Below are 115,222 nucleotides of genomic sequence, written 5' to 3'. Positions count from 1 at the left end.
TCCAACAGTTCCATATCCTTCTTATGCTGAGGATTCCAGAACTGGATACGGTACTCCAGATGAAGCCTCACAAGAGAGGAATAGGGGGGCAGAATCACTTCCTCAACCTGCTGGCCACACTTCTTTTAATGCAGCCCAGGATATGGTTTGCCTTCTGGGCTGCAAGTGCACACTACCGGCTCATATCGAGCTTCTCAATGACTAGCACCCCGATGTCCTTCTCTGTAGGGCTGCAACACTAATCATCTGCCCTTTCATGCAAATCCAGTTGCATGTTGGTCACTTACACTAGTCCACAGGTATGCCTTTATAACTGTATTTTCCAGAACATCGAGAAAACTCAGTGTTCTAAAGTTTAGCTCTACCAAGTCAAGCTACCACTTCCTTGGTAAGGTATAAACTAAAATTAGACACTATTATTTCCACATGAAGAATGGACAGACCTGGGAATTTGGTTTTGTAATGAAAAAAATGCCTTTCTGATGCAACCTTACCAGTATGCTAGCTCTTCTTAAACTTCCATATCACCCAGATACTCTTTTGCTTTACAGGAGCTATTACAGAAATTGATGTGCGGGCATATGTTATAGAGGAAAAGTTAGAAAAACTTAGAAGGCTTAGCTCACTGAAATACGCATTGTCTGCTAGTAAAGGCCTTGAAGACCCTGGATGTTGGTAAGGGAGGAGTTCATTCGCAGACATTCACTGATAAGGGAAAGCTGAAATGTACACAACAGCAGAAAGCTGACTGCACCTGTCTCTGCAGTCTTGGAGCTCAACCAGGATGAGAATGCGACTGCGCACAAAATTGGGTTCAGGGACAATTCATGAGGAAGATGAAGACTACTTTAGCCCTGAGCCCCAGACCGCAACACCGTGCCTGCGCAAGTATAGAAGAAGCTTCTCAAATCTAATTATAGTAAGAAGCGGGGAAAGGTCATGAATATGTAATAGGCACTTATGAATAGGCAAGTCTTTACACTATAACTATCTGCTTGTTAGACCGTTCAGTGTGCGAGTTAGGAGGATTACCCCCTCGCACCCGCCGGCGAATAAATGCCTACTTTATAACCCTTAACAGAGTTATAGAGTTTGATTCCACAAAACAAGATAGCTGAAGAATGGAATAGCAAAGACAATGGGTTTACATTACTCCATAATTTCTGTCTTTCACGTATAATTTCTTCAGTATCTTCAATAGAAGTTGCTTTGTAAAGGCAAAACATTGACCTGAAAATATTGAACATTTTATCTTAACAAACAACTTTTCTGCAATATCTGGCTGTAAGAAAACAATGACAGATTTGGCGTTTCTAGGAAACCAATGAAACTCATCAGAAGCCTTCTGCTATAGATCTCTGATTCTCTGGGTCCCAAAGGAGGCAAGAAGATGTTCTAGGCAATAAATTGCTCAGCATTTTGGATCTGGGGCCTGTGTTTTAGCAATTCTAGAAACTTGGTGAATATTCTAGTAAAGGTTTACTTTAACAAATAAGTAGCCTGCCTATGGAGAGTGGAAGCATCTACTCCCCAGGCTGAGGAAAGAAGAGAGACTGCTTCAGATAAGAACTCGACCTGCCCTGGCAACCCCTCTTAGTTATAGAGGCAGCTAGTTGATGATCAGACTATTGACATTCAGTCGTCTAACATTTATTAGATATTTTCCTCTACACCAATGAAGACGTAATATATTGAGTTTCAAGGAAGTTTCTTTCCTAAGCACCCACTTGCTTAGTAGGATCTTTCTATGATGAGGTACCTGTTACTTCTAAAAACATGCATGTGTGACTAACCTAAATAAACAGTAACTGCAGGTTAATGATTTTTTGTGACCTTTGAAAGTTATTGGTGTACATTCCAACTTTGATTCCTCTGCAAGTGGTCTACTGTTCAACATTTGTTTCACTTAAGTGGGAGCATTTTCTGTATTACGATACAAACCTAGAGAAGAGACACAGCAGCACTTGAACCAGAAATGCAACAGCACTGAGAGACTAGATAAAACTTAAACTTTCGTGTTTTTTTCTTTTAATTTCTCATTGGGGGAAGTTTATAATATTTCCCCTTTCTAAGTGGAAGTGCAATGCAACTAAACAGGTTTCACTTTGCCTTCTTGGAGATTATATTCTAAGTGTCCATTTAATTTATGTTTGCACAGCACACAATTTGTAATTATAGAAAACAAATGATACTCATCCTTGTCACCTGGCTCAGTATGGCTTTGGAGATCTGCTTTCTGCTTTGGCTTCAATAGCCCCATTTCCAGTATGAACTCACTGCTTCCAAGTCTCAAAGTTAGGGCTACTTTTCAATCAGAAATCCAGAAGGGAATTTTAGCGTGTCAAGAAGGCCTTCCGGAAAACGCTGGTCACATTATAGCTCAATTCTCATGTAGGAATTTGTTTCACAGGCATGAGGTTCATATTTACTGTAGGTAACCACCTTTCAAATGAGATTAAAAATTAAGATACTGTAAATATCAGCTCCCTATTTATTCAGAATTTTGTCTATTTACTTCTGATTTTTTATAGTCTGTGTCTTCATTTCTGCTTACTCACTAAACGTTTTCCTCATTCTGAAGTGCCTTTTGCTTCCTTTCTACCCATCAAAATCCTTCCATTATCCAGGTACTTCCCATTAGTTCAGCTTGCTCTCTTCATCCTCAATTTATTATGAGATGTTAATTTACGTTGTTCCCCCCATCCTCTACTTCAGAAAGTAGCAGGAGTTGCAAAGGTAACCAGGTGTATCAATATGGCTAACACTTCATACCTGACAACATAACATTTAGTGATGTTATTCAACTGTTGAACATAGTATGTAGAGATAGCTTTTTAATTCTGTGGAGAAGAATTTGTGACCTTCACATCCCTCACTACATTGCTATGCCCGGTATACTTTTCTCAGTTGAGAATATTTTTACATTCATAACTGTCTATCAGTCCTTAAAATTTGCCTTATTATTAGGATCTGAAAAAACTACATCAGAAAGAGTTTTCCTACTGGAGTATATATTACTTGCACACTTGGAAAACTTCAGTAATCCATCAGAAAGTAGAGCCATTACTATCTGATTTTGAAGCCCATAATAACTGAATATATTATTTTAATTATAATAATTTTAAGCCACCATGTAAAATCATCATACCAATGAGTCAGAGTTGTCATTGTGCACTGTTGATCTGTTACTGTTTTGATACCTATCACGCTTTGCAACATTTTATTTTATCAGATGACTAAATCTGGAGAAGAAACAAAGCTGCTTCCCTCTTAGTTCCCAGGTTAGAGTTGTAAAAATAACAGTTAATGTGGAGCTAGACATTTTTAATTTTCAAATTAAAAAATGGACTCAGAGAGGGTACTACCAAAGAGTACATGATAAGTATGGAGTTCCGTGTAGGCTCCATATTTAGAGTTCACCTCCCAAAGCTGAAATACACTTAAAAATGCCTGAATAAAAAATCATAAATACAGTATCCTCAAATATCACTTTTTTTCCTCTCGGCTGTGCTTTATAGAGGGAGGGGAGGAAAAGGGAATGTGGAATGAATTCTCACCTGAAGTTAGATAACTTTACAATAATGTCCTAATTGAGATAAGGTTCTTGTTACTGTTAGAGTTAAGAGGTGATACCATAACCCTCTTAGGCTTAAACTTGCCTTGCTAACTCCAGTGGAAACTGTAATCTTCACAGGTCTACATAGTTCCTTCTCCCTACTCCCTGCAATGGTTCTTATCAACAGCAGATTATGTAATTAATTGTGCCTTGCATAATGACTCTTAAGCATTTTCTAGCATCTCTTGCTTACAGAGAGTTACAAATATGAAGGACATAAAAGCCACTTACCATAGTAATATTTGAGATTATCATTGAAGACTGGGAGCTAATTGGTCACACTAAGGCAAAGAAAACTTTGTGTTATTGTTCCCATTTTGCATACAATGGAATTTAGATCTAGAGTTGAGCTGCCCAAGGAAGTAAAAGGATTTGGCAGCACAGCTGCTGTCACATTAATGTTACTTTAGTATCCCAGCTGAGAAAAAAATAGTGGTATAGTAAGTAAAAGAAATATCTTTTCCTAAGTCTATCCTACTGGACATACACAATATGTACTGGACGGACCCAGATCAACTCCAGGGCCATGCAGCCATCCAGAGGAACACTGGCAGGCTGGAGAAATGGGCTAACAGGAAACTCATGAGGTTCAACAAGGGCAAGTACAAAGTCCTACACATGGGAAGGAGCAATCCCATGTACCAATATATGCTGGGAACAACTCAGCTGGAAAGCAGCTTGGTGGAAAAGGATCTCGAGATTCTGTTGGACACCAAGCTGACCATGAGCCAGCAATGTGCCCTTGTCACAAAGAACGTTAATCACGTCCTAGCCTTCGTTAGACAAAGTATTGCCAGCAGGTCAAGGACGGTTATCTTTCCCCTCTACTCAGCCCTCATGAGGGCACACTTGGAGTCTTGTGTCCAGTTCCATCCTGCCCAGTACAAGAGATAGACATACTGGATAGAATCCAGCAAAGGGCCACAAAGATGATTAAGGGGTGGGAACATCTATTCTATAAGGTGAGGCTGACTGTTCAGCCTGGAGAAGTAAAGGCTAAGGAAGAATCCAACAATGTGCACAGTGATACCCAGTGAAAGCACAAGAAGAAGCAAGCACAAATTGAAACACAGGAGGCTCCGTTTGAACTTCAGGAAACACTTTTTTTTTGAAAGGGACCAAGCACTGGCACAGATTGCCCAGGGAGGTTGCAGTCTCCATCTTTGGAGATGGTCCTGGACAGCCTGCTGCAGGTGACCCTGCTTGAACAGGATGGCTTGGACCAGATGACCTCCAGAAATCCCTTCCAACCTCAACCATTCTGTGATTTTGTGATTCTGAGATATTTTATATTTTTCAGTAGCACTGATTGGATTAGTACTAAAGACACAAAAATTTTGAATACTTAAATCCAAACTCTGATATTAATCAGAAGCCTAGCTCAGTTATCTATACTTTTGAGACCTACAAGTGTGAGGGAAGCCATAGTACAGGTGACCAGCAATAGCATCGAATAGAGAGAGGTCATTTAATTTCACTAGCACTTTGCAGCTCGATTTCATTCCTGTTAGGTCTTCCCTCTCACTCTGAACACTGAAATTTTTGATAACAAGAATGCCGTCTTACTCAGTCAAATCAATGCGTCAGATTGCTGCAAAGCTGAACTTTCTAGGATGAAAATAGGTGTTAGAAGTATCCCACCAAGCAAATAAAAATAGCATAAAATTTGAAGGAAAATGATCAATTTTAAATTATAAGGATACTCAAATAATTGAAAGGTTTTTTGAAAACACTAGGACAAGACTTGGGTTTTCCAGAATATTTTCCTCACAAACTTTGGGAAAATTCAGACACTTAAACAGTCTCTTGAGCATGTGCTGCATAATCTTTTTTGACTGCACATTTTTCCATTTTCCTCTGCATGTATTAGACCTTATTTAAAACAATCATTCTTCGCTTGACTACTATGTTTTTAAGATGTACTTAGGCCCATCACTGGTTTGTAGGAATTCCCCCTTGGTAGAAACACCAATGTGAATGCATGCATCCAAACCTTCTTGTATATGCCTTCTTGTACTTTTTTGTTGGTAGCTGCTGAACTGTGAGGTAAACAAATTCTACCTATCTGCTCTGTCTAATTTGACTTTTCTGAGTACAGATAATGGCTCAGCTCTTTCAAAATACTTAATGGTTGCTACAGAGTGAAAGATGATTTGTTTTCTTAGAGAAGTACAGGATTTTATCTGTTTTAGGACTTTTCCCTGTCAAAAGACAGGCTCAAGTTAATTATTGGTGGATATTTAACCACTTTCCAGTTAAGATATCTAGAACAAATACTGGTTTTCTGATATTTTTTCTAAGTGTTCCTGAGAGCACAACTATCCCAGCTGTCCTTGAGGTAAAGGCTGGTCACAACCATCAGCAGAGCAGCTATACGTAAAGGAAGTTTGCTAGCATGAACACTTGTTCCTGTTTAACCTGTACCTACAAAGATTCTCATGTGAGAAAGATGACATACAGCTACATAGACTGCGTTCTGTGTGTTCCCCCATTTATCCATTTGCAAGAAGACAGACTCTCATCCTGACTACCCCTGAAACTAGGAGAAAATAGAGGTTTATGTTCCCAGTCACTAATGTGACTTTACACATTAAGTGTGTGTAGAAGTGTGTGTTTACACTTCTCACGTGTAAACCGTCCTTCCATATCCCCCATCCTCCAATCCCTTTGAAAGGAAATCAGTGATCTTCTATCCATTGGGGAGGTGATACTCTGAGTTCACAGGATTTATCCTCCTGCAATTCAGCAGACAGACTGTACCCAGAGACCTGTCTCAAGCCAGCCTGCCAAACCTGCAGCAGATTGCAATCATTCCTACTCATGCATTAAGGATCAAAACAAATTTTCTTTGACTTCTGGTCATGATTAGAAAATGAGGTTATCATCCTTGGTTTATGGCATTTGGCTTTGTTATGTCTGCTTAACAAGAGATCTATGACCTTACTCGGCCTCACTTATCAGCTTGTGTTTGGTGGGTTTTCTGTGCTCATTCACGAGCATGAGAGACAAAACAACAGCCTGGTTTCTGAGGCCTCACTTTTAGTATTACCAGACTATCATGATGAATTTTTCATTCAGGGATAGCAAGGACCCGCAAGGATATTTTTGTAGGTGCAACAGAGGTCCACATTAAAGAGAACTTATGGAGGAGACTTCTTTTCAGTCCTTTTGCTGATATACTTCTGACTCACACGGGGGGAAAAGAATACCATAGGACAGCAGAAGGGCATGAGTAGCTCTTACCCTGGGCTGGGTTTTAACTATATGCATGTGGCTTTGCTTGTGGTGGAGAGACACGAGAATGAAGTTTGCCTGGAATTTAAAGCAGAAGAGCTTCAAGCAAATCTGCCCCTTTGGTATTCTGTCACTATCATTGTTCCCTTTTCTGCAGACATGGATGAAAGTGATAAACAGAATAGGCAAAAGTAGCCCCTGACAACCTTTGATGCTTCTCTTATAGCTCTGCTGTTTCTTTTAAAAACTTCTGTTGTTGAAAATATGTGCTGGAAGTCCTGTGTGGAGTATAAACAAGACTATTTGAGGAATACAACATACTTCTTACAGCTTCTGAAAAAAAGCCACTTTTTTTAAAATCAGGAAGTAGTTTGGAAGAGAGGTGCGTGCTTGCTCTATTTCACTCAGCAACTCTTCAGCAGGCCGTCTGTCTCTGCAACTCAGCCAAGTTGCTTGCGTTAGCCAAATATTGCAACTTACTGCGCTTTTCTGCACAGACCTTTTATTGCAGAAGCACCTGTTTCCCACTTGGATTGTCTCATCCCAGGTGGAACAGAGGGAGAAAGTGCCATTTAAGAAACACAGAGGGAGAAAGAAGCGGAGGTATTGATTGACTTCAGTTAAGGAGGGCATAGAACTGTGGGGATGATCCTGCCTGAGGATAATGCCAGTTCTGCTGGCAAAGAAGTTATGCCCAAGGCTTGCTGTTCCTTTTTGCTTTTTGATTCACGTTTTCACCTTGTCTCCTGTTCCCATCTGGTGTTTACTTATCTTTGCCCTAGACTTGGAATCAGAGTATAATTGCTGTCTCCAGGCAGCTTGGAAACAGTTATTGTTTTCGCATAACATTGAGTGTTAAGAAATGGGCATTCAAAAGATACTAAGGAGAAACTAAAGGACACTATGGTACAATGGCATGGCTTATTTGACAACTGAAAATTCAGCAGCTCCAAATTGTCAGAGAGAGCATAATAAAGATCATAGGAATCTTTACCATTATTAATAGTCTGTGGTCTTGAGGGAGTCACACTCTGACCTTTGGCACAATTGCAACCAGAAATTTGATGTGTCATACCCATCTTTATTACATATCCTCTCCAGTATGTCTCTTCCCTGTTGAAATGTTTGTGGGGAGGGACTAATTTTTAAAAAATTATAAAATTATGTGACTGTGGAGGAAAGTAAGACAGAAATTATAGGAATCTTCCACCATCCACATGCGAAGCCTTAGGGGAAGAAAGTCAGCCAAGGAGAAATTGTATAGCCTTTTCAGTGAGACTGCATTTATGTAGTCACTGTTAAGCTGGTGTTATGTGCTTTGGCTGCCAGTGAAAGCAGTCTTCTCCTGTGTACAAATCCTTCAGATCTACTCTATCACCTTCCTTGAGCCAGTGCTAATGTGCCTGTGCTGTGAGGTGGAGCAGAGAAGTGAACTTGCCGCAAACTAGAAACCTGAGAAAAAGTCTTGTTTTCAACTGGTTGGGTACTTGATGCATTGTGAACTGAACAGGAATTAACCCAGGCACAAGCAGGTAATGGAGAATGCCTGCTTGGGCCAGGTAGGGACAAGGTCAGGCTGAGCCCCCTATCAAAATGGTTGTGCAGCTGCAACCCAAAGCACAACATATCAACTTCTGATGCACCTTGCTCTGAAGCCATGCTTTTGACATCCTTTTCGTCTGACAGTGAAGTCCAGTTAGGTGAGGGATATCCAAACAGTCTGAAGCTAGTCTGGTAAAGGGACTACTGCTTCAACACTGATGTACGCTTTGTGAATGCAAACTAATTTCTCAGAGTTTTAGCTGTCTGAGAAGTATCTCATCCTTACTTGCAGGAGGCTACAAAGAAGAATCATCATTGTTACTGACTTCCAGGATCCATAGCATGAGAGTCATAGCACAGCGTCAGTGCTACTTTCAGGAAAGAGAGGGGATAACCAAGGTGAACTAATGCCCTATAGCTAGGTGGTCAGGATACAGCAAGAGAAAAAACTTTTGTTTCGGTAAAGAATTTTCACAGTGCTAACATAGTGACTGTTATGGACTCTGCTTTTGCGAAGTATTTGGGGAAACTGAGTATTGCAGTGTGGATGATTATTTCCTGTGGGTGGCCAAATGGCTGAATCACAGGTCAGGCTTGATCAGTTATTTATTCTATTAAGTCTTAGGGTGTGCATGCTGTAATTCTATTTGGCTTAATCATGATGGCTTGCGGCTGAAGAATTAATGAACATGAAGGCAGTAAAGCACGGCTTGAGAACTGAAGTCCACAGAGTCAGTAATTGTACAATAACTAGAAGATTAGCAATTGGAAACCTTTCCTGTAAGCTCTCGTGCTCTATTACCAATGTTCACTACCAATGAATTAATGAACTGTTCAAAGTAAATAATACAAAGTAAATAATACAATTAATGGAATGTGTCTGAAAATAGGAAAGAAGTGAGATGTTAGAACATTTTCTTTGTTCCTTTTTAAAATTTCAGCCTATTTAAAAGTAGGAAGATAATAACAATGGGAATATCATAATGTGTAGGGCTAGAAGCAGCCACAAGCTGAAGTGAGAAAAGTGGAAAGCCACAGTCAACATCTTTCAGAAAACTTGTTCCCATCTCATACTCTAAACGAGTGAGATAACTTTATGCTGGAATGTTGTGTTCAGCCTCGGTTGTCCTAACTAAAAAAAAATGAAGGGAATGTAAGAATAGACATAAAAACTTATTTGAAGCATGAAGAAACTATGACGTGAGGCAGAACTGACATTGTTTGGTTTAGAAAGTTTAGTAAGTGTGAGGATGTGTGCATAAAGGGAAGATTTCCTAAAATAAGGAATGAGAAAGAGGAGGATGATTGTATCATATTGCATTGTATTGTATCGTGTCACACCATAACACATCACATCACATCATGGAAGAAATAAGAGATGTTGCCAACTAAAGAAAAAAAGTGATTTTACAGAAAGTGTAATTTGCTTCCAAGGCAGGATATAGAGAGATTAAAACCACAGCATAATCAAAAAAAATGTAGGGAATCTAGAGTTCGGTTGGTTTTTTTTAAGGTAGATTACATTCATAGCGTGGCTAGTAGCAAAAATCTGCTATATGCAGTCAGAGACGAAAAACTTGCTTAGTGACATTCTCAAAGTAAAGCTCTACTTGGAAGAGGACAGTTAAATGTACTGCAGATTCTCCCATCACTAATGCTGTTATGCTAGTTTACTTTATACATGCCTTCTACCCTTCTCCCCTCTCACTACTCTGCCCCAGCACGTAAATGTCATCCATACATCATGAGTGGATCTGATCCTGAAATTAGCATTTTAAAAAAACTCTGGCATCATTCTGCATCATATAGTGAGTGGCCATGTTCTCTGACAGAACACTGACTTAATGAGCTGTCACTGTGTCCCCATGTTCAACCTTACAATCTACTGGGTAGAGCTTCCCATTTGGTTAGCTCATTTCTCCCAGTAGGTAATCATTGATTAAAAACTTTAACTATACGATAAAGGGTAACATATGGTAATACTTGGTTGCATTAGAAATAGAACCACGTTGATCTTCCGAAGTTTTTTATTTCTTTAAATTATCATTTTGATTATTAGTTTTAGAATTATTATATCATTAGTTTGTGTATATATCATTACAAAATGCATAATGTTTTTGAACAATACAAGCATTCCTGACACAGGTAAAGCAAAGTGCTATCAGTGCTGTGTTCATGTTTCATGTTACTCTAACATTGTTTATTCAGATATCTAAATGCACCCCACCACCTAGCAGGAACTGGAATTTCATGTAGAACTGTCTGGGACATTCTTTTAGATGATTACATAGATAACATTCTGAGGAATGCAGCAGAGCTAATAGGGTATCGGGAAAGTAGTCATTAACATAAATGACTGTATTTTTAAGAGTGACTTTTTCTAAGAGGTTTATAGAAAGGTTTATTATGTAACTCAGCCCACAGCTGTTGCATTTTTATGAGCTAAATCCAACTTTCAGTGACACTGTCCAACCCCATTGACCTCAGTTATCCTGTCCAAGCGGGTTCAAGAACATATGACCTATTGAACAGTATTCACCTCCCTCAGTCGTCTCATGAGGCTACACGAATAGTTGAAGACATTTTTCATGTTTGAAATCCAGATTGATTTTCTTTTAAGAATAGAATAGATATAGAATAGAAATAGGAATAGCATAGCATAGCACAGCTATACATGGAAGGGACCTAAAAGGATCATCTCTCCCAACTGCCTGATCACTTCAGGGCTGTCAAAAAGTTAAAGCACATTATTAAGGGCATTGTCCAAATGCCTTTTAAACACTGACAGGCATGGGGCATCTATCACCTCTCTAGGAAGCCTGTTCCACTCTTTGACCACCCTCTCAGTAAAGAAATGTTTCCTAATGCCAGTTCTGAACCTCCTTTGATGCAGCTGTGAACCATTTCCATGTGTCCTTTCACTTGATAACAGGGAGATGAAGTCAGCACCTCCCTCTCCACTTCACCTCCTCAGAGAGCTGCAGAGATCAATGAGGTTGACCCTCAGGCTTCTTTTCTCCAAACTAAACAAACTCTGTGTCCTTGGCCACTCCTCATAGGACATGCCTTCCAGTCCTTTCACCAGCTTTGTTGCTCTCCTCTCGATGCATTCAAGTCCATTAACATCCTTCTTTAATTATGGGGCCCAGAACTGTACACACTACTCAATGTGAGACTGCACCACTACAGAGTACAGTAGATAGTCACCTATTTTGACCATCCGGTTATACCCTGTTTGATGCACCCTAGGATGCGGTTTGCCCTCTTGGCTGCCAGGGCACGCTGCTGACTCATATTAAACCTGCTTTTAACCAACACCCCCAGATCCCTCTCCACAGAGCTGCTTTCCAGCCACTCCTCTCCTAGTATATGTTTATGTCTGATGCTAGTGCTAGGTGCGAGAATCTGACATTTCAACTAGTTAAATTTCAGACAGTGAGGTCTTCCCAGTGCTCCAACCTATCTAGGTCCTTCTGCAAGGCCTCTTGTCTCTCAAGAGACTCAATAGCACTTCCCAGTTTGATATCACCAGCAAACTTGCTAATGGTGCATTCAACTCCTGCATCCAGATTGTTGATGAATACATTAAACAGGACGGGCCCTAGAGTTGAGCCGTGATGAACACAGCTGATGCCTGGTTTCCAGCCAGATGTAGACCCATTGACTGCAACACTTAGAGCCCTGCTGTTCAGCCAGTTTTTCACGCAGTGCACTGTAAATCTGCTCATCCCACAGTTGGACCAGAAGGATGCTGTGAGGGGCAGTATCTGTAGCCTTACCAAAATCCAGAAAAATTACATCCTCCACCTTCCGTTCACCCACTAGGTGGGAGAGCTTGTAGCATAAGGATATCAAATTAGCTAGACAGGACTTCCATTTTGTGAATGTGTTGACTATGTCTGATGATTGTATTATTTTTTAAATGCCTTTCGACAGCACATAATATTATTTTCTCCATAATTTTCTGGGTACTGAAGTTAGACTAACAGGTCCATAGTTTCCTGGTTCTTCCCTCCTGCCCTTGTAAATTGGAATAATGCTGGCTAGCTTCCAGTTTCCACTCAGCAATGACCTCCCCAGACTCTAAAGGCCTTTGGTAGATGATTTCATCAGGTAACCAGACATGCATAGTAAGTTCAGTGAATTGAAATAAATGGGGGGAAAAATCTATTTAAATACAGTTTTGTGATCTGCTCCACAAAAAAGGTGTCTTTAGCAGGTCTACTTTTTTAAATAAAATCTGAGGGACAGCTGTATGAGCACCATGGAGGTGGTCTGCCATGGTGATATGAGAAACTCATGTTCTAAAATTCATTATCTTTGATTCAAAGTAGAGATGAGTCTCTCTTGAAGGACGCTGCTCACATTATGGCACAACACTGAGTAGGTTCACGTGAATCTAACTTATTTTCAGCATTGATTCAGTGTTTTTCCCGATTTCTGTATGAAGACAACTCTAATGTTGAAAACCAGAAACAAGTGAAGTGAAAACAGAGAAACTAAGTTGGTATAAGTATACCAACTTTAATGGTATGTTAGGAAAGTAAATGACACCTCAGTTTGTGTGAAAGTATAGCATAGTGAGTAGTTTTATTATTGGGTTTTTTTCTGTAATTGTTTGAAATCAAGGCTCATAAATTAACATTTTTCTCCATCAGAAAGAGTGAATGGTTGTTATCAATGTATTTTTTTACTCCAGACACTGTAAGAAGATTTTACCCATGTAATTGTGGAAGGGTAGAATCCTTAATATATATTATTTCTATCTGCTTTTATATTTTTCATTCTTTTCTAATGGCACGTGTCCCTTGAACAAGAAAGAGGCAGTAGGTCTCCATAATAAATGAGATGTATACAGAGCTGAAGCCTGTTTGTTACTCACTGCATGTCAGTGTGTATTCCAGCCAAACAATTCCCACTGGTACAGTTGGATTTTGAGAAAACTGAAGAAAGAGGAACTCATGTTCTGACCAGAGTCCTTTCTAATCCAGTATACCATCTGCATTGATATCATGTGCTATATGATTCTGAAGAAGGTGAAAGAGCACTCACAGTTAATATCTTAGAAGATAATTTATTCAGGTTTGGGTTTTATTTTAAAATTAAGGCTACGTTTTCAGTGTTTACTGGTATGTCCCTAAAGAATTGCCCCAGTTTTATTGTTTCCAATAATAATCTGAATATGATGTACTGGCAGCTCTGTTTCCTGCTGAGGTGGAGATGAAGATAGTAAAAAAGGAGGTAGAGACTATCTTTTCATAGAATCATAGAATCATCAAGTTGGAAGAGACCCACCGGATCATCGAGTCCAACCATTCCATTCAATCTTTGCTGAAAGGATGAAGTAACACCTTGTCCATGCAGCCAATTTGGCCAAAACAGCCACAAAAAGATAATCTGCTTGGTATTTATTCTTGAAAGGCTCCTGGTGATTTAATGTTAGTTTTTCATCCAAAACACTGCATAGTTCCAAATCATGATAGTTATTTATTCTGGAAAAAATACCTGTGTTTTTCTGGAATAGAATGCTTATTTGGAGTCTTGCAGAACATGTGTTACGTAAGAGTTTGCTAAGACAGTAATTATAATCCAGTGCTTTGTATGGATAATTCCGGAATTACATATAGGCATATTTGGAGGAGCAAGACAAGGAAAGGAGCAAGAGGGAAAAGATTGCCATTTCATTTGCTTAATTTCATGCCAACTGGGTCACCAGAGCATATTTAAAGTGAGAAACAGAAAGGCTAACAGGAAATATTAATGCACCTAGAGATTACATGTTTTGATCAGAAATAGATGTGCTGAAATTACTTGAGAGGGCAGCTAGTGCTGACATCTTGAGTTAGATATATCTTAAGCTGTCAGCATATAAATGTGTAACTTGTTCCTGATTAGAAACTGTATGTACTTTGCAGAGCCATTTTCCAGAGAACAGCTGTTGTAGCAAATAATGCCAGTGTTAGAGAATTACTTGTAGTCTTTTTTTGTTTTGAAAATGGTGAATGTCATTGTGATTACAAAAACTATAAGCAAGTTTTTTATTCCTCTAAAACAACAGGACAATTTTGGATGGAGGTCTTCATTTTATTTGAAAGATACTTTAGATACATATTCTGCATATTATTGTGTTCTTTATCAGGAACTTTGGAGTTTTATAAACTGCTGTTGTCTGGAACCAAGGATAAATATATTTTTTTTTGTAATAGAATCTTCTGCCTTCCTATTTTTCTTTTTATTTTGATTGGCTTTTCAGTCAATTGGATCATTCATATGGAAGGCTGTAAAGCTCAGGACAGTTGTAATTCAGGTGGCATCTATGAGCAACCTATTCTGTGAATACTTTAAACTATTCACAGAAATCCTATCTGAATCTCATCTAGGATAGATCCATGGATTCTTTCCTAAAACCCCTGATGTTCTGGGAAATCAGGGTATCAAGAAGTCAAGGAGTCACCCGTGATCTCAGTGGAGCACGAAACATGCCCTAGCAGCAGAAATACCTGTTAGCGTGATGCTACTAGTATGTTAAAGATATCTAGTAGGTCCTCTGAGATAAGAGCTACATGATACAGTTGAATTGCCCTTGAACCCTGTGACTGGCCTAGTGACCACAAGAAGCATGGCAGAAATGTGCCACAGTAGAAATAAAACAAGGGGGCCTGTGTTCCTTTCTGTGTCCAAGGCCAAACACAAACAGAAGCCAGGGCTTTTTTTGTTGCATCATTCTATTCAGATTAATGGCATAAAACCAAGCTTATTTGAAAAGTGAACACATTATTTTCACAGTCCAATTTCCAGGGTATTTTTCAAGGGTTACCTGAGTATCTAGGACTTGAAAGGAAATGTTCAGTCCAGAGCTAGAGAGTCCTGCAACTGGCTCAGTCTTGCCCAAATCCAGAATGTACCAAGCCCTTGTTCAAGGATCTTGTGTAGTGTTAGAGAATAAAGACAATTGATAGTTGGGACATGATGTGACTAAGCTACCTGATCAGTAGACTTCACTCACCTTCAGTAGTGATTATTCTTTTAGATAGAACAGTAGCAGGATTGCACTATGTTAGAGAAGAAAGTGTGGGGCAAAAATTCTAGAAAAGCAGCAAATTTTGGAGTGCCACCAGGTAATCCACTGAGTTCAGACACTGTGTTATTCAGAGTATCTGAATCAGATACACATCTTTATGAAGTCACAAAATATCTTTATTTATGGCCCATCTGCACCCAGAGTGTTGCTGAAGAGCATGATAGCAATAGCATGTCACAGGTATTATATATATGATATGACGGTGCTGGCTTCAGTTCTGTGCTAAGAGATGATCTCTAATGAGGGATAGTGATAGAGAACGGGAACAAATTTAAAAAACCCAACCATTGATCTGCTGTTTTATCATTCTGGAACAAAGTGAAAGTACAGAATTTCTCCAGGAAAAAAAGAGCTATGCTGAGCTCCTCTTTTACACACAGCTCTTCAAGCTGGTTATCTGATTTTATTCCTAAGAATCAAGCCTAAAAGAAAACACTACCAAACCGATTTTGAACTAACATCAAAAAGAATCAGTCATATTTTTATCATGCAAGTTCAGATCCTGAATAACTGGATGCCCTTAGGGTTAGAGAAGCATAACGTAGGCACCATGGTTGGCTAAGAGCAGCACTGTGTTGATATTTAGAAATGGCGAAGTTCTAATACACACAATGGATATGTCTACAGCTTTAGGCAAATCAGATGCTTCTGTATGTAGGAGCATCCCCATCTGAAGATATTATCATGGTGTGTAGAAGGGATATATATTCTACTTTGTCAGAATTATTAAACAAACATACCACTAAAGTTGTGTCTCTTCTAATAATTGTGTTTCAAGGCTTTATTCCTTCTTGCCTTCCTCCCTGTCTTCTATCTTTCTTTTATCCTTTCATTTTCTTAAGAAGTTTTGCCACAGGCCCCTGAAATTATTTTTTTCTATTGGCTAAACAAAAGGGCAATCAATAAATAGAACTTCAGACACATCAATTCCATTGACTACCTTGGTTGCAATTAAATAACTGGAGTTATTAAAGCTCAATAAATACCATTGCTATTGTGCATGTCTAAATCATTCCACACTCTGTTGTAAAACCTCCATAAAGTGGAAAGAAAAAGGCTTGAAATTCAGCTTAGTCTGTGCAGTGACCTAACTAAGGAGGAAGGAATGAATCCTATATATATATACCATAGATGACCACATACACACACAAATTACAGGGCACCTAGCTGAGAGTTGACACTACCTGCTCTTCTTCAGCATGAAGTATTTTGTTCCAGAGACACAAAGAACCATTTCTAGTCTGGCTTCAAACAGTAGGGAGTGGTGAATGGCTGATGTAGGAATGTAAATTGCTAATTAATATTAATTAAATTAATATGTAAATTGTTAAAACATCTGAAAAGTTAAAAAACTTGTTGAGGAGAACCCTAAAAATGAATCATAATTGGAGAAACCTGCCTGACAATGAGAGGTTTAAAAAGTAAAAGTACAAAAAAGAAAAGGTATTTGCCCAAATATTACCCAGATTTAAAGTGTCTAAGATACATGGAAGGTCAGACTAGAAGATTTTAGGTCTGCTTCTAGCCTTAAATTCCACTAATCCCTTTTATTTCAAACAAGTAATGAACACAAACTTATTATAGGTGAGAATAGGGGTGGAGAATAAAGGCAGTGAGAAAAAAGGAAGACAAGAACTAAAGCTACACTTAACCAAGATCACAGTAATCATGTAAGATTACCTTCTGCCAAATGGTAATTAAAGAGATAAAGCCCATTTGGTCCTAGTCCCAGTTATTCTATTGTGTCTAAAACCAGAGTTGCTGAGTACATTTTATTCTGAATAGTCTACCAATGCTATGCTATTCAGCTGGAAAGCCTTTAAGTCAGTAGGAAAAATGCCTGTGCCTAATTAAACTGTTCTTTGTATGTTGCAGCTGATTCTGTTCTGGGACCCACCCATTGAAATAACTCTTAATCAGGATAAAGTAGAAGCTAATTTTAAATAAGATTTGTAATTTCTGATCCATAATATTTGATGATTTTCCCTTTTCTAGTACCACATTTTGATGTACTCTGCTGCTGTGACTGGGGCATGGCGTTCAATACCTGCAGAGCACAAACTGAAAGAAGGCTGCTGCAGTGCTAGAGTCCTGTGCTCTCTTTTGTTCAGGGCCCATAGGACCATGTATTGATCTAGTCACTAGTTGCTCTTTACTGAGATCAGTTCTCTGCACAAATACAAGACTACCAGCACTGCTATATGGGAGAAAGATGGACTCAAGACAGACCAAGTTTTGATTGGATCATGCTGCAGTAAAATTTCTCAATTAGCTTGTTTTTCTTAGTAGTTCAAAAAACTTCAAAATATTTTCTCATCTGTAAGGGTAGAATCCCACCTTTTCCTTCCGGTACTTCAAGGTGTTAGTCAAATTGCACTGGCTTTTGGAGTAGTTAATTGTTTCATTTTTTTTTGTAAACAAGAGACTAAATGCTGCATTGGCCTTGATGTGTAGTGGATTACAAGTTAGGAAGACAATAGAATAAGAAATAGTGAACACCCTGTGGGAAACATTTTATGTAGGAATGTATGTGCTAGGTTAGCTGCCTAAGATTTTCTCAGCTTTTTGAGCAGGTTTTCACATCTGTAGTTGTATCTGTGCTGCCTTGGTTGCATTTAAGGGTAGCTCAGGTAGATAAGCTGGAAGACACAGGAGTGCCATCAGTTTAAAATTCTCTAAGTGGATAAGATTTTCAGCTACTCAAAGAGAAAAACAGCTATATTTACTTTCATCTTAATAGGTGTTTATAAGTGCAGTGTGCACAGAGCAGGCTGGTGGAAGCCTTAGGATTATGCAACATGTATTCAAAGCCATGATGCATTTAACAATTGTTTTGTATCCCCACTGAAAGGGAGAATGCACAGGGTTTCAAGTTCCTGGCATTGATTTGAATACTTCTGTGATGTGTAAGAATGAGGGCTCACGCATGAGTCAGTGAAGAGAAGTTAGGCAGCAGATGATGCATATCATGATCAGTTTGAATCACCTCTCCCATTCCTTTTTGCTGCTGCCTGGGAAATTCTACTGTGGCTTCAGAATCTTGAGAACAAGCCCAAATCGTCTGCTCAGATATGTATGGGGGGTTTTTTGTTATGGAAGAAAGTAACATGTTTTATACAAAGATGGCAGGATTTTCGCTGTGAGCGAGGAACCTCACTAAAAACTCTTTTCAAAAGGTTCTTGAGTGCCTCAGAATGCAAATAATTACGTAGAGCAAGACATTCTTTATTTTCAAGATGAATCATTAGGTTCCAGGTCTTCTAGGGCAAACCTTCCTTTTTAGCTACTAGTCCTCCTTTCATGCAAATGGTTTGACAAAGTAGCATGCACTTTCTCCACCCAAGCGGTGCAAATGAAAATAGAGAAGTTTTGATTTTTTCTTAACAAAAACTACAAACAACATAGTCTTTATAATAGTTTTGCAAGTCAAATAGTTAGATTTCTGTCAGAGAATATAAATTTCTGCAGCAGCATCTTGTTAAGTTAGTTACGAACATAAAATAAGACTGAAAATGAAAACCTGAATGGACTGCGAAAACTAACACACTGACTTGGCTCTTGTTTGACCTAACATTGTTTCTGGAGAGCAAAACGCATACCTACCTGGATATGACATTTTGAATACTCAAGGAAGGAGTTCGTATTGTGGTGTTCAGGAGCTGGAGATATGGCACAGTTAAGGAAAATGTAACCATATCAGACAGAGGAAGAAGGCTATAGTTTTCCTCTATTATGAAAGTTCTGTTAGCTGATAAAGTAACATCTTCATATTAAGTAAGTAAGAGTCATTGTCTGAGCCAGGGTGGAGTCAAGTCTGGAAACAAGAACAGGGTATATAGCTTTAATGGACAAATGTTCTGACATTCACAGGTAGCAGCTTCATTCCAGGATTGTAAAACTGACCTCATAAAGCCCATGCACATTTTACGCTTAGGATCTCATTTACATCCAGATGTCAATGGCTTAGCTAAAAATGAGAGTTTAGATGGGGTTAGGTTGATGTTCATGGCAATTTTAACTAAAAACTAGTTCAAATGGTTTGTATTTAATTGAGGTTGCCATATGTGTCTTCCCTACATATAAGTACATAGCTTTACATTCTTAAATGTGATTATGTGCTAGCTTTATTAAGCTAGTGCAAATATGTGTGGATAATACAATGTTATTCCTTCAAAGGCAAGATAAATTTCTAGAAATAGCATTAAGCCCAAAAAGAGCATGTGCACAAATGTTTCAGAATATCCAAAGTGACAGGTGATAGGAGAAGGGGCAATGGCCTCAAGCTGCGCCAGGGAAGGTTCAGACTGGACATCAGGAAAACATTTGTCATAGAAAAGGTCATGAGGCACTGGAACAGGCTGCCCAGGGAGGTGGTTGAGTCACCATCCCTGGAGGTATCCAAAAGATGGGTAGATGAGGTGCTCGAGGACATGGTTTAATGGCAGATAGGAATGGTTGGACTCGATGATCTAAAAGGTCTTTTCTAACCTAGTAATTCTATGATTCTATGACTTTTAGCCTAAGTACTTTAACGTCACTGTAAAAATGTCAGTGTCATTCTCAAGGATTTGACATCACAACTGGTTCACACACAAATAGAATCCAGTCTGTTCTAAGTGCCAACCAGATATGCTTGGTGTGCACTCTGAAAACTCTCCTGCTTTTCTATCACTAAAAATTAGTTTTTAGATACTTTTTCCAGGACAACTGTATGGGAAGAAGAAGTTCTTCATAACCTTGTTTCCACTCATATTCTGAGAAAACCTTCATACCTCCAGTTCAGGCACAGGAATTTCCTCAAGCCCTTCTTGTTTTCCACTCAGATCTCTGCTGACACCCCGTGGTCATTTTCTGTCATTGCAGTACAGGGGCTATCGTACCTCTCCACAAAACTAGCCCAGGATTTTACGAATAACAAAAAAGATTGAGTTTCACGTTTAGAGAAGCATTTGAGAGGAATTAATCTGAGGCAGACCCTTTTGTTCTAGACATTTCTCAGCTCATCAAATTCTTTGCAGATTTTTAGTGTTAAAAAATAAAATGGACTATATTATCGTTCCTGTCTCAGACTAAATGTATTACACCTACTTCTAAAAATAAATCACCCAAAACCCTAAATCTTGAGCCTCTGCATGAAAACTGATATGCAGGGTTCCTTTCTGGCTGGCTAGCAAATGTAGGTAGTTTTATTACCTTTACGACAATTCTCAATCTTCTTTATTTTTTGCATCTATCTTCATATTTGTAGAAATTTGTGTAAAAAGGTTTTCCATTCAAGCCAACAAACCACTGAATCTGCCCACATATGTTGCCCTGAATGTTTTTTCTGCCTCTTTAGCATGGAGACAACTTCATCAAGACAGTCTCCCCAGCCTAGTGGGAAGAAAGAAATACAGGTTTTTGCAAAGTAAGTGTACTTTTGTGAAACTTGGTAGTTAAGTTTTTGCAGTTATGAAAAGTTCTCATCCATCTATCTATATCTGGTACTTTATCCATCTGGCATCAGATTTGCTGACGTTTCAGTGTTGGACTTAGTTTCTCAGTATCACTATGTCTTTGGGTGAAAAAAAAAAATTGAAAGAAAGAAAGTAATGAAAAAAATCCCAAACAAATTAAAGCACTGCAATAATAAGTGGATCGATACACGTATCTTGCTACTCTTCTTCCAGCAAAATCAGTCCTGGTCAGCTCTGTGTCCTGGATAAAGTCATATGTTTATCTATTGCAGGCCACTAGGACACCTGTCAGAACTTTCTTACCTAAACTATAAGCTAAGCCAATTCCAGCTGAATATTCTAAGGCAAATGTTTGGGTAAGAGATGTATGAACGAAGCGGCACCACTGCTGAGACCACCACTGAAGTGCTGTGTAGAAAGAAGAAACTTTTCTAGCAGATGGAGTACAACCTCTCCTTGTTCAAATAAAAGCAAGGCTGGGCTGTGCAAATTTGGGTCCCTGAAGTTCTGTCATTGTTTAAATACATGGAATGATAGCCTCATAGCTGGAAAAACTATCTAATACTCACCCTGAAATCATAATTAGTAACAAACCTTTAGGCTGCAGTTATCACTGTCAGTATAACTCTACCTTTGTCTTAAAACTGTTTATACCTTTGCCTAATGTCCTCTCGTTTATTCTCAGCAGGTTGTTCACAATACTAAAATGCTTAAAATGATATTTTAAAGCCTACTATTAAAAATGTATGAGGTTAATTACATGTAATTTCCCTTAATTAAAACATCAATGAAACTTCTGTAAAATATATCATATATTATTTGGAATAATTTTTAAAGCAGTTGCTCATCATCAGATTGTATATGCGCACATACAGATGGATAGTCATGCATAGCTGATGAACTGGTCTTACAGGATTCTGAAAGAGCATGTGTGTTGATGCACTACCTGTAAAGCATCCAGGAATTAAGAACTTACTTACTTTTTCTTAAGGACACTTATTTTTAGCATGCTGAAGTTTGCTGAGAAGGGACTTGTCTATCCACAGGAAAGTAGAAGCCCATGAGTAGCACAGATAAGAACACATGGTTTATGAACTAGTGTTCTTCAGGGTTTATACTACCAAAGTCCTTTTAGAAGCTGGAGAAAGGCTGATGGGAGATTTCACCCTCTAGTAAGCAAGGACTTGATCAATCCTTAGGCATGCAACTGTTGAGAAAAGTCTTTTGACTGATGACAAGATTTCTTGCTGCTTCCTCCTTATGAAAGTAAGTAACCTGTTTATTTCTTAATGCTGATTAGTCCATTTTCACAATTTTCCTTCCATTTCACATGGTGGTCTAACTATTTCAGATAGGCCAAATGGCCTAACAGCCCTAAATACAACTGTACTTGTTCAGGTAATTTTCAAATACAAATAAAAGGCAGGCTTGAATCACATATTATCTCCTCTTACCTAGATAACTAGGTAGAAACAATCCACTTGATCAATGAAGTGAACAATACTGAAACACTTCAAGTGAGAATTCTTTCTTCCTACTTATTGTAACATGTCTGAATAATGGTTTGGAAAAAAAAAAAATTGAAGAATAACTAAAAATCTGTCATTTGGGAATTCAAGGCTAATTCCAGCATATGAAATGGAACTGATCTATGACTCAATTGAAGAGTACCAAGACACTGCTTTCCTGGTACTTCCATACTCTGTAATACTGTTGCTAACCTATAATGAAGTTCCAGTAAACGGAGGAAGAGAAGAGGGATAAATTCCTTGCTTTTGTATTCTTCCTACCTTTCAAGAGAGGAATTAATCTTAGCTCATGCTTCACTAGATTTATTCTCATTCTTCTCAGATATGTTTAATGGATTGTGTTAGTTGCCAATTATTCATATTAAGATGACTCAAGCGATGGGGTTCTCTCATTTCTCTTGGAAGTGCATACCAGTATAAAAGCTTCCCCAGGCTTCTAGATTATCCTTTCAATCCCCTTTCATGCCTACTCATTTGCAGGAGACCCTACCAGTTAGAAGGATAGTCACTGATTACCTTAAAACCTTGTAACCCAGCCAGGGCCATAAAGAGGACAAGGACAGAAAGAAAAACTCCCAGCTGAACCACTTTATTAGGATCCATGCTGGAATGTGTCTCAGCTGCAGAACACTTCTTATTCAACTCAGTTGAGGTCAGATTTGCTGTTTTACTGCTTCTTTACCAGCCAAGGCCTCCTGATATCCCAAATAAATTCTCACTGAGAATAAACAGACACGTTTTGCCCCCTACTTGTTGACTGTGCCTACAGTTTTTCAATTACTATTTGTGCTGTAAGTTAACAGTGATGTTTTTATGCACTGTAACCAGTACCTGTACCTGTTTGCTTCCATTTCCTCTCCACACATTACTTTCCATAGCGCAAACACATACATCTACTTACTACTTACAAGTATTTATGTGACCGTAGCCTGGACAAGGAAATGCAATTTATCTATATGTCAGAAGGTAGTAAAGGTAGTACCCAACGCCCTAAACTTTGCTATTAGGCAGTGGAATAATGGACTAAAGAGGTACAGACAAGCCTTTTTCTATTAAAGGCCATCCTAGTCTTTTTCAATATTTTTTCAAGAAGTATGTGTACATGCAATCAGAATTATTTATACAGACACGCACACTATTTTTTTCAACTTTCAATGGAATATTTACTAGTGTTATTAATACACTCTCTTTGTATATAGATCTATTTAATATTTATATGTATAAAATTGGATGCTGTGCTATGCAGATATATGCAAGTGCATATGTTAAAGTATGTTTTATTTAACAAATACATTACATTTGTATTTATACATATACACTAACATACAATTTTCTTTTAAAAGGCATAACCAAAAGAATAGTGTGCTGTATATATGTGCATATTTCTTGGGTATAGATAATGCAATAGAAATTGTTACAGTGGCCTGAAGGGACACAGAGAACTGGAGAAAACAATTAGGCATAACTGGAAGATTCTGGTAAGATTATAAGAGATTCTTCTGCACAGTTACAGCTCTATAAGGCTATCAGTCACTTCCATCACAGAAGCCAAATCATTTGGAATCTAGACTTCAGAAATGGCAGAAGGTGTAATAATAACTCTCCAGCATCACAATAAAATGACATTCTAGACTTGCATGAATATTTTCTTCTGAGAGAAATGTTTCTTTCAAACTTGACTTTCAACCATTTTTTAACTTCCTGCAACTCCATGTTCAAATAGTTAATAATTCTGTAATCAGCCTCCAGGTTCTTTCTTATCTTATATGTAAAGACTTTATATTTCACAAAGGCATAAAAGCCACTCCAGCCCCAGAGGTTTATGAGTTTTATTTCTAAAACTCCTAGTTAATTGGTCTCTAATGAGCTTCAGGCTTCCCACCTTATTCTGTCTGTTGGAGGACAAAAGAACTTCAACAATCCCTTTGTAAATAGTAATGTTTGCTTAAGTACAGCAAAGCAGACCATCTGTTGCCTGGAAGAAGGGCAACTTTGTGCTCGTTTTTATAAAGGGTAGAAAAGGTGACCCTGGAAACTACTGGCCTGCCTCTGTGCCTGGGAAGATCTTAGAGATATGGATTTAATGAGTGGACTGCTTGGTGGATAAGGAATTGGTTGGATGTTCACATCCAGGGAGTAGTGGTCAATGGCTCTATGTCCAGCTGGAGATGCATGACAAATGCTGTCCCTTAGAGGTCCATACTGGGACCAGTGCTGTATGATGTTTTCATCAATGATACAGAGAGCGAGATCGAATTTGCAGATACCAACAAGCTGAGTGGTACAGTTGTCACGCCGGAAGGATGCAATGTCATGCAGAGGGACCTGGACAAGATGGAGAAATAAGCTTATGTGAATCTCATGAGGTTCAACAAGGCCAAGTGCAAGGTCCTACACCTGGGTTGGGGAAATCTGCTGTTTCAGTATAGGCTGGGGTATGATGTGATTGGGAGCAGCCCTGCAGAGAGGAATGGGGAGTGCTGGTAGAGGAGGAGATTGATACAAGCCAGTAATGTGTTCTTTCGGCCCAGAAGGGGAACAGTATCCTGGGCTGCATCAAAAGAATCGTGGCCAGCACGTCAAGGGAGGTGATTCTGCCCCTCTACTCCACTCTCATGAGACCCTGACTGGAGTATTGTGTCCAGTTCTGGAACCCCAACATAAGAAAGATATGGAAGTTTTGGAATGGGTCCAGAGGAGGCCATGAAGATGACCAGAGAGCTGGAACACCCCTGCTAAAAGGACAGGCTAAGAGAGTAGGAGTTGTTCAGTTTGGAGAAGAGAAGGCTTTAGGGAGACCTTACAGCAGCCTTCCAGTACCTGAAGGCGCTACAGGAAAGCTGGGGAGATACTTTTAACATGGATATGTAGTGATAGGATGAGGGGAAATGGCTTTAAACTGGAGGGAGGAAAACTTAGATCAGACATTAAGAAGCTATTCTTCAGGATGAGGGTGGTGAGGCACTGGCACATGTTGTTCAGAGATGTTCCCTGGAATCTTGACCCTTAAGTAAGTTAGTCAGTAATGGAGGCTTGACTTCTCATTTTCTTGAGGACATCCTGCTCCATTAAAAGCAGGGGGAGTGGTGAAAACCACTCCTTATAAACCACTTCTCTCCTATAAAAAAAAAACAATGCTGCATGGTGTTAGCATATTGCATTAGGGTATCAGCTTATTTTACTTTAAGCTAAGAAGCTGATGAAGAAGCAGCTTCTTTTTCTTTTTTTTTTTCCATTTTGGCAGATTAAAGTGGCTGGGTACATACAGAGAGAGGCCCTGTATGCATCAGACATAATTACACTGGACTTGCATCCAATCTTTGTTTTTCTTAAAAGTTATTTATTTCTGTTAACAATGACACCTTTATTTCCGGACTTTCCAGAGGGATCATTACGTTTTGTATTCAGCTGAAGCTCCCATGCTGGGATGGAGCAAGATGAAAGGTTTGAATATTTAATTAGGATTCTTTTTCTACCAGAGTTTTCTGATTAGAGCACAAGGCTGGGAGTTTTATGAGAGACAGTTTTATGTTCTGCCAGTGTATTTCCAGAAAGAATGGATTCAGTTGCTAAGTTTTTTATTATAACAAGAATTATTGCTCCAGGCTACTTGAGACTGGATGATGAACTTGAAATGGGAACAGAAATTCAGAAATAATGCAGAGAATATGTGCAAGTTCTGCATGGTTCTTAGATCTCACCTGCTAAAAAATGCTGAGACTCAGCACTGTGGGAATGGGAGGTAATTTGACACCTTGTACAAAAGTTGGTCAAGCACAGTAATTGTGCAATTATCCTACAATGCTAAATTACCACCTGAGTCCATTTATTTCCTTTGTGACATTTTCATCAGTTCACTAGTAATTTAAAAGTTGAACTACACAAGGTGTGCACACACACAAAAAAAAGAGGCAGTGCCTGTAAGTCTTTATATTTAACAAATTAAGAAAGTCAACTATAATCTTCAAAATTATTCCCTTCTGAGCTGAAAAACAGCTGCATATGATGCTGCCAACATTCAAAGCCATTCCACAGAACATTTTCTGAAAAGCCTTTGAGGATCTGTGTCAATTTTGCTTTCGTATCTTCAAACAACAAAAAATGGGTTCCTTAAAACATTGACTTGTTCTTTGGGATCTCTTCACTGTCTCAGTCAGTAACTGAAAAGTTTCCATTGTGAACTTCTTCAGTTTCACAAGACACTTGATGTTAACACACTATTCACTCTTGCACATCGACATTTTCCAGCCAGCGTAAGAAAAGTTCTATATTTGAACATGCGCCCACTTGTACTGAGTGAAGTGATCAACCTGAGCCTTGTCTCACTGTAGCATGTTAGAACACATTCTATAACTATCTCTTTGACCCTCCCCTCCCTCTCTTGGTTCCCGAGCTATATGGTCAGTCTCAGGTTTCTTTGTGTCGGACTTCATAGACCTTCTGGTTATGCAGAATGTCTGATGTTTAAAAGGTGGTTCATTCATGTATGTGTCTTGACAGTTCTCAGAAGTGTCTCTTATCTTGAGAACAAAAATGTCTAAGCAAGTCTGTTTTGCTGATGCAGCAAAACTTGGTTCCTATAATCACTTTATTTCAAAAGCATGAATGGGAAGTTTTTATTGTTCCAGGATCTGGGAATCTCCCCTCTTCCAGGCCTCAAAGGATAATGATGTGCAAGCTATTCAGAAACTTCTTGCTTGTAAAGCCTGTTATATTCATCGGAGAGGGAGTGCCCCTTCTTGCACTACCCTTGACTGAAATACTTCTGAGAACAAAACCTTTGGGTTCTGCACATGTGGATAACAGGCACAGGGCTGCAGCTGTAGCAGAGATTAAATTTCCCAGGGGAATGTGGAAACAGCTGAATGGTGGGGATTCAGCATTGAGATGGTTAATTTCTTATTGTGTCTCTGTATTCAGTAGGGGAGACAATTCTTCATGTGGCTGCCTTGTATGGCAATGTGGATGCTGCTCTGGCTCTGATGGAGGCAGCCCTGAAACTCATCAACGAAGTATCAACATCTGAACTGTAAGCATGTGAAATGGCTAACCTGAAAGGACAGCGTCAGACATCCAAATGGTTCAGAATTGTCCAATAATCATCCACATCCACATTAGAAATTCACTCTGGATCCAAAACAGCCAATAAAAATGACCTGCTCAAGGATGTTCTATTTTATTATCCTCTGTGTCAGTTGCTTAACACCTCTGGATACTCTGCTTACATTACAAGAAGTAAACTGTGTACCTATGCTAATCTAAGAAACCTATATACACAAATGGTGTACATATGCTGACCTAAAAACCCAGAAGTTAATTTTTGACCTTGGAATATGTGCTGTTCTCAACCCATTTCTCATTCCTATTTGATTTTTCTGGATTAATAATTGAGCAAAGTCACTTAGTGATAACCTCTGCAGAAATGTTTCAGTGCTGCAAGGAGTAATATGGATTCAGAAGATGATGCTTTTCCTATCTGAAGCTCATTCTCACAGATGTTGCTAATCAGAGACATGCCAGAGGGAGCAGTATAAGCAGGTCTGAGCAGGAGCCTGCTCCCTTAACACACACACTCAATAAGAGGAGAATGCATCTAAAGCTTTTGTTCATTCATGTAGCCGTCAGAAGCAGCACTGCTGATTCGACTGTTTTGACTAGACTTCAGGCTAACTGTTAAAACCTTTAACTCAGTGAATTTTTCAGGGAGCATGTCACTATTTAAGAATTATTTCATAGCAATTCTGTGCATTGTGTGAGAATTGCATCCTTCTGTTTCAGAAAAAGACTGAAAGAAAAGAGCATATGTAGAGATTTATGCAGGAAACCTAACAATGGTTATTTGCCTGTCTTTGAACAAAGTCCTTTGTTTCTCTGTGTCTCAGTTTCTCCATCTGTAAAATATACTGAACTATTTTAGACCCATAAACAAAGGCTGCTGCAAAATTTGGTGAAGTAACATTTCCAAGTTTTTGAGATACTCAAAAAGCTACTACAAAGCTGTAGAAGTATGAGTAGGAGCATAAGTGGAATAGTGCCCTAAAACACTTTGATGAGAAATACTGAGTGTGAATGTTGTTCATTCTGAATAGTAATTAATTTCATAGTAGTAATATCTCTTTTTGGGTCAAAACAAACTAAAGACTAGACAGATGAGAAACTAGTTCAGATACTGTGGTATCTGTGGTACAGGGCAAAATCCAGAATGTCTTCCATGAAGTCACTCCCAACATGCAAATAAGAGTTTGAATTGAGAATTTCAAGAAAATGTAAAGAACTCATATACTTCATCTCCCTAATTCCATGGATATTCATTACTCATTCCCATGGGAATCTTCGAAATTCTTATATTTTTTCAAGCATCTCTCTGCTTTCCACAAATAAAATATCTGTGGCTGAAAATTTCTGCGAGACAGATGGAAAAGAAGGCAAAACCAGAACTGTTTTCATCACCAAATTTAATTTCTGCTATCATTTCTCCAAATTCTACAACCTGCTTGTGTATCTCATTCTCTCTGTAAATTTGGGTTATTTCCTTATGATTTTACAGGACTGAATTGTCATTTAATAAAAACTAGAGCAGTGCAGTAACTGTAATTAGTTGATTTGTCTAAGGCAATAATCTGGCCTGTATTTAGTAACTGTCAATTGCACGATCAGTGAGTATAAGCAAACAAGTTTAGGAGAGCAATTTACTACTACTTTTTATACTGACCCTTCAATTCTTTTTTAGACATACATCTGTGTACTATATCCCTGTTGTGTGTACATATGTACATTGTGCTTATATATGCATGTACAGAGATAACATTAAAATCAGCTCCTACTGAAAATCATAGATCTTTCCATTCCACTGAGTTTTCAACATTCTCTTCTGAATCTCCTACTACGCCATTAGCTAATTTCAGACTAAGGAAGCATAAAAGCTTTCAAAAGAGGGCCAGTTATGCAAGTACATCTCTCCACGTAGTCTTTGTAAATAGAGCCATTATGAGGCTGATGAACTCCATTGCATCCTACTTGCACTGTAAAATAAGACTAAAGTGGGATACAGGCCTTGTACTCCTTCTCTGTGTGTGATGGACTTCTCTTTCATGAATGCTAAGTTGGTAGATCTACCCAGGTTCTGTTTTGCCCTGTTTATAGAGATCATAAGTAGGAGCTAAGATTGTAAACAGCAGTTAAGAAAACCATAATCTATTCCTTTTCCTTTTTGCTTGTTCTTTCTGATGTCTGTAAACAATCAAGTCTTCTCTTTATAATGCTTCTGCTCATATTCCATTATATGAATGGTTCTTTTTTTCCATTCCCTAAATTCAACAGGGAACTGCTTCTTTCATTTTTGAACAAAAGCCAGAAAACAGCCTTGGTGTAAGTCATCCCTAGGCATGTGTGGCTTTGCAGAAATCATCCTGGGGGTCCTGGTAGACACCAAGTGGAGCAGGAGCCAGCAATGCGTCCTTGATACAAAGAAAGCTAATTTTTGCCTGCACTGCATTAGGAGGAGCATTGCCAGCAGACTGAAGGAGGTGATCCTTTCCCTCTACTCAGCTCTAGTGAGGCCATAGTTGGAGTCCTGTGTCCAGATCTGGGCTCCTCATTACATGAGTGCTGCTGCAGAGTCCAACAAAAGGCCACTAGACAATTAAGGGACTGGAGCTTCTCTCCTATGAGGCGAAGCTGAGAGAGCTGAGGCTGTTTAACATGTACAAGAATTTTAAAGAAGGCAGAGCCAAGCTCTTTTCATTGATGCCCAGTGACAGCACAAGAAGTAATCAGCATGAACTGACACACAAGAGGTTCTGTCTATGTGCTAGGAAACATCTCTATAGTATGAGGGTGATTAAGCACCGGATCATGTTGTGCAGAGAGGTTGTGGAATATATTTATCCCTGTTCTTGACAGATTTGCTGCATTTTCATCCATTTTGAGACTGTAGGTCTTACTAAAGGAGAGGCTTGTTTATAGGGTCCAAATTCAGGATATTAGTTCAGAGGAAGAGGTCTGCTGGAATTCGATACAACTTCTAAAAAATTCCAGTACTCACAGTCAGAGAATATACATTCCTCTTCAAAACCAGTATGGATTTACTGTCATTATTGATGTGTCCCCTAGAAATTCCTGAAGTGTATGATTGAATACAGCACAGTCAAACATTGCGTTTGTCCTGTGATACAATGTCTGTATGATGTAACATCAGACATTTCTTTCATTCCAGCCTGCTTGGATAACTCAGGAGATGAGGACAGAATATTGGCCCATCAGTATGTAATAAGACACTGAAATCAGGATCCTTAGTCAATAAGAAGACCTAACTGAAGTAGTTATAAATAAATAAACTTATGCATAGACATGTATTGGAGATCTGGCTATCTTGTCCTATTGTTTGGGCTAAAATCTGATGGTTTAGTTTACAGAGATAATCAGATTATGCTGGCCAAGGCCATTAAAATTTTCTTATTGGGTTTTTTAACCTTTTCCTCTTCTTTAACACCTCTCTTTTCCCTGTTAGTTTTTCATATCACCTTCCAGACCCAAGATCCAAGTGAGTGAGGCCACTTCCACAACCACTCAATGGCACTTTTAGCACCATTGAGATCTTCCTCACCATCATTGTTAGACCTGCCAGATATAAAGTGGATCTACCCTTCATGTATGGCATCACTTACTCAGCCTTTGCTGTTACTGCTCCTTATGGTCAACTTGCTCATTGCCATGGTTTGTAATGATATTCCAACTGTCAAAAATTTATATATTGCTTCTCAGTACAAATCGCAACCAACCCAGTTATTGGACTCCTGCTATTTTTGCTGTATATTTCTTCACTGGGGAACCCAAAATTTGTTTATCATGATCATTGTTATTATTGTTGTTGTTAGTTTGTTTTTGTTATAAGTGTGCAGGTATGCCAGGCTAAAATAGCAACAGTTTTGCAACTTATAGTAGAAAGGTTAGGGTACATTATAATTATTGACATTTTTAAAAGAGCAGCATTAAAAGATCTAGTCTTAAATAGCTTATTTCAGACAGTGTCTTTTCACTCATATCTGCCAAACTGGCTGACTATTCTGGCTAAAACTGATTTTCTTATTTTTAATTTCCTGCTCCATAGCAGAGTCAACATGGTTCAAAGAGGACTAGAGCCTGTTCACAGCAACAGAATTGTTTATAAGTGATCAATCTGTTACAGCTGTCCAAATGCGTAGACAGCAGTAGGTTTGTAAAAAGTTACCAAAATGCAATGAGAGAGAGTTGCATAGATGTAACTCAAATTCTAGTTTTAGCCAGCAGTATGTCTAATTCTGCTGCCACTGTAAACCAGAAAAAAATTCTAGCCTTACTTATCATGGACTGAATTTAAGGGATTAGTTTTGAGAAGCAAACAGCATTACTGCTAACTATGCATGCTTGGTCTTGTATAACAGAGATGAATAATGGACCAAATTCTGTTAACTAGTTGAGGCATAGATGCTAAGATACCAACTCATTGAACTTATACTTGTGACCTGCTTCTACAACAGTTGACAGAAAGACCACATTACTCTGCTCATTCAAGGAACAAGGGTCGTGTAAGAAACTAGAAAAAAACCCTTGATATATCTTCCTGTTTCCGTGGAGATTATTTCAGAACGAGAGTTTTCTTATCACCAGAAAAGAAATAGAAGATACATAAGATAAAATAGGCTTTTTGAGGGCAATTAAACCTTCTCTTCTGTGTTTCAGAGAGCAGAACACTAGGGAGAGTAGTTCCTCTTTGAACATGTCCATGTTACAAAATGGCAAACTCCAGAACACACAATATTTTCTCATTAGGTCAGTGCAGCACTTTCAGTCACACAGAAGCAGAACAGTTTCATACACAGACCCTGATGATCTTGAATGCCATAACAAAATGTAAATTCTGAGGGAGGTGCCAATTTGAGAAGTGAAGGATTAGACTAGCTTTGTGTAGGACATGAGGATTGCTTTTCCATGCTGTCTTTTAATAACATCCAGAAATTCAAATTTACTTGTGAACTACTTCCTTAGGATGCTTGATACTCGTGAATAGTTGCTGGCATGGATACATGTGAATGACCCACTGCATTGCCACCTCTAGCACCAGCTTGTTTCAGGGAAGAAAAAGAATCAGTTTTGTCCTGAAACAAAATCTATTTCTTAGCTGCATCTGTATGCACAGGAGCTGTGTAGTTGACTGCTGAGAAAGCGTGCCAAAGGCAGGATGTATTCAAGCTGGTTGCCTTCTCTTAGACTAGCCCTCAGGTTGATTCATTGGCTGGAATCCCTGACCAATAAGCAGCTCTACCTTCTTTTGCTTATTCAAGTTAAGTTCCTTGATGCTGCTCATCATTTGCACCTTGAATATTGCGTTCAGTTCTGGGCCCCTCACCACAAGAAGGATGTTGAGGCTCTGAGGAGTGTCCAGAGAAGAGCAACAAAGCTGGTGAAGGGGCTGGAGAACAAATTTCATGAGGAGCAACTGAGAGAGCTGGAGTTGTTCAACCTTGAGGAGGCTGAGGGAAGACCTTACTGCTCTCTACAACTACCTGAAAGGTTGTAGAAAGGAGGGTGCTGACCTATTCTCCCAGGTGACACGGGACAGGACAAGAGGGAAAGGCCTCAAGCTCCACCAGGGGAGGTTTAGTCTGGTAATCAGGAAAAAAATTGTCACAGAAAGGGTCATTGGGCACTGGGACAGGCTGCCCAGGGAGGAGGTTGAGTCACCATCCCTGGAGGTATTTAAAAGATGGGTGGATGAGGTGCTCAGGGACATGGGTTAGTGATTGATAGGAATGGTTGGACTCGGTGATTCTGGAGGTCGTTTCCAACCTGGTGATTCTGTGATTTCCCACCATACGTAGAGGCTTCATTCAGCTTAATAGCACATGAATTGTCTACGACTAAGTAAATTACAGCAGCTCTCCTTCAGTAGCATTAAGCAGTTTGTGCTTCCTCAACTATCCCTCATATAATGCTGTCAAAGGTTCCTTGAATTTTAAAAAACAAGCAAAACAAAAAAAAGGGGACTGTAAGCCATATCATCTGCACATGCGCTGAGCATACTTACATGCCAAACATGAAATCACTGTGTAGGTCATACTGTTATCCAGTGTTTCCTCAACCTCATTTCAGGCCTGCGTGCAAAAATCTTAGCTTACGTGCTTGTCTTTGAATACTCTGTGTGAGTAGGATCTGCTTTTGACGTACACAAGCCAGAGCTTAGTGGGGCAGTGTGTGCACAGACATGCAACTCCTGGATGAGAGTTCCACCTGGCTGCTGAAGCAGCACAGGTGTGAACATGCTTGCCTGGTGTACTTTTTGGCAGCATCATAACTGACATGCTGGTGCAGACTCAATTGCCTGTCTGGGAGACTGTTCAGCAAGAGATACCAAAAAGGCATGTGCCAGGAACCTCATCAGTAATAATTACATAACAACTTGCTTTAAAGTGAAGTTCTTCCCTGTTTCTGAATACTGAAAAGTTGGTCTTCAAGCAAGAGAGCTGTTAGTCTTTGCAATATATTATTTCCGATTTCTGAGTTTTCACACAAATGCCTAATGCCCTTATGAGGGTCTATGCATTGATACCTATGCATTTAATTTACTCAATCTTCTTATGTATCACATATTACAGATATGTGGATTAAATGTGGGCATAAGCTCTTTAATCTTCCATTGCTTCTTTGGCAAAGAATATGGCTCTGTAAAACTTTTTTTTCTTTTCTCACTCTTCTTGTGCAGGAATATCAGGTGCCTAGGGGAGCCCCACTTCTCTCTCTCCTGATTCTCATCCCTACCTGCTGAGGATGCTCATGTGCTAGGGGACATCTCAGATAATATCTATGGAAACAGAACACAGGATTTCTGCTTTCATGTAAGGTTAAAAAAGTGAGAGCAGGGTGTTTCTAACGCTTTTGCCATGACTGTCTCTCATCCATGCTTGCAGAGCTGAGGGACCAACACAATGACAACACAATATGCATCGCAACACTTTGCATCCTAAATTGTGGAAGAAGTTAAGTACTCTGAAAACAGGGAACACCCTGGAAACAAAGAGAATGGGGAGACTTCTTACAGAAAACAGTTACCTTTTTGCACTCCATCTGCGACCCCAAGGCACTGTGCAGTTCTAGCCATGATCAGGACATCTTGGCACTATCATAGGGATAGTTTTCAACCTTGCCTTAGAAAAGGAGGAACAGCATGTATGATTTCCAATCACTACTTGCTTGCCTTGGTATAAGAAGTAAATCGCTTTCTTCTGATTCTGACAGAACAACTTTGCCATAGGCTTCATATGCAATGAAAGTAAATGTCCTACTGCCTGAACTATGACCAAGCGGTTCTTCACTGCAGCTCCCCATAAAGGGCTATTAAACCTCATTGACATTGATGTGAGATTCAGACAAGGCCCCCATTTTGTCTTCCCCTGTATGAAGACAGAGAATCTATCTTCTGCATATGTTTCCACTAAGCTAAAAAAAGATCATAGGACTTGAACTAGGTCGCTGATTTTTCTACTAATCTTGATCACCCAAGGCGTGCAAAAAACATAGCCTGCTGTGTTTCCCCAAATGGCCCGCAGAACTTAAGAATATGCTCATGTGAGTATGCATACATGCACTGTTGTCCTCTGGTGAATACATATAGAAAGTGCTAGAGACCTCTGATTCCTCTTAACATCTTGTGCTTAATATGCTCTCTGGAGAGGACACCAGCTGTTCAAGTCTCAGATGCTGTAGGCGGAGCTGACAGTCAATGTGCAACCATGTAACTGGGTATGTCAAGTATTACAAGTTTGTAGAAATTCCGTAGAAAGCAAAAAACTCAAATTTTCTAGGATAGGGCTCACTCTTGTCTGATATGTTTTGCTTCTTTAAAATCTACACACTTTCATTGTATTGCTGTGAATGTTTTATTCTTGTTTCCTTGTATTTTTATATTGATTTTTTTATACCTTGGAAGAATGTACTACTATTCTTCCTTTTCAAGTAAAAAGAATTAACAATAACATTGCTGCAATGTTGTGATAAGAGTCTGAACTGTTTTGGCTATTATACTGCAACTGTTCTGGAGATCTTCCCATCATATTATGGGATTCCCCAATAACTATTAAAACCTGGCTTGACTGGGGGAATCCTTAAATCTGTACAGGAGTAGTATCTGCATTAGTTATGCTTTTGTAACCTTGACAGATGGAAAAATATGAGTAGTTCATGACTGGTTCACAGTGAGCCAACAGATGGGCGCAGATCAGAATAACTAGGGTTATTTCCTCTTCAGACACAAAGAAAGTATCTTTATGTAATGTCTTCATTGGGGTCTTGCTTAACAAGGTCATTTCCATTTCCCTTTCTATGTGTTGGTGAGGCAGACAAGTGTATAATCTACAAATTTTCCTCTAAAGCTCAGCTTCATGTTTCATACTCCTCCATGAGGAAGGATGGAGACACATTCCTAAAACTCTGCTCCTCCCCAAAGCAGATCTTTCCTTAAGCAGATACTAGTCTGTCTGAAGGGAGACAGAGCTCTTGTCATTCTTGTCCCTCTCATGCACCTCTCAGACTGCACAGTTGATCCCAGTGACATTATTATTTCTTTTTTAAGGACTGAAGTGGCTTGTGGGACTGGTACCTTTCCCTGATGACTCTGGACAAGAATTTGTGAAAGAGATTCACGTCCCTTGTTCCAAATGTCTGTCTGGTGTTGAAAGCTGCAGGTCTGCATTTTCTTCAGAAACAATACTGAATCAGCTGTGCCCATTGATGTTGCTGGTTAAGGTGAGAAAAAGAGCAAGTATTTTTCAACAGCAAAGGACTTCAGACTCTTTTCATCACACTCTTCAATGTCTGTAAGTGGTCAGAAGATAACAAACCCCAAATTCTGACTGTTCAGGATTTCAGAATATCAGGATTTCCTCTCAAGAATGGGCTTGTGAGGACTGGAACTTATTTGTTTCCCTTTCCACTTGCAGATTCAGCAGGACGGATTCTAGGAATCTTTATTGTTCCATTCCATTGGAGTCCCGTAAATAGAGTTGCATAGCACCTAGGACTTGTTGCTCCTTGCATCAGCACAAAGGATTAATAAGTATCCTTCCTGGATCGTGGAGCATGCCCAAGAACTGCACACAAAATAACACAGAACTTTGAGCCCTTTACTCTCAACCTCTTTACCAGGTTACATGTCTTATTGCTTACCACATACTGCGCATTAACTAGAACATGAGTTCCAGACCAAGCTGGCATACCAAGTGATAGCCCGCTGTTCATCTCTATCCGAGTAATAATCTCTTACACCATTATGGCATTTGTTAGGGGAAAAAAAAGGTAATTTTTTTGTTGCCTTCATTAAGTTTTTGTAGCTTTTCTAGACTCCCAGCTACAGAAAAAGCCTGCTGATGGCTTTGTAAAGTTGTCTGGTATCTTTTGCTGGTAGAGAAGAGGCAACAGGTGCTTGTGATCTGTCCAAGGTATTACTCCATCTCCTCTCCATGTTGTTTTAACTTTCCCTCCCTTAACCCATTCCAAATGTATGATGTAAGTCACATTTAAATGCCAGTATCTCTGCTTTCAAATCATGGCAAGGCTTTGTTTTTGCATGGACATGTACTGTGCAGTCTCTGGGTCCGTTAAGTCTTTAAGCAGCATACTGACATCTCTTTTTTCTTACAGTGAAAATCCCTCTGAATTCCCCCAGCACCTTTCCAGAGCTTGAGACTAGTGGAATAAGGATGGTGTAAACACTACACTTCAACTGTTTCACGCTGATTCAAGTAGACTCGCATGAGCTGGATGCTGTTTAGAATCTTTTTCTGGTGGCCAACAAGGGTGATGCCAATACGCTGGATATCTCTGGAAAAGAACAGAGGATGTGGAAGGTGTCAAAATTGTGTTCTTGTTCTGAACAGTTCCATTTTCCCTGTATATCCAAGACAATGCATCTGATCTACTGATAGATATTCCTGCTCACGGCAGGGGGCTTGGATCTTTAAAGAACCCTTCCATACCATTCCATAGTTCTAAGAACATTCCTTTAACTAGCTCCTGTCTTCTAAATAACACTTGAATTTAGTATACGCTTACCAAGGAGTTAACAAGGCTCAGCAATAGAGCTTTAAACTAGATATGAAGGCGGAGAGGGACAAAACCAGGCTTGACGGAAGATAGCTTGGGGAATGGTGTGCTAGCAAGGCCCTTTGGTCTGCCACCTCTGAGGAAGTGTGGGACATCATAGCACCCAAGTGGCAGAAAAGATGCAGATTATTGATGGGTTAGAAACTACAGCAAGTAGTCACTTTGGCATCAAGATTATTCCCCTCAGAAGCATGGAGGGATCAACAGCCAGACTGAAGTGCATCTACACCAATGCACACAGCACAGACAATAAACAAGACGACCTAGAAGTCATTGTATGGGAAGAAAACTATGATATAATTGCCATCATGGAAATGTGGTGCCTAACGGCCACCGTGGACTTCCAGAGGGCAGACTTTGGACTATATTTAGAGCTGGCTGATATAGTTCCATGGGAGACAGTTCTAAAGAGCAAAGGAGCCTTAGAAGGCTGGACATTCTTCAAGAAGGAAATCCTGGTGGTGCAATAGCATGCTGTCCCTGTGTGCCCGAAAATGAGACAGCAGGGAAGAGACTTGGATGAGCAAATAGCTTAGGGCAGATCTTGGAAAAAAAGAGGAAAGTTTTTGAGCTTGGGGAGAACGGGCAGGCATCTCAGGAGGACTATGAGGATGATGTGAGATCATGTAGAAAGAAAATCAGAAGGACTAAAGTCCAAATAGAACTTAAATTGGCTGGTTCTGTGGAAGATAGTAAAAAACATTTCTACAAATACAAAAGGAAGGCCAATGAGAATCTCCAGCCTTTGCTGGACACAGCGGGGTATTAGTGACAAAGGCTGAGGGTAAGGCTGAGGTACTTCATGCATTCTTTGCCTCAGTCTTTAATAGTAAGGTAAGATGTTCCCTTGGTACAAAGCCTCCTGAGCCAGAGGATGGGGAGGGGGAGCAGAACAAAGCTCCAATGATCCAAGAAGGTGATGCAGCCAACAGCCCAGCTGAAGTGCCTCTATACAAACACATGCAGCTTGGGCAACAAACAGGAGGAGTTGGAAGCTACCATGCTGCTAGAAAGCTATGACCCGATTGTTGTTACTGAAACTTGGGATGAATCCCATGACCGGAGTGTGGCTATTGATGGCTACAGGCTGTTCAGAAGGGACAGACCAGGAAGGAGGGGCCCAGGCATTGCCCTCTATATCAGGAAATGGATAGAGTGTGAAGAGCTGTCTCTGAAAAATTGTCACGAACAGGTTGAAAGTTTATGGGTGAGAATATAAGACCAAGGCAGCAAGAGGAACCTTGAGAACCTTTTTACAAGGGCATGTAGTGACAGGATGAGGGGAAATGGCTTTAATTGGTAGGGGGAAGATTTGTATTAGACATTAGGAAGAAATTCTTCACAATGTGAGTGGTGAGGCACCGGGACAGGTTGCCTGGGGAAGTTGTGGATGCCTTCTCCCTGGAAGAGTTCGAGGCCGGGCTGGATGGGGCCTTGGGCACCCTAGTCAAGTGTCACGTGTCCATGCCCATGTCAGGGGCTTTGGAACTGGACGATCTTTAAGGTCCCTTCCAACACAAACCATTCTATGATTCTATGAAACGTTTAGACCTGCTGGGTGAATTAGACATTCATGAGTCTATGAAGCCAGATGGGATACACTCAAGGGTATTGAGGCTGCTGGCAGAGGTGCTCACCAAACCCTTTTCCATAATCTACCAGCAGCCCTGACTGACTGGGGAAGTTCCGCCTGACTGGAGGCTGGCTGATGCTATACCCAGTTACAAGAATGATCAGAGGGATCATCTGGGGAACTCCAGGTCTGTCAGTCTGACCTCAGTGCCATGGAAGGTCATGGAGCAGGTCATCTTGAGTGCTATCACACAGCACATACAAGACAACCAGGTGATCAGGCCCAGTCAACACAGGTTTATGAAAGGCAGCTCCTGCCAAACTTACCTGATCACCTTCTATGAGAAGCTGACGTGCTTAAAGGATGAGGGGAAGGCTGTGGATGTAGTGTATTTGCACTTTAGTAAAGCTTTTGACACTGTTTCTCACAGTATACTGCTTGAGAAACTGGCTACCACTGACCACCACTGGCCTGGACAGGTGCAGCCTCTGCTCAGTAAAATCCTAGCCGGATGGCTGGGCCCAAAAAGTAGTGGTAAATGGATTTAAATTCAGTTGGGAGCCGGTCACAAGTGGTGTCCCCAGGGCTCAGGGCTGAGTCCAGTTCTGTTCATTCTCTTTACGAATAATTTGGATGAAGGGATTGAACCTACCCTTAGTAAGTTTGTGGATGACAGCAAGCTGAGCAGAAGTGCTGATCTGCTTGAGGGTAGGGAGGCACTACAAAGGGATCTGGACAGGCTGCATCGAAGAATGGTATGAGGTTTAACATGGCCAAGTGCAACACTACGGGCTTGGGGAAGAGCAGCTGGAAAGCAGAGAATGACCTGGGGGTGTTGGTAGACAGTCAACTGAATATGCCCATGTGGCCAAGAAAGCCAATAGCATCTTGGTACCTATCAGAAAAAACGTTGCCAGCAGGATCAGGGAAGTGACTGTTCCCATGTACTCAGCGCTGGTGAGGCAACACCTCAAATCCTGTGTTCAGTTTTGAGCCCCTCACTACAGCAAGGACTCTGAGATGCTGGAGCATGTCCAGAGAAGAGCAATGAAGCTGGTGAAGGGGCTGGAGAACAAGTCTTATGAGGAGCAGCTGAGGGAACTGGGGTTGTTTAGCCTGGAGAAAAGGAGGCTGAGGGGAGACCTTATCACTCTCTACAACTGCCTGAAAGGAGGTTGTAGGGAGGTGGGTGGTGTCTTCTCCCAAGTGATAGGCGATAGGACAAGGAGAAACACGCTCAAGTTGTGCTGGGGGGAGGGTTCAGATTAGACATCAGGAAAAACTTCTTCACCAAAAGGGTTCTCGGGCACTGGCACATGCTGCCTAGGGATGTGGTTGAGTCACGATCACCATTGGTATTTAAAAGATGGATAGGTGAGGTGCTCAGGGATCTGGTTTAGTAGTGGACAGTATGGTTGGACTTGATGATGCTAAAGGTCTTTTCCAACCAAGCGATTCTATGAATCTATCATTCTAGATGCTACAGCTTGTTCTATGCAGGTGGTTATTACCTGTGGCAGATGTCATGAACATTGTGATGTAGTAGCCTCTCTGGAACAACGACAATATGTTTTGTAATATACATGGGATCTGTAACAGTGCTTATAGAAACAAATAACAAATGTGCAATGGTATGGAGGGTGTCCCAATGCCCTAATAAGATGTAAGGTACAGAAGCTATTTTACTATGGCTTCCCTCTCTTTTTTCATCTGTACATACCCTCCACATAGTCCTTACTAACTATTTCTCAGCCTGCTTTCCCTCTCTCTGTGGAAAAATCGTTGTCTGGTATCTTCTGCTCTCTGCCCCTCTACTTACTCCAGAGTCATGTGTGATATGACGTCAAATGTAATCAGACCAGCCTGGTCAAAATTCTCCTTATAACAGCCCATCTTGATAGCATCCAACCACTCATGGGCATTGCTGAGCGAAGGGAAATCTGGAGGAGAGTTGCTCAGGAGAGGCTGAGATGGTCTACAAAAGAGACAAGTTCTAAAATACCAAATTATCAACATCAGCTGACCAGACTAGTAAGGTCAGAGTTATGAAAGGAAGAGAACGTAACCTCTGAAGGGCACAGAATCGAGCAGAACAATAATATTTGTTCTTTATGCCCTGGTTCTTGAATGGCGTCAAGTCCCACCTTGATGCCCTGTTTGCAGACTACCTGTGTTCCCTTTTCTGTCTGAAAACAATCAACCCAAGAAATTGATCCTTCCTTCCCATTTTGTACTCTCTCAGGCACATTTTCTCTTCTTGTTGCCCCAGATCCTTCCACATTTTCTGGGTCTAGACCTATTAGCTGGGAAAAGAGTTGCAGTGAGGAGGTTTCTGAGGCACAGAGATGAGACACTATAACTTTTTTACTTTTGTGACTAGTTCTCCCTTTCCTAGATGCACTCCTTAGATTAGAAAGCAACCTATGAGACCAGTGCATTTTTTCAGCTCTAACACCCATCATATAAAAGCATAACAGTAAAAGGCTAAGTAAATGACAGTTTATAGATGGCATTTACTCTTCTCCCTGCATCCTGTGATTTGAATCTGTCCCAAAGAAATAACTCTCTTTATGTGCTATTTTTCAGTAAACTAGGCATGACCAGGCACATTTCCTCTGCCCTACTTGTGATATGCATTACAGTGAGACAAGGTTTATAAATGCAAGGAAAAAAACTCCAGCCTAGTCATCATCAGCCCAACAGCCATCTAGTCCTGGTGCCATTTATCTCCTCACCTCCACCAGAGATTTCTCTTTCACTGATCTCCTGCCTCTGGTTCCATCAGGCTGCAAAATGCAGTTGGGATAAGGGATGTAATTTGCAGTTCTACTTAGTTTTAGCTACAGAATTCCTTCCCTCCATAAGCTAAGGTCTTGTCTTCTTTCAACACCTCTTGTGATCACATAATATTTTATGATCACAGAATATCTTGTGCAGCTACACCCAGATGTGTCCCTCCCTTTATTTCCTAAGATCCCTCTCTCATATTCCTCCTCAGTACACCTCATCAAGACATTCATCTCTGCACACAGTCAGCACTCTGAACTCCTCATCAATCATGAAGTCAGTCAGGACAGACAGTCCTTCTAACCCTCCTCCCCATTTTTTTTTTCCTTCCTGTTTGGTCCCAGTTATAGATGTGAGGGTTGGAAAAAAGTACTATACAGCCTGATTTACTTTCTTTTCCTTGCCTGGCTAGAGACAAGCCCTATTATTTTGCACTTAAACTTCATCTCACCTGCTGCTGCCAGTGCCAGTGGCTTTGAGGGCAGATGGCTTGCGGATCAGTTTATCTAGAGCACTGACTATTTGATCAAATTTGGGTCTCTGGCCCCGCTCCTTCTGCCAGCAGTCAAGCATCAGCAGGTGCAAAACAGTTGGGCAGTCTGGGGGCGGGGGCAGGCGATAGTCCTGGTCAATGGCATTAACTACCTACAGGAAAAGAAGAACAAAGCTTTATCGCAGCTGGAAAAATAAAAGACAAACAAACTTCAATCACCTGATGGTATATGACTTTCTTCTCCTTGAATTGATACAGGACAGAGAGGCAGACGTACATTCTCATCACTTTTAAAACTTACATCCTGATTGGACATGTCCCAGTAAGGCCTCTCACCATAGGACATCACCTCCCACATGACAATGCCATAGCTCCAGACATCACTAGAGGAAGTGAACTTGCGATACTGGACAGCTTCAGGGGCAGTCCAACGGATGGGGATTTTGCAGCCCTGGAAAGCAATCAAAATGTAGCCAGAATGTTAGTGAGATAAGAACTATTTGTGAAAATGACATAATTGAACTAAAGATGCCAGTAGCATGACTGAACTCAGCATGACTGAATGAGGATGGAGTGCCAGTCTACTTGATGTTGTCTTGTAGACATTGTTGGTTTCAATTCAAACTATGTTGAAGGTTTTAAGCTTGTTCTATTGACAAATATAGATGAGAAAACCAGTATCATGCCCCCTCGCTGCTACAAATCCCACGATGATTTTAATTTTTATAGTTCTTCTTTGCAGCATCTGAGAGGAGGCGGACAGTCAAATCGTTCTGAAAGTCACAACCATTTGGAAATCTAAAGCCATTTAAACAATTCCAACCTGCAACAACAACAGATACATTGAGTGGCTAGCACTAACTTCTTCCACTTTCCAACTTGACCTCTCTGATTGCAGGTATTAACCACTAGAAGAAATCTTATTCAGGTGCTGGTTTTTCAAATTACATACGTCTAAAACTTGTTTCATTTTTCAATGACTGAATTCTTCCCCACACTCTGCACGCCAAATGGAAGTTTCAATCTGACTGTTATACTCCCACCCCTTTTGTGGTATCTATAACAGGTGCCAGAGCTTCACAGGCAATAAGTCCACTTCATGGTTGGTTGTAAGACCATCAATATACTTATGCCAGTTATCTTTTCTAGAGGAAAAAGCAACTCTCTAAGGGTCATAGTATAGGACTTTAATCACTACTTCAGTCCTTTCTACTTCCTGTAAGAAGGAAATGAAAGGGGCAAGGTAACACCTTCATCAAGTTATGAGGTTAGTTCTATTCACCATCAATACATGAAGCACGGCACTGACTCCATTTCACGTGGCAGAGTGGGTCAGATATTCAGATATGTTTGGTTTCTCCCTGGTTGGGAACAGACACTACACAAGACAGAAGTCTCTACCCCACCGGTCTCTTTGGTATCAAAATGAACAAAAAAGGTACACCAAATAAAGGAGGAACACATTAAAATATTACAGATGGCAGTACTACAGTAACTCACTCCATTGTGGTAACTCACCAGAGCTCCAGTATAGGTGGGATTTGAAGCATCATCCTCCAGAAAACGGGACAAACCGAAGTCTGACACCTTGCACACAAGGTTACTGTTGACTAAGATGTTACGTGCTGCCAGGTCACGATGCACATAGTTCATGTCCGAAAGGTAGCGCATGCCAGCTGCAATCCCCCGTAGCATTCCCACCAGCTGTAACACACTGAACTGTCCCTCCTTCTGCTGCAAGTGAGGAGGCAAACATAGGCTTTTATGATGACAGAACACGAAGCCAGCAGGGAAGAATAACAAACATCAGTGTAACAAGGTTGATTTATGAAGTCAGAGAACATGTCTAAACTTCAGCTGAAATCTGAAGGTTCAGGGACAGCAAATCAAGAAAAGAGGGTGGGCTTAAGACAATGAATCTCAAATGAAGTCAGACACTGGTGATGTCAATCTGAAGACAATCTCATTTGTGGCCATATCCTCCTTTAGCATCCTATGCCTAGTCTCTTCTTTCACCATTTTAAGTTCTTTACAATGCATTCTATGCAATGGGTTCATTTGGGCTTCAAGATGTACTTGCCAAAGCATTTGTGGCTGAATTAGCGTCTGAATCAGTAAAAAGTGGTGGTGAAGTATCTATAAAAAAAAAAAGTCTGTATTTATGTTTCATTACTGGAAAAAATACTGGAAACTCCAAGTCCAAATATAACTACAAGTTTCATTATTTCATTACAATGTTGAAACTTGAAAACATTCACTGGAAAAACATTATTAGAAAGGCAAACTTTAGAGCATGCACATAAGGAACTGGAAGACTGTATACAAAATAAACAACTTAGTTTACGCTGAAGAGGTCTAAATTAATGATGGGTGAGTTTTTGGAATATTTTCACCATGCTGACCCCAAAACCACTTACTCTGGTAATTTGCTATTATTTCTATTGCACTTGAAGAGGGCAACTGAGGACTTTTAGAGACAGGAGTGAAGCAGAAGGATAGGCAAAATTATCAGATCTGAGACTGGCACATAGCAAGATGAAGAGATAACAGTTGTGGGAGACTCTGGTTGTGGTACCCTGAGGAAGGAATCCAGTGATCCATTCTCCATGAACTCTGTGACAATCATGACTGGTCGGCTCTTGGTGACCACACCCTCCAGATGGATGACATTGGGATGCTCAAATTGCCCCATAATGCTGGCCTCGCTCAGGAACTCCCGCCGCTGTTCATCTGTGTAACCTGACTTCAGGGTCTTAATAGCTACTGTGTATTCACGCTTCCCTGGGTGTTTTAGGCGCCCAAAGCACACCTCTCCAAACTCTCCTGTCAGGGAGGGAAGAAACACACCCCAAGTAAGGAAACACAGCAACGAATTTTAATTTGGTGTACTAAAACATTCTACTATGGAAGATTTCAGCTGCTGCTTGGAAACAGGATTACAGAACTGTTTGGATTATGGTAAAGTTCTTGAAGAAGGCTCTGAATTCAGTCAAGTTGGAGACTACATCTTGAGGGTTCAAATGAGGAGCTCTGAGTCTTCAAAGTGTGTTTTAAATTTGGTTTGGAGCCAGTGTCTAAGGATATGTATGTTGAGATGAATTTTGGTAAAAATGAAGATCATCTATGCTGAGACACTTGGGTGTACCATGGTTGGGTCCATTTCAGGCCAGTACTGTGTCAGGTCTCAAGGTGAACAAGAAGGCACTTCAAAATCTGCATTGTCATACTACCTGATCCAATGACCTCCTCAATCTTGATGAGGGACACATCAATCTCCTTGGCAAATTCTAGAATAGCTTCATTCGGATCTTCATAGGTTGAAGGATCAATGTAATACTTTGCTCCTATTCCTGCAGTGGGGGAGACAGCCCAAAACATCACCAGAATCAAATCCTGAGAGACATGGGTGTTAATGAGTCCTGAAAAGAGACAGACTCTTGACATCTGTTGCTCAATAACACTTACCTCGTGCACTGATATACTGCTGCAGACGGTCTGTGTATGGAGTCTCTCGCCTTTTACTGCAGGACATAAAGGAAAGGAAAGTCAAAACACACACAAGAGTCTCTCATATGATGTTGGGATAGGCTTTTCAATGCATGACTCAGAGAATCCTTGAATTTAGAGATAGAAGATGGATGTTAAGAACTGGCCCACCTCATGGTAAGCAGTACGTGCTTGCTTTCTATGTGGTAGTTTTACACCTCTGCTTGCACTCCCACTTTAGATATGACAAAATATAAGGCCTCCAGCACTATGTTGAAAATGAAATACTACAGCTTAACATTACTGTCCTGGAAGTTTTCTTGCTATTCAGGCTAAACTTGCATTCAAATTTCATTTAATTACTACAAGTTATTCTTTTACAATTCTAATCTAAACCATCTCCTGTGATGTCTTCTAAGATCTTCAAAAACATTTTAAGAGCCATTTACTGTAATGATCAATTTGTATAAATGTTCCCTAAGAATTAATTCTTCTTATTTTTCCTGCTGGTCTCCTAGAAGCATCTACTTTGACTATTCTTTTCATATGCAGTGCACTCAAAACAAACCACACAGAGCCATATGGACAGTAAGCTGTTCCATGATATGATTTCTGCATGCACAGACCTAAACAGGTATGGTCTTCATTATTGTAATATTGCTGCATTTATGCATCTAATTTTCAGTATCCATAGGTGACAACCATTGGCATTTCTCAGATTTCATTCTGCCCTTAAATATGTGTGATTCAAGCAATTTTTTCCCATGCAATATAGGTGTTATTCTTGGTTTGCTGTAAATGTATTTTCCCTTTTCAAGTCACTTCCTTTGTTCTCAACAGTGTTTGCAATTTTTCCCCTAAATATGTACAACTATAATATTTGAGCACAAGACCTTCTAGCTGCTGATCCAATTAGCATCTGAAGACAGAATATCATGGAACATTATATTACTTTTCTTTACTAACAAAACTAATTCTGTCATTCTAACAGGATTTGTTGCGTATTATTACTTGTCTGACATATCTATTTAAATTCTGCTAAGATTGCAAAACCACAAATATTTCTACCTTCAAAATGTCTTTTTTTCTGTTGTGCAAAAAAACTAGCTTTCTGAGGGCCTGTACGTAAGAGCTCTAATTCAGCTATTACAGCTGAAAGTCAGACCTACATTGATGTTTTTTATAGGTTATCTGACATACTAATAGTTTTCCAAAATGACCAACTAGCTAAAATAGGTAAGTGCTTCACATTGATTATTGCTTCAACAATGAGTACCAACAATTTAGAAAAAGAATATAAAATAATAGCATTTGGCTCTACATATATTCAAGCATTTAATGAATTCCTAATTTCACATGGTGTTTCTCATTTCCTACATCTTTAAACTTACCTTTCCTACCAATGACAAATATAAAAAATTATATTATTATATTATATTAGGTATCCCCACTTTTTCTGAACCACTGTCTACAAATTGCACATGATCCTTCAAGTATAAATTAATCTATTTTGATGGTATTTCCTTTTATATAGATTCATTTGCAGAAACCCATTGATGTCTTTCCCCAACACAGTTCTGATAATATTAATGTATTCTGGGTTTGATTTATTTTTTTTAGAAAAATATATGCTTTATTGAGTTGTGCACATAATATCACATTTCCAGCTGTTACAAGAAATTGTATTTTTAACAGTTCAAAACTACAAAAGGAAGCAACAACACAATTATAACAATATTTGATAGTTCTTTTCTTTCCAGAAATAAAAATATGAAAAGAGAGTATACACAGAAGAAGAAAACAAATGTAGAACAGGGAAAAGATCAAAAAAAATAACTAAAACTAGATGGCATTCCCTAAAGTTCAGTAGTTTATACATTTTTTTTAATGTCAGAATAAAAAGGTAAGTAGCTCCTCTTGTACAGAGGCATAGCAGAGCAAAGATACAGAAATCCATTACTGAAAAGCTAGGAGATTAATTTCAAACCTCAAGAAATTCAAGGAGCAGGTAATGACTGTTCCCTTCCTTCAACTAACAAAGCCCCCATTGTTTACTTTTGTACCCTTACTTTTCTCTTTATTTTTAAAGTTGTGTCCCTCTTTATTTTCTCTACATTGACCTAGCCACCCTTTTTCTTCCCAAAATGGCAAGTAGTATTTGCTTTCTTTAATCTATACTTTATGAGTCAGTGTTCCATGGAATCATTGTTGGGGTTTTATTCTTCAAGAAAATGAGCTATTGCCTCTCAGGCCTGAGTTAAAAAGTGTTTAGCACTTTCTAAGTTAGTGGATATAAGTACTTATCCCACCAGTCCTTTTTCACTACATTGTTTCATTCTCCACATGCTTGCCTAAAATGCAATTTACAGTCCCTTCTTTACATAGATGCATTTAAAAATCTTTTTACACCAGCTATAAAAAGGTTCCCTTGTATTCTTATTGCTAACTAGCCAAATATCAGCTAAGTATTTGAGCAATTTACCACAGGAGAGGCTCCTCAGATAGAAGCAACAGGGCAAGATCTTTCCTTAATTAGAAAATGGCATCTCAAGGACATCTGGATAAATGTAGATCAGGCTTTTTCGCTTGGGATGGGGTTATGTAGCAGGGATAAGGAAGTTCCACTGTCTGCAGTGCAGGCACTGGCACATGAGCAGGTCAAGGAATTCACCTCTTGAAGATGATGGCAAGGATGGCAATGGCAGCAATTACCAAGAAGGCTAGACCACCGAGTGCTGAGCCCACGATAAGCGGCAGTCGGTCCTGCACCATCTCGGAGCGCTCCCCTAGCAAGAAAGATACATGCATACACACATACAAATGCAGAGGACAGGAGTTGTTAACAGTTTCCCTTCTACTCAACTAGGTCTCACCCATTATTCCATCCCTACCAGGTTTTTGCTTTCCAGGCTAGTCCTGGCAGTTCAACAAATGCTTGACTTGCTTATTCCCTTACTCTTTCAGTCACTGTGCTTCTCCAGCGCCTTCCTTCCTAATTCTGAAAAGCCAGTGCTCCATCTGAATCCACTTTTCCTTCCCCTGGTCCACTGACACGTGGAGGACTGGGGAATATCGTGGTAGCAAAGGTTAACGGAGCGTAAACAATATGCTCTGACAGCATGAGGCTTCTTTGAGTAAACAAATCTGCATATGCAAATTATGCTGTACAGAAATACAGGTCAAGTAGGAGTGTCTGAAAGCAGGCTAATACAGTCAGGGAAATGCACAGGTGCAATAGAGTCACGTGCAGATCTCAGTATAAAAATGATAGCACTTACCTCGCATTAAAGTCTGGAAATACATCTTTCCACTGTATGGCCCATAGCCCACTGCTGTTCTGGCTCGTACTTGGAAGGCATAGATCTTGCCTGGGCTCAGATTTGATATGGTGGCCATGTTGGTTTCACTAGTCAAGGTGAATGAATTATCTTCGTCTTCTGCCTGTGAATGTCAGTGACCGAAACAGAATGTGAGACTTCTGCCCACATCGCTGGCTCTCCTCATTAAGAAAAGCTAGTTTCATGTCAGCCCAATATTCTTTGAATCTGTTACAAAGCCTCTCAACCACAACTGCTATTCCAGACCTGACTTTCTTGTAGACTGCTCATCGCTCCTCACTGCCACTTCTCACTCCCTTAGGCCTGAGCTTCCCACAAAGCTCTGCCAAAGACCCTCAGTCCTGACCTGAACTGAAGTGAGGACAAAACTACCTCGTCCTTTTGTTACTTGCTAAGTGTATTCATTAGGAAAAAAAAAAAAAAAAAGCCCCAGCTTGTCCTGAAAGTTTGCTTTCTACAGGCTCCAAATTCATGCATGGTCCTAGGAGTATCCATAGCAAGGACACCTGTAATGCTTTAACATTGAAGCTGCCAGACATATTACAAATAGCAGGCCCCTTTACTGCTAAAAAAACACTAGCTCTGCACAATCCTGCAAAACTATTTATGTGAAAGATAATAATATGGAATGGGTACTTGTCTGAACAGCCCCATGTACCTCCTCCCCTCGAACTAGTTGGATTAAGAGTTGTGAAAGATGTATTTGCCACCCCATAACTGCAGCACATAAAGAGGTAACTAATATCACTGGTATCACTTAGCGAGTGAGAGAGTGCATTCCTCCTCCCAAAATTTCTTAGAGATGTCTGTCCAGGCATAAAGAGGGACAAAGGACTTCCTTCCACAAACACATGATAGAACGCTGCAGTAAGTCCAATTCTCATCTATGCCTTCAAAAACTTCAGCTCTTTTCATTTGCATCAGCTGTTGCTGAACATATTAGGTTTTTAGCTTCAGCTTTTTAACTAGAAGTGCCTTCTCTTTTTTCCATCTGTCTTGTCCCTTGTTTCCAAGTTGGGAAACGCAGATAGACTCACGTTAGATGAAGTACATTTTATGAACTTCTGGTTTTGCTACAGCTTCTTCTTCCCTCATGACTGAAATTTTTCTCCCTTATCCATCCTGATACAGGGGTACATCTCGCAGACAGAACATTACACTGTTCTCTTTTGTGTAATTGCTATATAATAATCAGCACTGCATCACTTTCTGCTCACCTTGTCAAAGTAGCGTAGCTGGTAATCCAAGATGATCCCATTGGGCTGGTCTGGCTGGGGCCATGACAGTGTAATGCTAGTGGTAGTACGACTCACCTGATGCATCATAGGGACAGCAGAGGGGACTGGAATAAAAGGGAGGAAGGAGAGATTGCAAAGGGATGGCTTTACAATGAACTATAATTGAATATTGGTTATGATGAGTTAATAAGTTACATCAGCTCTTCCTTTAACTTCCCTTAATTTGCATGATGCAGTACTTGATAAAATAACAAGAAGAAATCCAGGCACAATTTTACTCTACTGGGAGATATAGTAACCGATGACTTGGACAGAAAGAAAACACAGAAATCTACATCCAACTGGTCACTCACAAGAGTTATGAAATCTATACTGGAACCAGAAAATTATTTTGATCTTCAAATTTGCAATTTTTACATGCAACATGACAAGGTGTTCAGTGCCACTGCCTTGATCTAGGATCACGCTTGGACAAATGATGTGATAGTGGTCACAGCAAAAGCAGAGTATCCCACCTCTCTTCAACTTTCCCCCCCAGATTATAATTCTTTGCCTAGGGAAAAAAAATCAAGTATGGGCTATCAAAGTAATGGAGGCCTCTCACTACCACATTGATGTTGCAAACCAGAAGACAGAGAAAGCACTGCTGTGTTAAGGAACAGACTTTGAAGTCAGTTCAGTGGTCCCAGTTCACCTGCATATCACAGAGAATGAAAGACTCTCATTTTCATAGCCTGATGTGCAGCCTTATGTTCAGACCAGCTCTTGGATCCCAGGCTAAGTCCCTGTCAGGACTGTTGTCCACATGTCAAAACTACCACTGTACTGGGAGAGTCTCAGTCCCTCTGTGGGCCATTGAACCACAGAAGTTCATGAATGGGCTTCTGACCAGCACTACTGCCTAGAAATCTTTTGATTGGCTATTCCGAAAGTCTGAAGTTCAGTTTTTGAGACTTGTGAAACTGCCATGTCTTCTCACTAACCTGAAGGTCACTAAATCAGTAGGAAGGAAACAAAATATTATCTTGAAGATAATATTATGCATGCAATTAAAATTACGTTAAAGATTACAATGAGAAATAATCCAAGCTACTATTTGAGATAATTTTGCATTTATTTTTTTTTTGTCTTCCTGGAGGCACCATTCACATGTTCTGAAGACAACAGAAGTACAGAACACTTGTTTAACAGCTTTCCTGAGTAAGTTAGTTCTTCTGAAAAGTGTCCTCAGAGCAGGAAGGGAGATGAATGGTTGTAAAAAGCCACTTGCATGTGAAGCTTTCTGGAGAATGAAAACCCACTTCTCAAAAAAACATCAATGAATTTATATGTGTACACACACATATTCATGCAAAAGCTAAAAGAATATGAGTTCCTCCTTAGAAAGATATTTCCAAGCAAAAATTTCAGGATAATTGGAAGATTTTCTTCTGCATGCCAGCTTTCTTGTCCAGAAAACTCTTATCAAGTTTTGCCTTCTCTCTACAAGCCAAATATCACGTTGCCAAGAAACCCCCAGGCAGGCAGCTACAGAATCCTTGTTTTCCTAATGGAAGTAACATTTTCAGTAGCATTTAAATTTTCCAGAAAAAATACGTCAATGAAAAGTTGCCAGCCAGCTAACTCCACTCTTTTTAAAAATAGACATAAACTTTGTTAATGAGAGGAATGAAGCAGAGACATTTAGCAAATGATCAAAAACTGCAGAATTGCATTTTTTCCCTCATAATTTTGAAAAAGATAAAATACACGATTCAAATGGGCTCCAAACAGCTCAGGCAAGTGCGAATCAGTAAAAAAATGTAAATGAAACAAAAAAGTAAATGAAACAAAAATGTAAGCATATAAATACCAAAATGCTTCCTCTTACCCTTACTCCTTTCATTTCTTACAATTGTTTGTCTTTCAATATTTAGTATTTAAGGAACAAACGAAGAACATTGTATTCAAATGATAATGTGAGGACAATGGGATTACTGGTGAGTTGACCTTTGATCAAAACAGATTCTGCTTTACGTCTTTCTGATGGGATATAAAGCACACACAGGAAGAGATGCAAACCTAAATACATAGCTGCACTGCCAGGGAAGAGCCCAATTCCTTCTAATTTTGGATAAGATTTTGCAGAATGCTCAGAGTTAAATCTCCCCTCCATTACTGCCCTCCTACCTCTATTCATTCCTTTCCTTTCTTTGCCATCCCCAACAGTTATCCTTCCCACCCTTCTCATTTCTTCCCAATACACAATTTTTCGCCCACCTGGAAGCAATACTCAAGGTCAACTAGCAACAGTTGACCTGCATTTTATTTAAAACTTGTGCATTCTGAGATTAGTATGTACTAGCAATTTTCAGCTGCCCATCAACAGGTTATCTTTTGTCAACAGTACAAAGACCTGGAGCATAGCGCTTTTAGGCACAGCAAAATCTGCACTGGAACAATGATGAGAAATGGTATGCTACTCAGAAGGGCAGTATGCAGAGGTTACAACTAGTAGAATTAGAAATATTGGGAAACATAAGAAAAATATCACTGGAGTGGCTTTACCCAGAATTACACTCTGTCCAGCTCTTGACTATAAGTGCTGCAGCTTTCTAGAATGTCCCTATTATCCAAGTATGCCCATCAGTCAGAGTAACTGTGGGGCGGGGGCGGTTGTCAACGTAAGACAGTTTGTCTTTAATCTACTTCTATGAAACAAAGTTCAGATGTTGAATGTATACGCTTGCTTCTCTTTTCAGGACAAAACTTAAGAAACAGTGGCCAGTGAGTTCCCCCACCACTTCAAGTTGAAGAGTTCTTTAGATTTCTAGTTTGAAAAATTTCATGTAAGGTCACATGAATACAAATATTAAGATGAAGTGAAATGTGAATGTATTTGTGGGTAGCCTGAGTATATATTTCCTGCGGGGAGTGTATGATAAAGTTACACTTCCAGTGTTAAAAAACTAGGAAATATGAAGTTCAAGGTTTTACGTCTTAAGACAACACCCGAACTACCCCACCTCTGCTGCCACTGAAGTGCAAGGTGAGTATTTTCCTTTATACATGTGCTGACTATTAAAAATGTTTATAACAGAACATTGTGTGCTCCAGTTCTACGTTGATTTGTCACTTATATTCATTTTTCCCTTTTCACAGTGGATTTATAAATGGTGACATGTTAGCTCTATGTCTAATGACAGCTGAAATTACAGGGCCTGGTTCAATCCAACCTAGGCAGCTGTACTAGATTATTGGAAGTTCCTTTCAATTGAACTAGTCTAGTCTAGTCTAGTCTATTTATCCACTGAGTGCAAGCAACACGTTGTGAGATCAGACCTCTATACAAGACTGAAAAAAGACAGCTTTTTGTATACTATTTATAAAATGGCAAATACATAGAAACTTCTTGCAAATATACAACATAACTAAAGCTTTAAAGCAGTCCAAAGACCAGTTAAATACAGCTCCCAGATTCTATTTTTTGTGAGATGTGAGTTGTGACTATCCTACATGTCAGGACAAATTTTTTCCCAGTGGCACACAGGGATGAATTTAAGACATTTTGAGTATCTTGAAAATACTACATTCTCTGAATTACTAATGTTTGACAACTTTCTGCTCTTTGCTAATAAAAGCTGATGTCCTTGACTGTAAAATAGCTCAAACCAGGAACATGTACCCGCAAGCCTAAAAATCTACCTGCATCAACAGATTAGGTAGGGAATGATTTTGAAGGAAATGCTGACTAGTATAACAATAGATGGAGATCCCTACAGCCTTCCTGGCTGCAGAATAAACTCCACATTTACTATAAGACTGAAGAGTCCTGGAACAGGTCAGACCATGAAAGGGACTTGAATAACTCTGAATGATAACTGGTAGATAGGAGAACTCTGATTCTTCCCAGCACTCAGAAGATGACAATATTCAGTGTGTGATACATTGTAATATGGAAAAGAATGGGGAAGAAGAGATTGCCACAGCTGGACAAATACGCTGAAGAGACAAAGCTGACAACGGAAAAATGAATCCTTAAGATAAATTTTGTTGTTCCTATGCAAGCAGAAAACAATACAGTTAAGTTCTTAGGGTTCATTCAGAGGACAACAAACACAAAGCTCATCCTTGACTTGCCTTATTTGCTAGTTTTAGCTTGGGAAAACACAGTGGTATATAGCTTTTGACAGCTCTCTTTTTACTCTTTTCACTCTTTTCCTATTTTGATCAAGAAAATGCCTTGCCTGTGTCCCTGCTCTTAAATCATAGAATCTTAGAATCATAGAATGCTTTCGGTTGGAAGGGACCTTTACAGGTCATCTAGTCCAAACTGCCACAGAAGCAAGGACCTCTTTAATTTGATCAGGTTGCTCAGAGCCCCATCCAACCTGACCTTGAATGTTTCCAGGGATGGGGACTTCACCGCCTCCCTGGGCAAGCTGTTCTAGTATTTCACCACCCTCATTGCGAAAATTTCTTCCTTATATCCAGACTAAATCTGTCCTCCCTTAGTTTAAAAACATTACTCCTATGCCTGTCACAACAAGCCTTGCTAAAAAGTCCATCCTCAGCTTTCCTGTGGGCGCCCAGGAAGCCTATAGGCTCATGCCAACTAAGTCTACTGGATTCTTTTGTCAAGCAAACACCTTCAAGCAACTTATTCATTTCCCTTCATAATCTCATAATCATATTTGGCATTTAATTCTTTTCCACTTCTCACATCATTTCACCAGAAAATATTATGTCAGGTCCTCTTAAATTTCCTGCCACTACTCATAACTGTCCTTGTTCCCATTCAGCCTCTTACGCAAGCCTTTGGACTGTCTACCTTTCATTTCTGCAGTTCTACAGCTTTTGGTATTGCCACGTCCCATTGCTCTGTATTCAACTGATGCACAAGGTTGCTACTTATCTTTTCACAGATACAAGGAAATCTGGTCACATAACCTTTATCTTCACATATGTTCATTAGCCCTCATCGTGTCTGGATTCAGTTTTTAAAAAAATAAATCAAAGGAAAACCAAATCTACTTGCTTTTAGAAGTCGGCATAGATTTGCTCCAACACTTAAGTCTCTGCTGTCTTTAGCTCTTCCTCTTCTTTCTAGGAATGTAATAACTGCCTGAATGAGTAAGTTCAGTAACATGTCTCTGGCAGCAGACATTACTGCATGCTTCAGTGGAAGGTGTAGGAAAAAAAATGGACAGGTAGTTACGGCTGTGCACAGAGCAAGTTATTTCATAATCCTTTAAATTAAAACCTGACTTCTTTCCTGAAACATGAGATATTTGTTTAGCCTTAAAAGTACACTTGAAGATGTTAAAATAATCATTAAAATGTTAGATCAATTCTTTTTAATAATATGTTTGGATTTTAAGTTCTTTGCCTTCTTTGTGTCAGTTCCTCTGTGAAGCAGCACACTCTACTACAGTTACATAATAGCCTTCCCTCATGCAGTTCATGCTGCTTGGAACGGATACATCTTTCTATATATCTTGACATTTTCTCAGTTACTCACTCTTGGCACTTCAAACCTAAGCTGAACGCAGTTCCCTTCTCTCTTGTCTCATTTCTAAACAGTTTTTCTCACTGGTAATTTGGATGTCCTACTATTACTATCCACACAGGCTTTATTATTACTAAACAGGTTTCAGACGCTTTTTGCTATAGAAGGTTATGTCCTACTACATTAAAGGAAGCTTTTCAGTGCCAGCTCTTCTTATTCTGTCTTCAAACACATAGTTACTGAACAGTAGGCACATAATTATCAGGCTACCACAGAAAAATGTGATTGCACAACGAAAGGATCCTGTCACACTTTGAAGCAGGGCTAGCAGATTCTTAGGGGTAAGCAAACTCTTACATGACCAGTGCTTTTGAGACAAAGATGAAGAGTGAATAGGTAGCAGATGAAAAGGAAAAAGAAAAGTAGAACTGTTCAAGCACAGAAAGATACCTCTAACAAAGGGGCAGATGGTAGGGAGGAGAATGTTTTGGATCAGCAACTGGAAGAATCAAGAGAACTCTGACTTATGTATGAATAAGTGGAATAATCAGAAAATGCCAGGGCTGGAGGGTCTTTCTTTTATCACCTTTAATTCAATGGAAACAATTTTTTTGCTATGGCTATTTGTTCTGAAAGCTTGTTTTCTCCATCCTGCTTTTTTTATACCCTTCATGCTATCCTGTCCCCTTCTCGTCTTTTTCAGAACATAAGATCCCAAAATGTCCATTTCTGCTTATATGATAATACCAGTAACAATAATAATTGTTATAATGACACATCAACAAGCTGTGCTGAAAGGAAAATCTGCTGAAGGGGGTGGGGTGTGGATGAGACAGGCCACGTGATGAATGAAGCACGGCCTTGTTAGCATGAGCTGTCATTATGAATTGAGGGCAGCTCATCTCAAGCTCACTCTTAACAATCTTGAGGAAGATCAAGGGAAAAAAAACACAAATACAAAAAGAAGCCATTCAGCACACACCGTTTAAGAAAGCTGGCCTCCCCTGAAACTGCTTCAGTAAACAAGAGAGGCACCTTAGAGAGAGAGACCAAACACACCCAGAGACACCAAGAGATACCTGGAGGAATAAGGAGTGGTCAGAAGAGTGAAATAGAAGCAAAAAAAAAAAGGGTAGGTCTGATGATTTCAGGCAGGAGAATGAAGCAGCTACTCAATTAAATTAACCTCAGATACAGACAAATAAGGCTGAGAATAGCAGCATGAAGAAAGCGAACTCTTTGGAACGTTAATAGCACATCCACCTGTCTCCAGCAAAAGCTGTAGGAACTGCCTGGAATTACCATAAAAATTACCCATCCATATATTTTATTGCAAACAAATACTTGAAGCCAGACTCTTAAGGGAACCAGGTACCCTTTACATGCTGTGCCACTCAATGCCTGTCAGGTAATGTTTCAAAGGAAAGAAACAGATATTCTCAAAACTCTAGCATTTTTTAAGTGTATGAAATGACTTGGGGTGTATATATATTCCATTCCTTTCTATAACATAGAAGCAAAAATGAAAATATGTGATTTGATCAAGATCATGATGCCACATCTGATTTTGCAGCATTTTACAAGCTTTATGAAGCCTGGTTTTGCAGGACTTCCCACAACTGTACTGTGGAACCTCATTAGGTACTTGTTTGAGTCAAACATTTACAGCTCCCTAAATGTTTGCAGACATTTTCTGTCACTCAGTCCAAATTGTTCCTCCTCTTGCTCCTCCTCCTCATATTACTCTGCATTACAGCCTCTTAAACAAGCTATGTAAAACTCCTCTCTGTATCAGCTTACACATGCTTGTAAAGAACAACATAAGCCCAGTCTCTTATTGCTGACATTTAACAAAATTATATGCCTGTATGCATGTGGCTGTCTCGAGCTACAGTCCTTGTATATGATATTTACAGAAAATCAGAATTTGCTTGATGCTCTTCCCTATTTCCCTTAATATATATAGGCCTTCTGTATGCTATCCACCAGTCTGACCTTCTCTTCAACTCTTCAATCTCTCCCCTTCCTTTGACTGCCCACACAAGCCATTAGTATTTTAGTTAAGTCATCCTTATGGTTTGGTTTCTAGTGATAAAGATCACATGACTTTGATACAACTGTACAACACATTTTAATATTTCTACCGTGTAAAGGCAAGCCTTCCCCCTTTGTTTCCTATTGACCCGAAAATAATATCCTGAGACCATTTATCAGAATATCAAGGCTGAAAAGGCAAGAACAAGGTAGAATACATGACACTCAGAAGAACCCAGAGCAATTTCACTAAGACAGGAATAGTTATTCTGCTTCTGGATCCTTTTTCAAGATTCCATTTAACACCTCTCCAGGAACAGTAGAAACTACAAATTTCATATCCTTTTATGACCACACAGCTGCACAGTATTAACATGTGCCAACCCAGAGTCATGTATGGTGATGAATAAATGCCATTGTATACATTCTTTCTTGTCATATAGCACCTATATGTATCTATACCTGTATCTTTACACAGTGCCTATCTTTATTTCTCTCTTCCTTACTTTGTAAGGCAAAGGCAGACAGATTTGATGAAACACTCAATACCACTTGTTAGACTGCACTAATGTATGAATTGAAATGAGAATGGAAGGTGATGCATAGGAATAAGAAAAGATGGGAAAAAAGAGTATCTCAAAGCATAGAATGACAAAAAAGAATAGTGAGAGGCTGAAAAATGGTAGAAAGACTGACAGAAGTATAAAAAGATGAAATGGAAAAGGAGATAGAGAAGGTGAAGAAGAAATAAAGAAATGCTTTCTAAGGGCTGCTGTGCCGAGCTAATGCTCACAAAATCATCATCAAACCCTGATCATGTCCCCTGTCTTGCACAATAAAGCAATGTGTTCTGTCTGACCCATGGAACTACATCTCCCATTGCCATCCTTTCCAGGGCAGCTACTGCTCCAACAACTCCTCTCCATATACAACCATATCAGCTGCTAACTTCAGTTTTTCTGCCAAGAGGGAAGAATGGAAAGCATGATCTCGGAAAGCATGGTCTCAGAAAGCAGGAATGAGAAGCGCAGAAGTGAAATCATGGAAATAGCAGGGCAAGATTAAAAAAAAAAAAAATGGCAAAACATACAAGTTAGAAGAGATAACTCGAGGATCCAAAAGACAAAAGAAAATCAAATGAGAGACAGTGGAAATTTTGGGACTCAGATGCAGGGGCCTCCTCACCTGACTGGCTGGTGCTAACATTGATGGTGGCGTAGTGGGGTGCTTCTGAACTGAATTCAGTCACCAAGTTGACAGCCTGGATCTCAAAGGTGTACTGCACACGAGCCAAGAGGTTGGAGACTTGCACGCGACTTTCTGTCAGGCCTACTTGGCGTGGTTCAAATTGTACACTGTCGCCACAGCGCACACATCGTCCTGAGGACCCTGCTGGGCATACTTTGCAGATGACATTGAAGAAAACATCCTTGCGGCCACCCAGGTCCTTGGGGAGGCGCCAGGTCAGAAGCACGTTGGAGCCAACAATTTCGTAGCTAAGGTCGCGAGGAGCAGAGGGAATGCCTAGAAGAGAGAATGAAAGGTCAAAACCCCATGACAGAATGAGAAGTAGGGGAAGGAAGTAGGCAAAGCAGGAGAAAAGAAAAACAAGTTGCTTTTTCTTCTCATCCTTACTCCTTTGTAGTTTTTACTCTTAGAAAGGCTAAGGAAAAACATATTCTTTGCTACATCAAACATACAGAATCGCAGAATCACAGAATCACTAGCTTGGAAAAGACCTCCAGAATCACCAAGTCCAACCATTCCTATCAATCGCTAAACCACGTCCCTGAGCACCTCATCCACCTGTCCTTTAAATACCTACAGGCATGGCGACTCAATCACCCCCCTGGGCAACCTGTTCCAGTGCCCAATGAACCTTTCTGCGAAAATTTTTTTTCTGACGTTCAGCCTGAACCTCCCGTGGCGCAGCTTGAGACCATTCCCTTTTGTCCTGTCCCCTGTCGCCTGAGAGAAGAGGCCAGCACCCTCCTCTCCACAACCTCCTTTCAGGTAGTTGTAGAGAGCAATGAGGTCTCCCCTCAGCCTCCTCTTCTCAAGGCCAAACAACCCCAACAACTTGTTCTCCAGTCCTCTCACCAGCTTTGTTGCTCTTCTCTGGACACGTTCCAGAGCCTCAACATCCTTCTTGTGGTGAGGGACCTAGAACTGAACACAGGATTCGAGCTGCAGTCTCACCAGTGCCGAGTACAGAGGAAGAATAACTTCCCTGGACCTGCTGGTCATGCCATTTCTGATACAACCAAGATGCCATTGGCCTTCTTGGCCACCTGGGCACACTGCTGGCCCATGTTCAGTTGGCTGTCAACCAACACACCCAGGTCTATCTTCTCCAGGCAGCTTTCTAGCCACCCCTCCCCTAGTCTGTAGCACTGGACCTGGCATTTGGCCTTGTTGCACTTTATGCCATTGGTCTCAGCCCAGTGGTCCAGCCTGTTCAGATCCCTTTGCAGAGCCTCCCTACCCTCCAGCAGATCCACACTACCTCCCAGCTTAGTGTTGTCTGCAAACATGCTAAAGGTGCACTCAATGCCTTCATCCAGGTCATTGATAAAGACATTGAACAGGGCTGGACCCAGCACTGAGCCCTGGGGGACACCACTTGTGACCGGCCTCCAGCTGGAGTTAACTCTATTTACCACAAGTCTTTGGGCCCAGCCATCCAACCAGTTTTTCACCTAGGGAGTGTGCACCTGTCCAGGCCAGAGGCTGATAGTTTCCTAAGCAGAATGCTGTGAGAAACTATGTCAAAGGCTTTACTGAAGTCCAAGAAGTCTACATCCACAGCCTTTCCCTCATCCAGTAAGCAGGTCACTTTGTCATAGAAGGTGTTCAGGTTATTTTGGCAGGACCTGCCTTTCATGAACCTGTGTTGACTGGGCCTGATCACTCAGTTCTTTTGCATGTGCTGTATGATAGCACTCCAGACCATCTGTTCCATGACTTTCCCCTGCACTGAGGTCAGACTGACAGGCCCGTAGTTTCCTGGATCCTCCCTCCGACCCTTCTTATAAACGGGTATAACATCAGCCAGCCTCCAGTCCAGTGGAAGGAAGTGTGTATATACATTTATATACACAAAGGAATAAGTGTACTATCATATTGTAGAGACCCAAAATTAACATGAAGGATCTTTGTTTCAAGGGTGTCACTTTTACTTTTCCTTAAAAGAACGGACAGTTTTTAGGGAAATTCTAAACCTTTCCTTGACCACTCACATTTCTACTGTTGTTAAAAAAAATAAATCATGCTGGAAAATTGCATATAGAAGACTGTTTAGAAATATATTACTGATAAGAGGAAGCATTAGTACATCAGGAAATGTTAGAATTCAATTTTCTTTTGTGATTTTAACTGGCTCATTCAGCATTTGCATTGTGGTATAGTATTTAATTGCACGATCACATACTTGTTTTCCCTGAGGATTCTTATCACAGTCAACACAAACGACAGAAAACTGCTCAGGAAAAAAATTCATTTTCTGCATCTAATTCTTCTTTCTTTATCTATAAACACTCATAATCAACAATTGTGAAAAGTCATAACTGATAAGAACCCCAAAGAAGCCAATGAAAAAATAATTATTTTCCTGTATATAAAACTTCCAGAATTTTAATTCCATGTAGTAAGTATGGTCTTTACACTTTCAATGATAAAGGGAGGAAAATATTGGTTAACTCCTTCAACGAACAATGTTTACCCCGTATATGAAATAATTTTGCATTTCATGAGAAATTAGTATACCACTCTCTCATCAAAAGTTGCATCTTAGCATACTTGGAATGGACTTATTTAAGATTGCATAAGTCATCTAAACTTTGACATATTTTCATTTCTGTCCATGTAATATTGCAACACCACAGTATTCTCAGAATAGTTTCACCAATGTATCAACATTGTAAAAGCCGTAGGGGAACACTTCTGCTTTCTCATCTACATTCAGTGAGTGGATATACATTGTAGTCAACTGCTGGAGCAAAGAGAAGCCTTGGGTTATTTCTTAAGTCACGAGAAGAGGTGAATTGCAACTCCTCTGAAACATTCAGGCACATTCTCTCTCATTAACCAGCCTTCTTGCTTTCAAACTCCCCATTCAAATTCTTACCAGTGCAGGGAGCATCAGAATTGTCCGAAGCAGATCGATAGTAGCGGTTCTCACAAACACATTGACTGGAACCTGGCAATGGAGTGTGGCTGCGGGCAGGGCAAGGATGGCAGAGGTCATCTCCCACAGATACTTTAAAGAAACCATGGGGACAGGCTAAGAGGAGGAAAATGAGAAGCAAAAGCAAGAAACTCATTAATTCATATTCTATAAACAATGTGATGTTATTTACATTTAACTTGTTCTGCTGCTGTAAGGAAATGTTATTACATAGAGTAGTTACTACTTTTTTTGTTACTTTATGGAGCATGTATTGTTAAAGTTGCCATTTCAAAGCAGTTTTTTTTTTTTTATTCTATGCAATAGGTACTTCAACTGATTCACTGGCAGGCGAAAGAGAAATCAGTCCAGAGACAGTTTTGGCCATCTGAAGTAACTGTCTTCCCATTATTCACTCGAAGAGCTTTGGCATTAGAGAAGCCAAAGAGCAAAGTCATCTGAGGACTGAAGGAGTGGCTGGTACAGCAGAAGACTGTGCTGCTATTCAATGAGACCTGGACGAGCTGGAGATTTGGGCAGAGAGGAATCTAATGAAGTTCAACAAACACAAGTGCAGGGTTCTGTACCTAAGGAGGACAAACCCATGCATCAGTACCAGTTATGGTTTGACATGCTGGAAAACAGCTCTGTGGAGAAGGACCTAGAAGTCCTGGTGGACAACAAGATAACCATGAATCAGCAATGTGCCCTCAGGGCTGAGAAGGCAAATGATATGCTGGGGTGCACCAAGAAGGCTGTGGATAGCAGGTTGAGGGAGATTATCTTCCCCCGCTACTCTGTCCTACTGAAGCCCTATCTGGAGTACTGTGTCCAGTTCTGGCCTCCCCAGCTCAAGAAAGACAAGGAACTACAGGAGTAAGTTCAGGAGAGGGCTGCAAAGATCATAAGACTGGAACATCTCTCTTAGGAGGAGAAGCTGGGAGACCTGACTTTATTTAGCCTGCAGAAGGGAAGACTGAGTGGGGATCTATTAAATGCTTACAAATGCTTATAATCAGTGCTTATAAATATCTGAACAGCAAGTGTCAAGAGTGTGGGGCCCAGGCAAAGGGCAACAGGCACAAACTGGAGCACAGGAAGTTCCACCTGAACATAAGGAAAAACTTGTTTGCTGTGAGGGTGACAGAGCACTGGAACAGGCTGCTTAGAGAGGTTATGGAGTCTCCTCTGGAGATATTCAAAACCCACTAGGATGTGTTCCTGCTCTAGAGGAACCTGCTTTAGCAGACAGGGTTGGACAAGATGATTTCCAGAGGTCTCTTCCAACATCTATCAATGTGTGATTCTGTTATCTGACTGGAAATAGGAATAACAGTTACAGGTATTATCCACACCAACTTCTCCCCACTCAATACAGCCACAAAAATGGATTTCTTATGCTGCCTTCAAGAGTTTAATTGCTTAAAGCAATCTAAGCTACCATGGCTGATTTTTCATCAAAATTGTGAGCAGGTACTTAGCTTGGCAGTACTATTGTTTTTCTGCACATCTTGAAACTTCCCAGCAATGAATAAAAGTCTCTTAATTTAGTCAAATTTACTCTGCAAATGCGTAGGAACATGCCTATGTGAAAAGTTGACATAAGGAAGGAAATCCATCCTATGGGGAAAGAAAAGGAAAAAGTAGTAACTTATTAAGAATATGGAAGCATGGCACATTCTAGGTTTGGCAAAGATATTATGCTGAATTACCTAACAGGAGGTGCTTTGATCTTACAGTGAAGTACTAGGATAAAACTTTTACAAGTTTTCTGTAAGTTTTCTGTAAGTTTTATAAAGCTGATTATCTATACAAAGTGATACAGCTCTTTTAGATTCTATGGACTAATGAGCTCAGGTGAAAGTTCATTTGTGGAGTGACATTTGGTTAGTTAACTTCACAATAAATACAAACTTAGGCTATCTAATGTATGTTACGAAACGGAACACCACACCAGAGGCTCATAAAGACCAGAATTAGCCAATACAGTTGTTATTTCCTGTACTTACAGGCTTTCACTTCCAACAACAACACTTGGAAATATTTCCAATCCACACAAGTGATGAGAGGCCATTGATGCCTCTTAACAAATAAACAGCTTCAGAAAAAGAGTATCTTGTTTATCTAACCTTCTTGTCATATGTGTTCAATTCCCTCTGCTTTGGGTTTTCAAAGGCTATTGTAGAATTTTTGATATATACAGTGGGACTGCAGGCATGCAAACTGTAACAAAGCTGAAAAAGGTTGCAGCTGGAGTCCAGACATAACAGCCAATAATATCTGCGGAGTCCCATCAGCTTTAGACCTGTTATACTACTCTATCATCTCTGTCAGAAGACTTCCTGGCTGCAGAGTAACTTCCACGTTTACTGTGATAAGAGTGGAGAATCCTGGAACAGGTCAGACCACAAAGGGTATTTCAACAACTCTGAATGATGGCTATTAGATAGGACAACATTGATTCTTCCCAGCACTCAGAAAACTACAATATTCAGTGCATGATACATTGCCATACGGAAAGGAAGGGGGAAGAAGATATTGCAATTTTGCATATAATGGATGATGGTATGAAAAGAGCAAGTGCCTTTGCTTCGGGCCTTCACCCAAAAGAAAGTAAAAGTCTTCTCATGTGGAAAGATGTGAACCTAAGTTCCCATGGCCAAAAAAGTAAGTAACATTTTGTCCATTTTGAGAATTATGTGCCTTTCATTCAGCTTAAGGCTCTGCTAACAGCCAGAGATGTAGAATACCATTTTCATGTTTCTTGGCAAAGGCTCCTGTATTGAAACTTTGAATATTATGAATGGGAAGTCGTCATCCAACTCATTGCATAGTCATTCAATGGAAATCTACCATTTTAAGGAATCTTCCTTTATTTATTCCAGATTTGATAATACTGAACTGAACTGAATGCCAATGTCTTTGCATTCTTACAAGTCATTTTATTTCACCTGTTTCTTCTTGCATCAAATCTCTTCTCAAGCTTTTACCAAAGCTTAGAACTAATGGCACATTCATTCTACCTATCAAGGTAGACCCTGGAGAACAGTTCTTTTTCTTTATTCAGTACTAAAGCCTGACATCAAGTGGGACAATGACATTGTTGCTAGTCACAGTAGTGAAAATTAGCAGATAATGATAATGTCTGCAGTCTATACGATACTAAAATGAAATCTGTAGAGGATATAGACTTTAACCCTGCAGTGAAAAAGTAATATTTACCCTACAAGAGTAGTGTTAAGAGAATTCAAGTAACTTAATGTCTCATACAGTTGCAAATAGAAATATACATAGAAAGCTAGACAAAGCTGTGAACATAGAGGAATTTGTCTGGTATTTAGTAAATAAAATTTATTTTGAAATAAATATGGTTGCATTAAAAATAAACAAACATTATTTCTACATTGTTCTAGAAACCATGCTCACAAAAAAGGAAGGGATCACAGGGGATGTGAAGGCTGAAGGCAGCCTTGGCTGTGGTGACCATGAGGTGGTGGAGTTTAAGATCCTGAGAGGAGTGAGCAGGGTTCTGGACTTCAGGACAGCCTGGAGAAAAGAAAGCCTGCAGGGCCTCTGTGTGCATAAATACTTGAAGCAAGGATGTATACAGGACAGAGAGAGGCTCTCCTCAGTGGTGCTCATTGACACGCCCAGAGGCAATGGACACAAACTGAAAGACAGGAGGTTCCCTCTGAACACAAGGAAACACTTTTTACCATTAGTGAGACCAAGTAGTGGAACAGATTATCCAGACGGGTTGTAGAATCTCCCTCCATGGAGGTATTCAGAAGTGGTCTGGTCATAGTCCTGGGCAACCTGCTCAAGGTGACCCTGTCTGATCAGCATGAATTTGAGAAGCTGTCCTCCAGAAATCGCTTCCAAGTTCAGCCATTCTGTGATTGCCCTTAAGTATACACAAGTTAAAATGTCTGGATAGATACACGTGGTCTTGGCTGCCCCACTGCCCACATATATGATTGTGAGTGTGCAGGGAACAATGAATGGAAAGTTCTTGGCGCTAGATTACATCTTATTTCAGAGGTCCAGAAGGGAAATGAGAATACGATTGGCAGGTTGCCTCTGACGAAGGAACTTGAGAGAAGAGTTTAAAGGACACAGAGAGTGTAATGAAAAGCAATAAGTCTATAACTGAACCTGCTCAGTTCAACTCATGCAAAACTGGCAGCTGGAGAACCATGGAGTGGACTCCATACCAACTTAGGAGGCAAGAACACTCCAGAATGATTATTTTTGCACTGTTTATTGAAGAAAATCAATGACTACATAGACACATAATCTCACACTGGCATTTCAGGAAAAGATGGAGAGAAATGATTGTGCTTCATAACTCTCATTCTGCTCTTGGTAATTTCAGTTCCAAAAGAAAAACAGCTAAATGAAATCATGCACCATATCACAAGCAAAGCTGATTTGCAGCAATTAAATATGATTCACATCTTCTCCTCCTTCTGAGTACAGTAGACACTAACTGGCCTCCATGTAGCTAAAGAATGGCCTCCATGGGCAGGGAGCTGCTTACACTTATGGTCTTTATTGGACGCAAAGGGAACAACTGTGACAAAGGACGAGAACAACGCTGAGGTACTTAATGCCTCTTTTGCTTCAGTCTTTAATAGTAAGAAAAGTTGTTCCCTGTGTGTACATCCTCATGAGCTAGAGGAGCAGAACAAAGCTCCTACAATCCAAGAGAAGGTGGTTAGAGACTTGCTTGGCCAATTAGACATTCACAAGTCTATGGGGCCAGATGGGATCCACCCGAGGGTATTAAGGGAGCTGGTGATCTTGCTTGTCAAACCCTTTTCCATCACATACCAGCAGTTCTGGTTGACTGGGGAAGTTCTACTTTACGAGAGGCTGGCTGACATTATACCCATTCATAAGAAGGGTCGGAGGGAGGATCCAGGAAACTACAGGCCTGTCAGTCTGACCTCAGTGCCAGAGAAAGTCACAGAACAGGAGATCTTGAGTGCTATCATACAGCACATGCAAGAGAACTGAGTGATCAGGCCCAGTCAACACAGGTTCATGAAAGGCAGGTCCTGCCAAAACAACCTGATCGCCTCCTATGACAAGGTGTTTAGCCTTGAAAAGAGGAGGCTGAGGGGAGGCCTTATTGCTCCCTACAACTACCTGAAAGGAGGTTGTAGAGAAGAAGGGGCTGGCCTCTTCTCCCAAGCCACAGGGGACAGGACAAGAGGGAATGGCCTCAGGCTGCATCGGGGTGGGGGTGGGGGTGTCAGACTGGATATCAGGAAAATCTTTGCCACAGAAAGGGTCATTGGGCACTGGCACAGGCTGCCCAGGGAGGTGGTTGAGTCATCTTACCTGGAGGTATTTAAAAGATGGGTTGACAAGGTGCTCAGAGACATGGTTCACTGGCAGATAGGAATGGTTGGACTCAATGATCCAAGAGGTCTTTTCCAACCTGGTTGGAAATTCTATGATTCTATGATAAGCACCTTTATCCCTTTCCAAAATTGCCTACAACATGCTAACTCACTGCACACAGGACTTCAGTACACAGATAGCAACAATAATCGTTCCCACAACATGGAGCTTTTCCTGGCATTGCTTCAGTGCCGTCACTCTATAAATAGTATATCAAAGGTCAAGTCAGGAGGAAAGAGAAAAAAAATCCCGTGGCAAAAGCCATTTCCTTTTATTCCAGCAGTAACAGTGAGCCAAGGGCTGTCCTTCCATATGCAGATAGAATCCATCTCTCATTTGTTTCTGAAGGATCTCTTTTGTTCACACCACAAGAGATTTTTCAGTTTTCATGTACCTTACATTCCCTTCTCAATGCAAATCATGGCACCATGTCCACTTGCTGTGGTGCTACAATCACTACAGATAACTACTATGCTCACTGGAGACATAACAAATACACAAGCTGAAGTGAGCCTGTTAACACTAGGACTAGTGTGTTCTGCTTTAGTGAATATTACCATTCCAGGACCATCCCAGAGAAAGCCTGAACAAGAGCAGCTTCTCCTGAAACACCTCCATTGTGTGCCTGCAGAACAAGTTCACACAAAACACCAAGATCAGTTAAGCCACAGGCCTTGTTAATGGTATGACTTGTTCATTCCCCAGGCACCAGCACTTTCCTAGAAAACAGAGATTTAACTCATTGATTCACAACATCCTATGCAAGGACAGAGGGCTGCAGAGCTAGCACCTCAGGGGGCAGAGCAAGCTGCCACTTCCCATCACATCAAGGTTACTATGAAAGAAAAAGGCAGAGATCAGAGTACGCAAGCTCTTTTCTCTCAGCTTGTCTTATTTTTCATATCTTGGCGCAGCATCAGAATGCCACAACAGTTCAGCTGGGCACAGCTCATCTCAGAAACACTGACCCCATTTTCCTCAGCTCCACCCTACAATACACACCTCTGCAATGCCTTTAGTTGCCTGACAGCTCTCTAGAGACAAGTTCCACCTGGGAGGCTAGAGGAGCAGTTTCTGACAGACTATTAACAGTAAGAAACACCAAAACCAGTGGAAAGTGGAGTGAGGGGGAGGAAAGATTAAGAAAATGAAAACAGAAAGGGGGACACACCAAGAACCAAAGAAGCTAAGGGAGAGAAAGCGGAATTGAAAGGCTCGCTTGGACAAAAACAGCAGAGAGGAAATATTCCAAGAGTAACCCAAAATATAGTAAGAGAAGAGGGCAGTCGGAAATTTCAACAGAGCTTTACGTACTCCCAGCAGTGTTTTTAGGGAACGTGATACAAGTGTCACTCCAGCTTTTTGTGCTGAGATATGATCTGGAACTGAACTGGGACATAGCAAGACATTTAGAAGAGCATAACATCAATTTTTTCTTGACTGAGACAAGTGATCTGGTTTTCATGTGGGGGTCTTGCTCCTAGGTATACTGTGAGGCAGCAAGAATGAATGCTAGATGTGAGAATATTGGAAATGAACATAAGTGTAAAACCTGGCTTTGAAGTCAGACTGGGAGAATGAATGGGCATAGCTGAATGGGAAAACTGGATGTGCAGAGCTACGATCTCAAATGAGACTGACTCCAGGCAAAGCAGAATTAGCATGGAGTTTAAAAGAGAAGATAACTGGTATAGGCCATGCCACTGGCTTTATCTGGATAATGGCTAACTCTGAACTGAATCAACTGGTAAGAGGAATGGTGTTTGATAGTTATGGAGGGCAGGATGATGTAAAGTATTTAATAATTGTTTATATTGTAGAAATATGATTTAGACGGTACTTTCTTATAATGCAAGAAAGATGGCTAAACTAGCATGCAGAGACACACTAGAAAAGAAAAATCTAATTAACTTTTAGATGAAACCCTCGTGATTTTAATCCCCAGAGATAAGCCTATGATGAGTTTATGGTGATAGGAAGCAGTTTGCACTGGGGCAGGCTGTTCCACGGGGACTGTTAACTTTGTATCACACCTTGTTCTGAATAAGGTGCGATTGGCCACAGATAAAAGCAAGGCAGGGTGGAGCCATAGGGCCTGAGGTTGACCTGGAGTTTCACAGCTTCTACCACTGTTCAGGTGGGGAAGAGAGGGTGGAAGGGAGGGAAGAGTGTGGCTTTTTAAGATTTTTAAATGAAAAAGGAGAGCATCAAATCAACTGAGATAAAATAAATCAAGTGACTCCGTTTCCCACTGAACTGTTGATAGGAAATGAGATGAGATGAGTAAGGGACTTCTAGGACAAAGAGGTGGAGCTGAAGCAATTATTAGCTAGTTACACATTGGGAAGACTGCCAAGGAACAGCAGGAACAGCCTGTGTAAAGAGAAAAAAAAAAGGCAAAAAAAGAGGAAAGATTTGTGCAGGGGAAGGATGGAATATGAGGAAAGGGCAAGTACTGGATATAGGAACAGCAGGGAACTACTTGAAAAACACCAAGATGTGTGTGTGCACATCAGAATTAGGCTGGAGAAACTGATGCAAGCAGCAATACATAAGAAAAAAGAAAAAAAAAAAAGGTAATTTAGCACAAGCCACCAGTCATTCTTATCAACTGCAAATTTACCTCCAGGTTAAAGCTCTTATTCTAAATAGGCTAAGGCAATGGGTTTGCTTATTATAAAGAAGAGAAGGCTGGGGTGGGGGAGAACTTACGGCTGGCACAGCCACTTAATGGAAGGATATAAAGAAAGTGTAGGCACAAGGTGGTGGAACACAACACAATAGACACAAGTTTATTAATCTCTCCTTACACCTTATTACAAGCTTCTTCTATACAGGAAAAAGAAAATTCATCATTGGTGTCGTCAAATACTGGAAGAGTCATGCAGAGACATTGTGGAATATTTACCTTTAGGAATAATGAAAACTAGACTAGACCTTGAGTGACCTAATCCAATCTGATCCTGCTTTGAGCACGGAGTTGGAACAGATGATTTCCACAGGCCCCTGCAATATATTCTGTGGTTTATAGGAAGCATCTTTTAAGTGATTAAAATTTGAGAAGAGCTTATCGTGCATTTTTTTTAACAGTATATGCAGAACACCAAAGCTTGTGCTTTAACATAAATCTTAACATTTTCTTAGCCTCACATTGAAAGAAGTTCATCTAGACTAGATTCTGCTGTGGGACTGAGTAGAAAAACAGACATGGAACTTGATTGGCATAATGGACTGAGAATTAATTCGTGTTTGGACTTGAAAGAAAAAAAGGATATACTCAGTATTATTAAAATAACAGTTGTATTTCAGTGATTTTTCAAGCTAAGAGCTCACCTTACTTCTTCATTTGGAAGTTAGCTTAGAACTTTATCAAGTAGTCATTTATCCTCGCTTTTTTTCTCCACACTGAAATTTTTTAAATATTTTTAAAAATATCTCAGTTATGAATTCTAAATATTATTTTCAAAAGCATCTGGTAACTGGAACCCCATGTGACTTTTAGATAACGAGCGATGACAAGCAGTGGGCAGTGAATGAATCCCAGTTGTAAATGCGTTGTGGGGATGGAATATGAGAACAATTGTTTTCAGTAATGAATCTGTCAATCTGACAGAAGACAGGGAAGAACAGCCAATCAAACTAGAATTTTGGGAATCAGTAGCCTAGGATGGCCTGATCACCCATGACTTTCTGTTTCTGGCCTTCTACATCGAAAAACACATAGAGTTGCAGGAAATCTTGCAAGCAAGGCACCCTGTGTGTATATAACTACAGAAAGAAAAGGAGCAAAGGTCCCAACCTTGCTTTTTTCCTCCGTAAACTGTCATTCTCCTTTCTGAAAGTTCAATTGAAGAAAAAGTTGACTTTGATAAAGCCAAAAGTGTATCCCACACACACCACATCCCACATCACCTAGAGGGTTTACTAAAAAATTTTTTTTTCACACTTCTATTAGCTGGATAAATTGGCAGTATAGTAAGAAATAGCAGGTAGTCTTATGAAACTAAAGAGAGAAAGCATCTGAATTCATGGTAAGGGGCAGGAAAGAAAAAAAAGGGCTTTCTATCTAACTGCTCAGAATGGTTCTTGTTAGATTCTTTGTTCTAAATAGAGTTAACATCTGGTCCAGGAAGGACTCCACAAGTTTCCAAATGGCTGAGAGGGGAGGTAATGCCTGCACACTCCTTTGTAGAAGTGTAAGAAGGAAACTTAATTCTCTTTCCTATCCCTGGCTCAATCTTTAGTCTTATCAAGAAAAGTTCCCTGCAGGATCATCAGTGGAAATCTGTTCTTGGCCTACTGCTTTTGTTCTGTATTTCATACAGAACACTGCTGCAACTCTGTACCACAATGTACTTGTGTTCTCAGGAAGAAGGGAGAACATATAAAAAAGCCCTGGGAAGGACTTCATGCAAAGGAACATCAAGCAAGGGGACAGACTATGCTAACTGAACATCGTTCCAGTCAAACAGGAGAGGAACACATTGCTAGCAGGAGAAGAGATGAGAAATGGTGACCAAGCCAGAGCAGTTTATGAAAAATACAAATTAAAAAAAATACACCTTCTAACATAGAGGGTCATATTTTGGTTGTCTTTGGCTGTTCTAAGCTGCCCATGGAATATCAGGAAGTAAATGACTGGAACAGTGTTTTCTGGTTTTGTAGACTGTCATTATTTCAGTTATTCCTTAAAATATTTACCATTTTCATCTAATCCCAGCTTCTTTGATAATGGGGCTGCAAGGGAGTATCAGCTTTCATTGAATGCTACAAAAAAGGGAAGATTTTTAAAAATCACTATTTTTATTTGCCAAGCCTCATTTCCATATTTTTTGAGTGTCGTAGACTACTATCTAATTCTAAATTATTAACTGCCAGTTTACCCGAATTGTGAACTAGTCCCCAGTCACTTCATTAAACAGGAATTTAAGGTAACATATTGACAGCCATTAACTCTCCATTGCATTTGTGCTTGGTGTTAATGAGAATATGTCAATGTTTGACAATGTCCCAGTCAAACTCTTATTTGAATAAATTACAATCCAGCTTTAAAATTGTGTCTGCAGCCAAAACCGGGCTCTACATTACATTACATTACATTTTTTAGAGTACTACGTGTGGTGCAGTAATATTTACATTGCTGAGAGATCTTGAGTAGATACGTATTAAAACCAAGGAAGCATCAGAGGAACATGGTACACGAAACTGTATAAACAACATAAGCAGTTTGGTCTGATGGACTGTCATAAACTTGAGATAGGAACTCAGTCATGACACCAGACTGGGTATTCAGGCTTGGCCAGATTTTGGCTTAATACCATTAGTGGGTGATATGCAATTTATTCTGCTTCCTCTTAAAAGCACCTCACAGAACATACTGTAGACCTCAGGGCACAGAAGGTATTAGCGATATTAGCAATAATAACATTATGACTGTTTTTTCTTACCAAGCTAGGTTCATAGATCCCTGCTGCATATTCCCTGTCCTATGACCAGGCTGCTGCAATTTCCCCTTTCTTTTATTTTGTCACTAGCTCCAATAGCACTGGCAAAAGGGCCCAAACTAGTCAGGATGGTAGAGTGCATCTGCTCTGGGCTCAACTTTGCTCCATGTAGCATCTCTCCTCTAACACTGTTGCCTCTTGTTAAAGAGGTGTAACTATGTTAGCCTGGCAAGTTACAAATCCAGATAAATCTGTACCTGCAGCCTAACAGGCTGGCTGAGTGGAATTTCCAACCATATTCCTTGCACCGAGAAGTGGTCACTCCAACTCTAGTCTGAGGCACTAGAAGTCTCAGAAGAGGTTGCCAGTAAGCATTCTCTGTAAGAAATGATCTAATCTCCTAGCTCTGTGAACTTGGCAAATACCAAATACTACTAATAAAGAGAACCAACAAAAAAGTGCCAGGTGCCTGCCAAATGAGTGGGGGAAACGGGTGTCTTACCTTGGCAGGCTTGTTCACCATCAACAGGCTGGTAGCCAGCCTTGCAGGTGCATCGTCCAATGGCCACCATCCACTCTCCTTCTCCATTGCAGTGCAACCTAACACCTAAAGACCCAGTCATGCTTGTCTCTTCAGCATTTGGTACACATGTTCCTGGTGACTCCACCAGTGAAGTCCTCTCGCCTCCAGCAAACGTTTCAGGGAAGGAGGCAAATCCTTTCACCACAGCCGGGCACTTGTAGAAAAAGACTTGGACTGCCACCAGGGACATGCAGGCTCCTGAGTCCTGGAAGGCCAGGTAGAAGCCACGCTTGGTGAGTGGCCCAAAGCTACGTACTTTAACATTCATCTTTACCACCTTCCCAGTGCTGTCCACCTGGGAAAAGCTTTCATCAGCTGCAATAGTATCCACTTTGGTCCATGGGCCCTCACGCCACTCTGGCAGTTCCTGAGAGGCTGTGTCAGCTTCTGACTGATGGTAGTAGACTGTGAAAGTCTCCTTGCAAGAAGAAGCCACAATGCGCATGCTGGCACAGTCTCTCACTGAGAAATGGAGACGGACATGGACTCGGTGAGCTCCGCGTCGCTCTATGAAGTGAGTACGCAACCAATTATTCTGACCTGGTTCGGCCACGTTACAGACTTCAAAGGTTCGGATCAGACGCTTCTTGTCGTCCAGGACACTTACCTCATCCCACTATCATAAATATATGGGAGAGAAAAGGAAGAAGAAATAGTAAAAAACACCCTGTGGATTCAGTGTTCAATTGCACCAAAAATACAGAACATGACTTCTTCCCCTCCCTTCTCCTTGCCATGTTTGTGACAAGACTTGAACCTGTTGATAGCGTGTGCAGCACAGCACTCTAAACAGGACAAAGTATGGGCCTGCAAAGAAGAGCTGTTAAAGCCTGCAAGCAAGAACTGTTGTGATAGAAAACATAATTTATGCAAACCTGTCAAATGTCATGGAGAATTTTAAAATCAGAGTCACATTTCCTTCCCTCCTATTTTCCCACCTCTTTATCTCCAGAGACAAAATGCGCAACACAAATAATAAGACAGAGCAACAAGACACTGTTCTCTAGAGAAAACATTAAAGCAGAGGTACCTTTTACTCAACTTTATCACTTTATTGGAGCTGTGCTCTGCTGTCTCCAATGCACCCAAGCCAACTCAGCATGGCCACCATGAAGGCAGGTCCAGGATCTGTTTTGTGCCAGGAGGAAGGCACAAATGAGGGAAAGGGAGGGGTGGGAGCAGAATACTGCACAGACCTGTAAGACAAACTCCTCTTTACCCTCTCAACTAGCTTTGCAGAATAGGTATGAGGTCTTGGGTATGACAGACGAAGTACATAATGAGATAGAAGAGAAGGAATGTGTGCAAACAGCCTTGCCAAGGTCAGATCAACAAACTCCTCACAATAAGACCTCCATTAATACCAGTGCCAAGAAGAAACACCAATTATGGTCCTTAGTGACTCCCTCCAGTGCAAAATGGAAGCTCCCATCTGCAGTCCAGATCCCCTTTTTAGGGAAGTTTGCTGCTTCTGTGGGGCATGGATTAAAGATGTCGTCAGATGATGGAAGAGCTTAGTACAACCTTCAGACTATTGTCCCCTCCTTCTCTTTCACATGGATACTAATGATGTTGTAACAAGAAGTCTAAGGTCAATCAAAAGAGATTTCAGGGCCCTGAGGGCAACGCTAAAAAATACAGGTGCACAGGTAGTGTTTTCCACAACCTTCCCAGTAATGGAGAGAGAAACTGGAAGAAATCAGTGATGCCAAGATATCAGCATCTGGTTTCAGGACTGGTGTCTCCACCAAAATTTTTGGTTTTACAACCACAGAAGAGTCTTTGAGGCACAAGGTATGCTGGGGTCTGATGCGATCCACCTGCCCCAATGGGGAAACATGTATTTGCTCCTAAGCTCACAGGACTGATTGAGAAGTCCTATAATTGATGGGGAGAAGGGATACCAACTGGAGAGCTGAGGGTAAGCCAAGGGTTGGCATGGCATTGCCTCAGGGTGGCAGTGCTAGTGGGAACATTTATGCTGCTCCTGGGAGCATGGAGGGCTCAGGAGCACATCTGAACTGCTAGTACACCAATGCATGTGATATGAATAAAAAACAGGATGAACTGGAGGCATTGGTCAGTTCCCAGAGCTATGGTATCATTGGTATTAGTGAGACCTGATGGAATGAGTCTCACTCATTCATGAATACTGTGTTCAGTTCTGGGTCCCTCACCACAAGAAGGATGTTGAGGCTCTAGAACGAGTCCAGAGAAGAGCAACAAAGCTGGTGTGGGGGCTGGAGAACAGGTCTCACGAGGAGCGGCTGAGAGAGCTGGAGTTGTTTAGCCTGGAAAAGAGGAGGCTGAGGGGAGACCTCATTGCTCTCTACAACTACCTGAAAGGAGGTTGTAGAGAGGAGGGTGCTGGCCTCTTCTCCCAAGTGACAGAGGACAGGACAAGAGGGAATGGCCTCAAGCTCTGCCAGGGGAGGTTTAGGCTGGACACTAGGAAAAAATTCTTCACAGAAAGGGTCATTGGGCACTGGAACAGGCTGCCCAGGGAGGTGGTTGAGTCACCTTCCCTGGAGGTGTTTAAGGCATGGGTGGATGAGGTGCTAAGGGGCATGGTTTAGTGTTTGATAGGAATGGTTGGACTCGATGATCTGGTGGGTCTCTTCCAACCTGGTTATTCTATGATTCTATGATTCTATGATTCACAATTGGAGTGCTGGGATGGAGGGCTGTTCAGGACAGACAGGCAGGTCAGGGAAGGTAGAGGAATTGCCCTGTACATATGGAGGGGTTTGCTTGTGCAGTTCTCGCGGTTAGTGATGATATGGTGAGAGCCTCTAAGTGAGGATTAGGGGAATGGAAAATAAAGGAGATGTTGTAGTGGGAGTCTACTACTGATAAGTAGTACTACCCACCCATGATGTTAGCACTGATAAGTTTTTCTATAGGCAATTAGAGGATATGTCTGGATCAGTAACCCTTGTCCTTATGGGGGATTTCATCTTCCTAGGCATGAACCAGAAATACCACACTGCTGTCACAGGCAAGCCTGGGAAATTCCTGAAGTTTGGGGAATAAAACTTCTTGTCACAAGTACTCAGCCAACTAGGAAAGATACCCTTCTAGACTCGTGATTTGTGAATATAGAAGGACTGGTGAGAGATGTGATGGTAGGTGTTTGTCTTGGCCACGGTGGTCACAAAATGGATGAGTTTAAACTTTTCAGTGTAATGAGAAAAAAAGAACAGCAGAATTTCTACCCTGAATTTCAAGAGAGCAAACTTCAAGCTATTCAAGGAGCTACTTAGCAGTGTCCCCTGGAAACCTGCTTCTGAAGGCTTGGCACTCTCTAAATGCTGGCCAGTTTTTAAGAACCACCTGTTAGAAACACAGAAGCAGGCAATTCCAGTGGGTTGGAAGTCGACCAAGTGGGGCAGAAGACCAGCTTGTGGAGCTCAAGATGAAAAAGAAATGCACATCTGGAAGCAAGGTCAGCTTTCGCAACACAATTACAGAGCTGCAGTTCATACATGCAAGGAAAAGACATGAAAGGCCAAAGCTCAGATAGAGCTGAAACTGGCCAGTGTTGCAACAGACAACAGGAAAGGCTTTTTCAAGTACATTATTGGCAAGATGAGGTCTAAAGAAAACATTGGACAGATACTTCTTGAACGTGGTCACCTGACTAGCAAGGATAAAGAAAAAGCAGAGGCATTCAATGATTTTTTTTTCCTCAGTCTTTAATAATGGTGATGATAAATACTGGGCTGCTTGGTCCCCTGAGTTAGAGAATCACAAATGTAGAACAGTGACTTTCTATTTGTGAACACTGAAATTGTAAGGAACCATTTGTATCAGTCGAATTGATTCATCCCAGAATGCTGAAGGCCCTAGTGAGTGTTATGGCAGGACCCCTCTCAATCATCTAACAAAGATCTTGGGAGTCTGGGGAAGACCCTACTCACTGGAAGATAGCCAGCGTTATTCCAGTTTACAAGAAGAGTCTCAGGAAAAGCCTAGGAAACTACAGACCTTTTAGTCTAACCTCAGTTCCTGGAGAAATTATGGAGAAAAAGTTATGGGTACTATCAAAAGGCATTTAGAGAATAAAGCAATCCTCAGGCACAGTCAATATGGATTCACAAAGGGAAAGACCTATCTAACTGATTTGATACCTTTTTATGACAAAGTGACTCACCTAGTGGATGAAGGGAAAACAGCAGATACAGATTTTCTGGATTTTAGTAAGGCTATTGATACTGTTCCTCACAGCACCCTTCCAGACAAGTTGTCCAGCTGTGCGATGAGCAGGTACATGGTGCACTGCGTGAGAATTGGCTGAATGGCTGGGCTCAAATGGTTGTAGGGAGTGGAGCTACATCTGGCTGGTGACCAGTCACTAGCAGGGTTCCTCAGGGCTCAATTCTGATTTGGAACAGGTTTCCTAGAGAGGTGATCAGTGCCCCAAGCCTATCAGTGTTTAAGAGGCATTTGGACAATGCCTTTAATAACATGCTTTAATTTTTGGTCAGCCCTCAAGTAGTCAGGCAGTTGGACTACACAATCTTTGTAAGCCCTTTCCAACTGTACTAAACTATGCTATGCTATTCTATTCTGGTTAGCCTGTGCAGAGGAATGGCTGGAGACTACATGAGTATTTCTGAGTAAGGGTGGAAGAAAGACGGTAAGGAAATGGCAATAGTATCCCACTCAGTATCCTCCTCTCTTAACAATCTGTCTTTGCACAACATACTGTGTTCATATGTACAAAATCCATACACAAGACTCAATGGTTCCAGTCTCCCTTTCTTCATCAGCTGCATGCACACTTTCCCATCAGAGATGCTGTCAAGCAGAGGACAAGGGAAATGCTTACCCCACCAGAAGGATGGGCAGTCCAGCCAATCTCTGACATCTCTCCAGTTGTATCCAGAAGTATTTCTGTTTAGATTTAAAAATATAAATAAATAAATAAATAAATAAATAAATAAATAAATAATTTTGTGTTTTTCCAAGTCAGGCTAAAATCTTATGTATCCCTCACAGATTATATATGACAGACTACATTCATACCAGTAAACTAAGCAGTGCCAAGACAGGGGCAGAGGCACTGGGCACATAATCATGCTACTTCATGGTTAGTAAGTTGTTTAGCAATATTCTGGCCAGATGAAAACTTTCCCAGACAAAGTGTAAGAACAGTGACAATGTGGACTAAAGTTACCATAATGAGCAGCACACGAGGCTACCCCCTTTTCAGAAAGCAAAGGGTGGGACAGAGAGATGAATTATACGAATGCATGCCAGCGTCCTCAGGACCATGATAGCCCATTTAATTTGTGAATGTAAATGTAGGCACAGGGCTAAGACACTTTTGTTTCCAGCTCTGGAATCAAATTTCTGTGGGAGTTTAGGATGCTGACATAGTTGATTCTGTAACGGATTCTGTAACTTTGTGGGCATTAGGCTGCAAAACTCTATATGAGTCCCAGTTTTATCAGAAAGTCAGTGTTAAATAGTCTAATAGTTAAATAGCATTATACTGCTCAGGAGTAGGGTCCATGCAGAACTTCACAGGCCTAGATTATTCCCAGAACTAGCATGCATTTCTATTGGTTTTGAATCTATGACTGGGTGCAGACAATAGACATGACTGCTCTTGGAGATGCTATTCTCTGTTCAGGTACAAAGAAATAAAGCAAAGATTGTGACAGTGTAAACTATATACATAGTATTCTCCAGAAGTGAATGTTAAGGTCTGAGACAACCCTGGAAGTTACTGGTATGCAAGGATGTTGAGCTTTACTGTGTACATTTATAGTAAGGAAATAGGGGAAGAAAAATATGTATTTACTTGTGTCGATATATACTGTACAAATCGACTGCTTTTTCCTAAAAGCTGGAAAGTCAACTTCTTTTGTTTGTTTATTTTCATTTTCATTTTTCTATCTTGTTGCTTTGTTTAAAAAAAAAAAAAGAATAAAAAATCGGAGAAAAACGAAGTCCAACAACAACATCCAGCTTATTTACAAACATTCCTCTTGCAAAGGTTCAAAGATATCATTCTCCCATGTTTTATGCAGGAGAGATCCTCAATAGTTTCTGTTTCCAAGTTATGGATTGCTGACTTCACTGTCCCTATCAGTGCTCCTGGACATTTATCCCACATTAATCAGCAGAAAGAAGAGACTAGACTCATTATAAAGCAGACATGATCAAGTGACCAAGTTTATCCAGATCTCAGGCTTCATGGATGCCCCTGAACTGATGTCCCCTATATTTCTGCAGGAGAACATACATTTCTCAGGCTTTCCTGAGAAGCCAATGCAGTTCCTCGCTTCAAAAGCAGTGCAAAATACTGGGGATCACTTGCAAGAGCTACTGGTTACAGCTAAAGCACAAATCCATTAGAATTACCTAACGTATCACAGGAAATGCTGAGAAGCTCAGTAATCAAGGATAAGCTCAGCTCAGATGGCTCCTCTGAGAGGCAAAACATCTCTGAAAGGCCTATGCCTCCCCAAGGCACAGTCCTCTCCAAGGCTGTCCAGGCAGCAGAGGGACTTGGCATTCCCCCATGCACATTACTGTCTGAAATCCACGGTTTGACGCAAGCGTTGCACTCTGTCATGTCAGTACTTTGCCACTGGGATGCCTTTTATATACTGGAATAATATTACAAAGCCATTTTTCAACAAAGAATGAACTTTCTTTCTAATCAGGTTTAAGTGTCCCATTCAGCACAGTATAAGGCAGCTACCCCATGGAAAATGGGAGAAAATAAAACAGAAAAGTTATCAGGGCATGGAAAGCCAGATAACAAGTGAGAAAGGAAAGGAAAGCTCTAGAAAAATAAGAAATGTGTGCATAAATCTTACTTGGTGACTTGCACTCTTAAGTCTCTCAATGTCTGTCTTCTTTTTTCCCTCTCTTACTGGCCATATGCCTTGAACCAATTCCCCACTCTAACACTCTAACACTAACTGCATGTGCACTCACAAATATAACAAGCTGTTAGACTAATCTCTAATTCTGAGTCAAACAGGCACAGTATGGCTCATGCCCAAATCAGGAATGGTCCTTGATCCATCCTAACCTCTGACCTATACCTAGGCACTGTTTAGGAAAAGGTTAGTTGTCATAGGCCAAACCCTTGTCTGTGCTAATAATTTAACAGCATGAATGACTACATACCAGTAAACAGGTAGAAGCCTTCACTCTGCCACTTTATTAGTACTGATGTAGCATTCCACATCCTCTGTGCTGGACCAGATCAGTATTCTGCTGCTCTTCACTGCAGACAGCAATGATCTGTTCAGCTTACACCCTTTTTGACTTGTTCAAAATCAAGGCTCTTGCAAGATCAGATCAGACACAGGCCCAGGGCAGTCCACAGTGCTGCTAGAGACAACACTTATTGAGGTGATCTCTGAGTATCAGCAGAACAATATTCCACTCTGGATTAAAAATGAGGAATGATCAAAGTATCTGAGCGATCTGGAGGCTTTTAAACACATGAAATGATGAAAATTCTTCTTTGACTCCTGCTTGAACCTTACATTTTTGAAGAATGAAATTCCAACTGCATATTAAGACTGCTATTCTAGTTCAAAGAACAGGAAAAATAACTATTTCTCCTGTATTTCTCTTCCTTAACTAAAAAAAAAAACAACCAAACCCCAATATTTCCAATACTTTACAGCAGAGCAAAATGGATTCATTACACTCTTTGTAAAACAAAATGTAGAACTAACAACACTCTCATCTGTGTCTTCTGTTATTGCAGGCCAGCAAAGGTGAAAAAAATACAAATGACTTATGCTAGTACCAGTCTATATACTTGTGCCAAAATGCAACCTTTTTAGCTGCACTATATTATGATGTCAACATCAGGATCGACTGTGCAGAGGTGGGAAGCTGCTATTAGAGATCAGGATCTTCAGAACAGACATGTTAATGATTTTGAGATATTGGTTAGTCTATACTTTGAAGCAAGACACTTCAGTGCTCATGTTACAGGCAAAATATTCCCCTGACGCAAGATGACAATTGATCCAAGGGTGATTTGATTCCTGGACAATGTTCATGAAGGTTAGAGATTGCCTAACAGCTTTCTGGATTGAAGAACAGTTGCCCTTGGTGTTTTTAACAGTGGAGTGGTGCAAGAGGGAAATCATACAACGCAAGTCCAGGCAAACTATAGACACCAAGAAGAAAGCTGGTCCTGAAAAGACAGCGAAAGAATCCTTTTACCTGTGGGATTAGAAGATGTTGCCAAGAATAACCAGAATACAGAATCACAGAATGAAGCAAGCTGGAAGGGAGGTATAGAGGTCATCTTGATCAATAGTCCAGGTTAAATTACAGTAGAATTCTGCATATATACAAATGTACACATATATTGCTAGATAAGGCAAATGGCACTAGGGTAAAAGGTAACATTCGGAGGGTTTGCTTTGCTATGCAGTTGAATGCCCCAAGCAGCGAGGCCTTAAGAGACTTCTTGAAAAAGAACTGAATTATTACTGGGCTTATTCTGTCTTGTATGATCATGCCTTGAACGTGAACAAGTAGAAGACTGAACGCTCTCTAAGAGGGCTGGAAAGTGAAAGCATTCTCTCGGCTTGTGCAAAGATATTGTAAGGGGTTGCCAAATCCAGTAACCTCATAGAAGCAAGGCTGCTGCAGCAACATGTCCCCAGGTCCAACCATTAGAAGGGATGAGTGGGTATTCCCTATAGGCACACACACAAACACATGCAGACACTGTACATATACAAATGGCCATCGACAAAGATCAACACCGACAGAAACACTCACCAGTCATGCAAACAGAAACAGCACCACCAACGGCCTCATCCTGCTCCCCATTCTGGCTGGTCAGGATGAAGGTCTGTTAGTGGGAAATATATATGCATTTATATACAACACGGATCCCTGCAATAGCTGTCCTTAAACGTTCTGTCTCCAGTAACTGACCTCTGGATCTGTGCTCTCCTCATTTGCTGGCACCTGTAAATAGAAGCACCTGAAGCTTGCAGCCCAACCCCTGTTCCTAGTAGTTCAGACACTCTCACTCACTAATACACCCCTTCTCACACACAGGCACACTATGGATCCTATACTAACTGGCCTTAGGGATGCAGTCTACCCAGTAGCTGGTCCTGGATTCTTGGTCTCCTAGGTTGTTGGTACTTGGATGTGTGAGTCCCCAGGGCTCAAAGTCAGTTGCTGCAGTGCTTCCCCACTTCACAGAATCCTACTTACACATACACACACACACTCACTCACTCACTACAGATCCTTTCAGTAACTGATCTTAGATATTCACCCTGTGCAGGAGCTGGCCCTTGAATCGTCTTGTCTCCAGTTGCACAGAGATACACAATACACAGACAGGACTCAGAAAACCCCCAGAACTTACGCTCTGGACTTCCTGCACCCTTCAGTATAGATAGCTCCTCCAGCTGTCTCACTCAAAGAGACACACACACACAAACAGGTATCTCATCCATCCCCCAGATTGTCTGGTCTTCCCTGGCTTCCCCACTCAATTACTCTACTAACCAGCTAGTCTGGCTTGATATTTGTTAGACATCACAGACTCATTCATACAAGCTGGCTCGCATCAGTTGCTGGCATCACAGATGCACAGATGCTATCATCTTGTGGTCCAGCTAGAGTTCCTGGCACTTAATTTTCAACCCTTCCAGACTCTGCAGTTGCTAGCAGCACTGACATAGGGGCTCCTATGACCTATGGTTCAATTCCAGTTGTTGGCATTTAACCATCAACAAATGTACAAACCCACAAAACAGAGCCCCAGGTAACCAGTGAAAAACTGAATTTAATAAGAAGACAGGATAAACTGTGGTGATCAGGCATGGGACAAGGCCTAACAGGTGTGCTGACCAGCAGCCTGTTTACACTTGACTGGCCTCTTATGTCTCTATTTGCCCACACGTGATCCTCCCTGAAACCACCTTAATCCCTCCTTTTCCACACCTATGTTCTTCCCAACCTACAGTAAGATTTGCGAAGGCCCAAAATGATCTTTTCCACACCCCACAGTAAGTCCCATGACCCTGTTGGCAGTAACTCCTTCCAGAGAGCACTTCCACTGACTTATTATCTTCACGGGTTACATTCCCACTCAATGGGCTGATGTTCTTGTGATAGCCCTAGGAATAAGTGGGTCAGAGTGCTTATTTCTCTATTAGGTTATTCATGTATTTATACATGCAGGCTATCACTTAGAGACAGAATACAGTGAAACCTTTGGGAAGCATTAAATATACTAGAACTTTTTCCAAAACTAAACAGCTATTCTAGTGAAGTAAATAATGTATTAATGGCTAGTGACATATGCAACCATAACAAGTATTTTATTTTTCAAGAATGAGTTGATGAAATAAGTAAAAAACCAAATAAAAATAGCAAAAAAAAAATCCCACTTGCTCATAACTACTCAATAGAAAAATTGCTGGTTATTTTTTTACCAAAACATACCTTTACAATTCAGCTATGACTTAACATGAAAAAACAACCTACAGAGTTATAAAATATGCCTCCTAATATAAGAGGATGGATATAAAACCAGCCTACGTGAGACAAATGAATTTGACTGTTTTCCTGGATAAACCTATACTGTGAAGTCATTCCTGCAATGGAGATTCTTGAATTACTTCTGTGTTCACATGGAATTAAAAACCTATTTGGAGCCAATGTGATACATATGTATCAAGTTCCATGAAGTATAATATTTTTTAACTACTTGCTATGTCAGAGCAAAATGCTGACACTATCAGAACACTGAAGTTGTCAACTACACGAAGGAATTCTCACACCCTTCTCAGAAGTTATGTACGATCTGCGAAAGAGAGAAAGGACAGCCAAATGGTCTAGGATAAGCCATTTGCAAGGTAGCACCACTTTTAAACTTTATGAATTACACTATTTTCCTCTTTATCTCCCCTATTGTTTTGTGAAAGCTCTTGGGAAACTGCCAGTATTAGCATGTTACACAGTTCCTCCGCTGATGTCAGGAAATGCAGATATCAGGAAGTGAAAAAGAAAAAAAAAAAGACATTAAATGCTTAGTTTCAACTTTACATATGCATCAAATTAAATTACTATCTACAACCTTCCTAGAAACATAATATGTATTCTTCCAGGGCTTAAGGGATTCATTAAGCAAACACGAACGATTGAGTCTAGAACTTATCCAACTGCCACTGCCAACAAACTGGCTACTTCTGATGACAGTACAGCATGATTTCTAAAGTTCATTTCTGTTTTTCTACTTATTTTTGTTTCATGAAAATTAAAAATTGAGCTTGGGTCTTCCAAGGTTTCACTGAAGTCCCAGATAGCATATATTACAAGAACGCTGTTCCTTGTCTTTGAAGCTTTAATTAGCTTTGAATATAAACAGTACTAGTTACAGCATGAATAGCCTCTACTGTCCTACTGGCCTCCAAGTAGTGAAAGCTAGCCTGCAGCTTGTGAACAGTTTCAGTGTAGGCTTATGGTACATACCTGCAAACAGGGACTACAGAGGAATCTATTATGGGAGGAAAGAAATCAAGTGGAGCTGCTGAGACTGAGCAATGGGATAACCCAGACACTGCTCCCATTACAAACGACCTGCACATTCAGCCCAGTCCCATTCACGTTCTTAATGTCTGGGCTTTTTAACCATGTGGCAAAGATTTTTACATGCAGGGAGGTGTCAGGAAAGAACCGAGAAGAACACAATAGAAAATGTTTGCTAGGATTTTAATAACTCATTTGAGTCATGACCAAGTGAAGTAAAAAGTTAATTTTACTTCCCCCCAAAGTAAAATAACATCCATTTTGACCTTTCTTTGTATACAATAAACGAAAAGTTTATTAGGAATTTTTATTAGGAATTTCCAAACGAAAATAAATGGTGGTTTTGATTCTGAAGATTGCTTTCGAGGGAAGAACAGTTTCCTCTCGACGTCAATGTCAAGCCAATTTCAGTAGTCAATACATTACTTTCAATAACCCATGATGACAACAAATTAATAGAAAAGACAGAAGAAAAAATGAAATAATAATGCCTGACATCACAACCTTTTTCCAGAATACTCCTTTTTGCCAAGGAGATAGTTTTAATGCAAAAAGTTCCTCCTTATATCTTGAACTTCCAGAAGAGGTTCTGCAGACTGGAGGGTTTATTATAAAATAAATGCAGTCACTCAAATGCAGAGCATCACATTCCTTTGGAAGATATTTCATGAGTTCTGTGAAATTAACTCCACTTTTGTTTGCAGCTGTAAACGTCTACAAATCAGTCAAACTAAAACCAATATTCCACAGAAAATTCAAGTCTGTGCCCTGCTAAGTGCTATTTCATTAACAAGTTATCACATGCTCTCAGCTATCTGACCGTAGCCCATCAGGCATTCTTAAATTCTATACTTTCTTAACTTTTACAACTAGAAAAGTTAACCTATAAAAATGTTAAATGATAAACTGTAAACAGTAATTATATACATATATATATACAAAAATATCTGTGTATTTCTTTATGCATTTCTGAGAAAAGGAAACAAAATCTATTTTTTCACGCAGCACGTAACTCAAAAACAATGCTTCCCAAACTAAGACCTCATAAACTCTTGCAGAGCCATAAATTTCAGGCGGGACAGGAAGGGTAGGAGAGGAGGTGGGGTAGCCCTCTTTGTAAGGGAGGACTTGGACATCACTGAGATGGATTGTGGAGATGAGGAGGTTGAGTGCCTGTGGGTCAAAATCAGAGGAGCCCACCAGAAGGTAGATTTTGTGATGGGAGTCTGTTACAGACCACCCAACCAAGGAGAAGCAGCTGATGAGCTCTTCTATAAACAGCTGCGGTCGATCTCTAGATCGATGCCTCTCGTTCTGGTGGGAGACTTCAATCTGCCTGATATCTGCTGGGTGTACAACACAGCAGAAAGGAAGCAGTCTAGGAGGTTCCTGGAGTGCGTGGGAGATAACTTCCTTGCACAGTTGGTGAATGAACCAACCAGGGAAGGTGCCCTCCTGGACCTCCTGTTGGTGAACAGAGAAGGCCTTGTAGGGGATGTGGCGGTAGGTGGACGCCTAGGACTAAGCGATCATGAGATTATAAAATTTTCTGTTCTAGGTGAAGTGAAGAGGGTGGTTAGCAAGACCGTAACATTAAATTTCCAGAGGGCAGACTTTGATCTCTTCAGCAGGCTGGTTGGTGAAGTCTCATGGGAGACAGTACTCAAGGGCAAGGGAGCCCAGGAGGGCTGGGAGCTCTTCAAAGGGGTGGTCCTAGCAGCTCAGGAGAAAGCCATCCCTGTGGTCCGGAAAAAAAGCCGGCAGGGGAGAAAGCCAGCTTGGTTGAATAGAGAGATCTTGAGGGATATCAAGAAGAAAAGAAATGTTTATGGCCTCTGGAAGAAGGGACAGGCCTCTTGGGTGGACTACAGGAGGGAAGTGAGATTGTGTAGGGAAAAAATCAGAAGGGCTAAGGCTCAGCTAGAAATTGGATTGGCCAAGTCAGTGAAAGATAACAAAAAATCTTTCTACAAATATATAAATAATAAAAGGCGGACTAGGGAGACCATACAGTCCCTATTGGACACAGAAGGGACAACAGTAACAGGGGATGAGGAAAAGGCTGAGGTACTTAATGCCTTCTTTGCCTCAGTCTTTAGTCGTAAGGAGGGTCGTTCCGTCTGTGTACAAACCCAGGAGCTAGAGGAGCATAATGAGGCTCCCGTGATCCAAGAGGAGGTGGTCAGAGCCTTGCTAGCCCGACTGGACAGTCACAAGTCTATGGGGCCGGACGGGATTCACCCTAGGGTACTGAAGGAGCTGGCGGATGTGCTGGCCAAACCCCTTTCCATCATCTTCCAACAGTCCTGGAAGACTGGGGAAGTCCCACTGGACTGGAGGCTAGCTGATGTTGTGCCCATCTACAAAAAGGGCCGCAGGGAGGACCCAGGAAACTACAGGCCTGTCAGTCTGACCTCAGTGCCAGGGAAAGTCATGGAACAGGTGATCTTGAGTGCTATCATGAAGCACATGCAAGAGAACCAGGTGATCAGGCCCAGTCAACATGGGTTCACAAAAGGCAGGTCTTGCCAGACTAACCTGATCGCCTTCTATGACAAAGTGACCCGGCTACTGGATGAGGGAAAGGCTGTGGATGTGGTCTTCCTGGACTTCAGCAAAGCCTTTGACACAGTTTCTCACAGCGTTCTGCTTGAGAAACTGTCAGCCTCTGGGCTGGACAGGCACACACTCTCCTGGGTGGAAAACTGGTTGGATGGCCGAGCCCAGAGAGTGGTGGTAAATGGTGTGAAATCCAGCTGGAGGCCAGTGACAAGTGGGGTTCCCCAGGGCTCAGTGCTGGGTCCAGCCCTGTTCAATGTCTTCATCAATGATCTGGATGAAGGCATCGAGTGCACCCTGAGCAAGTTTGCGGACGACACTAAGCTGGGTGGAAGTGTCGATCTGCTGGAGGGTCGGGAGGCTCTGCAAAGGGATCTGAACAGGCTGGACCGCTGGGCAGAGTCCAATGGCATGAGGTTTAACAAGGCCAAATGCCGGGTCCTGCACTTGGGGCACAACAACCCTATGCAGTGCTACAGACTGGGAGAAGTCTGTCTAGAAAGCTGCCTGGAGGAGAGGGACCTGGGTGTGTTGGTTGACAGCCGACTGAATATGAGCCAGCAGTGTGCCCAGGTGGCCAAGAAGGCCAATGGCATCTTGGCTTGTATCAGAAACGGCGTGACCAGCAGGTCCAGGGAGGTTATCCTCCCTCTGTACTCGGCACTGGTGAGACCGCTCCTCGAATACTGTGTTCAGTTCTGGGCCCCTCACCACAAGAAGGATGTTGAGGCTCTGGAGAGAGTCCAGAGAAGAGCAACAAAGCTGGTGAAAGGGCTGGAGAACAGGCCTTATGAGGAGCGGCTGAGAGAGCTGGGGTTGTTTAGCCTGGAGAAGAGGAGGCTGAGGGGTGACCTCATTGCTCTCTACAACTACTTGAAAGGACGTTGTAGAGAGGAGGGTGCTGGCCTCTTCTCCCAAGTGACAGGGGACAGGACAAGAGGGAATGGCTTCAAGCTCCGCCAGGGGAGGTTTAGGCTAGACGTTAGGAAAAAATTCTTTACAGAAAGGGTCATTGGGCACTGGAACAGGCTGCCCAGGGAGGTGGTTGAGTCACCTTCCCTGGAGGTGTTTAAGGCACGGGTGGACGAGGTGCTGAGGGATATGGTTTAGTGTTTGGTAGGAACGGTTGGACTCGGTGATCCGGTGGGTCTCTTCCAACCTGGTTATTCTGTGATTCTGTGATTCTGTGAAATATTGGGAAATGCAATCTTAATGAAAACTTTTGCGCAATCATGTTTCCTTTTATAAAGATAAAATAGGATTGCAAATGTTTTCCATTTCCAAAACAGCTTTCCCTCCTGCTTCCCATGTGAGTTTCTTTGTATTCTAAAAATCAGACAGACATGCTCCTTTCTAGGGAAATTGTTGTATTCAAAACCTAGATCAGTATAAAATAAGTTCAGCCTAATAATTCCAATAACAACAAAATCATCTTCAAATGCTTACAAGAACTTCTTTATTTCTGATTCATGAAGGGGTTTAAAGTTCCATTACTTCTTCTTAAATAGTACTGCCTTCCTTACATCTGAAAAGCATTCTGCATGTAAGTGTTTGCATTCTTTATAACAGAAAGAAAGATTGTCTGAATACTTTGGCTACATTTCTCTCTCTCTCTACAGCTTCTCCTTCTTTTCTTTACCATTCCCCTGTTAGAAAATTCTGAATAAAGCTTAGTTTGAGACAAAAAGTGATTTACATTCAGACTGTTCAAATCTAACTCAAATGCCTGAGAAACACTTGAAAGAAAAATTATCTTGACAGATTTTCCCACTCAGTCAATCCTCTTCAATCAGATGTGAGACACGTTTATCTAAAACTTCTAAACTTACAGAAGTAAAGACCAAACTGGGTATTACCTGTATTTTTCACCTTAAATCTGAAACCTGAGGTTCAAGTTTCTACTATATGTAGTAATGAAAACGGCCATGGGCCTTTTTTGTTCCTTATGGATAACTCTGTAGTAGAGCAAAGCTTTCTACACAGTTGTCATCACACTTTCCTTCCCCTAATGCATAATTCTTCTTCGCCTTTTTACCAAAACAAAAATACTTACCTCTGAGATGCTTATTAGCTTTAGAGTGCAATCCATGGACCATGTAGTAGTCACAATGAAAGCTGCAGACTCTCCTGACTCTCAATTGAGAGCTGAAATTCAGCTCATAGGCACCTTTACTGCTTCATCTCCATAGGTAATATTTTACTGTCCTATTTTAATGCATGCAATTCAACCAGGTGATCTATAAAGCTGTTATCATACAGTGTTTTCTAAATTCTTTTATCTCTACACACTTAGAGGAGTGACCCCTGAATTCCAAAAATGTCAATTTCTACAGGCATCACTTCATATTTGCAGACAGTGGATTTCCTCTCCCTTTTCTATCTCAGTTCCTCTACTAGGAACAATACAGTAGTTTGTTAAATAATTTTTAAATCAGCAATTAACAGTTGCAGAGATTTAAAAATTTGTATTAAAATCTTGCTTTGTATTTGTATTTGTATTTGTATTAAAATCTTCCTCTCTGAACTCTCTCGCACCCCGTTCACCTCTTTTTAAGAGAAGGGATGCTTTAACAAGCTTTTCTCTTATTAATAAGAAAAACCCAGTATTTTTTAATTCCCAGTCTCCACCCTCTTTTTCTTTGAGCTCATGCTACTGTCCTTTCATTCTCTAGGTCTTTCCTTCCTTGTCTCCCTTTGATTCCCCTCTTCCCTCCACTACTTTTCCAGAGGCTTTCACATATGCAAGAGATGAATGTTCATCACAAAGGACTGCGGTCCATTGAGCACAGTAGCTGCATACAAGGATATTTCTTCGAACAAAGAGGATTATTTACAATACATCTGCCTTTCTCTAACTCTCTCCCATCTTATCTCCCGCTCTCATCACCCTCCCTCCTATCATCTGTTCTTTTCTTCTTCCAATTTTTCGGCCTCTCTTTTCCCCTGCCCACCTTTTCTCTGTACTGTCTTCACTGCTCCCTCCCTCTTCTCTTCTGCTGGCTCAACATAAACTGCCTCTTCTTGTTAAGGCAAAGCATTCTCTCCATCTCTGCTATATGAGGCAAGTTGTTCAGATGGCAGAGACAAAAATGACTGGTTTTAGCCCACTGAGTGCTGTCTTGTAGAACAGCATAAAGATCAAGATATTGTTTCACAAAACATGGTGTAAGAACAGGAACTCAAGAATAAATTATATGCAAAGCATAAACAAGGAGCTTATTCCTGAGGTAAAAATTTTATTCTTTGAGACTGTCACTTCTGAGATGGCTATTAGAAATGCTCATTAATGTCCTTTGTAAGATGGATTGCCTGTCCCACTAGAAACAATGCTAATATCTTTTCACATCTCTAGAGATATTGATCAAGCATCAAGCAGAAAGATGTGCTCAGTGTTCATCTGGACCAGGATAAGCAAACTGGAGAGAACACTGGTTTTTTATTTCTCTAAAGAAAACTTTGTGAAGTCATTGCACTATATATAGAGAAACTTTTCTTACCTTCTAATGAGCTGACTAGATGAAAGAAGCAGAACATCCAGAGCCAACCCATTCCCGACACTCTTCTTGCACTGATGCCAGCATTAGAGTCCATGAAGATTCTCTGTAGATATCACCATTTCCAAAAACCACACACCACTCCCTTGAAATTGTCAGAGATATCTTGGAGTGTTTTAATGACTTCCCAAATCAAAGCACAGAGGCCTTCACATAGAAATACTGTTTACAAAACCAAAACCAAAAACAAAAACAGAAGGTGGAAACAGAAATCAGGTCACAATAATACAGAACTGGCAGTTTTTACACACCCACTCTGTCATTTATTAATTCCAAGATACAGGGGAAAAAGGGTAGCACAGATCCAGTATTTACCATATACCCACACTTCCCATCCTGCAAGACTTTAGCCTTGATTGTTTTGTACAGTGCACACAGATTTTGAGACATTTATGGTACCAGTGAGAGTGGTGTTCCTAGACTGGTGTTCCCACAATACAGTCTGTATTCTTAATTAAGTCCTGATCCTTTCGCAATGTCCCTTGGAAGGTCTCCATTCCACTTCCCCTGTATGCTTTTAAATTTTGTCTCTTATCATTAGACTTCGCATTTTTAGCACTCTGCAGGGCAGTTGCCATGATCAGAGAGTTTTTTTCATTTATGACAATACAAATCTCCACTGATGACATGCTTGCTTACTGTATTTCAGATGCAGGCATTTGTTCTCTTAAGCATATGACAGTACACCACTGCGGAAACTGGACAGTACTTTTCCCCTTAACATGTTAGAAAGCAAATGTTGTGAGGAAAGTCTGCATTACAGTCAAGAACAGCACACAAGTCCAAATTCCTTATCTTAAAAATCAAAAAACCCAAACAAAACCAAAGAAAATTCCATCACCATTAAGGACCTGACGTAAAGGCTTATCTCACAGTCAGGGAGCAGCACTGCATTAGATCAGTCCAGCATAATAATTTGCCTAAACAAGGTATTCCATCCATACTCTATCTACCCAATTCTCAGGCAACCAGAGGTATACTATGGCAAAATAGGTTATATGAAAATAGCCAGTATGTTTTCTTTCTTTAGATGCACTTTGTACAGAGCATTGAAAACACCTCAATATTTTCAGTGAGACACTGAAGCATACCTAAGGAGAAAGAAAAATGTCTCAGGCAACATAGAGAAATGGCTCAATAACTTGTCTGAAATAGGGGAGAGAAGAGTTGTAATTAAAAGAGGCACCCTCACAGCAATTACATGAAAACCTAGCAATGGGGAATATGAGCACGTTCAGCATAGCAGAAAAATAAGCAGGCTGGAGAGTATGACAAAGGCAACAGAGGGTGATCTGATCTGCTTTACTGAAGAGGGAAAGAAATTACTGGACAATATGGAATAGTTCTGCTCCTAATGAGAACCTAGGGCACAAAACATAGATGAACCAAAGGCACCCTGGGTATCACTAAAATATAAGGAAACTAAAGGGACTCCAAGAAAAAGCAAAAATTTTGATGCATCATTTATGAGGAAAGAGAAAAATAAAATCAGTTAAGCATAACTGAGGAAAAATGAAGATTAACTAGGAGGTTGGATGTAATACAGGTATTGCGTATTGATTTATGAAGCGTGTATACACCACAGAAGAAAAACACCACTGAATGAAACTGCAAAACAGAGAACATTCCAGGCTGAATGATCAGTAAACTCTTCTTTACAGAAAGAACTATCCAAGCACATAGCAGTGCTTTCCAGGAATAGGGCTTAAGACTACTGCCTGAGCCACCAAAACCAAGACTGGATACACCAGAATCAAGCCTACGTGGAGACATAAATGCTCAGCATTTGTGCTGCCAGTCAATCTATAAAATTATAACGTCTAAAAGCCTTCTTTTCAGGTCAGCCACTCCTGAGAGACGACTTTTAAGCATTTATCTTGAAGGCAAATAAATGCACAAAAGAGGTCAAATAAACTGAAGAAAATTTTCACTTCACTCAATGAGACTGTGTTCATCTAGAAAAAGGGTGAAAACAGCCCACAATTCAGACTTTACCAATGTCACAAACCCTACAAGTGGCAGAGCAGGAAACAGAATCCCAATATGATCTGGACACTGGATCTCAGGGCAAAGTCTTGAAATTACTACATAATGCGTAAGGAGGAAATAAATTTCCTTCCACAAAAGACATACAAGTAAAAAACCCTGCTACCAAGAAGCAGATACAAAATAATTTCTTGCTCCAAGGAAACCAGTTGTTGTCCTGCCCTCCCCACCTGCATACCTCTTCTAAAACACCTGTTCTGCTTAATCCTGGTAGACCCTGCATGCCAGCAATGTTACACTGCTCTTCAAGAGGCATCATACAGCCTTTGTTTAGATTAGACTGCAAAATTATTATTCCTTGAAATAAATTGTGCTAAACTAAAAAGCTGGTTTTGATTTAGCAGTTAAAAATGCAAATTTGTCACTTTTTTGATTCTAACTCTTCTATACCTCAGTGAAAAATGCTTACTCTATAATGAAGGGTAGGGGAGAATGTTATGGAAGCATTTAAGGGAGAGTAGGAGGGAAGCACTAGCCTCTCTGAATTAAAGAGTACCAGTCACCTAAATTGCTAACCAGTGCCCTGCCCTCCCCCCCAGCACTTGATGTGCGTACAATTTGACTACACCCAAAGACACTCATCTTTAATTCTTTAGTTCTCCTACTATTTCTTCCCTACATCAAACTACTTAAATAGAAACCTCAAACCACCCCAACTTCTAAACCTTCTGCTCTTGTCCACACAAGAACCTTTCCATGGCCTTCTCAGTTTGTTACTTCTTCTAAAACTGCTTTCAGACAGATTACCTCTCCTTACAACAGAATCCACTATCTCCCATTTTCCTCCAAACCCAACTGCAAAGTAATACACCTTCCCTGCAACCCAATCCTTATCCTCTCTTTCTTCCAGCTATATAGAACTTGCCACCTATGTACCAACTGTAAATCCTTTTTATGCTAACACTTCCGTAAAGGATTCTAAATCATTTTGGGGAATATACTTCCTTGGCTGGTGGAGTGATCTCCAGTTTCTTGGAGATTCCATTCAGTTCCTGAAAATCATAAAACACCTGAAAAGCATAGCAGTTCTTGAGGATCCAAATGTCTTTTAATAATTCAACCCTATAAAACAGTCCCAAGTAGCCAGAAAAGCCCAGTTATATATTGCCTTTGCTTTAGTACCTCAATCCAAGAGATGGGAAATGGAAGTCTATGGGTGATCTGCTTATGTTATTCACCAACACTATCACAATTGTTTACTTTGGCATCATCACTGTGGTCTGGAATTTAATAATGTTCAAGATCCCAATAAGAGAGACGAATCAATCATCATCAGTATTTTCAAGAAATCTAGTTTCTTAGCTGAACAACCAGTGAGGGAGAAGAGTTGTTCAGGAAGATTTTCAAAGCAAGTTCTGATGTACATTCCTCAGCATCTTTAGACAATGGTTCCAGTCCAGAACCACTCCTGGGAATTTCTTTTTTCTTCCTTATACATAGTCAGAATCTTCCTTGCTCCCTTCTATTGTATACTTCAATATAAAGGGTTAGTTCTTGCCCAGAACGTCAAAGCTGCTTCTACACAAGACCATAAACACAAACCATTTCAGCTGGAAAGCCTTGAATATGAAACACAGTATGCTTGGCTTAATTGCCACTGTTTACGACCTGTTTCTTCTCACCAGACAGAAAAAGAATGCTGTAATTTCTCACTTTTTCTGAACTCAGCCTTGAAGTAGGAACACTTCAGTACAGTGCCTAGGCAAATGATCCTCAGTGATACAGGACAGATAGCAATAGTGCTATAACTGGGACAACTGACACACAGGCCTGTGTTTGTGAGATTTCTGTCACAAAAGGGGGCTGCTGTGTGCTCATCCTGTACCTAAACTGTGGCTAACCCGAAGTATTTAATGCAACCAGTAGCTCTGCAGCAGTTTCCTTACACAAACGAAGGATTCCCTCAAAGTTCAAGCAATGTCAATAGCAACACCTGAAGAGCCACAGGGCACCAAACGGGCCAGTATTGATTCAAAATTCTCTTCCATCTTTCGTCATGTGATTTTATTAGAAGGGAAGCAGATTTGTTTCCAGGTTTGTGTAGTTATTTATTTTAGAGTACCCCAACGGCATATGTCTTGAGTCTTGATGGAGGTGGTCGTGCATATGACAAACCTAAGAAGAATCTCTTTAAGATGGAGTGCTTTTTTTTCTTCGGGGTTTGCCTGGCACTCCAAGACTGATCAAGAACAGTGACAACTAGATAAAATGTATTCATTCTCTGCTGGCCTCAGGTTCTGGTGCACCCAAACTTTAAAGAAAACCACTTGATTTCCAATCCTTTTGATTCCACCCAAACATTTTTAGACAGGCCTTCGCTGAAGGTTGCTCTAGCTTAGTATGCAGAAAATATGTAGCCAGAGATCAGAGAATAATACACATTGACCCTATTCCCCTCTGACAGATACCACCTGCAGAATTTGACATCGAATAGCAGTGAAGTATTCATCTGAACCGTGCACCCGCCTGGGTTCTCCAGGAGGAATTCAGGCATGCCTTCAGGATTAAAAAAAAAAGCAAGGATTGTTCAGGCACTGCACAAGCCTCCTGAAGAAAAGATGAACGCCTCACAGGTTTGGCGTTTCCATGAATGGAATGCAGCTCTTTCTCTGAGTTCTGTGAAATTAAGAGCAAACTAGAAGCAGCAGGAAGAACTACTAGTCCCATAGCCCCCAACTTCTACATGAGACTGGTGGTGAGTTCCAATATTCTATTCCCTAAAAGCTGACAGGACTGTGATGCACTGCAGAGATGATGATCCACCCTGCAGTACTTTGTAGAAATCCTAACTCTAATATTTGTCCAAGCATCTCTTTCCCAAGAGGCACGGAGTCATATGGAAACAACGGGGATGCCAACACAATATAAAAATTGTCAGTTCTTAATGAAGTGTTCTTCCTTATTGGAAGAATGCTTGTGTTTTTGAATGTGGTCAAGAGAATAACAATATTTTTTTTGCTTTAGTGCAAGACGTATTTCAAAACGCAAGAAAGAAAACTGAAGCAGATCAACGTCCATCTAATCAAAATCTTCTCTGTGTCTCCAGTACCAGAAAGAAGTGCTATTTGGAGGCAGCTTGCAAGCCTGACCTCTATGTGGTCCACTTCTTTACTATTCCTGTGTCCCCCTGGGCTCAGTGCTGGATCCAATTCTGTTCAATATCTATACCAGTTGCCTAGATGAGGGGATTGAGTGCTCCCTTAATAAGTTTGCAGATGACATTAAGCTGGAAGGAAGTGCTGATCTGCTTGAGGTTAGGGATGCTCTACAAAGAGATCTGAACAGGCTGGATCGAGGGGCTGAGACCAATGGGATGAGGTTTAACAAGGCCAAGTCCTGCACTTGGGCCGCAACAGCCCCGTGCAGCACTACAGGCTTCGGGAAGAGTGGCTGGAAAGCTGCCTGGCAGAGAAGGACCTGGGGGTGTGAAATATCAGACAGCTGACTGAATATGAACTTGCAGTGTGCCCAGGTGGCCAAGAAAGCCAACGACTTCTTGGCCTGTATCAGACACAGTATGGCCAGCAGGACCAGGGAAGTGACTCTGCCCCTGTACTCGGAACTGGTGAGGCCGCACACCCAATACCGTGTTCAGTTTTTGGTCCCTCACTGCAAGAAAGTTATTGAGGTATGGAGCGTGTCCAGAGAAGAGCAACAAAGCTGGTTAAGGGACTGGAGAACAAACCTTATGAGACGTAACTGAGGGAACTGGGGTTGTTCAGCCTAGAGAAGAGGAGGCTGAGGGGACACCTTATCACTGTCTAAAACCACCTGAAAGGAGGCTGTAAAGAGGTAGGTGCTGGTCTCTTTGTCCAAGTGAGAGGTGATAGGATGAGAGGGAATGGCCTCAAGTTGTACTAGGGGAACTTCAGATCGGATATTAGGAAAAATTCCTTCACTGAAAGGATTCTCAGGCACTGGAACAGACTGCCTGTGGAGTTGGTTGAGTGGCCATCCCTGGTGGTGTTTGAAAGACAGTTAGGCGAAGTGCTTAGGGATATGATTTATGGTGAACAGGTACTGTCAGGATTGATGATCTCAAAGGTCTTTTCTGATTCTATGATTCCTCCAGCATCTACAAATACCTGATTACTATTGCTAGAGAGTATACCCCAATCCATTCCCTCTAGTGCCTTATCATAAACTTATCCCTGTGCAACAAAGTATTTTTACATATTTAAAATTGTTTTACTAATAGAAGCTGAAATTGCAATAATGCCAGATTTTTACTCTTTCTATTCTTCTCAAATGTCCCAACAACTTTTTCAAACCATCTTGTTTCCTCACATTGCAATAGGCCTCTAAGCCTATTTCACAGCAGAAATCATTCCATGGTTGTAGCTTCCCCCTGCTACACATGATTAATCAGATTTCTGTTGCACATAAAGCAACTAGATGCAAAATAAATGCACCTCAAAAATTCTTCAGGGCAGAGAAAATGCTGTACCTTTGCGGGCACAGTCTATCCTCTTCTTACACATTTCACACTACGGCTCTTAACAGCTTCATATTATCTCTCAGTGAAAAGCATTAAAAAGATAAATGAGTACATTTGGGAGAGTCAATAAACTACTACTCCAATATGTGCTGCACACTGATTCATCACATTTATAGGGTACAAAAAGTGAAATTGATTTATTCTCATTCATGTACAGAGAATCACAATACTGTTAAACATCAATATGCCCTTGCAGCCACAGTCACGGATCTCAATAGGATAAATCTCACAATGCTGTTGTGAAAAGCTGTCACTCAGTGACTGTGCAAAACTTTTGAGCATGACATAATACTGCCTACATTCTTTCTTAGACAATAATTACAATAACTGCTATTGACAGGAATCTTTCTACATTCCAAATAGGAAGTGAATGGAGGGGGAACAACAAATAATTTATCTCTCAGGGTTTTAATATTATGAGGTTAATATGGTTTCCTTAAAGAAATGTACCACTGGGGCATATATGGCAGCACAGAGAAATACAGAAATCATTTCAATAGCCCTTTTATGTTCTCTTACTATTTAAGATTATTTTGTGTGACTCCAAAATACTTTAAAAATACCTGAGAGGAGGTTGGAATTTGTAACAAATCCTTGCGGACTTTTTATGGTCCGTTCTGTTTATTAAATTAATTTTAAGAGAAATAAGCTTTAGGTGTGCAGGTATAACTAAGTTTAAAGACATTCTTCCTCAACAACATACTTCATGAAAGATTTCTTCTAGCTAGCTTGATCACTTGTTTCTTACAGAATATCTAATTAGGGTCACGTTTGTGTCTTTTGGGATTCTTTAAGTTTACAATGACAATCCAAAGGTTGATTTTTAATGCTCTCCAAAGAAAGGGATTTATTTCTGTTTCTACCACGGAAACACTGGGAGTCTTGAAGCTGATCTTCCATGCTCTGATTATACATTCCCTAGTGGGAGCCAAGTTAAGAATTTCCATAGCCCTTAAAGGGAAGAGAGGCTTAGTATCATGAATTTTTATTAAGCCCTTAAGGCTCAGATAGGGTGCCCAAATTAAAAGCATAATCACTCAAAGAAACTCTACAGTCAGTTGACTGAGCCAAATCATCTTCAGAAGGTACCTAAGACATGCACTAATTAAAAAAGAGAGATAAGGACAGCTAAACAGCCTTCTTTAGACAAGCCCTTAGGTGCAGCTTAACTATCCTGGGAGATTCTGAGCCTCTGTGCTGTCTTCCAACCCATCCATATGGCCATGTTAGCATTTCGCTGGATAACCATGGTGCTTTCCTTTCAATTTCTCTTCTCTGCCATGACACACACATATGTGGCTAGGGAAGCCTCAAAGCTTTGCTCGTGACCCTAGTTTATCTTCCTAACCAAAATTCATTCACCACTGCCCTGTGCTTCCACTGACTCTTTCAGTAGCTTCCCATTATGTTTCTGCTAAGCCCAGCAAGATGGACACATATCTCTCAAAACTACTGCAACTAAAAAAAAAAAAAATTAAAGATACAGACTCTTTCTTCCATTTACTTATTAGGTACTTGAATCACATGCATATTAAATGCAACAAAGCTCCTCAATAAAAACTCTTCCCACCTCACAGGATTTGACCTAACTGATAATTTTTATGACTCATGTACTTTTCAAGGAAACATCAGTAATTATACTCAAGTTTCTAACATTAAGACTTGGAAGCAAAATCTCAGCTCTAGCATATTATTAATGTTATAGGATGGAAAATGTGAAGAAATACATTATTATGTATGCTATCCATCACTTGTCCAACTCTTAGAAATTCTTCCCAAAAATAACAGGAATTGGAGTGAACCAGAAATTACTCCTTTTGAATTTCTATACAGTAAATAATGGAGAATGAAGAAGAGGGTAAAAAAGAATCAGCAGCTGCCTATCATGTTTTATCTTCTTCGATGCAAAAAGAAGATAACAGCTGTACCTATTGGATATGGTTTCGCTGTGCCCTTACCCATTTTACTTTAATTTCTCAGGAAACTTCTCAAACTTGTCTCAGAACAACTCTACACAGATCCTTGCATTGGCACTTTGACCTATGTGGAAATGAACGTTATGTTTTCAACTTCAAGTATGATTTACCTTTAAAAAGTATACTTTCAACTGTACAAAAGGAAGCTATCAGGCTTCAGAAAGGAAAAAAAACAGGCAATCAGCAACTCTATGGCACAGCAGCAAACCCTTCCCAACACGGTTGTATTTCCAAAATCCTATGCATAGAATTTTCTGTTTAGGGTGTTTGACCTAAGTGTCCCTGAAGATAGCTGTGTTATTAACTGCCAGGTGAAAAAATTCTGTGGTAGTAAAAACTCCTTGAAAATTGACATTTCCTTCTCCGGTACAATTGGCAACAGCTAAGTTTAAGTAAACTCGTCAAATTTCACAGTAATTTTATGACAGAACAAGTTTGAAAGCAACAATAGAAAAGATACATACTCTTTCGGCATTAAGACACGGAAGGAATATAAAACTTTTTCACAAACAGAATTTAAGAAAAGGATGCTTGACATAAAGAGTATGACCCCAAAATCATGTTTTCAACTATTCAGCAACGCAGATATTCCTTCTTTTTCATCTGAAATTGAAGTTTTGTTATATATCAAGTCCTGATTGCTCATGAATGGATAAAGAGGCCAAGCACAGTGCTAGCAATAGCCAGACGAGCAATGCCACAAATCAGACAAATAACCTTGACATTTGCTGACCAAGTGTGGAGAGCATCTGCAAATCTGCATAAACAAACCAAGCACTGAGCTGCAAAATGGCCTTAAAGGCACCATCAGGACACTGGAAAAGAAATCAAGGGGGGGAAAGTGAGAGGGGCTTACAAGTGTGAGATATGGATAAGCTTTAGAAAAGTGGTATTTCACACCAACGCTGTTTCCATTTTAGATTAAGAACGTAGCCATACATGACACATCTGGAAATATATGAACCAAGATATATGCACTAATGCAAGACACAGTGCAGGGCAAAGAACAAAATGAGAATTCTTTTTTTAAACTGCTCCTTGGGGAGGAAGGTTTGCTAAGCCCTTTAGTAAGGATTAACATTTTCTTCAGCTGCAGTAAAGAATCTTCATTTTTTTACTATCCTAATCTCTACTTTTGCTTTTGACTTTATGTGGGTTTTACATTAAGGAATATTTAGCATAAGCAGAAAATACATGTGATTTATATTCACAGCATCTAAACTTAATGCTGTCCATTAGGAGACAATGGCAGCAGTAACAGTCGGTTAAAAGACAATGTTCCTCTTCCATGGGAATTCCCTGTATTTTGAAATCGCCTTTCATTCCATGAGAGAAATGGACATTTCAAAGACAAAAAGAAGACCACAGAAGAAGTAATAATATTAAAACATGTTCATTTAAGTGTTTGTCTTTTTATTAACCTTCATTCTGGCTACAAGGTGGCAACTTGAGTTTCCACAGAATCTGATTCATGATTTTAGGATTAATTACAACTACTTTTTTTTTTTCTTTTTTCTTTTTTCATCAGTTTTACAGCCTTGGGCTGTCATAGAGCTTGGTTCTCAAATTGTTGGCTGTCTGCATCTGCAGACAGAGGCTACTTTCATTTTCATAACTATTAGCATTATTTATCATCACTGTTTTTAGACCTGTTAAGAGACACAAGGAAAGAATGCTACTTTGTAAAACAACACGCTAGAAAAGCACTGAAGCATAATCACTTTACTGACTTGTTATTTGCCTAATCTTGCTGTCCAGACCTCCTCCTTGAGCCGCACTCCATGCAGTTGATAGCCAGCTAGTTTCCATCCAATTATGCTTCCACACCTATTGCAAATATCAGTTTTCAAGTTCATAAGGTTGCCCTCAAAGAGGCCTGTACTGTAACGTATTACCTGAGTGAAAAAGGGAATAAGTAATTATCTTCAGTCAAGCCGATTCCCTTAGATTTTGCTGACTGCACCAACAAGCTATACAATACACAAGCTTTAGCTCCAGCATGTAAATTAGAGCTTTTGATGTGGAAATATATGCACAAAACTCGGAAGCTATGAGGGAGAGAGAAAATGGCTCAGAGAAGAGTTCTACCACACAGTTTTCATCCTTATATGACCATTCATTGCCTAGACAGGAATTTTGCCTGTGCCACCATTAGTCTGAGCCTCATATTCCCATTAGGCACTAAAACACTACAAAATAATCTTGCACTGCACTGATGCAACTGTGAAACCACTCATGTGTCTCCACAGAGCCACACAGCCAATAGTAAGTACAGTCCATCTATATTCACTTTTGCAGGAGGTACTGCACTGAGCAGTAACAACCACCTATGGAGCTACCTTGGTAGCAATCTCTCAAGGCACCGTAAGAACACAGAGACAGGAACTATGAAACCTAGAAATTATTCTGGGAAAAAATTAAGAAAATGAATTATTTCTTCAGTTTTATTTTCCTCATGAAAGGAGACTCCAAATCCATAATCTTCATTCAGACTCAGTCTCCTTCCCTCATGGTACCTTGGTCTCACTCTTAAAACAACTGAACTAAGCAACAAGGACAGAGAATATAAGCATTCTACTCAACTTCACAAACATCTGACTTGGCGTTCAACATTAATTTTCTTTTACCTTTTGTCAGAGAAATACAGATATTTATTTAGAGAGCAACACTAATGATTCATGGTTGTTCAAGGCTTAGACCAGACTCTCGCTTTGATCTTGGGAATCAGATGGCCCAAAAATGCCTCACATCTAGGAGACACTTGAGAGAACAATGAGGTAGAAATGGCAGCTTGAAGAAGGGAGGTGAAATCAAGACTGCAAAGAGAGGGATGACCTGAAAGAGAAGGACTGGGTGGAACAATTAGCTGAGTTCAGTAAAGCATCATAGGCAGCTCATGTGTAGTGAAAGCCACTGACAATTTGAACTTGACACTGGCAGAGCCTGCAGAACAGACTATTCTGTTCTCAGGTCCTCCCACCCTGCATTTCAAGTTTGCCGTTTCTACCCTCAGGAAACACGAACGTTATGTGCCACTAATACTTCAGCAGAGCAGAAAAAGCCTTAAGAGGAAACAGAAGACCAAGCAGGTTACAGTAGAAAGATATTTCAGGTTCATAGCATTTATTTCTAATGCATATTTGCATTACTTTTTGTGCTAGATGAAAACAATAACATATAAATCTCAGAGCTCACCCTGCGTCCTCTATGCCTGCAAGGCTTATTTATATTTCAGTGTGGATGCTGGGGCTCACTGCTCTTGTTACAGCTATGTCCAATCCAACTTCAAAACCAAAGGATTACACCTAAAACACAGAAAGTACAACACACCACTTCCTTTCCTTGGATACGAACGAGTCTTGGTCATAACACAGCACATCCAAGATGCACTTTCTGTCAGGAGGATAGTTCCTGTCCCAGTTGCTGGTGAGACAGTAATAACAGAAACTAAAACAGGGGGATGGGCATCTTTATTTAGACAAGATGGCCTACAGTCCCCAGTCAACTGCAGGATTTCTGTCTGTATATTCCTTTAAGTTTTCCAAGTTATATTTTTAATGACATAAGCAATAGGTCTTCTGTGACTTTCTACAATCTACTTAGACCATTGTGAGAACAAAATATGCCTTAATACTGACGCTGCTAAAGGCTAAAGTTAAGACTCAATAGCCAAAGTGACTACTAAGCACACATTCTTTATTGCAGCACTGGGCAGCATAGGAGATCACTCCTCCCAATATGCGCGCCGCGTGTGGTTGGTTACATGACTTATAAACAAGTTAAACATACACACTCATATAAATTCTGGAAATCATGTTGCATATTCATTATTTTTTCGAGAACTCATTATCATATTTTACCACTCACTCCTGCATGCACATTACTTTCTCTCGGTGGTCTCCAGAGACCTCTGGTGATTGTTTACTTCATCTTCTATTCTTCATTAACTGAGGCATCCTGTTCTCCCAGATTAGTTCCTTTAAGCTAAACATTGTTGCAGTGCTTGCATATACATTTCACAATACTTGACCTATTGCTGTTGCCTGTTTCAACTAGTATTCCATCGTGCTAGGCTTTTGCTTCAATCACTTTCCTAGTTATATTTTTTAATGACATAAGCAATTCTGTGACTTCCTACAATCTACTTAAGAGTCTTGTGAGAAGAAAATACGCCTTAATACTGAAACTGAAATCATTTGCTTTGGGCAACTTCAACCAGCCCTTTTACTTTAGCCACATTGCCAAGGATCCCAGCAAGTCTTCCAAGAACTATAGATACTCCAAAGTAACCCTTTTTCAGACATCATTAACCTAGTTCTTATTAATAGTATTTCAAATATTCCCTACAGTCTCCTAATCACTTCTGTTGCTCTTCACTGAGCTCTGAGTTCATCAGTGCCATGGCAAAAAAAGTTCACATAGTGAAATACAAATAGCCCATGGGCATTTGCATTAATGCCATGAAGTCAGTCCAATTTCAATGCCACAGGTTCAGAGGAACAAGAGAAAATAAGTAGAAAACACCGGGTTGATCTGCTATGGCCATGGTGGGGGAGGGGAAGCAAAGGCTTTTTTCAAAAGAAAGATCTAAACACTAATTTCAAACAACTTTCTAAGGTTTTAGGGCAGGTCCCCCCTTCCCATTCTGTTCTCTATCCACACAGCCCTTCAGAACACTATTAGATGCAGCGGGTTGGTACAGACTACCAGTCAAGAGAAAAAAGACAAGAACAACAATTCAATGAACCTATTCTGATCCATTCTATTTGAGTTGCCCAGTAGAAAAACTTGCTTTAGCTTAATTCTTTTAAAGATCTGAACATTTTTATTTTTACTCTGTTTCTAAAGACTGATATGTTTTCTTTACACCCTGTCACCCCACACACTCTTTAGGAAACAATTTTTTGTGACATTCTCTCCAGGTAACAGGGATCTAGTCACTAATTTGATTTCCTTACTTGCAGGAACCCGCAGCTCTCTAAGGCCATCCAGAGCCACTTCTAATTCAAGACAAGTAAAATTATCCACGAGAAACATGCAATTGTCAACATGATTCTTCCAGTCAGCATTAAGAGGCCTTTTTTTACGTTATTACACCAAATGTCCTTCTAGTGCTCAGCCTAGAGCCCTGAGCAAAAAGTTGCTCCAGTAAAGGGCTCCAAAAAGTAATTTCTCCTCAGCATGATTCCACACACATGTCCCAGCAGAACACAACACCAAGACACATGCAACCTACAGAAAATTCCCTCTGTCAACTCTCTTATCTGTCTGCTAGATTAAAACAGACAACTGATTCATATTCAGGTGAGCAAAGTTTGTTCTCAAATCTTGCTGTGCTGCACCTTCAACAATTTCTAACATGTCCAGATACTGGAGGAGGAGAAGGCCACCAAGATCCTCTCTGCATGGGTGGACGAGGCGCTGAGGGGCATGGTTTAGTGTTTGATAGGAATGGTTGGACTCAATGATCCAGTAGGTCTCTTTTCCAACCTGGTGATTCTGTGATTCTGCATTAGTAGTTAAATGAATATTCTTCAACAAGACTATTCCATTCCTGGTACCTCAGTGAGGGCAGTGACGACTGCTGATACGGTGGTCCCTTTATGACCAACATATGCTCCAAATGGAATTAGCAAACTCACTGTGAAGTGAAAATGTCAGTTCATATTTGCAATCCCATTGCTGCTGGCACAAGCTCAAAGCCTACTGACATTAGCGAGGGAAGGGATCATCTGGGAGACAACTGCAGGCAAGTATCTCAATCTAGCTGTGCTTCTAGCAGCTTCTTCCTGGCTCAAAACCAAGCAGGAATAAATCCAAACATCTTCCTGATACAGAAACCATTTCAGATTCTGCTTACTGGAACCAAACTTATCCTAGCTATTTGTGAAGCTTAACATTTGGAAATTCAAACAGTTTTTTATAAACAGTCCAACTTGAATTTCCAAATTGAAATTATTCAAAACCTGCCCAGCAATCTTTGCAACAATATCCCTCTTGTGACATCCCACCCTCTTCTTAAAGAATAGTTAGGAAGATAAGAAAGTTCTGCTGAGGCATTCTGCTTCCATTTGAAGACATCATCAGGATCTTAGAGAATTTGTGGTAAGCCTAATGCTAAAGGCCTTCACACAGGCATCTCTATACCACAGAATGCCTCTGAAGTGGTCAGCTGGGCCAAGCAGGTTCATATTACATGAGTGTTTTTCAGTAAGAGGGGGAGAGATGAGGTCATTTAGGGAGCTTTGAAAACTCTACAGTAACTTGGAGGAACACTGGTATGCGAAAAGAGAAACAAGTTACAAAGAGCTAGTAGTCCTCAGTCTCTAGCTTTCAGGGTTTAATTACATGATTTAGACATATTGGATATTTTCCAGACACATGTCACAGAGAAAAAAAACTGCACTTGGAAACTGCAGAATCAGCAGAGGAATCATTTACTTGGCAAGCCTGGAGAGAAAAAAAAAAAAAAAAGAAAAAGCCTGTCTGAATATGAAGTTACATATCCGTCAATATACAGGTCTGGGCTGGTGAGAATTTCCACCCTAAGGTGAACAAAGACCTTAAGGATCCAGCCTCATATGTAAGGCCATAGTCCTCAGACTGGATAGGCTGTGTTCTCATAGTATCCAGCACCTTCTCTACTTCCAGAATACTCAGTTTTTCTCTTCTTTAACTGTTGTTAAAGAGTGGGCATGAGCATGTTTGCATCCATATGGGAGGGTGTGTGTGCACGTGGAACATTTGAACAAAAAATTTCTTGGCAAGTAAGCCCTGAGTAGCAGAATGCACAGGGGCCTCTTGAGGCATGGAAAACTGAAATCAGTGACTGGAAGAGCCTGTCTTATAAAGCTGCTTCTTTTCTCAGAAGTGAGCTCAGGAACAATCTTGAAGTAACACCTCCATGACAGGAGCATCAACCTGCTCTACCATCACTTTTAAAGAGACAAGAGAGAGCCTTCCGAATCATATATTGTGCCAGTACCTCCATAAAGTACAAACTTATTTTTTAAACACCACATGTATTAATAGTACATTTAAAATATTATTTTTGGTGGCAGAGGAATATTTCTTGCAAACACCACACATGCTTCTGCGAATAAACACCAGGGTAGTTCTTCTCTTTTAACTTCAAAACTCCTGGTACATATCAAATGTGAGAAGAGTGGCAGCATTAAATGGCATTTTCTTACTCAGCAGACTTGCTTTTCACATGTCAAGAGCACCACAGTTGGCAAGAGTAATTAAGGGGAGGTTATGCTTTTTAGGGTCTGTTTACATAGCACAGTTGGCACCAATTGAGACAGAGCTATTTACAAAATCTGTGTAAGTTATACTTCTGCACATCCTCTGAAGCATTAGGTGGTTGTGAAAGAGAGTAAATATGGAGCAAAGAGGATGTCCACCCCAAGACCTAACTGGCAGAAGCCAAATGATAAGGTTGCAAAGAGCTGAATTTGTGGAGTCAGTAGCTGGAAAAAGTATGTTAACTGTATTGGTGTAAGATGGTATAAAATTTACTAACAAAATACAAATTTTCCTTTTTTTTTAAACAGTAAGATATAATAGCAATATAATATTAAAGCAGGTTTAAGAAAAAGCATAGGAGAAAAAAATTACAAAATTATAGACATCTCATCAGTTCCCTCCTACAGCTTTAATCAACCTTTCTCTTCACATAAATAAGTCTTTCAGCTTTTTGGAAAAAAAAATCTTTATAAGTTCATGACCAAGAACAGCTGATTTGGAATATTCTTAAGAAACACCTTTTCTCAATAGCCATCCTTTTTGGTGGGTGAACCACCCTATAAAGATCTAGTTTGACCACACATATCAGTTTCTACTTCCATCTTCTATTGTTTGTGTATGCAGTAAACATACACAATAAGACCACAGAACTGAGAAATAACCTCCACAACTTAAATGTGCTTAAAAAGTACTTTGCTTTCACATGTAGGGACTTTAGAAGAAGCTCACACAGGGGCTGCTGAAGGGTAATGTGTGAATACAGGATAGCGGGTTTTAGGGTGAGCAGACCTATAAAGGGAAGCATTTCTGAAACCAGAGGAAAAACATACATAAATCTCATTACAGCACAGGTATCCAGGGAGAGTTGATCATAAAGCAACTCTATCTTAATGGAGGCACACAAGGTGAGAAACTATAGTGATATCCTACATGATTCTCTGCATATGGCAAATGCAGGATCAAAGGGAAAAAGAAGACATCTGCACCTGGGCATAAAGAGGAATACACATAGTGAATTTCTATAAGCATGAAGAACACGATTCCTAACAGATCAGCTCTCTTGTCAGATGCACCTGCCTATAGGAGCATAAGAGCTGGAGAATAAGCAGTTGTCTCCTTGAAGCCACCATCTGCCCTTCCCTTCAATGTAAAACACTGGTCATTGGTCAGCCTGCAAGTCAAATACAGAAGGCAAAGATAGCAGCAGCCTTAGGCAAAAGAAGAGAGAGGAGACATTTTTCCGCCCTTCAAAAACAGTCTCTATAATGCAAGCTGTTCTTGACACAGATAACAGTTTGGAAGAGCTGAGAACCTTAGAAATATAGGAAGAAAACATGCCTTTCTGCAGAGTTTTGGTGATTAAATTAGAGAGGATATAATTCTGCTTCATACAAACTCAATTGGCTCAAAGTAATGCTATTTCCAAGTATCAAAAAACATAGCCATACAAGAAATTCTGGGCAACTTAGTGCAAGCACAAGGAATTCAAATAGCAGCAAACTTGGAAGACAAGAAAAAGTATTTAATGGCTAGAGGAGCACACGCACTTGCCAAAGAATTAAAAGCTGCACATGTGTAATTTGGCTAAGAGGTCATACATACAAAAGGGAGTAAAGGAAAGGATGCAATCATGTGCACTGTCAAAACACTAGCAAAATAAACTGAAGTCCTGCAAGGTGTTGGATTTAGAGAATGAACTTCTACAGAAAAACAGATATTTTTTGTTCAGCACAGAGATTGGATAAAAGGCAAAAGAAAAGCAAAAGGCAAAGGCAAAGGAAAATGATGATTAGACTGTGGATTATCTGTTCCTTTCCTGCTCCCAAAGGGACCTCAGCATTGGAATTATTTCAAAATGCGAATGAAGAAAGACCTAAAAATAGTCACTAAACCTTGCATTACTGGCTTGGGGCAGCCACTTGGGACAGTGGATCAGCTGTGACTAAAGAAGAGGTGCACCTACATCCAGTTTCTATATTTCTGATAAGAACCTACATAACAAGGAACATGGGAGCCTCCCTTGTTCATCCCGGCTACAGACCTGCCTCTGTGACAGACGTGCCTGGTGGCAGCTACAGTTCCCACCGTCTTGACTTCGTTCTTACCATCTGCCCTCTCACTTTCCATCCTTCTCAGTCTGAGTGCCTTGATATCACCGCTAATGAAGGATGCCCCTTGCAGATTTGCTTCACCATTTTTACTCTCTTATTTCTAGAACTCGAGGGGAAAGGCAGGTGATATTCACTCCTCTCTACAATTACCTGAAAGGAGGTTGTGGAGAGGAGGGTCTAGCCTCTTCTCCCAAGTGACAGGGACAGGATGAGAGGAAATGGCCTCAAGCTCCGCCAGGGGAGGTTCAGGCTGGACATTAGAAAAAAATTTTCACAGAAAGGGTCACTGGGCACTGGCAGAGGCTGCCCAGGGAGGTGGTTGAGTCACCTTCCCTGGAGGTGTTTAAGGGACAGGTGGATGAGGTGCTGAGGGGCATGGTTTAGTGTTTGATAGGAATGGTTGGACTCGATGATCCTGTGGGTCTTTTCCAACCTGGTTATTCTATGATTCTATGATTCTCCCCAACCAAATGAGAGTGGTAATAGCATAAGAAACTTCAGAGTAAGTGAAATCAACATAGCAGATCCAAAAAAGCCAAATTTAAGATTGCCCATCACAACAGCCCCTCCCGCATTCACAGATTTATTTAACACGAATAGCAGCAACTTGCATCGTGTCCTTGAAAACTAGGTTAACGTGCCTTTTCTCTGCCACAAGAACTCGTACTGCCAGCCATCTGTCCCCCAGAAAAGCCCACAGAGAAAGCCACAATGCCTTCCTTTTATTGTTCCTCGAGGATCAGGAACCTCCACCAGTATAATCTACCCGTGCCTTCCTGCTTCAGAGGCTTCAAAGGCACCAGTTAACTATGGCTCTTCGAGGACCTAAAGAGGAAAAAAATGAACACGCATAGAAGCAGATGAAAGAAACCGTGCATGCGTGGAAGATACCTGGTTCTTCTGCGAGCGGAGAAGCCGTGACACGATCCCATAGAGCTTTTCTCTCCTTGTCCCATGGCATCTGACAGAAGAGGTGCGCTTGGGAGAGGGTCTGTCTGGGCACCCCCGAGCGCCAGTAACACAGCCTTTAGACAATAGACAACAGGAAACGAGGAGGAAAAAAAAAAACCACCAAAGAAAACCCCAAACCCACAGGCTTAGGAGTTTTAATCCCTCTCAGCAGCGGTGCTCGTCGGTTCCGTGTCCTCCCCCGAGACACCCGGCGGGATCCTCGACCATGGCGCTTTTCCTCCGATCTCTTCGGCCGGGCTCACAATCCCCTCTCCCTCCGGCTCGCTCGCCCGCCGCGGGTCCCTTTCTTTTGCAGGATTCCACCCTTCACTTCCCAGCGTTTACTTTCGCAGGAGCCCTTCCCGCTTGGAGCCGTGCCGACCGCCCTCCGGAAAGTTGGACAAAGAGCATTTTCACGGCGCGAGCGGCACCATCGCTCCGGGCCTGGGCCGGGCCCCCCCCGCTCCGCACCCGCCGCCTCTTTGTCCCCGAGCCCGTGACCCTCGACCGGCGCCTTCACCGCGCTGGATGCTGCGGGCGCTCCCCGTCCCCGCGCTCCTGCCCCGGCGCTTCTCCCGGGAACGTTTCCTTCCTCTCCTCCGCCCCACCCCGACCTCTCCTACAGGAGCACCCCTTCCTCTCGCTTCCCAGGGCCGGCTTCGCCCCTTTCCCGGGGCTCCTTTCTCTCGCTCGCCTCCCCACCCCTCGCCCTCCCCCTCTCCTGCTCTCCCGCCCCGCCCCGCATCCCTTCGCCGAGGACCGCGGCTGCAGAGGGGGTGGCGCTCCGAGACCCCGCGCTCTGGAAGCGGCGGCAGCCACCGCTGTCACTCCCTCTGCCGCCGCCGCGGGGATGGAGCGGGGCCGGGGTGCAGAGTCACTGGGTTGGAAAAGACCTTTGAGATCAGGTCCTGCCGCCTACTAAATCAGATCCCCCCCAAGCACCTCATCTACACCTCCGGGGATGGGGACTCGACCACCTCCCCATTCAGCCTCTGCCAGTGCTTGATAAACCTTTCCGTGCAGAATTTTTTCCTAATGCCCAATCTGAACCTCCCCTGGCACAGCTTGAGGCCATTCCCTCTCGTCTTTTCACCTCTCACTTGGACAAAGACACCAGTACCCACTTCGTTACAATCTCCTTTCAAGCAGTTGTAGAGAGCCATAAGGTCTCCCCTCAGCCTCCTCTTCTCCAGGCTAAACAGCCTCAGTTCCCTCAGCCACTCCTGGTAACACTTTTTCTCCAGCCCCTTCACCAGTTCCATCGGTCTTCTCTGGACGCGGTCCAGGACCTCGATGTCTCTTGTAGTGAGGGGCTCAAAACTGAACGCAGTCTTTGAGGTGCCTCCTCACCAGTACAGGGGGAGAATCACTTCCCTGGTCCTGCTGGTCACACCGTTTCTGATACAAGCCAAGACGCCATTGGCCTTCTTGGCCACCTGGGCACACTGCTGGCTCATGTTCAGTTGGCTGTCAACCAACACCCCCAGATCCTTTTCTGCCAGGCAGCATTCCAGCCAGTCTTTCCCAAGCCTGTAGCGCTGCATGCGGTTGCGTTCAGGCTCCTTCCCACTTCCCCTACCCAGCATCATTCAGAAGAGGATTTTCCAGGTAGGTTTTCATCAGATCTGCAGGCCCAACCTGCATTCACACTGTCCACCTTGCTGCCTCGCTGACAGGACACTGTGTGTGCCCGCAGGTGTGTGGGCCACTGTCAGGTTTGCGCCAGAAGGTGCAGCGTGGCAGGACAAGACTAATAGCTTTACCTGAGCCTTGCTCAGTGTCTCTAGACACTGTTGAAGTCCCTGTTTCTGTATGGCATCTGCTGTTGTTCTGTGGCAACCTAGCTTAAAGTTAGCATGTATATGGTTATTTTTACTCCAGTTCCAAATGCTCAAGATCAAATGTCACTGAGGCTAGGTGCTTCCTTGATTCTAGGTGCCAACAAACCTCAACTCAACCAGCAATGGTGCAGATGGATCAAACGGGGTTCCTCAGTTCTCCCAAAGGAGAACCTTCAGCCTCCAAACAAAGGACTGGAAGCATCTTTCTGGGTCACCTCTGTCTCCTGCTAGTGCAAGAATAAGAGTCTACTTACTCAGAAGCCAAATGTCACTAGGCTGAATATGGACAAGTGCCAGAGGATGGCACGCTGCATAACCCTCTGATTGCACCCGCCACTCAGTGAGTTACATGGACAAGCAGTGAAAGTGAAGGTACTGTGAGCTACAGTGCCAGCACAGTATACCAGTTAGGACTGAATGGAAAATATATAAAAACTCAGTGAGTTACAATTCACAAATGCTTTTGTGATAACACAGAGCAGAATGTTGGGCTTGTGCTGCCGAAGTACCTTTGTTTGGTTTCAAGTATGAGCTTCATGTTACATACAATATAAAGCGACCATGAGCCCCTCCCATGTAAAACACTGGTACACATACAAAAGCACAAATGCACGTTAGACACTACACTGCATGATAAAATGTATAAACTTCTGCTTAAAAGAAGTACTACCATCAAATAGTGTCACAGCTGAGAATTCAAAAAGCTAAGGCTAGTTTCCACACAGCACAGCTTTTTGTAGCAGTTCATGTAGATATGCAGAATAATACAAATACCTGCATCATCCCAGACAGCATAGTTTCTTTCTTAATCCTCTCTGTGGGGGTTTCTAGACACCAATTACAACAGATCTCTTTCCTTCCAGCTCCCCTCCCCCTCTTTCCCTTCATTCCTTCCTCCTCCCCTCTCCCCCATCCCCCCAGCCTGATTCTAAAAGAAATTGCCTTCAGGAGAAATTTGCAGGTACTCGGCTTCTCCTGGAATCTGGTCCTTACTCAGTTCGGTAGTAAATTTTTGCGCATACATTTTCCTTTCTTCCTTGTTTTAGACTATGAGGAGCATCTGGCCCCCAGAAAGAAGCAGTGGGACTATACCATTGCTCTGGGATCTGGAAAGAGTTCAACTAGCTGTTTTGTTTAGTAGCTTCAGAAACCCTTCCTCCCCGTTATGCTAATGGAATATTCCCCCCAATCCCCCCTCCTTCGTCTTCTTGTGGAATGAAAGCCAAGCATGAGCGAGTTGCCACTTTGAATGGGGAATTTTAGGGAAAGTTCCTGTGGTACAGGGATGCACGGATGCACATGCAACATGCAAACCCTGTTTAAAATTTCACTTGGTGGAAGGTAAGACAACAGTCTGTCCTTTACTAGGGATTAATTTTAAGGCAGTGTTTAAATGCCCTTTCTTTAATGCTGCAGCATTTTGCAATGCATTCATTTATATCTTAAAAAACTTTTCCACTTTCTGAAACCTTCCTCTACTAGACAGATAACCATGTTATAACAGAAAAACTCACTCCTCTCAAAAAATTAAATAACCATAATCCAGACACGACAGAAACAGGCAAAAAAGCTACCTATCCCAAACTAGCATGGGTTGGATCAGGTTCTTAGGTCAGTTTAAAATTTCATGGAACCAGCATTCCTTATGCAACGGTGTGACTGCATGATATAAGATCAGTGCTCTCCCAAGTGGGGTACATGCACCCCAAGGGATGTATGAAAGAACCCATTGAAGTGAAGGAAAGAAATACAAGAACTTAAGTAGTACATTCATATAATCTATAAATAAGTAAATATATGTATACTGAGGGGTGGTATGGTAAAGATTTTTTACCGATTGAGGTACATGATCAAAAAGTTTTTAAACCATTGATGTAGACAATCATGTGCTCCAACTTACACAGATAATTGTTCATTTTAAAGACACAGAATTACGCACAATGGTGCGTTGTAAATATCCAGACACACAAACAGATATAATAATATTTAAAGCAAAAGAAGATACAGTTATTAAAACAATGGTCAGAATAGCAAAGCAGAATCTAGTTCATAAATAATCTCCTCACTGTGTGAAACATGTTAGGTCTTGAAGAAAAAAGAGTAGGAATGTGCAGGGCAGACCACACAAACCAAAAGAAGAAAACCACCCATGAGAGAATAGCTGAGGAGGATAAAAGGGAGAGGTGAAGCTAAAACAAGGAGAGTAGATTTTCAAAGGAGAAAGAGAGAAAAAGGAGGGTAAAAGTGAGAGCTGGGAGATGGAGTTAGAGAAAGCAAGATACACACAGGGTGACTATAAAAGACATACAAGGAAAGAAAAGGAAGCAAAGAAGTAAGGGAGGAGCTGGGATTAGCAAGTACAATAGCAGGCAGAGGAAAGAGTAAGAGGGGTATAATTTATACATGAGAGGACATGTTTGACAAGCAGTTTTGAAGAGGAACTATTTTCAGTGGATAAAGTCTTCAAGAAGATTTTCTCAAGAGCAGATTTGTCACTTCAAAAGTCTAAAATAGCACGTTTTATTGCCCAGGTTTCTGAAAAATAATCCCACAGATCCGTAAATTAAATCTTTTGTAACACCCTTCTGGGTAACATCTATTACAGTATTCTTTTGTTTGTTGATATGTTTGGTGAAGTACAAAGGTATTTTCTCCCTAAGGAAGCTCAGCTTAGAAAGAGGAGAAGCTTACAGAAAATCAATAAGAGATAACTGAAGAGAATCTAGTGAAGCTCGGAAGTGCAAAAGGACTGAGGGATGACACGAGACGGATTGTGAAAGACTGGACCCTGTACCTTCACAGTCTCTACACTGGATCTTGGTAGCCATTAGTATGCAATCATGCATTTTTTGTGTTTATTTTTTAATCTTATCACAAATAAAGAAATATTCTACAAGCAAGGAGACTTCTTACAGATTTCAGTTCTCCTTGAAACAAGCAGTTTCTGCTTATGCAGCAGACTTGTTTTCTGCTTTGTTACTTCCCTGCCATTGCACACTTCTGTTTAGAGCATTTTCTTGGGCTTTAATAGAAATAAGTGTAAACCAGAGAGGGGAAAAAAAAACCCAATCTACACTAGCTGAATGTGCAACCATTTGCATTTTTAATGACTATTGTTGTTAAGTATGTGTATCAGTTGTTACGAAAATTCCCTAACTATTGTATCGACCAATCTTTACAGTACAGAAGTGTATTAACTTTGTTTATATATATATTAGTCCACTTTATACATTGTATTGTCATGAGATAGTGAAATT

At 40.8% G+C, this 115,222-nt stretch overlaps 1 protein-coding gene across 6 annotated transcripts; it reads right to left on the bottom strand.

Annotated features, from left to right (window-relative positions):
* Nucleotides 1-36,774: 36,774 nt before the first annotated feature.
* On the bottom strand, nucleotides 36,775-110,537 carry LOC138724004 (ephrin type-B receptor 5). 6 transcript variants are annotated; one of them, XM_069863653.1, is made up of 17 exons: nucleotides 110,267-110,537; nucleotides 91,238-91,456; nucleotides 78,463-78,527; nucleotides 73,551-74,247; nucleotides 62,157-62,312; nucleotides 59,216-59,554; nucleotides 50,488-50,612; nucleotides 49,211-49,373; nucleotides 48,604-48,718; nucleotides 45,912-45,967; nucleotides 45,677-45,796; nucleotides 45,022-45,269; nucleotides 43,965-44,180; nucleotides 42,744-42,897; nucleotides 42,405-42,594; nucleotides 40,986-41,141; nucleotides 36,775-37,311 (listed from the first exon to the last, which is right to left on the bottom strand). In XM_069863653.1, exons 2-17 carry the CDS (start codon nucleotides 91,329-91,331, stop codon nucleotides 37,203-37,205), a joined length of 3,003 nt encoding a protein of 1,000 aa, XP_069719754.1. In that variant the 5' UTR covers nucleotides 91,332-91,456; nucleotides 110,267-110,537; the 3' UTR covers nucleotides 36,775-37,202. The 6 variants fall into 6 exon arrangements, with proteins under 6 accessions (XP_069719754.1, XP_069719746.1, XP_069719762.1 ...); XM_069863645.1 differs by lacking the exon at nucleotides 110,267-110,537 and adding an exon at nucleotides 110,065-110,251; XM_069863669.1 differs by lacking the exons at nucleotides 36,775-37,311; nucleotides 110,267-110,537 and adding exons at nucleotides 41,535-41,587; nucleotides 110,065-110,252 and having other exon boundaries at nucleotides 40,992-41,141.
* Nucleotides 110,538-115,222: the final 4,685 nt, after the last annotated feature.

Source organism: Phaenicophaeus curvirostris, chromosome 1 (assembly GCF_032191515.1).
Source record: "Phaenicophaeus curvirostris isolate KB17595 chromosome 1, BPBGC_Pcur_1.0, whole genome shotgun sequence".
Lineage (NCBI taxonomy): Eukaryota > Metazoa > Chordata > Aves > Cuculiformes > Cuculidae > Phaenicophaeus > Phaenicophaeus curvirostris.
This window is presented reverse-complemented; position numbering and strand designations above follow the sequence as displayed.

Excerpts from the sequence above, each read along its gene's own strand:
- LOC138724004 (XM_069863653.1), bottom strand. The coding sequence starts at position 91,331 with ATGGACTCTAATGCTGGCATCAGTGCAAGAAGAGTGTCGGGAATGGGT. Across the intron at positions 49,374-50,487 it reads AGCTACGCTACTTTGACAAG|GCAGAAGACGAAGATAATTC; the intron begins GTGAGCAGAAAG and ends TGACATTCACAG. Across the intron at positions 42,898-43,964 it reads CCACCTATACTGGAGCTCTG|GGCTGCAAAATCCCCATCCG; the intron begins GTGAGTTACCAC and ends ATTGCTTTCCAG.